This window comes from Plectropomus leopardus, chromosome 14 (genome assembly GCF_008729295.1).
Source record: "Plectropomus leopardus isolate mb chromosome 14, YSFRI_Pleo_2.0, whole genome shotgun sequence".
Classification (NCBI taxonomy): domain Eukaryota; kingdom Metazoa; phylum Chordata; class Actinopteri; order Perciformes; family Serranidae; genus Plectropomus; species Plectropomus leopardus.
In genome coordinates, this window is record NC_056476.1 from 4,064,448 (window position 1) to 4,190,537 (window position 126,090).

Sequence of the window (126,090 nt, forward strand, 5' to 3'; positions counted from 1 at the left end):
TGTCACAATGGTTATCTCTCGTCTGAGACGGCCAAACATCACATAGTACTTAGTACAAATCAACATATTTCAGGAAGATTTTTGATACTTTGCATTAAAATATCTACATTTTCAATAACTGAACTGGCAGGTTTTGTGACGTGTTTAAATAAATGGAGATAATATGAGTTTCCGCAATAAAAGGCAGTAAGGAGGCAAAAGAGCACCATAGCTGTCTCTCTTTCTACTCCCCCTCTTTCCTCGTTCACCTCTACCTCTCACCTGAAGTGCTGCTTTAATATCTCTATTCACCAGCCGATCTCTCTCTCTCTCTTTACACCCGCTGTACTCCATCATAAATCCTAGAAGATTAATATTTCACCTGCCACCTCACAGTGGCAGCTTTGGGGAGGAGGAGGAAGTGGGGGCACCTCGTTGGTCACGTGGTCTCGTGCAGCTTCAGTCATCTCAACGAGTCATTCTGCTCTCTCGTTATGCTCATGGCAATTTAAGCGAGTACATGTACGAAATCTTTTCTGTTTATTTAAACTGTTGATGACCTGATTATGTTCTGCTGTTTTTCAGTTGTTGAGCAAATTATTTCTTGGCCTTTGTCAACCAAACTCCTTTGATGTCAGTTTGGTGTGTCAGGGCTTTTAGAGCGTTTATGTTGTTCTTAGTGTATTTATTTATTTATGGGTTTTTTGCGTTTATGTATAGGATAGCTTCAGAGTGAAAGGGGAAGAGAGAGGGGATACATGAGCGTTTGTTACCTCCATGTTTGACATTTCGAAAAGGAAAAAGGAAACGTCACGTACGGAAAAAAGTCTCATCACGATCGTTTTTTTCATATCAGACGATATCGATATATATCACGATATAAACCAAATCACTACTTCTGTCAAGCTTAAAGGTTTCCTTTTACTCCTAAGTGAGATATGAAGATCTCATGAGGTTAATTTTGGTTTAAATATTTATTTTCTGTCAGACATTGAACATAACAAACTGTAGAACAGGCAACACCAACGGGAGAACCTATTTTACTAAAATTCATAGAGGTATAGTCACTTAAATTTTCTCCCAACAAAGGTCTGAACCTCAAACCCAAAATCAGTATTATATATTAATCAAGATTACTTGAATATTTTACTTCAATTACGATTAATGAACGATAACTTTTCTTTTTAATGTGTTTTTGTGGTTTGTGTTTTGCCCTCATAGTTCACTGACAGTTTTATGTGACCATGGTGTATTGGAGTGTAATAAACATATTAAATATTAAACTTTCCAGCATTATATAAAAATTAAAAGCTCCATCTTAAACAAATTTCAGGAAAATGTTATTGATAGTAGTAGTTATAGAGATAATTGTAATAATAATAATTTAAATTGATAATAGGCCAACCTCTCCTGACTGCAGGACTCTGACTTCAACTTCTGTAAACTTAGGGAATGTTGGCAGCCTGCCAACATTCACAGTTAGAGAAAGGCTGAAAATAAGGTCATGAGCTTGCGGCCCCGGGCCCCCAAAACATTACATCTGCCCCTGGTAACAGTAATGAGAGCTCAGCGCGAGCAGCTGGATGAGACACGGAGCGATGCGTCCTGGTGTTTCTAAATAATTCATCCAAAGTCTGAAAAAACCTGAAACTAACAGAAAGTAGTCTGTAGAAGTCTGAAGAAGTCATTTTCCACCTCTGCAAATGTGTCAGTTTCAGACACTTTGGTGCTGTGAGGAGAAGCTGCGCTCTGTTTGTCTATCTCACTGTGTTAGTCGGAGCTGTTTGATCCTGATAATGAAACGCTGTGGAAGCACATACGACTCGGTTGTCAAACACTCAGCTGTTTTCTAGAGTCAGTGTTGTTCGCTGCGTTTGGTTCGCTGCAGCGCTATTGTTATTATCATTGGCTGTTCGTGTTGTCTGTGAAAACTTGGCTGTATGCGTTCTATCGACTTTATCTCATATTTCAATCGAGGAAAAGTTATATCACGATTGATATTGTTATCGTTTTATCACCCAAACCTAGTCACATGTGATAAATGTTCATGGGAGCATCTTCTAGTGTCCGTACTCTTACTTTTAGTAATTTTCTGTCTACTTCTGCTCTGTACAGCACCGAGTATTTAACACCACGTCTCTTTACTTGTGGTGCCCGATCTACCAGATGAGCTGCTGTGCGCCCCGAGCTGTGGTCGCTTGATTCAAAGTAACGATTAGTGGAGCTCTGAGGACTACTTCAACCGTCAGCTCATGTAAAAACATAAGTGGTTACAGAGTGGACCTCCAGTGTCAGCTTTAGTTTTTTTTTAATGGCAGTGGTTTGAGAAATGGCCTCGGCAGCAGCACGTGAGGAGCCAGGGAGGAGCGGATAATTCTGTGTAATTGAGTTAACCTGGAACATGAGAGTGAGGTGTTGTGTTGAAGATGGCGAGATGAGGAGGAGGAGTAGGAGGAGAAGGAGGAGGAGGGAGAGTGAAAGGCTACATTAAGGTTTTTGTATCTCAGAGAATGAATCAGAGAATCAATCTCTCCTCTTTGAGACGACAACAAAGGAGAAAAGAGTCACTTATTTCATCGTTATGAAGCCGCCGTGTTTCTGACTGAGTGCCCTCCGACGGGCCAAGAGTCAACCCCACACTGGTATTATCTCATAATAATGTCAACCTGTAATTAAATTTCCAGCCCTGTGCACATATTTACGCACATTATGTTTTGTTACCATGGAAACGTAGATTCCAGGAGGCACATTAATAGTTATATCACAGTGTTAATATTTTTATTTTTTAATGATAGCACGTGATAAGGAAGCAGTGATAAACAGCTCACTTCACAGAGCTATTTTTTTTTATTATTTAAGAGGCAGGAAAAAAATTATGGAAAAATGTAGTGTTTTATGCCACATGCAGGGGAAATTAGATAATATCATTTGGAAAGTTAGTTAATCGTTGTAATGTTGGGTGACGCATTTTAAAATTAAATAAAATAAAAAAAGTACAAGAAAATTACTTAAAAATTAGCAGAAAAAAACAAATAAAAAAAATAAAACAAACAAGGAAATTACTTTTAAAAAAAAAACTTAAAATAAGTAAATGTGTGAAAAATATATATGATCATTTTTGTATAAATATAGTTTTGGGGATGTTTTTCCCTTGTTAAAAAATAATAATCCAAATCTAGTATTTTCTTGCAATTTGCAGAACAGTTCTCGCCAAGTTGCCCATGACCTTTTTTTTTTTGCTTTCAAACAAATATTTGAAGGTTTAAATACTTGTAAAGGCATCTGAAAGCAGCACAAGAAAAGTGATGCTGATCCAGGTTTCATAGAGTTAAATTAATGTTTTACCAGTATTTGTTATTTCAGTCAAAAAAAACTGAATTACCTATTAAAGTTTGCACATTTAGGGAGGCAGGTTGGGGTTGGCAGATCTCGCTAAAGACCCTAAAGAGGCTTGGCTGGGCCCCGCAGTAAAAACAGAGGCAGCAGCAGCAGTAATTGTAATGGTGGTTGTGTATTTTTGGCAGCACTACCTGTAGCAGATGTAACAGTATAAAAGCAGAGGTTTGTCCTGGGTCTTCTCCGTCCATGATGCCCTATTACATTTTCATGAGCCTTTTTTAGAATCCAGTTCATCAGACCGAACCCTGAAGACCTGTAGTTTCATATCATTTCCCATGAAAACTTTGAATTTAAGAAAAACTCAGCAGCATCACAGGATATTATTTATGTACAGCTACAGTCAAAAGGTACCTTATTAAGGAGGCAAGGGAGGAGGCACTCAACTCAGCTAGAAATATGATATAAATTTATATTTATGCTTCTTTGTTAACTTATTAATTTATTTATCTTATAGTGCACATGTAAGAAACTTTGTATATGTGTAATGGAAGTTGGAGAAAGACCCATGGGGAAGTAGTGGGTTAGGGTCGGGGACCTTTGAAAAGATACAGGTGTTTATTTATTTATTTTGCTTCTTTGTATCTGATGTTGTCTCTGTCATAGTAATAGGCCTGCATAATATTTATTTTGTTACTCTATTTGTTAAGGAAATGTAAAATATGTATTTCATTAGTTATTATTGATATTTATATCAGTCATATTGACAGCATTTATTGCTCGATTTATACCTGCAAGTTGTGTTAAAAATAAACAATTGGTCACAAAAAAAGTTAACTTATTGATATTCCCAATTAAAACATGCCACTTGTCATAGCTGAGCCACATGCAGCACAGCTTTTTTAAACACTGTGTCCTTAAATAACTGATAAACTGACAAACTTCACTGCATGCCATCAGCGAAGGTGAAATATGATAAATTATTTATGAACGATTGGTCCGATGTGCTTCTTTATGAGGGAATGAAAATGAGGAGAAGCCGGGGAGGCAGCTGACCTGAACGACCCCGCGGTAACAGAACAGGGATGGTCAGTCGGCGCCATCCAGTGGCGGAAATACGATACTGCATCCTCTGAATTTGTATCATCTTTTTCTTTTCTCCTCTTTTACTTTTTGACCAATTATTCAACTTAAAATATGTTTTATTTTACATGAAGGTGTTACTACTGTTGTTACAAAGGAAAAGATATGATAGAAAGTGTGAAAAAGAGATTAATGGTGGATTTTTATCAGTCTTCTGTCTGCCACTCTCCTTCCCCCTTTTCTAACTATTCCCTTTGTCTTTCAGTTTGTCTCTCTCTGTTCGTGTTATTGTTGGCCTTTTCTCCTCCTCTTTCCCCCTTGTCTTTCTTTCTTTCTTACTTTCTCTCTCCTGTCCTTATAACAAGAAAAGCTGAACCTGATAAGTTTGTATGATGTAATTACAGGAAAATATCTTGTTAAAACATGAAAATCATCTAGTTATAATTACAAACTTCACGTTATCACTTGGTACTGATCTTTTTTTTTCTGGTGTGGCAGCAGGACGCTTACATTGATTAATAAAATTTATTTTAGAAGTTAAAAAAGTCTTTCTTTCTTCTCTTCTCTTCTCTTCTTTTCTCCCAGGTCCCTCCTCCTCCTCCTCCTCCTCTTCTCCCCTCTCAGTGTATATATAAATCACAGGAGCACAGGAGCACCTCCTCAGGCTGCAGAAAGAACAATTAATTAAAAACACTAATAACCCTTTCTCAGAGCATTTTCCTCCTCATACATTATTAATGTGGCCCTGTATGATCATTTGCAGGTGTGTGTGTGTGTGTGTGTGTGTGTGTGTGTGTGTGTGTGGGTGTGAGAGAGAGAGAGAGAGAGATTCCTAGCTTACCCAGTGCTACTTTGAACAGACGTGTGTGTGACTCAGGCGGTGCTCATTAAAAGCTGACCAGCTGAGAGTGAGTGAGTGAGACGATCTGGGTGTATATGGTAGGGCATGTCATTTGCATGCTAAGCGCTAGTCAGTGTGCGTTTTTGTGTGTGTGTGTGTGTGTGTGTGTGTTATCTCATTTGCAGCCCTTGTTACAGTAAGTGGTGGCTGAGAGGACCCTGGGGCCACTCAGATGCAACGAGGGAGGGAATATCAAGTTAAGAGGTTAATGAAAAGGTTTTGCGATCCTGATCTGTTGACTGCAGTGTTTCGCTATTGATTTGATGCACGGTTTGAGAAAAAAAAACCTGTTCTTTGTTCCTCATTTAAATATTTTGTCAGAGGTACAGTGAGTCATTCTAATGAAGCTGAGGACTGTGAGAAAAAAAACTAATTGGCAAATTCAAACCAAGAGGCGGAGCAAAGGCAGGACAGGTGAGCTTCAATTCAGACTCCTGAAATGAAACCAACAGTTTGTGAAAGCAGCAGACGTACTGTAGTTTATACACCTGTTTTTGGTCTCTTTAAAGACAGAATACAGTACACTCAGTTTAAAGTGTCTTTGTGAGCTAGACGACAGCATCTCTGCACAACGGTGAGTACAGCTAATTTTATCTAGTGTTTTTAAACAACCAGCATTGCCACATACCTGCAATGTGCTAAAACAGGGCATGTTATTTTTGTCATTTAAAACAACACTTATGTGCAGTGTAGATATATGTAACAAAATTGTCTCCTTACATTGTACTAATCGCACTATGATCATTTTAAACAAATAATCAATACTTTTGTAATTCTAGTTCTGCTTTTTCACATTCAACTGTGTCTAAACAACCAGCATTACCACATACCTGCGCTGTGCTCAAACAGGGTGTGCCTTTTTGTTATTCAAATGTGCCGAAGCAAATTTTCACTTAGGTGCTGCTACATTACAAAACTGTCTGTTAACACTGTAATAATCATACTTTGATACTTTTGAACAAATAATTAAGAATTCTTTTGTTGTAGTTTTGCTTTTTCACAGTTTCGCTTCTGTTCTCATGGCACAGATATGGCTGCTGCCGGCACGTCGCTCTGTGAAGATCAGTTTCTGTGCTCCATCTGTTTGCATGTGTTAACTGATCCAGTCAGCACACCATGTGGACACAACTTCTGCAAGAAGTGCATCACTGAACACTGGGATAGTAATGTCCTTTATGACTGTCCCAACTGCAACAGAAATTTTGACACGAGACCTGAGCTGCAGGTTAATACTTTTGTCTCTGAGATGGTTGCTGACTTCAGACAGTCAACCCAACAAAAATGCAGCAGCTCAAAGCAACGAGCTGCTGAACCAGGACACGTTCTCTGTGACATCTGCATGGGAACCAAACTCAAGGCTCTGAAGACCTGCCTGGTGTGTTCGGTCTCCTTCTGTGAGACTCACCTGGAGCCTCATCTGATAGAGTCACACCTGAAAAATCATCAGCTGATCAACCCTTGGGAGAAACCTAAGAGAAAGAAACGTAAGAAGCGCTCTAAACCTCTGGAACTGTTCTGTAGGACCCACCAGACATATGTCTGCACGATCTGTCATGTCTCAAACCACGAGTCACATGAAGTTGTTCCTCTTGAATATGAAAGAAAAAAAGCCAAACTGCAGAAGACAAAGGCGAAAATTAATTATGTGATTAAGGGGAGGCAAGAAAAGATCCAAGAGTTCAAACATTCGATCAACACCAGCAAAGAAAGTATGGACAGAGAGCTAGCAGACATCAGTCGTGTCTTCACCAAGCTCAGGAAGACTCTAGAGAGAAAAGAGGCCAAAGTCATTAAGAAGACTGAAGAAAAGCACCGAATGACAGAAAAACAGGCTGAGGGCTTCATAGCAGAGCTGGAACAGGAAACCTCTGAGCTGAAGAAGAGAAGTGCTGAGCTGGAAGCGGCTCTTGGACTCAAAAGACCACGTTTACTTCCTCCAGAACTTTCCATCCACGAAAAGCCGCTTCAAGAAGTGGACAGATGTCAAAGTCTGTCCTCCTTTATATAAGGGGGATGTTCAGACAGCTGTTGCGAAGATGCTGAAAAAAGGAAACGAAAAGGTTTCTCAAAGAGACCAAGCTGAAGACAGTCCAGCAGTATGCGGTGGATGTCGCTCTGGATCCTGATACAGCAAATACTCAACTCATCCTGTCTGAAGATGGGAAACAAGTACATCACAGTCCTTTGTGGAATAATCTCCCAGATAACCCAAAGAGATTTCGTACTGGTCTCTGCGTCTTAGGGAGGCAGTTTGTGTCTTCAGGAAGATTTTACTTCGAGGTTCTGGTTAAAGGGAAGCCTAACTGGGGTTTAGGAGTTGCCAGTGAGTCAGTCGACAGAAAGGGGCGACCCACCTTTAGCCCTAAGGGTGGCTACTGGACAATCCGTTTGAGAAGACAAAATGTCTACAGTGTTTTTTACAGAGACCCTTGTCGATCTGTCTCTGAAGTCGAAGCCTGAGAAGGTCGGGGTGTTTGTAGATTATGACGATGGGTCTGGTCTCCTTTTATGATGTTGATGCTGCAGCTCTTATTTTCACCTATACTGGCTGCTCCTTCGTGGAAAAACTCTTCCCAGTCTTCCTTCCTGGTGCAAATCAGGGTGGTAAAAAATGCTGTCCCTCTGATCATCTGTCCTGTCAACCCTACTTAAATACAAAAACAGTTTTCTGGGAGAAGACTCACGTTGAATTAAGGTAGAACTTTATCAATCCTGAAGGAAAATCTCGCAATTTCCACTTATTAATGTAACAAATTCCACAATTTAGTGGTAATGAACAGTGTTGATTTCTTTCTTTGATTATAATTATGTGGATTTTGCTATCTGTATTGAGGTTGTACAATATGAAAAGCTACAATAACCGCCTTGCGTTTGTATGTGTCTACACACCAGTCAAGTGGCACTTACAGTTTAAATCCACGTCTGTGAAAACATGAAGGCTTCACATACATCTTCCCTCGGCAGCGCAGAAGATTATACAATCAGGACAGTTTCATGATTACTGTCACCAATTCAGTATCTGACCAAATGTCTCTCTTTTTGTTCTGTCAATAGTCAGAAAAGTGTTTTTGCACAACATTATAATGTCACTTTTGACCTTTGTACTCTTGGATATAAAAATGTCAGAACTTCATCATTATATGAGACGTTTGTGTGAAATGTGAGAAGGTGTGGTACTTTGCACTCTAATAAATGCATGGTATGAGAGGCGGAGCAAAAGTCAGCAGGAGCTGTTTTAAACCAACATGACACTCCGGAAATGAAAGTGAAAGTTTGTAAACTAGACCGGAGCGCTGCAGTGAAGACACGTCTGTCTGTTTCTCTCTGAAGTACAAAAAGTGAACTATTTCACGTCTCTGCACACTGGTGAGCACTAATAGCTAATTAATAAAATAGCTAATTTTATCTTCTGTATTTAAACAACCAGTGTTACCACATACCTGTGCTATGCTCAAACAGGGTGTGTTACTTTTGTCATTTAAAAAACAAAACTTGTCAAATTACTTGTCAAAACTTTGACCTATGTGCTGTGTAGCTATATGTTACAAAATGTCCTACTACATCAGAATGATCATACTTTTGTAGTTTTTAATAGTTAATAAATCATTCTGTAGTTGTAGTTTTGCTTTTTCACAGTTTCGCTTCTGTTCTCATGGCACAGATATGGCTGCTGCCGGCACGTCGCTCTGTGAAGATCAGTTTCTGTGCTCCATCTGTTTGCATGTGTTAACTGATCCAGTCAGCACACCATGTGGACACAACTTCTGCAAGAAGTGCATCACTGAACACTGGGATAGTAATGTCCTTTATGACTGTCCCAACTGCAACAGAAATTTTGACACGAGACCTGAGCTGCAGGTTAATACTTTTGTCTCTGAGATGGTTGCTGACTTCAGACAGTCAACCCAACAAAAATGCAGCAGCTCAAAGCAACGAGCTGCTGAACCAGGACACGTTCTCTGTGACATCTGCATGGGAACCAAACTCAAGGCTCTGAAGACCTGCCTGGTGTGTTCGGTCTCCTTCTGTGAGACTCACCTGGAGCCTCATCTGATAGAGTCACACCTGAAAAATCATCAGCTGATCAACCCTTGGGAGAAACCTAAGAGAAAGAAACGTAAGAAGCGCTCTAAACCTCTGGAACTGTTCTGTAGGACCCACCAGACATATGTCTGCACGATCTGTCATGTCTCAAACCACGAGTCACATGAAGTTGTTCCTCTTGAATATGAAAGAAAAAAAGCCAAACTGCAGAAGACAAAGGCGAAAATTAATTATGTGATTAAGGGGAGGCAAGAAAAGATCCAAGAGTTCAAACATTCGATCAACACCAGCAAAGAAAGTATGGACAGAGAGCTAGCAGACATCAGTCGTGTCTTCACCAAGCTCAGGAAGACTCTAGAGAGAAAAGAGGCCAAAGTCATTAAGAAGACTGAAGAAAAGCACCGAATGACAGAAAAACAGGCTGAGGGCTTCATAGCAGAGCTGGAACAGGAAACCTCTGAGCTGAAGAAGAGAAGTGCTGAGCTGGAGCGGCTCTTGGACTCAAAAGACCACGTTTACTTCCTCCAGAACTTTCCATCCACGAAAAGCCGCTTCAAGAAGTGGACAGATGTCAAAGTCTGTCCTCCTTTATATAAGGGGGATGTTCAGACAGCTGTTGCTAAGATGCTGAAAAAGGAAACGAAAAGGTTTCTCAAAGAGACCAAGCTGAAGACAGTCCAGCAGTATGCGGTGGATGTCGCTCTGGATCCTGATACAGCAAATACTCAACTCATCCTGTCTGAAGATGGGAAACAAGTACATCACAGTCCTTTGTGGAATAATCTCCCAGATAACCCAAAGAGATTTCGTACTGGTCTCTGCGTCTTAGGGAGGCAGTTTGTGTCTTCAGGAAGATTTTACTTCGAGGTTCTGGTTAAAGGGAAGCCTAACTGGGGTTTAGGAGTTGCCAGTGAGTCAGTCGACAGAAAGGGGCGACCCACCTTTAGCCCTAAGGGTGGCTACTGGACAATCCGTTTGAGAAGACAAAATGTCTACAGTGTTTTTACAGAGACCCTTGTCGATCTGTCTCTGAAGTCGAAGCCTGAGAAGGTCGGGGTGTTTGTAGATTATGACGAGGGTCTGGTCTCCTTTTATGATGTTGATGCTGCAGCTCTTATTTTCACCTATACTGGCTGCTCCTTCGTGGAAAAACTCTTCCCAGTCTTCCTTCCTGGTGCAAATCAGGGTGGTAAAAATGCTGTCCCTCTGATCATCTGTCCTGTCAACCCTACTTAAATACAAAAACAGTTTTCTGGGAGAAGACTCACGTTGAATTAAGGTAGAACTTTATCAATCCTGAAGGAAAATCTCGCAATTTCCACTTATTAATGTAACAAATTCCACAATTTAGTGGTAATGAACAGTGTTGATTTCTTATCTTCTGATTATAATTATGTGGATTTTGCTATCTGTATTGAGGTTGTACAATATGAAAAGCTACAATAACCGCCTTGCGTTTGTATGTGTCTACACACCAGTCAAGTGGCACTTACAGTTTAAATCCACGTCTGTGAAAACATGAAGGCTTCACATACATCTTCCCTCGGCAGCGCAGAAGATTATACAATCAGGACAGTTTCATGATTACTGTCACCAATTCAGTATCTGACCAAATGTCTCTCTTTTTGTTCTGTCAATAGTCAGAAAAGTGTTTTTTGCACAACATTATAATGTCACTTTTGACCTTTGTACTCTTGGATATAAAATGTCAGAACTTCATCATTATATGAGACGTTTGTGTGAAATGTGAGAAGGTGTGGTACTTTGCACTCTAATAAATGCATGGTATGAGAGGCGGAGCAAAAGTCAGCAGGAGCTGTTTTAAACCAACATGACACTCCGGAAATGAAAGTGAAAGTTTGTAAACTAGACCGGAGCGCTGCAGTGAAGACACGTCTGTCTGTTTCTCTCTGAAGTACAAAAAGTGAACTATTTCACGTCTCTGCACACTGGTGAGCACTAATAGCTAATTAATAAAATAGCTAATTTTATCTTCTGTATTTAAACAACCAGTGTTACCACATATACCTGTGCTATGCTCAAACAGGGTGTGTTACTTTTGTCATTTAAAAACAAAACTTGTCAAATTACTTGTCAAAACTTTGACCTATGTGCTGTGTAGCTATATGTTACAAAATGTCCTCCTACATCAGAATGATCATACTTTTGTAGTTTTTAATAGTTAATAAATCATTCTGTAGTTGTAGTTTTGCTTTTTCACAGTTTCGCTTCTGTTCTCATGGCACAGATATGGCTGCTGCCAGCACGTCGCTCTGTGAAGATCAGTTTCTGTGCTCCATCTGTTTGGATGTGTTAACTGATCCAGTCAGCACATCGTGCGGACACAACTTCTGCAAGAAGTGCATCACTGAACACTGGGATAATTGTGTTTTTTTTGACTGTCCCAACTGTAAAAAAAAATTCTACACAAGACCTGAGCTGCAGGTCAACACTTTTGTCTCTGAGATGGTTGCTCACTTCAGACAGTCAACCCAACAAAAAGTCATCAGCTTAAGAAGACGAGCTCCTGAACCAGGAGATGTTCTCTGTGACATCTGCACGGGAACCAAACTGAAGGCCCTGAAGTCCTGCCTGGTGTGTCTTGTCTCCTACTGTGAGACTCACCTGGAGCCTCATCTGACAGTGTCACGCCTAAAAAGACATCAGCTGATCAACCCTTTGGAGAACCTGGAAGGAAGGATATGCACAGAGCACGATAAACAGCTGGAGCTGTTCTGTAAAACTGACCAGACGTGTGTCTGCAGTCTCTGCATTGTTTCAGAGCACAAGTCACATGATGTTGTTCCTCTTAAAGAGGAATATGAACGAAAGTTGGCAGATCTGTGTGAGACAGAGGCTGACATTCAGCAGTTGATCAGCAAGAAACAACTTAAGATTCAAGAGTTCAAACACTCAGTCAATGTCAGCACGAAAGCTGCAGACAGAGAGATAGCAGAGAGTATTCAGGTCTTCACCAAGCTGAGGGAAGCTCTAGAGAGAAACCAGGCCAAAGTCATTGAGACGGTGGAAGAAAAGCACAGAAGGACAGAAAAACAGGCTGAAGGTTTCATCAAAGAGCTGGAAGAGGAAATCTCTGAGCTGAAGAAGAGGAGTGCTGAGATGAGGCAGCTCTCACACTCAGAAGACCACCTTAACTTCCTTCAGAGCTTTAAATCTGTGAATGCTGTTCAGCCAACCAGAGACTGGAAAGATGTCAAAGTCTGTCCACCTTTGTATGAGGGGACTGTGAGGACAGCTGTTTCTCAGTTGGTAAAGATGCTCAAAAATGAGATAAAGAGGCTGCTCACAGAGATTGATCTGAAGACAGTCCAGCAGTATGCGGTGGACGTCACTCTGGATCCTGATACAGCAAATCAGCAACTCATCCTGTCTGAAGATGGGAAACAAGTACATTGTGGTCTTGTACGGAAGAATGTCCCAGATAACCCAAACAGATTTTATGCATTTCTCTGTGTCTTAGGGAAGCAATTTGTTTCTTCAGGAAGATTTTACTTTGAAGTTCAGGTTAAAGGGAAGACTAAATGGGGTTTAGGAGTTGCCAGAGAGTCAGTTGACAGAAAGGCGCTGTACAGTGTTTGCACTAATAATGGTTACTGGACAGTGTGGTTTATTAATGAAAATGTCCACCATTCTCTGACTGAGAACTGTATCGTTCTCTCTCTGAAGTCAAAGCCTGAGAAGGTCGGGGTGTTTGTAGATTATGACGAGGGTCTGGTCTCCTTTTATGATGTTGATGCTGCAGCTCTTATTTACGCCTACACTGGCTGCTCCTTCATGGAAAAACTCTTCCCAGTCTTCCTTCCCAGTGCAAATCTGGATGGTAAAAACTCTGCCTCTCTGGTTATCTGTCCTGTCAACGCTACTTAGTAGAATAACCGGTGGTGTTGTAGTCGTCGATGATGTGAGTGCACTACTTGGTAGAGGGTAGTTTATGAAGGGGAGCGTGGTATACGTTTCTGTATATTCCAATGGCTTTTTGGCTGATAGGTTATCTTGTAAAAAGCCAGAAAAAGAGGTGCATATACCCTCCATAACCACATAATTTTAAAGAAAGATACTCATCATAACATAAGGTAAAATAAATGAGATGGAACATCATTAAACCCAATGGAAATTGTTGCATTTTCCACTTTTTGGTGGTAACAAATCCCATAATTATGGGTGAAGGAACATTGTTGATTAATTTTCCTAAACTTATTATTCATCTTGATATTGTCTTCTTTATTAGGGCTGCACAACATGCAAGAAAAAACATAACAGAAAAATGTTGCAATTATTTTTGACAGATTGCAGTACTTTTTTTTTTTTTTTTTTAGTTTTTAATGGTGATATTTGAATTTAATTTTCACTGAATTAAAAATATAAAAATGATGACATATCTTTGTACCAAATGGGCATGTGCCCCTGTCTGGAATATTATTGTAGGCTGGCATCACATTGTTTTATTTATAATGGTATATTATGACACATTTTTTCTTTTGTCAAAAATGTACACCTTCTGAAATTTAGGTATTGGACTTGGTGATAATGCAATTTTGAATTAATCTTGACTAATTGCACTGATCTATTCTTTTTTTATATACATCCTGTTGCTACTTTCTACTGAAACAGTGATTTCTTAACGACCAGTTCAGGTGACAGTAATGTTTCTTAATGTAAGTGTGATACCTGTCCTTGAAAAAATATCACCACAGGCCTAGCTTGGTTATTTTTTGGGTTATTTTATTATGTTGTTTTGGGTACTTTTTATGTAAGTTGACTTCTATTTTTGTGTAAATTGCCTGCTCGCCCAAACAAGTGCTTTGTGTGGTTTTATGAAAATAATTAAAACTGAAATTAAACAGCAGGGGAATTTCATGCCTCTAGCCTGTGTTTCTTATCAGTTGTCCAGTTAACATCAGTTTTCACTGAAATAAAACAGATACTAAAATGCTGACGTCTTGTTGTAGGTGAAATTATGAGCTGATTGGTGTCCAAGAATAGGAACTTCTCATTTCAACATTTAAAGAGTTTATAACATTTCAAACAACAGTCGTGCTTGTGTCAGAGCAGAAAGTATCCACATCTGTCCTGTGCTCATTATTGGTAAGTTTGAATTATAGAAAATGTCAAGAGTGAGATAAATGGGATTATTGCGCCTCTGTGTGGTGGATTAAAGAAATGAGGAAAACTAGTGACGAAGCTGTGAGAAACAGGTATGAGTAAAGAGATTTGAGGTTATAAAACGTATTGCTCTTACCTGTGTATTTACACTACTGTATCTTGTTTATTTTTGCATTTTAATGGTGTGTTGTGTTTTGTGTATTTAAGTGCCTCTGCTGTGTTCAAAGGTAGTCAAAGAAAAATTTCTGCTGAGATGGACAATAAAGTTTGACTATCTATGTCTGTCTTTTTTTAAAATAAAAACCAAAACCATATCCAACCTTACAGCCATGGTTAAAACAGACAGAGACAAAACAAGTTGGATGAGTTCATAAATATATATATATATATATATATGTATTTATTATAATATAGTATATATAGATATAATATATATATATATATATATATATATATATATATAGTGAGTAGGTCAGTAATAAATAGGTACATAGATTATTGTCAAGTGAGATTTATTTTATAGAGCACATTTACAAAATGATGACCAAAGTGAGTAAGAAAAAAGAAGACATTAGAGAATTAAAGTAAATTGATATAGGCATGCAATATCTTCATAAAATCATAAACAAAAATGGCATTGCACAAAACAGCAAAATAAATAATAACAAGGGATATTTACTAAAAGAATAGATAAATAAAAAATGATTTAAGAACGAAAATTTTCTTTCTATATTTTTAAATTGCGTCTATATTATATATTTTAATAGACTTCTTCTGATATACAATCAGAAGAAGTCTCAAGATCGGAAGAGCGTCGTGTAGCTGGTTCTGATTCTGATTTTGGGGTAGATCACAACAAAAAAGGATGTCAAGAATTTTTTGTTCTGTTTTTGTCAGGCAGTAATGCAAGCAAAACTCAATTTCTGTAGAAATTGATCTCATTGTCATTTTTATAATAAGATTTGGTATTTTATTTGTCATATTTACAGATATTTTGTATTTTTGTTGTCTTTTCTTTATGTAAACAGCCTCTTCTTCCCTTCTCGCCTGTCTTTCCTCAGATCAGTGAAACAGCGCCCCCCTGGTAATGACCTGTAATTTCCATAAAGCCCGTGTGGTCAAACATGGTACTGCACCCTTACCGAGTCAACTGAAGACAGGTGAGTTAACGTCGTTTGATTAATAAATATTGTACATAAATCCGGTCAAACTGCTGTCAAACGGAGAGTGGACACATTTCTGGGAAAGAAACATTGAATTTAGTCGCACAAACGATTCATATGCTTGTTTCACAACCAACAAGAAAGAGTTAGAAACAGTTTTTAATTAAATTAACAGGAGAGTTAGCTTGTTTCCAGTGTTGCTAACAGTGCTAGCTAACGTTTTATGGTTAACAACAGACCGAAGACATCAAAAAACATCACGGACACAAAGGACAGAGGGACACTTTATGATGTGGACATTTCATCTCCACAACAGAGAGGACAATGGACTTTCACACCAAATAACGTGAGTTAAATCTTTATTGTTGACTGTTTCTGTGTGTTTGTCTTACGCTGCTAAAATGTCTCGCACAGTTGTATAACAGTTTCTCGGTATTTTACTGTTGTTTTGGCAACAAAAACAGCAGAGTTTAAATTTGGGGAGAAATTAACAACAAAAGTTTTCATTATATTTGTTTGAACTTTCACAGAAAACATGAAAACTTACTTGGAAGTCATTTAAAAACAACAACAAATAGTAATATATTGCCCAAATTTTCTTTTTGCCAAACATTTTTAATGAAATCACATTTTTTCTTCAAAAATTGCCCACAAAATTGGCATGCTTTTTTTTTTTAATTGGCCAAAATATTTAAAAACAAAAAAAATTGCCTCTTTTTTCCTTTAAAAAAACTGCAATAAAAAACAACCAATATGGAGTAATGATCGTTGTTTCAGACAATGTACGGTTTTATAAATTTGCCTTCAAGTCATAAAAATGTCATGCAAATTTATTTCAATTTTTTAAAAAATTGTATGAAGCCTGACCATGAATGTTTCCATGGCAGTCCATGCAATAGTGATATCTCAGTCTGAAGCAAAAGCAGACTGTAAGGCATTAACATGCTTAAAGCTACACTGCTGACATGGCTTTAAGTTTCTTACCATTTCAGTTTTTTATTGTGCATGCATTTTACCAAATGTGGAATTAATCAATTTGCCACAGAGTAATTGCAACACAGATAATTTCAGGTCTTTTCTGCACCGAAGTTGCCTGATATGCTCTGTCCAGCACTGGCCACAGCAAATGTATATGTTTTTTCTACATTTTCGTGTTCACACACAAACTCATGTATCTTCCTGATAATGCACAAACTCCATCACAGATTTAAAGGAATAAATATATCCTGAATGGAGTGATTCAATGCTAGGCTGCAATCTCAGACCTTTTTCTTTTCTCTCTTTTCAATTGTCTTATTGCTTTTCATAGAGAGAAAAAGTGGTTGTTTAATCCTGAATGTCCCTCGAAGGCTACAAACTGTGATTCAAGAGGATGTTGAGGGGCCCCGAAGGGGGCTTGTCTGGTCTCTTCGCCCCTTGTGAGTCAGACTAATCCAATATGACGGCTAATTAGATCATTCAAGTGTCTGCCACCCTGTCTGCGGTCCGTTAATGCATTACCAATACCTGCCTTTACTGTTAGGATGAAGGAGCGCTTCTGTGACAAGACAGGAAATGAGAGAGATGACGGGTTTCTTTGAAGGAGCTGCAGAAAAGAGGAAGGGGGAGGAGGAAGAATTTTTCTTGAATTAGTTGTTGTGAGGATGAAGATTACAGTCACATGATGGCTGAGCGTTTTGAAGCAAAGCCACGGCTCTGTAGCAGAGTCACAGCTATCAGGACGTGAAGTTTTCGTGATACGGAGGCCTCGTGTGAGAAGATTTCATGTCAGGATGAGATTCAGTGATCTTGTGGTCCTTCATTTTATATTATAATATATATTTTTTTAGTAATCTGGGGAGTGTTTTTGCTGAGTTGTTACTCTTTCTCCAGCACTGATCTGTTAACCCTTAGAGACTGTTTGACACATTTTACACGCTTTTCATTCTTCATGTTTTCTTAATTTTGGCTGTGTTCATGCGTATGGCATACATTTTGGCAAGATTGTGTAATTTTGTGTAATCTTTTAAATCTTTTTTAAATTTCCAGCCCAGTTCCTACAATAGGTCTAAGATAGTGTGTGAACAAGACTTACATTCATACTGTGAAGTGCAAAAAATGCTCCATTGAAACCCATTCAAATTGCAACTTTGATCCCACAGCCATCAAAGTATAAAAACACGCATTGTATTATTCCTGGGTGTCATTCAGGGCTTTTGCCTTGGAATTTGTCATTTTTACTTTTTTTTCACCGGATTTTTACCATATTTGGCATATAGAGAAAATACACTGTCACAGTCAGTGTTGCAGCAAATCATTGACATTTCCCAGGCTACAATAATAAAAAAGTAAGCTACTTAGCATGTAGTATATTGATAAAAAATAATTTTTGTGCTTTTATTTGTAATCTAAAAACAAATATGCAACCACCATTCCATCAAGTGAAAATATTTTAGATTTCTCGTGCATAATTTCATTCACATTCTCCTAAATTCAGGCAGATTTGGTTTCTTCTTCAGGTAGTTTTGGATCTCCATTAGAATTTAATAAAGGTCTGTGGGTTATAACAAAGTTTGGTTGCAGAGCAGTGAAAGTGGTTACTTTGTTGTTGTTTTTACTGACATAATTTAGAAAGATATCTTTTATTGGTAATAGTGATGCAGCTTATTGGTCGGTACTTGGTTAATTTGCATAAATAGAAAAAAATCAATAAATTAAAAGTAAAATCTACATACCTTTGTTTTTCTCTACAACCGCGTGGAGTAGAATTATAAAGTGGTACAAAGTGGAAATACTCATTACGCAATTACTTAACAGAAGTAGTAATTTGTCTTTGTGCTGCTGCTGCCAGCAGGTGGCACTGTCGCCTCAGCAAAGGCTGTCAGGTCACATGGCGCTGATTAGTGTTTCACTTTATTCAGCCTCTGTGAATTCATCCATGGTGCACACACACACACACACACACACACACCGCTTGCTTGTTGTCAGGTATCAGGTGTCAAACTACCAGCCACACACACTTGAGGGAGTGTCGCCACAACACCTGAGAAGCTGAGAAACCCCCTCAGAGCTCAGAGCGCAGAGCAGGACAGACGCTGCTGCACTGAAAAATAATAATGTTTATTTGTATCTTGACCCTTTTAAAAAGATAATGGCGATGATAATTTAAAGAAAATGAGATTTGTTTACTCCAACCAGAATTAGTGATTATATTAAAGTAAAATAAATGAAACATTTTTTAAGGAGATTATTTCTCACATTTTGAGGAAACCTTCACTGATATTAGATTTATCTTACACTGTAAATTCAGTTTGACATGAATTTATATCACCTGTAAGTTGTGCTCTGCATCTTTCTTCTCTGTTCAGTTTACTTCCTGATTCTTTTTGTGTTTGTTGTTTATAAGCAGCTGTTTCTGCCTCCGGGTGATGAAGAAAATATTCATTGTAGTTTTCACAAAACATTTACCAGAGAAAAATACTTATTTAAGCAGCTTATATGAACTATCAGCTACTGAAGGTTGAATCATAAACGTTCAGGAATTTAGTTAATCTTTAACAGCCCTGTTTTCTCTTAAATTTCCCCTAAAATAAATTTAGAAGAATATTATAGCTCAGTCAGTAGGGCAAAAGTAACCTTGATGTTATAAAAAAAAATAGAGATATCATCATTTCCAAAATTGACATCATGATGTGATTTAAAGGGACGTTGCTGTAGTCCATATATGATGCCATTTAGACTTTCAAAAACAACATTTTCACTGCAGCCCTAATGACTGAGCATATTTCCCATCATGCCTAGTGCAGGACTGAGTAGTTTTTAGTTTGCAGTTAAGTTTACTGTTTTATTCGTTTGTTATTTGTTCCATAACACAAATGTCCGTTTTTTTTCAGTGTTTATAATATCAGCGTTTATGTGTCTGTGAAGAACATGATGGTTTATGCTGTTTTTTGTGTTAGTTTGTAGTTTACACCTGCACTGAGTGGGCTGTTACATTCATAATTTGATCTTTAATTCACTAATGCTGTGGAAGTTTTTTTGACACCAGAGCATTTTAATACTTCCCTGAAACGCTCCTCATCACCCAACTGATGAATATTTCTCAGTTCTGAAAATTTTGTAAGTGCCTTGCTTAACAAGTGGCGGAGTAATGTTTTCAGTGATGCTGTCATGCTGATTTGAGCACATTTGAAATGTCTGGTGGACCAATCAGAGTGCTTCAAACTTGTTGTATAATGATCTCTAAATGTGTGTGTGTCTGTGTGTACAGTGCTCGCACAGTTCCAGTGGAGTATGATTTCTTGTTGGCGTTAGTTATAGTGAGTTTATACTGTATATTGTTATTCACCTTACTACAGTTGACCGCCACGTGAAAAGCTGAATTTCCGTTACTCTGTGAAAAAAGACAACAGACTTAATCTCACACACTCAGGCCTACCTGCTGTCGCCGGGCGAACGCCACAGCGAACGTACTGATTGGCTATCGGCCTCCGGCTCCATTGTCGTGGCCGCGCTTCTGTTGTCTCATACCTCAACAGCTGTAATGAGAGAGGGGAGGCAGGGAGGTGGGGGAGGCCTTTTTCCCCTCCTGTAGGGAAGCTGTTGAGCTTAATGTTTAATAAGCCACTGGACACAGAAGGAAACCTGATCCTCTCCGGAGAGGATGGCGAGTGTGTGTGTGTGTGTGTGTGTGTGTGTGTGTGTGTGTGTGTGTGCGTGTGCGTGTGCGTGTGCCCTCTCCGTGCATTTGTTGTGTGAGTATCCAAGCGTGCGGCATTATTCTCTGGTCAATGTGTGAATCAGATGCACTGTGTTGATTGGGCTCTGTTGTAATCGACTCTTTATTCAACTCAAGGCTGGATAGTATTTCTCCTCAGAGCCCAGCTCCTGACAACACACAAGACTCCTTTTTCTGTTTGTATTTTCAAGCTCAGTTGACCAAGAGTTGTTAACGTAAATGATCACTAACTGTTTTTTTTTTTTTTTTTACTGCATGTGTAGATTCCATTTACTCCTGTTATTAGTCTATCTGGATAAGAGAAAACAGGAATGCAAATAGACACGTGTTTTTTGAGAGATGTAAATGCAGGATGTAAAATCTGATTGGTATGGGATTTGGCTGCCCACTTCTGGAGGTGGTCTGGCTGCCGTTGATTGGATCCTTGCCAGGTGTTTATGAGGGCTGTACAGTTTGACTATATTCTCGTGAAAAAAAAAATTGTCCAACAGCTTGACAGTAGGGATATGTGCAATAAGTCAACCAGTCGATAAAATGCTGCTGCACTTGCGAGTAGGCCCCAGAAATGCTTAATAGTTAAAATATTATGTAAAAATGTTATTATTGCAAATACAGTACCAGTAACCAGGAATGTTGGCAGAGGTTTTATTTCCTGAAAGAACATTATTTTAAATGAATAATATCAGTTTTTATTTCGGGAGTTTTTGTCATCTCTTGTAGGATAGTGGGTGATGTTCATGATGCACGGTGCAACCTTATCGATTAAATTGTGCTTAATTGACCCTTCGCTAAGTCCAGCTGCTCAATGCAGACTGGCCAATCAAAGCGTAGCAGAACATAAGCAGGTTTATTTTTGTTGCAGCCATCACACTAGCCGTCATTATTTCCAATTGAAGGCGACGTAGACGTGTTATAGAGCGATAATGTAAAGGCGAGCCCCTTATATATGGGGACGGCCACATATGAGGGATTTCTGGGAGGTGACAGTCCACGAATTTTACAGAGGAATTGTAGATTCAAAACTTTCAGATGACCCGTTCAACTTTTGAAGAGTTGTGATGCAATAACATCTCTTGTAGCGCCTGCCGCATCAGGAGGGAGCCAGTTCCTGCCGATAAGGACGTAGCCATAGCTTTTTATAAACTAGCTACCTGTGCTGAGTGCGGGGTAGTGCCTGAGATGTTTGAGATTCTTTGTTGTACATCACATGACCTATACAATTGAAAAAGAGTTTCCATTGTAGTTTTGCCAAATATGGCTTTTTGAAATCACCTGAAATTCCACCTCATGTGAGCATAAAAAGTTCTTTCTAAATTGACGTACCTCCATTAGGCAGATTTTATATTCACAACTTCAATTCGCGTAATGTGAAGGTTAAAGGAATCCCGCCGAGTGTCACAGACACAAATGTGTTGAAACATTTGACAACAGAAACCTCACAAACAGTCTGAACTCACGGCTCCAAACTCTGAAGAGCCAGCAGGTCACACACATCGCTCTCCCTCCACAGCTGTGTGCAGCGGAGCAGCTGGACGCACACTGAGGCTGCAGTTGTACGCACCAGCCAGCTAAGCGTTCATATCAACCACATGGTGTTTGACTGGCGGTAATAATACAGCTTCTACTCATCAACGGTCACACTGAATGGCTATTCTGCTGCGGTCACGTGTCCCCTGTTGGCTGAAGCCGCTGGCCTGCCTCCTGTCCTGGGACTCGGGTAGAGTTACAGGGCAGCTAAAGCCTCTGATCTATTATTCATCTACTCATGTCAGATATTACAGGGGAACAGGGTGACGTGGGGAGGGGGTGGCATGCACTGCTGCTCCACAGGGTCAGGAAGTGGACACAAACAGAGTGGCAAGTGAGCAGGCTGGCAACCAGATAGATGAACAGGCAGCCAGGCAGGGACTGTAGGGCTCTGTCACTTACAGTGCATCTGTCACAGTGTCCTCCAAAACACTGTTGTCCCTCTTCCACAAATGTCCCATCTGTTTCCCTGTTGTTGCTCTCAGTCCAAACTTAAAGGGTAACTGTAACCTGCACTAGGCGGGTTTCCATTGCAAATTTCTGCAAAACTGAAGCCATATTTTTGAAATGTAGATGAAACACAATTGCCAAATGACTGTGTTTCCATTGAGTGATGTTGTGCGACTTCTCCTCTGCCAAAAACATTCAAAGGAGCATGGCGATGGATGTTCAAAACATTAGCAGCTTTATTTCTAATGCAGCCGCCACACTGGCCGTCATTATTTCTTATCAAAGACAACGTAGGCGTGTTACGCGAGTGATAATGGAGGGACAAGCTCCTTTTTCTATCTGATGATTTGTTCATCTTTTGAGGAGTTATATGATGCAATAACACCTCGTAGCGCCAGCTTTACACAATTTGAGGGTTAATGGAAACCCACCTACTCTTAAGTTCATTAAAAATCTACTGACTGATCACTAGCTAGTGTACAGCAAACACAGTTTCTGGGACTCTGATTAACACTCTACCTGATTAATCTGATCATGGTTACACGAGTGTTTTTAAAAAAACACACGCAGTGGCATGTCACTGCAAAGTCAGAAATGCATTTGCTAAGCGTAATTTGTAGTAATTTGTAAACTTTCTTTTTCCATCAAGTATGTGAAGTAGGTTCTTTATTAAAATAATTCGCTACAAGTCCCCCTATATAAATTATTAGATTAACCCTTTAAAACTACAGATGCATTAAACCAAGATGGATGAAAAAAAGTTCAGAATTTTACTTTGAACAGCCGACCTCCAATAATAGCTTTCATACTTGATCCCAAGTTCATCCCCAAACTTTGATCCAGGTTTTGTGTCCATTCAGTTATTGCTTAAACTAACATGATACAGTACAGTACACTTCAGTACAGTACATGCATTATACTGCAATACAGATCATTTTTAAGTAAAGATATTCTTGCTGTCTGGTTTGGTGATTAGGGGACAACAGATCTTAGAAGATAAGGATTTCATTACTATCATTGTGTTGCATCAGAGCATTTAGCAGTGGAATTGAGTCCTCTGGATTTTGGTCCAACAACTAGACAGGCTGCACACCAACCAGACGTCCTCCGGTGTTCCCACTGAGACCTGAAATTAGCAGAGCGCCCGTTGCGGGTGTGATCCATTTCTCAGTACGCACAACATGAGGAGGAGGAGGGGGAGCAAAGACGGTTCTGAACAGGGTGAAAAAAAAAAAAGAAGAAGTTAAAACCTGACCCTGTCCCTGCACACAAAGCCTAGGGGTATGTGAGGGGTATGGGAGCAATAATAGCCCTGCCTAAAAATAAAAGGGGCAAAATGACAGTGGAGGATACCGTTACAAAGAGCTCCAGTGGACAAATAGGAGGGCCAGTGCTTTGAAGAGTTTCTCACAAAAGACGGACCACACACTCCCCCCCACCACCTCCGCAGCCCGCGCCGCTCTCCCTCCGATCAGGTTCCCATTATCGGCGAGGCCACACGGTGGAGAGGGCAGGAGGGGTTTGAAATGCCTGTCAGAAGCCGCTCGCCTGTGTCCAGCCTGCACGGCTCATGTGAGGCACGCACGCACTTGCACGTCCTTACACACACAAAGGCAGACAAACAAACACGCATGCCAGCCTGCTAATACTTTAGAGTAGTAGGACTTATGGAGGACAATATGTTTTCCCAAATCTATTTCAAACGTAAGCCAGATTTTACCTATAACACCCTTTTCTTATTTTTTTATTTTTATTATACATTATGTTTACTTATTTCCTGGATTCATTTGCACGTCAACAGATTTTTTTCAAAGTGAACTTAATAATACTTCACACAGAAGGCTAATATTACACGGCGTAAAAGTGACCTAATATTTTGTTTTAGATAAAGGTCAAGCCCACAGGACCAGCGTTAGGCTTTGAAGCTATTTTGGCAAAGTCCTGTGGCCAAACCATGGAATTATAACTCGTGTGTCCGTCACGTGATGCCTTTGACAGTAAAAATACTGTTTTCCATAGAATTATATTGTTAAAGAGACTTCTGTAAAACTGTGCGTACATTTTTGAGCCTCACAACCCCTGCGAAATAACTTGATTTAACACTTTGAGCCCTGAGAAAAATGACCTCAAATTCTAGAGCAAGTTCAGAAGAAATGACCCAAAACTTATTTTTGAACATTCGGAGAAACCGGTGGAGACACCTGTAGAGACACCGACGGAGACACCGGCGGAGACAGCGGCGGAGCCAAATCTCGTCAATGGCGGGAAAAGAGTTTTAAAAAATTAAAGAAACAATGGGGGAAACCCTGCTGCTGACTGATGACATGTTGTGGACTGATCTAGCAGCAGTTTGACACGCAGCATAATGCAGTGTGTGTAGTACTGGCAGAGCGAAACCATGGCAACACAGGCGAAATCAAAGCAATTTATGCTTATTATTACTGGTTCTAATTATCGGCCAAGCATTTTATATATGTATATAATGTCATAAGTCCCATTATGGGGCCGATAATTATCGCGCATCCCTTTGCATCAGCTTTTTGACGAGTGAACCAGGGCGAGGTTAGCTCTCAGGTTGGCCTCCCTGGGGCGCTGCATTTTGCCGATAATCTGCATCAGTGTTATTTTAATGATCACCAGTATAAATGAAAAAGTGTGTGTATACACTCAACCAACAGCAGGGAAGGCTATCCTCCTTTCATGCAAAGAAAGCCTCAGCATGGGAGGAACTTTTACTTTGTAAAACCTCAGGGAGCAATTTTTATTCATTCATTTCATTTTATCACATTTCAAATTCTAAATTTTGAAATAAATATATTTAATTTTTTATTGTAAATGCATCTCAGTTCCAAATACAGGTTGTTGGTCTCATTAAGTACTTATTATTGGCATCAATAACGGCCCTGAAAAAACAATATCAGTCGAACACTCGCTCTAAGCCCACATGCTGTTTATATTTGTGGAATAAAATTGAATATGTGGTAATTTATCTTATTTGTGGACCTTGAACTAATATCTAAGGAGTAATCTGGACGGGAAACACTGGAATAAAGCGTAGACATCCTCGTGGACACATTTTGGTCCCTGTAAGCAGCCTACAGTCTGTCACCTCACGGGTTCTGAATAAAACCGTCTTGTGCTGCATTAAGAGTCCCGTCAGGCCAAATTAAGTGCAAGTGACCCGACTCTCGGAGCAGCTGCAGATTTACAGTTATATTCATTATGTAGCTCAGAATCAGATGGGTGGGAGTTTTTCGGTGTTTAAAGCCAGTTGTCACTCACAGGAAGGTAAACTGAACAAAGTGAAACAATATTTTCCTGTGATTGAACACTTCACTGCTCATTGTATTCTCTAATGTGGTGAACCACTCCCATTTAGCATTTCAGAAGGCTTAAATAAACCAAAAAATGTTTTTCATACTCAAAGACGTAGTGACTGATGGACTAACTGTACTGAGGCCCACCTACAGGTGTGTGTGTGTGTGTGTGTGTGTGTGTGTGTGTGTGTGTGTGTGTGTAAGTAAGTAAGGGGGGCCTGAGTGTTGGACCACGTTCACATGTCCAGGCATGTCTCTCCCTCGGTGTGTCCCACAGTTGGCCTCTGTAATTAAGATCTAAGAGGGTAATGGCCCGGTGCTCGACCGCCCAACACTCGCACCACCAACTTTTTCTTGTTCTGTCGTTTCAGTTCAAAAACAGCAATAAATCGTTTTTTAAAAAGGCAATAAGTTAACATCTATTTTCACTGTCTTGACATTTGAGTTAAACCACTCTAAATTCCATGTATATTTAATTTTCTGTGTCAGATTTCATCCTCATGAGTCCTACTTAAACTGTGACAAATGTAATTTGTACACATAACTAATGTAAATGTCCAGCTTTGGCCGTGGCTGTTTGGTCACGTTGGGTATAAAATTGTGAGAATGTTTAAGAAAAAATTAAATTAACTCTTTTAAAAGCTCGACCCTGGCTGACACGAGATCTCCCTCTTTGGTTGTTTTGTAGCCACATCTGTATTATAGAAACTAGGGCTGTACCCAAATTATGTCACTTGAATCAGATTAATTAAATACGAATATTAGACGACTTTTTTCCATACAAAGTTTAACAGTTTGAACGGGGCTCAGCGGGACATTCAGTGTGACTGTGACATTCATGTGATACAGTAAGCAGTGCTAACAGCACATCCCAAAATGTGCAACAGCATTTTTTTCGCTGACACTAGATATCAGACAAGCCCAGAGACTGTGTCTTATTGAGTTGCTGTCAGATTGGATTTATGAACGCAGTCAGAGTCAGAGGGCTGGAACAGATCGGGATGTACCACACCGCCTCTGCTTTGCTCCATGTAGGGGTGGCCGATGATTATACTCGATGTATCACGGCTTGTTCCGTGTGTCATGTAAAAAAATGACTTTATTGCGACCATCAAGTATAAATTATTATGCTGTTTTTGTAAGCCACCTGCATTTTGGTTCTCTCGCTCTCTTCTACAGCTCTCTGCCTCTCACACACACACACACACACACACACACACACACACACACACACACACAGAGAGCAGGGCTTCTGCAGGGCTCCGCTCACATTTGGAGCATCTCTGCGATTTGCAAATACTGTTAATATATTATCTGGAGAGCTGCATGTTTACAGCTTACAGTGAATTTAATGAGTGTTAATGGCAGCAGTGAGGTGTGTGTATTTGCAGCGCAGCGCTACTATTTAGTCCCATTTATTTTTTGACAGTAGCTACTTTAACTTTATTGTCATTTGTTTAACTCTGTTGTATCTGCAGTTTATTCAAGATTGTTTTATTTTAGTAGTTAACATTACTTTAAAAGACATTTAAAAATACCGCGATATATATTGTGTATCGCAATATTATTTTTAAGCCATATCGCTCGGCCTTAGCTCCATGGCTGTCATGGAGACGAGAGACAGTTGACAACGGTGGGATCCATGGAGGTGTCAATCAAAACGTAATCTGCTGCGCTCACACAGTCTTGAGAAATGTTATCATCGTCAAAATGAGCTGTTTTCGAATAGTTTGGAAAAATTTCTTTTCAACTTTGATATAATATGCGCATGCTTAATATTTTCAGCCACGTTTCCAGAGGCTGTAGATATTTGCGTTTTGTTGTGTGTTCATCCGCTGAAAGGATGCAGTACTTCTGATCTGTTTTGTCTACCTGGAAGCGTTACTGATCTTAAGGTGAACCATTTTTGTAGTAGTTGCTCACAAGTTTTCTTTATTTTCCCTTTAAGTCACTTAATCTCAGGAGGATTTGTTGGTGGGTGACGTCATGCATGTGTCAGACACGGTAGAACAGTTTGTACCGCGGCGCTCCGCTTCTCCTCCTCACAGCCTCATGGCAGGTGCTTATCGGGCCAACCAGTCGGACCACTCCTGCGGTTCAGAACCGGGCCAGCCAGGGGAGGATAACGTGGCCCACTCCCATTTTCAACACGGCATTGTTGTGCCTGGCAGCACGCTCGGCCAGATTGAGATCTTGCGGGAGAAAGTGTCATTTCCTTGAGCTAAACCCACCCGAGTGCGGCCCGCTGCCACCTTCCTAAGAAAGCCGGGAACTCACATTTCCAACCCGTCTGTCACTCAGTGAAACACAAAATGACCGTGTATTAACAATGCTGCTGCACCCTCTTGAGATCCTGACCAGCGATAAACACACATCCACACACCCACGAACACATGTAGTCACAAAGCTTTGGCTTTTTGACCTTCAGCTCCCACGATTTCTCAAATCCTAACTGCTGAATCTGTCGTGTTTTATAGTTTAAAGAAGAGATCCTTTTATATTTTATCTTTTTGGGAGTTTTTTTTTGGAGGAGGAGTGAGTGTAAGACAAAAGCCGGAGGGAAATGGGGAAGTAAGACAACCTGAATGCAGGTGGAACTAAACATAAAGAACAAATTCCAGTAAATACAATGTACATTTACAGAGTACAAGAGCACTCAGCTGTATTTTATACTGATGTGGACCCATTGTGGACCTAATGTGAGCTGGCTCGTTGGGCCCGAGTATGAATTTGTCGAGGTTTTGAGGATGTGGTATCAGCTAAAGTTAGTAGCACTCAGGCCAGCTTTGGGCAACCAGAGTCAGACCACTGCACTTGATGACTGATGTCACTTATATTTTATCTGGAAACTTGTGCAGGGTTGAAGATGCTGTTGGGCCAAAAATACCCCAAAACAATTATTTTATCAAATTATTATTTTTTTTATTTTTTTTTTTTCCTTATTTGCCAATATTTGAAGCTTTGTGTGCCACTTATTGACTTATTTTTTGCCTCTACTTTGAATTGTAGTAATTGTGCCTTTATTTGTACAGTTAATAACAGTAAACAAATTTTTTGTGTCATTTTCAAGATTTTTTCTCTTTTTGGTGTCTGTTTTTTTATTTTGACTTTTCTGTCCTCTTCCCTCTTTTACTTCTGCACAGACTCTTCATTATCTGTTACATCCCTTTTTTAAAAATAAAAAAGTAAAGGTGTTCAACCACCAGTGAAACTAATCTGACTTTTTCCCTACATTTTGTAGGCCTAATCCAGGACCCTGAATGCTTTGCAAAATCAGAGATGGAAGTGGATTTCTTGCCCCGCCTCGGACTGGAGAGCGTCTCAGCAGCAACGTGATACCATCTGAACTCCACCGATGCTGTGATCCATCCGGTACCTACACCACACAAACTACACATCCTTCAAAAGTTGAAAAAAACATTATATTGACATCAAGAACCAGAAAAACACACACGAGAACAAATGAAGTAAAATGCTACACTCAATCTAATTTAAGGTCATCTTAGTTTTTTAGAATTCCTGGGCATGTCTGCTCTCTATATCACATCCTAATGGGGATTGAGAGTCACATAGGTTGGTATAGACCTTTATGTGGGGGTCCCCTCCCTCTGAAGAGACATATTAACAGGCCTCTGTGACTAATGGATGTAGTGGGATCTAATTTAAAGCCAGGAGGGTATCAAATCCACGCGTGCACAAAGACATTAAAGGAAGTCCTCCGGGAGGCCGCAGAGTTTTGATCCCGGCCGTCTCTCGTGGGACGCCTAGCCGTTCATTATGTCGGATAAAAACCAGGACACAGCAAAAGAAAATACAGTACTCTGTGCCTCTGATGTCCCTGTAATTTATCGAACGATTCACAGTGTTTGTAGTCTAGAATCGTCATCAAGTATCATGTCTCAGACAGGAAGTGCAGTGGGTGTGCGTCTGTGTGTCGCACTTTGTTTTTGATGTCTGGTTGGGCAGATTACAGCTTTCAAAGAGTGGAGAGCTCAAAAGAAATCAGTCAAAAATGATGGTGCCGTTTTAAGATTGTTTTTTTAACATTCAGCAAACAGTTTAGCAATCTCCACCTGGCTCTTCTTACTAATTGTCGCTTGTAACCTGAGTAATCTGAGATTTCCTGATGGTTCAGGAGAGGTTTTTAATTAGCAGAATGTTTTGGAAGAGTTGTGATATGTTCTTGTTTCGGCTGTTGTTTTAAGATATGTTCATCCTATATCGGTGTGGGGATTGTCTAACTTGTGAATATTGTCAGAAATACTAGCAGTTTGCTTTGAAAATGTACGGCCTTAAAACGACAAATATAATACGTGGCTCAAGAGAGAGGCAGACCGTAGCTGCACATGTCGGAGGCTGTGCACCAGAATTTTTGATGTTTTGTGACCGAGTGAAATAGCGGCACAGTTTGGATGTGGGGGGACAAGTGCACGTCCCTCTCCACATTTTGAAATGCGCTCTAATTCAAGATGCTTGTTGTTGTCCAGGTGGGCAATTTTTAACTCATTACAGTCATGAAAATGGAGTAAAATAGTACAGAACTAAAAACTTTTTTAATAGAGTTTACCATTCCTTAAAATATATTGGAGTACAGGGCGGAGAGTGGGTGGCCCATGTACAAGGGCTATGTGCTTGCCGTAGTGGCTGCGGGTTTGATTCCAACCCGGGCCTTTTGCTGCATGTCATCCCCGCTCTCTCCCCCTTTTATGCTATGACTGTCCTGTTGAAATATAGGCTAAAAAAGCCCTGAAAAAAAGGTTAAAAATAAATAAATGAATAAAAATAATGGAGTATGCCAAGATCTGTGAGAATAAGAGACCAAAAATAAAGACTGCGCTATTGTACCTAAATTCCCCGCAAATTTTAACGTCACCTTAAACTCACAACTTTTGCCCACAAGAAATATTAGATTTTGACTTTTTATCTTCCAAAAGGATATATTACTTTAAAAGGCTGCACAGACATTACTGCCTTCACCCAAATTACCACTGGTCAAGCCAAGATAAGACTGGTCTCCTCCCCCGAATGACCAGTTTCAGCTCCTGAGTTGGCATATTTTACAAATTACCAATTAATTTTTCTTAAATTTGGTGGCGCTGAATGTTGTAGAGCAAACATTATAACCGTTATGAGTCTCTGCCTTCGCTGCTGGTTGATGTGAAAGTGTGGATATTTCAATGAGGATAGTTTTTTCCTTTTAATGTCAAAGATGAATATCTCAAATGAAACCAAAACCGCCTTTGTGGACAAATATTATAGGGAGTGAGAGGGAAATTTTGCATTTTTGGGATTTTTGTAAACTGACCTTTTGATGACTTAAAATGACTCATCTCTAACCAATTCAAGTGCTGCTGTAAATTACAGGAGCACATCCATCAATATTGTCTGCAGGCTGTCATTCACCATCAAACGGTCCTAGTTACAATCTTATCATAATTCCACACACCTGCTTCCAGCTGATTTGAGCAGACTGTAAATCAGAGAGGACTGCAGGCCTCCACACGCTGCTCACTGCACCAAGTTGTAACTGAAGTGTCTTTGCTTCATTCTGTTATTTTAAAATGGTTTTGATTGGCAGAATATTTGTTTACATATTGGGATGTAAAAGCAGTGATGTATACCAGCAATAAAATGACACAGAATGGCCCCGGGGGGCAACTAAAAGATTAAATTCTGTATGAGGTTTATAACACAGGGACTTAATTACTTGCAACACATCCAAAATATGTAATTGAATTTGCACTTTTAAAATAAAATTAAAAAATAAATAATTATATATATATATATATATATATATATATATAATAAAAAAATATAAAAAGGATATGAAAGAATATATATAAGTGCAGATATTTAAGTGCAGAATAAAAGCCATGTGTTTGTGATAAAAATAAAAAAAAAATGATAATACATATACTACTGTTTAAACTGCACAGTGCAACCTGACTTAACAGATTGAAGTGCAAACAGAGCCCCTCGGCTAGTTAAATAAATAAATAGTCTGTCTGTGCATCATGTGCTTTACATCATGTAAAGTCAAAAGTGGTTTCCTGCTTCTCTGCAGCAATGTGCGTTGTGCTGGGTCAAAAAAATGGAATTATTACGTCAATTAGATGTAATATATGGAGTAATGTTTCTGGATCAGTACCCTGTACCTTGCACAGATACTTTGGATGCATCGTACTGCTAGTAGTTGTCGCATTAACTTGATAGAAAATCTGCATGCCGGAGTATTTTCCACTGTGGTAACTTTTATATAAGATTTTATTTACTTTTCCCACCACTGATGACAGCTGGCATCTGCTGCAGGTGTCTGTGTTTGCACAGTGCATGATAGCAACTACTCCAGAGTTTAATCATTTGCATGTAGTGATGAACTGTAACCGTATTCTCTGCATGTGAGAGCCTGTGGTGTTTAGCACAGTGAATTGTGGTCTAGAGCAGTTATGACTTTATGGTTTAATTGCTCCTCTGCCCGGCTGCTGCTGCTGCTGCTGCTGTCGACAGCGACACGCCCAGCCCTTCCCTCTGCAGTAGGATATTTTCACAGGAGGTGGGCACCTGCCTCAGCTTCCTCACTGATTGTTTCCAGGACCGGGGGCCTCTATAGTCCTGACATTTTTTGCACTGAGGTAACGTTTCCTTGCATTATGGTCGCAGAATAGCTCCCCTTGTCTATTGTGCTGCACGTTAAAACTCCTTATGGATTCGTGAACAGTGATGGTGGAAAGTGGAGGGAGGGAAGGGGGGAGATTCCGGGGAATTCCAGCGGCATTCCTATCAGATTGCCTTCCTCACTCTTTTCTTTTTTCTTTTGGTATAATCAGTGCAGCTCTGCAGTGTCAAGGCCATGTCAGAGCTCAGAGCTTGACACACAATATTAGCAAAAACCTGCATGCCTTTGCAGCTCGATGAGCATCTAAATAAATGTTAATTGGAAATTTAAGAATTGAGAAAATCAAAGAGAGAAATTAAATAAGGATTCACTTGTTTTCTGAATGTTTTATCAAACTAAAGGGGCAGATGTGAAGATGATGTTTGATTCAAGAGCATTTTTTAAGCAGTTTAATTTCTTTCCAGTGGAAAATTTTCTTTAATTGGTTGAAAATTAAATCAAATTATTCAATTATTCAAGTGCTACCACAGGCAGACTCCTCTGACAAACAAGTGCATCTGTTGTTTTTTTTACATCCTAATCACACGCTTTAAGTGCAAACACTAAACACTTTGCCACTCAAAGTATTTTGAGAGAATCACGCAGCGATGAGAGTACATGCTGCATCGAGTTTCAGAGCGATTAGACCAACAATCCTCCAACAAAGTGCAGCTTCTCGGCTGGAGATCCTTTTATCCAAAGGAGAAAAGAGACAAAAGAAAAACAAATAAACAGAATCAAAGTGTGAAAAGGCTTTTTATCAGTGTTGACGGTAAACAGAGAACAGAGAGCGTGAAGTCAGAGAGCAACAGAGATGGGAGGTCAGTCTGAGTGCTGTTGGGCTGATGACGGTCGGTTAGTTTACCCCGTGCTGCTTGGTTTGACTCGAAAGCTTCAAAGCTAAATCCCCCCGTCTTTGCTGCTTTCTAATCATCCAACCATCCGCTCATCGACCAATTCATCCGTCATTAACAGGACAAAGTTCTCTAAACTTACTTATGCAGTAGTACCACAATTTCAAAATATTCCAATTCTAGTAGTACGTTTTTTATGTGATGTTAAACTTTAGGTTACAACAGTCACAAATATTTATTTCCCAGTACTCTTTTTACAAAAATACAACCACAACATACAGGAAACCTGCATTCAGCATTAAAAACACAAATATTTCAGAATAAAACGACTTCAATCTGTTGAAGCTGCAAGTTTTAGTGTGGCCTCCTTTTCCACTTAGCTTTTAGCTGCCACTTATGTTTTTTTTTCACATCAGGTTGCATTCAAGACATGTCCAAAGCCTAATATTGATTGTTTTGGCTACCTTTTGCTACGGGTGTACGATTCCATGATTCATATTAAATATTGACCTCAGTCCAAAGTCTCCAATTTGTTAGTAATTGTTAGTAATGTATAGATACATACATACATACATACGTACATACATACATACATACATACATATCCACATTACAGCTTTGCTAAAACAACAATCTGTGTGGCCTAAGACTTTTGCACAGTACTTTATATATATCAAAAGCAAAAGTAGTTATTATGTAGCAGCTACAGAAAGTTCCTCATACTCTGCTGTTGTGGCACATTTGATGCCAAAAGGTGAGACTCCTCCGGTGTTCTTCTTCTTCTTTTTCTTCTTCTTCCTTTTGCATTTAACGGCAGATGAGAACATTGATAGTTGTACATGCTGCCTCATCAGGTCCAGATGAATTGCAGAAAAACGAATGTCATCATGTTGTCAGATGTTTAGTATTAACTTGGCACAGAAATTCTGAGTTGTTGTGACATCCCTACTAGCTGGCAATCTAGAAGACGACATGATGAAAGCACTTTCTAAATATACTTTTCTTTTTTATATTGATTACAATCTTACTAATACAATCTTGATATGGCTGAAACAGTTTCAAACCAGCATTTCATCAGGAATCCTATTTTTGGGATTAAGTTTTCTCTTTTTCAAACCAGAAAGTATATAAAGAAAAAAAAGAAACATTATAAAGAAATATAAAATAAATGTCACTATATATTTATATACACATGGTACAAATACACATACACACCTACACTCCTATTTTCTAGATATATTTTCATCATCATAATCAGTAGAGGAAGCACAAAACTTCTCTTTAGCAGGTTGGATTTATGGAGTTTTAAGCTGCTGTAAGTTCAGATATTTCTTGATTAAAATCATCATTTGATCATTTTCGCTCTGTTTTTGATATCTGACCAAATCAGATAAGTTCTGTAGTTGCCACTGAAACTTACGTAACCGACGCAAGGTTCAACACTTACTTCAGGCAATTTATCTTCCACCTTAATATCAACCCTACCTTTCCTGCACGCACAAGTAAACTTCACGAAATTGCATCAGATAACTTTGAGTAAGCGGTGCAGCTCCTCGACTGCGACCGGATTGTTCCGTGTCCTTTGTAAATAATAGAGAAAAGCTAAATAAAGAAATAAAAAGCTGGCAGGGAAAGCGTTTCTCTTTCATAAGACGAGCAGGATCAGATCCAAGATCAGGAGGGAGGTTGGACAGAGGGAAGTTTTTGGAGGAGAAGGCCCCTGCTTGGATCAGCTCCAAAGCTTCATGTCTTTAGTTTTCCAGCAGTGCTCGTGACGTTCATCACTGCAGCCTTAATTCATCTTGGCATTGACTCCTTGTTATATCACTTCTCTGATTAGCCCAAACACCACCGGCATGAAAATCCATGCCTCAGGAGCGAAAGTTGACGCATTCATGAGTTTTTGTCTGAAAGTCTCCAAGTTTGATGTTTTTTTTTTTGTTTTGTTTTCAGTATCTGTGAGTTCGCTTGGCTCTTCCACATCTGTATCGAACGTGTTTGTGTGCTTGTGTGTGTTCTGGTGCTCCAGAGAGCACACAGGAACATTTTCCCACTGCTCCGTGGAGCCGCCGTACTGTTGTCTCCAACCCGCAGGCGCGCTGGTCATTGTATTTGTGTCCTGTGTATCACTTCCTGCGTCAGATTGTGGATTGTTAGCGAAACAATGGTGTGTTTCGCCTTGAAAGGACACCTCAATCATTTACCACTAGGCTGTAAACGCAGACGTATACGGCGCTGTTGCTCTGAGACAATATGTATTTTTTTCCCCTGTGCTGTCACTTGAATGCAGCCTAAGCCCACAGTCGACGTAATGAATCATAATTTAGATATGAGCATAGCAGTGATTTTTTTTTTCCTGCAACATCTACATACAATACAACAAACTGCAACTGGCGCTTACTGTGTTCCCCATCAAGCAGCAGGGCGCCAAGCTGCTAAAGCCCTCCCATTTCTGTTGATAAATAAAGCAAAAACAGAGATCTTCTCAAAGATAATAACGGCGACAATCTGTATTTCCAGTGAAAAGGGGAGATTTATGAAACGGGCTTATTTCCTGTAAATTCAGCCAGAGTGGGCTATCACTACTGTACTGAACCAGAAATATTCGTGTGAGCCAAGGCAAACATGCCCACCTCCACAAATATGCAGTCAAGCACACACTTGTTGCTCCTGGTTGTGGTTGTGGTGATGGTGGTGAGAGTGAAGCCTCTCCCGCATCCCAGCTCACCACCCACCGAGGATGTTGTGCATAGTAAAAGAAAAAAAAAATCAAAGCAAAATAAAGGCCAGTGCAAGACTCTGTCAGAAAAACCCAACGTGTTTAGACCAAATGGCATTCTTCAGGTCAGGAAGTCTGACTTTATTAGGCTCCAACATGTTGCTGCTTCTGCTGTTGCACGACAGCAGTCATTTTAGGCAAGGGAAGTACTGTAACTTACTTTCTCAAGTACTCTGGGTATGTACAGTATGAAAGTAAAGGTATTTTAATGACATTTTACTTTTGATACATATGTTTTTAAACTCATGTCTTGGCTGTACCTGTTAGTCACTTTGTTTATTCAGCTTTAACATTCAACATGAGATAAGCCCAAAATCACTTTCTGGAGAAAAGGTCTAATTTTAGCTTTATTACAAAATGATTTTTGACATTTCGTTCAAGGAAATGGTCTGAGAGTGGAGAAAACTCTTACTTTGTTACTAATTATTTCTGATTCTTAGGGTCATGCTTACTATAAGCATTTTACAGTTCCTCCGATTTCAGATTTTACTAATCAATATTACAAAATTTTACATGAAACTTCTACGATGTAGCATTAGGGCTTATAGAGAGAAAAAAACGGAGAGTCGAGTGGTAATTTTACAAGAAAAGCCATAACATATGAATAAACATGGAAAATTCCAACTTTATTAATGTAATATTATGGGGTTTTTTTTCAAATTACACCTTTATTAGCGTAAGTTCTGACTTTTTTTCTCAGAAAATAACTAGGTCATTGGCTTGATATTATGATTTTTTTCTTGAAATAGTATGAATTTACATAGAATTACATCTGTATTCTCCTATTATTATTATAGGATATATTATATTATATTATTATTATTACAGTGTTTTCCCTTGAAATAACAGCTTTTTTCTTGTAACATAATTATTCATTCTCAAAACTTCTTTCTTTCTTTCGATGACACTACTACCTTGTTGTAGACTTTAAAAATGCCAGTAGTGCTGTAATTGAAACTATACAGCATTAATTTAGACTTGCAATGAAGAGCCTAATTTTTATTTTATTGTAAACTGCAGTGACCAAAGTCCTTCATTTTGCCTCGCTATATGTGCTGGTTTTTTTGGGGGGGTTTGTGGAGCTGTGTTAATGATTTTTGTTGCTCTCTCTTGGATGCGCGTTGCTTATAGTCAGGCACCTGCTTACTACCTTTTTAAGAAGTCCTGACCTCATCTGCACACTGTCATTGACTGAAGGCTACATGCTCTGACACATCCTTAACACTAAAATAAGAAGAAAATAAGAAAATACAGGCAGAGGGCAGCGTTTCTGCAGATAAATACACCGCAAATACTTATTTTGGGTCACAAGTGATGATTGAGAGGGATTACATTTGTGTGATTCAGTACATTGTTTTTTAAAGAAAATCCTGCAGTTAACCCTTAAACTTATCTTAATTCTTTGGGCCCTTAAGTTTAAACTGGCCACAGATGACAGTAAAAACAAAACAACGATCACATTTGTTTGAATTCAATTCGCACAAAGAATTTCTTATTCACCTGTGAGGCTACCCACAGCCGCGCTGAGATCTTCATCTTTGCATCAAAGCATATATTGTGTTCATTCACACTCACAGTCTGTGGCAGCGAGTGGATAACAGTCGGAGAAAGTGGTGGTTTCTTCCCCCTGCTATCTGCTGGCACAGCAGAGGGCCATCAGATGAACGACACAAAGGCCGCGCGCAGATAAAACTCAAGAGACTCAGATCGGAGTGAGATACGGATGATGCCTGCCATCCATTCAAGTGGTAAATGTGAGGATTTGACACCTTCAGACCCCAGACCACCTCGCTCAGACCTCCAGGTCTTTGTGTTTAGAGCGACATCAACGGGTCACAGAGAAAGACCAAAGTGCTGCTCTGTCCGCCCCCTCTGTTGACCCCGTGACCCTTCACGGCCTGCTTAAAACCTCTTTGAGACATTTATTTCCTCCATATTTGGATGTTCAGGACATAAATATTTGATCCACGTGCTCACTGATGTGACACCTCAGGATGCAGGTAGCCTGGTCCGTACCTTTTTAAAAGCGTTCACAGAGTTCAGAGAGCCCCTTGAGCTTGCACAGGTATTAATTTGCAGTGATTACCTGTAGCTTCACAGGACCTGCAGCACCTTTAGCCAGCAATCTCAGACAGGAGTCTAATTGACACTGTCTGTGGGGGGGGCTGTTGTTTTGTCCCTTCCTTTCAAAGCTGAGGGCTCCCCACCCTGCAGAGCTTAATGAGATGTTTACATGGAGCTGGGTGTGGGAACCGGGGCCCATATGCTGCTGTGTAAGATGACAGGGACCTGCTTTGTGTTTTTGGCCTTGTTAAGAGGTTTTAGTGTTGAAATCAGAGCCTTCGGCCTCCATCGACCTGCAGCGAGGTGAGAGACACTCGGCAAACCAGCTGCTGTCAGTCACAGTGCTGAAGCAGAATGGAGGAGAAGGGCTTCCTTTATGAAAACCAGATAAAGCCCACTTTGGTTTGAGCTTTTCGCATGTAGAAAAACTCAGGAAGCGTGTTTAGTTTAACAGATACACAACTTTTTATTTTGTTGCCTTTTTAGTGGATTTAAGAGCTGCAGGTTTCCCTGTAATTTTTTTGATTTCAGTGCCAACACAGAACCTGAGTTTTGTTCAGCAACTTACTTTGAGGAATATGAACATGCCTTTTCTACATAACCCTTTTTTATTTGAAGGCAGTGTGTCAAAATGTTTGGAAAGTTACAGAAATTGGTGGTTTCACACTCCCAATTACAACATATACAATTAGGGTATAGTCAGTCTTTTCAGTGTGCTCGTTTGCATATGCACAGAAACCCTTTACAGAGAGCTGTCCGTGAGGTGTAGGGATGAGAATGTCCATGCACCTCATAATCCGATTTATTCAAATTCAGTCACATTGTGATTATTAAATGATTATCCATGCATCTTAATGCATAAAGATTTTTGATTTCAACACACAATATATTTCCACTCATTGTGATAACTGAAAAACAAAGCATATTTAATGATCTATAATTAAAATAAACAGATGATTTTATTTGCATTATCTCTAATTAATACAAAAGTAGAAGAATGTAAACGTGACACAGATGTTTACGTCCATTAACTTTCATTATCCAGTTGATACAGCAGAGAGAAACACATAGCCTGGTCTAACAGAACGGTAAATTTATTAATTTTTATTTTATTTTATTATTAATTCAGCCATTTGGTTTTAAATTTCCAATTTGTGTTGCTGTCGCCATGATACCTGCAGTATTGCAATATAGGGAAATGGACAAGTCAGTCACAGGGGACAGCAAGCAACCGCCACAACAGCTGTGTTCATGTTTTTTTTCTGTGTATTTACAGTCTGCTACAAGCGCTGGCAGCATGATGAGGCACTGAGCGTCTATTCTACGCTAAGTGCTGCGTGTTGCCTGTTTTTTCCTGGTTCCCGAGAGTTTAAAAATATACAACTTTGGATAAAACACTGCAGCAGCTCACTTTGACTCTAGGATATTTTCTATCATAGCAACCAGACACAGTGAAAGCGTATGTAATGTGCTTTAAATTAGAGTCTTTATCATTTAAAAAGCAACAATATTACCAATAACAGCCAGACAGTAAAGTCAGGATAATTAAGTCATGCAAAAGGGACAAAAATTGGCACTAAAACCACAAACCGCACTGCTGAGCCGCCCTAAATTACTGCAAGGTAAATACCTTCACTGCGACAGCCCAGCTGATTTTCAACACGGAGACATAATCTTTCAGGAGACGGCTGTGATGCATCAATGAATCTTCTTTCCCCTCACCTCTAGAGGCACGCTAAGCACGTGCTCGAAACACCTCGACTGACTCGTGTCAGTACGAAAGAGCAGCTGTTTGTCTCTGAGCTCCGTTCAGAGGTCAGAGGTCCCCATCCTGTCTCTGTGGATGAACCCAACTCCGTCCTCCTGCTCGCTGCTGGTGATAAAAGCAGTAAACCATCATGGCTCCAGTGTTATCAGACACACACCTTTAGTTTAGAGCTGCTGCACCTGCTGCTGCTCAGACACACTGACCTCAGCTCAGAGGACCTGAACACACACCTGCTCACCTGCCACCTGCCCTGTGTGTGTGTGTGTGTGTGTGTGTGTGTGTGTGTGTGTGTGTGTGTTTTTGTTCATGGGTGTGGGCTGCTTATAGGGATGGTGTCGAGATTTTTGTGAGACAGTGTGTTGGAGTGTGTGCTGTTTTATTGTGTGTGTTAAGAGGAGGTGTGTGTTGTGTGGAGTTGCCTTTGAGGTTAAATATTTGTGGTTTTCAGGAAAGCTGTCAGAATTCTGCATAGGAATGTTGTTCGCTGGAAAATCACAAAAACGCACTCCCATTTCACATTTTAGGCTCTGATTCAAACTTTTAACCTTTCAGACTAAACCAGCAACAAGTGTCGGTTCATAAATCCTTCAGTCTGCTGAACCATCGCTGTGAAAAAAGATGTCTGTAAATATATCAGAAACTTATACCACGGACACTGGTCAGAATGCTTCACGCTTAGTTAAAGTGGTACATTGCTAATTTTTAACCAGCTTTGTATCATAACACCTGAATGAGGTCTTCAGGAAGCAGGTCCTTGTTGATGGAAATCTCCATGTTGCACTGCAGTGTTTCTCCTGAAGCCCAGAACAGATAAACCAAACTCTGGCTCCAGGATAATAGGGACAATTCTCGTTTTTGCATTTTGACATTTTTACATCAGCCACTGTAGTAAGAAGCCCATCTGCAATGAGCAGTGCTGAAGTAAAATTAATATTAATAATAAGCTTCATTTATAAAGCACTTTTCAAGCTTAGGCAAAAAGGTGATTCCCAAATGAGTTTACAGAATAAAATAAATGTCAGACACCCATGCATCGAAAACCTCCTGCCGCAGTCCTGCATTCATTGAGCTTTAAAGGGCAGACGGGTTTTACGTTTTTTTCTTTTCGTTTTGCTTGCATTGAACCATCGTTACAACTTCAGATTTAATCCACTTTAACCTGAAGTCTAAATGTAACCTGATATAAAATTAAACAGCTCACAGTCGTTGAAAAAAGACACGTAATCCCAGTTTACTGCATTGTAAGGAATGTCTCCACAGTCTGCATCAGAATGACGTAAACAGGGAAAATATGTGTGAGTGGGGGTGTGAGTCAAACACACACACGGCAGGACGAAGGTTAAAGAGGTGAATAATGCTTCATTTTGGAACGCCTGTTCCAACAGTTCGCTCGTGTGTGTCTGGCCGGTATGTGCAGAGGTGGAGAGTGCTGTCAGGTGATCAAACAGTGTTTCCACTGAAGGTGTGAGCGTTAAAGCAGAAGTGAGAGGAAACAGAAAGACAAAGACTGAGGTCAGAACGGGTTTCTACTTTCTTGAGCCTGTCTACCGTCAGACCGTCACGTCTTCATCAAATTATGACAGTCCAGTTAACATAAATTATTACCTGTAGGCCACGATCTAGAGAATACAGCCTGCTTGAGTCAGTATTCATATAGAAAGTGATGAATTTAAGGCCACATTTAGATGAGATTGGCACATTAAAAATGGAAAAGTATTTACTTTGCTTTTAAAAAAAGAAAAATCAGCGTTCATTTGATAACATTGTAAGAACAATCATCGTGTACACAGATCTGCAAAAACAATTGAAAAGCTGTAGTGTGCATGCCAGGACAGCAGTTGGCAGTGTAATTTTGTTATGACATAGTAGAGAAAATCACCACACGCACCGGACGGTGAGGCGGTGATATCACCGTTTTACAGGATCCGCACTTTGCCAGTTTACTCGACCACAGAAGGGGCTGCATTTTTAAAACATTACTCTCTGGGATCCAGTTTCAAAAGTATCTTAACTTCACTATGACATCATAATTTTCTTCAAAAACGCTTTTCTGGCAGTTACTAAATGTCATAACTCCGGAGCAGAAGGAGAGACTTTTGGTCAGATACCGAATTTGTGACCATAATTTTGAAACTGTGCTGATTGTATAGATCTTCTGTGCTTTGTTTTCCCAGTTTGTTTTCTGACTATGTTGCCTGTTGGTATAATGCTTTTCAGTAGCCGACGCTGAAGTTTTCAGAGGTTTGCTGCACCACAGACAGACACGTGGACGCAGAGCAGACGGCGCTCGCTTGTCCGACAACATTCGCGATTACTGGAGCTTTGCTCCCAGACGCTGATCCACATCTGGGTATGACGCGCTCGTGCCAGACTGCCTGATAAGTTCCCTGACATAACCTGAGAGCTCCTGCTCGTCCAGACAGCTCACAGCTACTTTTTGACCCAGACCTTCACCCCACCCTGTGATGAGCAACAGTGATCAGTCAGAGGGATAGTCGCTGCTTTGGGAATCGAGCATCACACATTTGAAATCCTGCTGGGAACAGGAGTGTGAATCAGTTACCGTATCCACTCCCTAAACAACATCATTACGTATGTTCACATGCCCCTGAGCAAGGCACTGAGTGTGTGAATGTGAGTACTCCTCTCAGGAAAGTACCACCTCCCAGGCTGCTCCTGTAAATAAGGGCGCATTTTTATTCAGGTTGTTGGGTTATGCAAAAAGTGAAAAACTAAGACAATCAGCCATTCTGAGAAAACGATCCTCCACTGTGCCGTATTGTCATTGAAAGACCACACAGGCAAGCCGCAACAGGACTGTCTAAAGTTTACTCTTTTGTCAGATAAGAGCTCGACTCAGTTCTGTTTGCATTCTTCAGGACGGGACTTGTAAACGTTTCTATGGCAGCTCTCTCAGCCCTCAGCCTGTTTGTGTGCTGTTGTACTCAACATTGTGTGCAGAAGCTGAGGGTGAAGGTGAAAGCGATTGTGTTTTTGGAGCGTATCCCTTCCTGAAAAGCCTTTGATTTTCAACAAGATCCTTGAAAAACAGTAGCTGCTGAGTCATAAAGAAAGAGGAGGAAAGAGATGAATGTTGGAAAGGGAAGTCAAAAAGTTCATTGAGACAGAAAAGCAAAGACTTTAAGACTCTAAAGACAGATTAGGAAACTGATACTCTGTCCTAGAAAGTGATGTTGTTTACATATCAGCAGAGTTCTGCTTTCAGCATTTAAACTCTACATTTATGAGGCTCATACGAGCAGAGATTCTGCAATATTGGCAGGTAAGTTTGAGGAAGTGAAACAGTTTTATAGTATAACAGAGGGAAGTCAGTGACACTCATGAGTTCAAAAAAGGGCTTTATTTTTCTACAGCTGGTCCTACATACATTTACGGTCAGCTATGATTTATACCCCTTTCCACCAAAATTTGCGTGTGCAATGTTATCCATCGTAGTTTGGGAGAAAGAAAATAGTTCTTACATGAAACGGCTCACAACACAGACTTTGTATTATCTTGAGTAACCAGGTCTTGATTTCTGGAAAGATACATTGCTGTTAGATTTTTAAATTTTTTGGCCCTTTGAGCACAACAAGCTGAATGCCATCTACTTCCATTACATTGAAGAGAAGGCAGCCGTCTCTGTGGCTGATATCTCCAACACTCTGCAACTCACACAGAAACAGTAATAAATGGCACTACAGATAAGAGAAAAAATACGTATTTTTGATTTTTTTTAAACCTAGTTGTTATTCGGGTTGTTGTGTTAAAAGACCTAACAACAGTTTTCAATTGCGCATTTGAATTTTTGTGTTGTGATGACCCCTTTGTCTGCACATGGAACTGGGATTATAACTTTGAGACAGGATTGCATAAGTCAAAAACTCTTTCAGTTTGGACCTCTCAACCTGAGTTATGAAATCAATCCTGTCACATATAGATGGTTTAAATTTGGAAAAGATAGATGCAGTTGTGAATCAGTCTCATATAAAGCCATCAGATTGACTTAATGAAGCAGCGAAAAGTGAAAGGGAGTCAGAAATCACTGACTTTTCCTGAGCAGGCCGGCACACGTCGGGCTGTGCTCACCTGCAGAGCTGACTCAGGATTTCTAACAATGACAGAGTGAGTCTGAATATTTCATGTCCACTCAGATTGTAAAATACAGTCATCAGAGGCACGATTACTTTAATCACCAGGTGTGTGATTAATGCGCAGGAATTTGTGTCAGTGGGATCGGTGCAGAGACAGACCTGAACTTGTAAAGTGGTGCAGGATACGTAATGGAAGATATGTTGTAACTCAATCGACACTAAACAGTGAATCTAACTATATAAAGACAACAAACTATGAGTGCATCGCAAGTTCAAAATAGAAACCAAAAGAGAAACCAACATGTTTTAGATCTAAATGACTCCTCTATTTGAACATTTCCAGTCAGGATCCTCCTTTTTCTTCATTATGAATAAACCCAAAATATTTCAAAAACAATAACTTTTCATGCCCGTAGAGAAAACACTTGTGGATGGAGTATTTGAAGTCGTGCGGTGCTCGTAAACAACAGCATCATATCTACACTGCAGCACATATCAGATCAGGTTGTGTAGACTTCGGCAGGGCTCTTGTTTAGTCTTTGCTCAGCATTAGAGGCCCCAGCAATGTGAGATGGGACTTTATCTCCGGCTGAGTTTCTTAATCCTTCAAACATTCAACTGCAGAATATGAAAACAGGTTTTTTTCTGTTTCTACTCATCCATCTCCAAACCTAAAGTCAACAAGTACGGTAGATCTATACATACTGTACTTTACAGTGTTCTTTTTAGTACCAAATGTGCACATGCATGTTCATGTTCTCAATTTGGTCCAGACTGAAATGTCTCAATGACTATGGATGGATTGCAGTCGAATGTCGTACAGACGTTCATGGTCCCCTGAGGGTCAATTTTAATGGCTTCAGTGATCCTCTGACTTTTCTTCAGTGCCACCACGAGGTTGGCATTTGTGTTTTTTTTTGTGAAATATCCAAACATTTACTGGTTACACTGGGATAATTTTTGGAGCAGCCATTCATGAAAAGTCCCTTCTGGACTGCTCGGGGATTGTTTTGAATGATGAAGCCGTTTTAACTTAATAAGAAGTTAAAATCGGATGCTGCAATATTTTCATGCATCAGACAGAAAGTGTTACTGCAAAGTGTTTTTTGTTAGCAGTAACTGTATATATGTATAGATTATTTTATTTATTACAATTGTTGTGACCAAAAATGTTAGATTGCAAGGCAGCTTGTCTATACAAAATTGTAATGCATGTTGCAAAAATAGGTGATTTGTTTAGATTCCTTTATGTATAATTTATTCAAAACTGAAGGCAACTTCTCCCAGTAACATTAAAATAGCAATGTCATGGTTTTAATTGTTTTTCTACATTAACGTTACCACTATCCATGCATATTTATTCTTATTCCCCTAAGTTCCTTCAGCAGGTGCGATAGATGTGAATGCATCATGCACATGTTAGCATGCTAAGTAGCTACTTGTATAATATATTGTTTAAAAATACTCTACGTTCTTTTTGAGAAAACACTCCATATTGCAATAGTACCTCCAAATCCTTCGTAGGAGTGTCACACCAATACCAAAAGACAAAAGAGAATTTCAGAAATTGTATCGCTGCCGTAGTATTTAGGCAAACTATGTCAATATGAGAATTAAGGAATACCTTACCTACATGCTTTTGTTTGTTATTTTATTGTTATTGTTTCTTATTATCTGATGCACATAGCAGATACCAGTATAGTCACATTTTGATTTCCACAACAATCCTTTTTTCATTAGTTATGTATCTTTACATGTTTTGCAATTCATTTTTCATCAAATAGGCTAGTTGTCCTCAAAAAGACAAATATGCAGCTTTAATTTGAAGGAGTACATTGATTGGAAAGAACAAAACATGTACTGGGAACAAGACTTATTAACAACTAATTTTTTAACAAGGGTGGTCCCGTCAGGATGGCCGTGGTCCCTCCCTGGCCATCCCTTAGCTACACTGTTGCTATAGAGCAGAGTTGCCAGCCCCAGCTTTTAGTAAAACATTATTCAACTGTTGTAGTTTTGTGTAGCACAAAGAAGCCAACTTTCTGTCATCAACCACGTTCTCTTTAAACACGTTTGGCTCTCAGTGAGGCTGATTACACAATACAGGTGTTGTCAGTCCCATCCTCTTATAAGGAAAGCAGGAAGGAGCAAAAATGCACATGTTCTCTGAGCTCAGCTCATGTTGAGTTTAAAATAATAGTCTGCAAAACTGATATTTGCTCTGCAAAGTAAATGGCACAGGACTTTAATCCGAAATGTGGAGGAAAAATCTCCTAAACGGAATATATGTAAAATACAAGTATCTCACATAAGTACTGTAGTGTAAGTACTGTAGCTTACTCCCACAGTCAGACCTGTCTTTATACGAGGCATTTCCATGTTGGGCTAACTGAACTGTTACATTTTGAAGCGATCAATGATCTTGTGCTTTTGGTTGAAGTAGAGGAGTCAGTTTTGAGCAGCTATTTTAACCTCATTACTTCCCCAGTTTATCTGTCTGAGCTGTGTTTCCCATACTTCCTTATCGCAGCTGATAAAAGCCGTCGTAAAGGGATGAACACAAGACGTTTGTGTCTGCGTGCAGGCATGTGAATGACTCATATATACACAAGTATGTACAAATGACAAAATGTGTGTATGTATGTGTGTGTGTTTGTGCGTGCATGTGTCTGCACCTGCTTCACTGAGAGGAAACATCTGCTACAGGGTGTCAGAGGCCACCTGTCGGACTCTGTCCTGACTGACCAGCCTGCAGAACTGATCCACTGTCTGCACCAGCCAGAGCTGCAGCAGGATGATGTGTAAGGGGAGAAACAGCTGTCTTATGAGACCGGCCAATGGCCCGACATCTGAGACAGCGTGTTTGGCCCTTTTGCCTAAATGAAAGAGTGGTGTGTCGGATCTGGAAGCAACAGGAAATCTTCTCTGCATGCTGGATGTAACAGATTGACAGGGTTTTCATGCATGCTGTGAGGCTTGAAATTGCAGCTTTCCAATCTGGAATAGTATGAAAGATTGCAACATTGCCAAAAATGTCCTGCAAAAGACAACTGTCTCGACAAGAACAAGATTGATACAACACTACGATGCAAATTCTGATCATTAACAACTTATTTCTGCTTTACTTTGCCTGGCTAGGAGTGCCAAAATCAGTCTGTCCGTCCACCACTTTTGTCCAGACTGAGAATATCTCACCATCATCTATTGCACCATCATCAGGCCAAACTTGAACACTGGACATCACTTGACTCTGATGAAGATGCAGTGTGTTGAAATATTAGTCATTTGCACCTTTTGATATATTTGAGTGAATCATGTGTTTTTTTTTGGGGGGGGGGGGGTTCAAACCTTGTGAAGTGGCCCATTGAATTGTTTGCTGTAATTCAACCATTCTGTGAGCACCGACCACTGACTGTGTATAAAGATAGACGATGTGCCCCTACTTACCACCACTGTGCTTAAGTGAAGCTAAAATATCTAAAATATCTGACGACTGTCTTGTGCTGGTGATGTCATTTGGAGCCGGAGTGTGCGTAGTAACAATATCCGGAGTGGGGGAGTTCCCACCAAAACACCAGTACGACCAATCACGAGCAGCTCCACTGAATGGATTGGCTGTTAAGGTTGTCAATCATGACGGAAAAGCCCCTTTTTGTATAATTGGATAACTCATTAAAATGGAACTTGTCATAAAACTGATACCTTGAAAAAACATCAAGATGATGAGAACTACCTTCAGTGACAGAAATCATCTTTGGGGAAATTTTTTTTACTTTGAGTTTTTAGTTTGGCCTGTGTCCCATTTACTAACATGTAGGGGCAGGCTTTATGACCTATACTGCAGCCTGACACCAGGGGGCGGAAGGGTCGAAATTAAAAAGCTACGCTTTGTGGGAGCTCTTATGTCTATGGTGCTGACCTGCACCTGTGGAGGGGCTAAAGTGAGAGAGCTCCCCTCAAGTCCAAAATTTCAACATTGTCTTTGGTTTCTACTAAATATCTGCAGAACCAATGATGTTCTCATCAGCTGCAGCTGTACTCTGGAAAAAATCAAATGCTTGTAGAAACACCGCGAATCGCTCCTGCAGGTAAAATCACTTTGATGATGTCTTGCATGCTAAGTGTATTTCAAATCCTCTTGGGATATCATGAGAACTGATACTTAGTAACCAAGTCAATGCCTAACTTCTGAAAACGTGACAGTACTCGTTTATCTCCAGTACAGTCGGTCACAGGTATGCTGTTCTTTCAGACCTGAAGGTGCAGCATATACGCCTACAAGTGTTCTAATTTGCCATTAAATGCCAAAGGAAGAAGAAAGCTTGCCAGCACTAAAGAACATAAAAAAACAGATGGAAGACAGTTACAAGTGCAGCTGCAGCACATCTTAGCCTCAACTCTTCTAAAAGAAAAGCATTTCCTCATGAGGCAGATTGTGTTAATTCTTTGCAGTGGCATCGCTGCATATTTACACTTTGATACAGATGCTAGCAGCATATCGGGGCACTGAGAGTCTATGTGCCGTTGTAAGCGGCTCTGGCTTAGGTGGTAAAGCGGGTGAACCTCTAGTCGGAGGGTTGGTGGTTTGATTCATGACTCCTTCAGTCAACATGTTGAAGTGTCCTCGGGCAAAACATTGAGCCCAAAATTGCTCCCAATGGCTGTTCCCATTGGTGTGTGAATGTGTGTGAATGGTTAAAACTTGAGTGGGGCGCCCATTAGCTCACCTGGTAGAGTGGGTTGATACCATTTAGTATTGATACCAAACTCTGGCCTTGTATGTAGATAATGTTTGCAAAAACATAACTCTGTGGAAGATAAGAAGACTGACCTTTTTTTTAGTATTGTGGCTTTTTTTAAATAAAATTCAGGTGTATTATAACCATACAGCAAACTGTGTGTGCATAAAGAGCACCATTGTTGTGAGCAGCTTACAGGTGTCCAACAACATTATTTCCAAATTTCTGGCAATTGCTGGGAGGCTGACATCATTTAGATTTCCCAATGTGGTACTAGTTCCAAAAATACAGCTACATAAACAAGAGCACAGGCTCGTCACCTTGATGTCAGAGATTAAGATTTTTAGGTTATTAAAAGCTTAGTTCTTAGCTCACCTGTCAGGCAGATGAAGGTGATGAGCACGATGCCAAATCTTGTATTCTCAAAACCAAATATACAGGCTTGTGTTTGCAGACAGTTTCTCTCTTTTTAATATCTCATGAATCAATATTATTCTTGCCTTTCAGATTCTGACTGACAGAGAGCAGAGAATTATCGCTAGTTGACACTTTTCTGGATTCATCTCCATCATGTTACGTTCTTCACTTTTCATTCTGCACAGACACTAAAGACGACAGGTACCTTTATCAGTTTTGTAATGTTTTGTTGTGCTAAGTCCATGTTTGTTAACCCTCTGACACAGCCTTCGGCAAATTGGTTTAAATTGGTTTCTGTCAAAAACATGAGGAGAAGGCAACGAGCAGCATAACAAGACATGGCCCCAAGATTTGCAAAAAATTAGCAAAAAAAAAGTCACAAAAAAACCCACCTTGAAAATAAACAATATAACAAACAGGAAAATTAATTAAAAGTGTTGAAAATGAAAAAAAACCCCCACATATTTATGTGTTTTTTGTGTTTTATTTTTTTGTCTTCTTTCACAGCTCATAAGCAAGCTTATATTGAGAAAACTGATGAATACTTGGCGTCTACATGAGAACATAGTAAACTGCCGCTGCCTCAATCAGTTTGTTATTGTGTTAACTCCAAACTTAAACCTTTTGAAGTAACTATATAAATGAGAAAAATGAAGTTATACTTCATGATTTCAGCGTACCACTGGGTTAGCTATTGATTCACAAATAGTCTTTTAGGAAGGTGAAATATTCCTTTAATGCTTTCTAACTTTGTTAAATGCTTCATAGCCTTTGTTGAGATGTCCATGTGTTAACCTCTTACATAGAGTCCTGAAAGTGCATATACAGCCCAATATGTCCTCAAATTGCTATATGCAACCTTTCTTTTCTGTATGCAAGTGTTAAAAGGTTTCTGTATTCTGGTACATGGTGCTTTAAATCAAACATATCCAATAAAAAACAGATCACAAAAAATCAAACATAACCTCAAACAGCATAATATTCAGTTGTACTGCACCTAAACCATTAGTTAAAAATGGAAGAAAAGCAGAGAAGTATACCATAACAAATTTAATTTGTGCAGATTTCCATTTCAGTGTAGACAGACACGTTATAACAAAAATCTTTTTTTTAGATCAGTTGAAAAAGGAGGGAAAAAATGACTAATTTAGTGGATAGAAAGCACAGAAAAACCCCACAATGTCACCTTTGAAGCGGAGAGGAGGAAAAAAGACTCTATTTTCAAAATGGAAATGCAAAAATATTCCTTAAAACCTACAGTATTTGATTAGATGAAGTGCAGCATGTTCCTCTGACCTCCTCGCTGTATGTGGGTGTTGCTGAGCGGTCAGTAGAGGGCGCTGACAGCCATGTTTCCTCTGCCTGCAGGTCAGGGAGGAGCAGCTCAGGTGTCCTGCACTAAACAAATCATGTTCCACACTCTGCATGCTTTCATTGATTATTTGTCGGTCAAATTTAAACTTAAACTGTGTTTGTGTTTTATAAGAATCTTCTGAATCAGGATTCTGCTTAAAACCTGCGACAGAAACATTTTCACATTGATGAGTCTGTAAAAAAACAAACAATTTATTCGAATGTGGACAGAAATATATCTAAATAAAACATCATTTTACGGTGTGAGTGTAATAAAAATAAAAATGCAAGCTCCTGTGTGAGAAAACTTCCATAATAAATCCATCAGCGGTCCTCCCCTTACTCCTTATCCCGCCTCTTTCTCTGATTGACTCACAGCTGACAAACGTCCCACCCAGGCGGCCTGCGATTGGTCCACGCTGCTGTCCATCATCGGGGGAGCGCCCGACTCTGGCTTTTGCCAACAGAGACGCGCCGCTGCTCCCCTTCTCTGCTGTTTAGTGCGTCGAGCGGCGGAGGGAAGTGGAGTTCGCGCGTCTTGTTGTGCGTCCGTGGACCAAACAGCAGCAGCAGCGGTGCGCTTTTCCTCCTCCAGAGCCGCAGGCATCCCGGGGAGCAGCCACGCCGTGCATGCCTCGGACACCAGGAGGAGGAGGATACTGCTTTTTTCTTTCATTATAATTTTGACTGATTGAGACAGACCTATTTTTCAATTTTCCCTCATGGTAACCAACACCGAGCAGCCGGAGACATGTGGAATAATCTGGGGAAACTGCACCGCTTCTCACTAGTGTGTCTTCTCCTGACGCTGTGGGCTGAGGTGAGAACTTTATCATCTCAAAGGGAGGTGATATTTTTATTGGTGCTTTAACTTATCAATCGACTTGGAAGTTTGCTTTTTGGAGGGGGTTAAATTCCAGCCTTAATAGGATTGTCCGCCCGGCAGCTGAATCATATGACCTCGGAATTTCTAAATTTGCGCTTCCTGCGAGGAGATAAATTAAGTTTACGGACAATTTTTAAAAAACATCTTCTCTCGTACTGTACAAAAATACAGTTATCATGTGCATCTTCAGCAATATAAATCTCAAAGTAATGACACGATTTCATGAAAGTTATCTTTAAAGTTTTGTCTCCAAAAGATCGGTGCCATTAAGTGCGTTAATTCGTGTTTTACGCATATTCTAAAAATCTTTATGACGCAAATATTTGGGAGAAAAAGCTTCAGGTTTGCAGTCCAGCTTCACCTGTATGCATCATTTCTAGTCTATATAATTTGCAGAACTCAGATTGCGACCAAATGTTCAGAATTTCAGCTCCTCGGCAGATTTGTTTGTCTTATTTTCCGTGAGATGTTTCCGCTTGTTTTGAGAAGAATCCGGTTCTGAGGTTTTGCTCAGTCGGATCTTTTGTCAGCTGCAGCCTGATACGCAGACTGAGCTGAAGTGGAGTCTTGTTAAGCAGCCCTGAAGTTCAACTGTGCCAAAATGTACAGTAGTGAGGGCTGCGGAGCGACTGCTCACTGCAAAAAAGTCCTACTTTCCCCTTAAATCAGCTCATGATGAGATGATTTCACTTGTTTCCAATAGAAATGCATATATATTTTTTTAGATTTTTGGTTCATCAAGTGGCATTTTCTTGATAATTTTTAATTTCTATTTCACACAAACCCCTTAAAATACTATAGTAGAAATAATTAACCTTTTTCACCAAATCAAAGTTGACCTTTTAAGGATTGAAAAATGGACATTATTGTACTACAAGACTTTTCAACTTCTCTCACCTTCCTCCTCAGGTGTCTCATTCCACGGGTTACTTCGAGCTGCAGTTGATTTCGGTGGAAAACCCCGAAGGTCAGCTCCTTAACGGCGACTGCTGCGACGCGGAGAAGAGCGCGGCGGAGGGCCACTGCGGCGCGGACGAGTGCGACACCTACTTCAAAGTGTGTTTAAAGGAATACCAAACAGAGGTCACGACCAACGGACCGTGCACCTACGGCTCGGAAACTACTAAGGTTATCGGTGGGAATACTTTTCAGTTCAAGGGCGGCCAGAAAACCGGACAGAACCGGAACAATGACGCCGGGAAGATCATCATTCCCTTCCAGTTCGCGTGGCCGGTAAGTGGATCACGGTATTGTGCTGTCCTGATGGAGATGTTAAAAAATGTATGCGTTGATGAAAGCTGGATTTTATTGGGGGGGATTCGTAAAAGTTGCAAAATATTCACCTGGATGCACCAACAGAAGTCAAAGCTTTTCTAAAAATGTCATTATAAAACAGGATTTAATCTCAATAATCTTTCATGTTGTGTGCAAAAATGTCGACTTATCAAAGGGAGTTTGGATGATTGGGTGGTGAATCATGATGCAGCCTGAAATGGCACATCCCAGCTTGCACAAAGTGTAATTTGGCACATTTTGGCACAGTTTTCTGTTACAAGTCTATCATTGCTGTCTGGGTCTCTGCATGCCGCTCATTCTTCCCTCCGCGTGGCAACTATTGGCGTCTCTACATGATCAAACAACTCGTGAGGAGCAGCGCATTCCTCTCTTGGAGGTTTTGAGTGGACGTCTGTGTGTTTCTGATCAGGCCAAAACCTTGGGCGCGCATGACGCATGACTTTTACGCACAGCGGCGGTGCAGTTGTGTCTTGGTTTGATGAGTTACCCAACAGGCTGCTGTTTGCGTGACTTCAGTTACAGTGTGTGGAGGGCAGAGGGAGGGCTGCGTTGCCAGTGTTTGAGGGGGGGGGGCGAGGATTTCCAAGCGAGTGTTGATTAAGAAGTGGCAGGTAACTTATTATCTTATCTAAACAAAGCAGCGGAGCCAATCAAAACCTGCTCCCGCGCTTTATTTAGAGAGCAAGCGTGGGAAACAGGAACAGTCCTGACGGCCAGAGCTGCTGTATCAGAGAGGTTTAATGGTGAGAGTGACGTCGTGTTGAGGAAACGTCACAGGTTTGATTCCCATAACAGCTTAGTGAGCTGTCAAAATAAGAGTCATTGGTCATTGTCAGTCAAACTGAAAGAGAGTAACAGAGATGAAAGTTCAGATTGATCATGTCTTCACAAATATTTTCAATAATCAGGATTTTATTTTAGTTTGCTGGCTTTTAATGGACTAGTAGAGAAAAGTCCTTTATGACTCCTCAGATAACGATTTGTAAGAATTTAAACCTACAGTCATTTTGAGCTTTCATTGAGCTCGTAAAGACATCTTCTTAATTCAAGTGAGATTTCGACCTTTTTCAGAAGGTTGTTTTAAGTATTAACTTCAATTTCGCATCATTTTTCTTGATTGCACTGTGTTTAAATGTGTTGGAATTTCCAGATAGTGACATGCATTTTCAGAAAAAAAGCTTTAATTTAGTTTATTTTCATTGAAAACAGGTTGAAATATGCAGAAAATAAGACTTTAAGGAATCGGTAACAGTGGGTTGGAGACATAGACTGAGTGAGAAATCCTGGTTACGACTTCTCTAGTTTAAGGATTTCTCTTTTTCTCTGCCTTATAGACATGAAAATGTATATTTTGGGTTATTAATGGTTGCTTACATCAAATAACACATTTGAAGACTTGGCTTGAGCGCTGGGAATGAGTGATGGACATTTGTCTTGGAGACAAAAAATAAATATCAATTAAATAATCATCAGCTGCAACCCTGATTTTTGCATACTTGCAACAGCAACACATTTAATAGCTTGTAGAAAAGTCAGTGTTTGAAATCAATGATGGATACGAAATTCCTGGAGCTTGCAGTCATGCAACTCAGAGGCTCATTTCAGACATTCTTGTTGTGAAAAAGCAGAGAGCCCGTCTGTGTGTTCATGTCAGAATGTACATATCGTACATATCGGGTGCTTTGTGTGCCCGGCCGGCTACGTGACCTCTCCATTCATCACTCCTCATGGTCAGCTGTCAGCGGAGGGGAAGATGGAAGTAGTAAGTTGGGGCCCTGCGGGCGGATACGGTTACCACTAAGTTGTGTGTGACACAGGCGGTGGATATCAGTGTCACCAACTACTCAAACAAGTGAAGATCCTCGGTCAATCTGGGCCGGGGGATGCCTTTACCTCGCCGCCTCTCAGGTTCACGCTCTATCCGTTATTGGGTCATTGTCTCACTCGGCGTGTGTGGGGTCAGTATTTTCCACTATCCGCCCGGGAGGGGGTGGAGGAGTGTGTGTGTGTGTGTGTGTGTTAGAGGGGCACAAAGGAAGGAGGGTATCAGTGTTCAGCAGTGTCTTCTGATGAGGCTGTCAAGGTCGAAGCAGTTGGAGGCTTTTTAAAAATGTCATCACACTTGACGTTTTTTTTTTATCAGCTTATAAAAGTTTTCACTGGCTGGTTGTTAAATACCTGTGGTACGAACCTCTCTGTGCATCAAACACGGCTGCACTCAGGAATTCATACACACTATGTCTTTAGCCTTTACCAAATATTTAATAAAAACTGAAACCTTCAACATCATACACAGCAAGTTCCCTGCAACTTGTGAAGTGAAAAATTCAATAAAAAATAAATAAATATAAATAGCTTCCTGAGGCTTTACAAAGTCAAAGTTCCTCCCATGCTGACACTTTTTTGCACTTCTTAATCAATAACAAATATCGGCCCCAATAATTGGCCAGGCTGATAATCTGTCAACCCTTAGTGTGTTTATCATGCAAGTGGACATCAAAATAAAGATTTTTTTTTTTTTTAAATATTTATATATATAATGTGCAGCCCTAATTTAATGCATGCCAGTCAATCATGGAACAGCTATCCCTCCTCTCTTGCTCACTGTGAGGTTTTCCTTCTTTCATTGAAGAATCTTCTCAGACAGACCTCTAAATTAAATGATGTGTCCCTCCCACATTGATCAGAGGTTTATCAAAGAAGTGAAATGTCTCCGTCTCTTCTTACTGTACAAGACCAAACCTTGCCCTCGTCCCTCCACAGACTGCAGTCTCAGTGTGGCGTGCTGCCGGCCGACAGACGCGCTGACAGTCACTAACAGAGTGTGTTTGTGTGAGGCCGTGGCCTGTAGCCTCTGGTGCTGCTATAGTGGACTCCTTCGGTCGGCCCCAGTATCTGGGCCACTGGTCCTGACATGAATTAGCTGCTGGAAAAAATAAAAAAAAGAAGGACATTGTTCTGCCCTCTCCTCTGCCGATCATGTCCCCTTCATGTTAACCCCTCCGGCTGTTTGGGTCTTTAGTGACATCTTTTTTCATGAAAGGGACCAGAGGAGGAGGAGGAGGAGGAGGAGGAGGAGGAGGAGGGATTGACTGATAGAGCGAGGGAAGGAGGGATGATGGGGAGGAGAGAGGAAGCTGCCCCCCCTTCAAAATAAAATAAAAATCCACCAGGCTTCCTTGTGAGGATTCTGTCACGAGGGAGGTGTATTTTTAGGACGCAGAAACTTTAGATGCTTTTTTTTTTTTTACAGTAGTGACTGAAGCAAAAACAAGCATTTACTTCTTCTCCTCTTCCTCCTCTATTGCCCCCCCTCTCACCCAAACCTTCCCCAGCCTCTCCCTCTCTCCTTATGGGGTATTTTTAGAGCGTCTGTCCTCCCCTCACCCCTCTGTGAGTAAATCAAGGATCAAGGGTGCGTACTCCTTCAGTTTCATGGCCCGTTTTTTTTTTTTTTTCTTCCCTTCTGCCCTCACTCTTGCCAGAATTTCCTCCTCAGCCTGGCAGATCTGAGAGGACAGAGGTGGAACAGCTGTTGTTTAGAGACCTCCTCCTCCTCCTCGAATAAATGTTTTAGTGAAATAGCATTAGGAAAACAGGCTATGATTACAGCGGCACCGAGCAAAGATCACCTCACTCGGAGGAGTATCACTGAACAATCACAAAGTGCAATGTTGGATGACTACGAGTCGTCGTCTCCTTCGGTTGTTTCCTCACTGCTGTCACTGCCGGCGGTTGGCTCGTTTGGCTCGTTTGGCTCATTTGCCGATTGCGTCCTTGGCGCGCTCGCCTGCCCTTCCATCAGGAGCTCTTCTTGGTTTGGTAACGCTTTTACGGTTGATTAGTTTTTGGGAACGGGTGGAGGTGTAGGGTTGGTGTGTTTTAGGTGAGTAAGCGAGATGATGTGGTGTGTTTGGATTCCAGTGATGATCCTGCAAAATGTGGAAAGACTAAAATGTCATATTTTTAGGCCTACACATGCAACACAGCTGTGGATCAACAGAACCACATGCTGCAGCTAAGTAAAACCATCATATCCAGTTAAATGAAGTCGGTAATTTATCTGCTCCTGCTGTTGGTGCGTCTGCTGATGTCATCAGCAAACATTGTGCAATGTCTTTTTTTAGGTGATTGTTCGTTAAAATATGAGTAGTTTTGCAACATGGTTGTTGCCAGTACTTGTACTGAAACTAATCATGTCTCAGTTTATGTGACTGTCCTGACTGTCCTCACTCTTAGACCGTCAGGAGAACCCTTTTACTTCCTGGTAGTGGCCTTTTCTAAAGGCCCCCCAAAAAACTGCTGTTTCTGTTCCTTCAAGGGCCATTGTAAATGAAAATTATAATAATTATATAATATTGTATACTGCCAAACTGTGAAACCTTGAAATTTTATTAGACCGTTATCGTACCATGAAAATGTCACACAGTTCAACTCTTCCCAGAACCCAACATAAAGTGTTATATCTAGAGCCTTCTGTGAAAGGTACCACCTAGAACCCAATATGAGAGGTTCTACAGATAATTAAGAACCTCTTTCATCCAAAGAGCCCTTTCTTCAAACAGGGTTCTTGGTAGACTGTCAGCCCTTTAAGAGGAACCTTTATTTGTAAGAGTGATGTGATGTAGTCAGCTATCACCAGCTGCCATTTACTTTTTGACTGAAAATATCATCATGTTTGCTTCACATTGTTTGAACAGACTTTATTGGCACTGAAAGATGCAGAGCTGCTTCACAGAGCGATGAGACTGAAGAGCAGGATTTAGCTCTCCTTTTCTTTGTGCATTCATGACTTTGCAACATCAAAACTCCAATGTTTTTATCCTATGAAGTAAATACTGTAGGTCAACCATGTTTCTCTTTCTAAAACAACAAATTCAGACCGCAAAATGCACCCCGCTCCCCCTGCACCCCCCTCTGCTCCGTGTGTCTTTAATAAGCCTGAGAGCCTGCAGCAGGCCGCAGCGGGGCTCTGTTGCGTGGTGTGTGCCGGCCAGGCGAGGCGGTTGAAAGCTCTCTGCTCGGTTAACTGCGGTCAGGACGGCCTGCTCATCTTTCCCACGCTGTCGCTGGTTGCGTGTCAGCTGACCTGTTTCTGAGGCGTATAAATGTGTGATTACCTGCTCAGTTTGTGCAGCTGATTGATTGTTGACGCTGATGGTGGGGTTGGTTCAGTTGTGACTGATGTGTGTCTATACGGGCAGCTTTGTGTACTTGTGTGTAAATCTGTTCTCACAGTTACATTACAGGCAGGTCCCCACAAGAACTTAAAACTTTAGGTTTGGTTTAAATCTCCAGAGAATAAATGTAAGCTCTTTTTAGCATCCTAAACTGGACTAAATAAATCTGTTTGTGTATGTGAGTGTGAGAGAAAAAGAAAAAGAGAGGACGTGTGTATGGAAACTGCAGTCAAAATCTATAACGAAAATTTCAATTTATCATCCCAACAAGTCAATTTGAAAGGTGTTCTTTTGCAGTCAGGAACTCATATTGTTGCTAATTGACTTGGAAATAGTAGTTTTACAAAAGGATCAAGGTCCATTTACTAGCTTTTTCCCGATCTTAACTTGTAAGCCGGCGTGAATGTGAAGTGCGTAAGTGATATAGAGCAAAATCGTCACGGCTGCTGAACAAGCATGTCTTCATCACTTGATGATGACCATGCACAATGGTTAAAAACCGTGGAAAAGTGAGAGTGAGTTGACCTTGAATTGGGTTTATTTTGGGAACTTTGAAAATGTATTCATTTATACATTAACTATAATGGGCAAATTCAGTATTTTATATTCTGGACCACATTTTCTTGTGTTTTTGTGACTCATGGGAACACCAGTTTTTGAAATCGGTCCAGTAATGAGCGAGAACGCTGCAGCTGACAGCCACAAAATATCCTTCAATATAAGCAATTGAGGCAATTATGCATCATCAGTGTACGATGTACTGAAAGTGCTTCTTGCCATCGAAAGGCTCAGATTGTTATTCTAAGTGTCTGACTACATTATGGAAAGCATCCCCACAGGGATCGACTTTTTTTTTTTGCTAAAGAATCAAATCCTTTTTGTCAAACCAGAAACAGCCTCGAAATCATCATCACCAAATCCCACCAGACTGCTTTTAAGTAAACAGTGATTTTAGTGAGTGTAGAGCAAGCATCATTTCACCCCTAACTGGGTGAATTAAGAGTTTATTTTGACTAAGCCAGAGTTGTTTTGATTGTTGTAACAGTGGAAAGATGATGCAAGATGGCTTTTGTGAGTTTAATTTTGCTTCTGTGCACTTTGAAAAGTGGGTTTTACAATTATGAATGACTGAACTGTATTTTAATGGAGTCTGGTGGGTTTGGTGATAGCGACTTCGATGCTATTTCTGGTTAAACAAAAAGTAATCTTACTGTGTAACAGGAAGGTCTATCTGCAGGGATCCCTTCCATTAATTGTCTGGCACTTACAGTAACCTGGGCCTGTCAGTGGCAGGAAAAAGCACTTTTAGTGGCCATAAAGTGACTGTAAATACATGCTCCAAATTGTTTAATTGCAGCGTGTTTCTCTCAATACTGGACCAGTTTCAAAACTTATTGTCCCATTAGTCACTTAAACACAAAAACATGGGATTATAGGGTCCAGGTTGCAAAAAAATTACCCTTTACCCCATAATAATCTCAACATGAGACAGATTCATTAGAAGTGACAGTGTCCTTACATTAAAGGGGCAAACAACACCTTTTTCATCAAGTCCATTACTTTTATTTCAACAGACTCAATTATCATGACCTTGTAAGTGCTGATGTTGCATGGAGCATTAGTGTGGTTGCTATGGTTACCTGTTGTTTATCCTACACTGAGTGCCGATATAGAACCAGTAATCTTGCACTATGTTTAAGATGTCCTCATATACCGTTGTAATGGAGACCTGCCAGCCAATCGGGGACGAGTTCTTGTTTTTTATGTAGCTATGGTAAACCATTGAATCATTGCCAAGGCCAATGTGTTCAGTATGTACAGATCAGTTTCATGCATGTGTGTTTTTATCACAGGTGAAAAGTGTGCAAGCTCATCTTTATGGCCCATTCACACCTGTTATTACACCTGATATTAATAAGCGATGAGCGTCCTGTCATTTCAGTTGTGTACAGTTGTGTTTGTGCATTTGTTCCTCAAGAATATAGACATCTTCTACACCTGATAAGATCTGATTACAGTGTGACTCAGTTCATCTCCATATATGATCTCGCTGATCACATAGCGTTCCAATCGCAGTCCGTTCTGTATTTGCACCTCGTATTAACATGCTTTTTCCCCCCTCGTCAGATGACATATCCACTTATAGATTACATGCTAATACCAGGTGTAAATGGAGCCTGTGTGTATAGTCTTAATGCATGTGTGTGTGTGTGTGTGTGTGTGTGTGTGTGTGTGTGTGTGTGTGTGTGTGTGTGTGTTTAGGAGAGGCAGAGGTAATGAAATGCATGCATTGTGAGCACTGAGGTGAGCAGTGGTGATTAAAGCATCACACACACACACACACACACACACACACACACACACACAGCTTAATTTCCCACTTGACTCCCAGTAAATGTTCACAGGGCTAATGGAGCTCAGCTGGACCTCACTGAGAGACGAGAGATTAAACAGAAAAAGGGCAGGATGGGAAATAAAAAGCAAGCTGGAGGTTGTCTATAACCAAACCCTTCATTGTTGCTCTATTTGTTTATCTCCCTATATCTTGTGTTTATCTTGTCCATCTTCCCCCTTCTCTCTCTCTCGGAGCACCTACCAGGAGAAAACCCTGTAGCTACATATTTTGTGCGTTAGGAATCATTTGGCTGCTGTGTTCCAGTTCTGTTAGCTTGTTTTGCTAGCTTTGAGGGTGTGATCGCACTTCCAGTTTGCTTTCTTTGGTTCGGAACAGAGTGGGAAAAGATCTTCGTGTTGTATTTTTGTATCTGGCTCATTCAGGCTCACATTGTGAAGCCGCTCATGAACCAAAGTTGCACAAAGTCAGAAGCTGAGTTTTGGATTCATGCACAAGGTTTTGTAAGGATTTGTAAGCCATGGCCTGATTTTTATGGTAGTTTCACAAAGTCAGAAGATCTTTGTGTTTAAGGGGGATTTTTGCAGAGTGTTTTGAGCTAACATGAGAGCATTCCTCTCTGGTGTTCATCCCAGTAAAGAGCACATGATGTTTGAAATCAGTGATACTCAGTCTACGGCCAACAATCCAAATCTGGACCCTGATTGGGTGCCAGGTGGCCCCCTTACCATTTTCTAATTTTCAGTGAAAATAAAGTGATTCACATTGGAAATTGTTTTGCCAGAACGCTAGAATTGTTCTGAAATCCTAGAAACGTCCTAAAATCCTGAAAATGTCCCAAAATGCTAGAAACATCCTAAAATCCTACAAACGCCCTAAAATACTGAAAATTCCCATGTTTTGAGAAAGATCCTAAAATCCTACAAACGTCTTAAAATCCCAGAAATGTACTGAAAGTATCAACATAATTCAAGGAACGTCCTAAAATCCTTGAAATGTCCAAAAAACGTAGAAACATGCAAAATCCTTGGATAGGTCCATAAATCTTAGAAATGTGCTAAAAACCTTAAAGTTTCCTAAAATCCTCGAAATGTGCTGAAATCATGGAAACTTGTACGGGGCTGCTGTGACTGTCATCAAAAGTGGCCTGCAGGCACAGCAAGTTGAGACTCATCGTTTGGCTTTCCAAATAATGCTGAAGAAATCAAACCGAGCAAATCTGAAGTATTACTACAGCGTTCCTCTCCTAGTGGTGCAGCCTGTGCTAACCGTCCTCTCCAGAGGGATTGGGTGAAGGTTCAGCAGCATTTCTCAACACATCTGGGGCCAAAACCTCCATCAGTAACCTCACTTACCCAACTCCCACCCCATGGAGAAACCCCCGTAACACTCTCACACACTTATTAATCTGCAGCGTGTCTAAAGTCTCTGCTGGAATATAGAGAAAGTTCTGGGTTGAGATTTGGCACATAGATTCATCTTAAAGGATCATTCTGGTCATCATTTCTATCAGCGATGATAATGTTTAAAAGCTCCTTGAGTTGGAATTTTACAATCGTGTAGTCCAGGCCAGGAAAAGTCATGGAATTCAGGAGTAATCTTCTGTACATATCTTTCCATTCAATATAGCTTAAATATATATATATATATATATATATATATATATATATATATATATATATATATATATAATATACTTTCTCCCCACGCTCTCCCTTCATGTACGCCAGCTATCTGAAATGATCGATTATAAAATCTGGTATGTTTGAAACACATTTTTCATATCCAGAAAAATGTGTATGAACCCGGATTTTTGCTCAATGGCACCACAAAAATAAAAAATGCCCTGAACTACATGATAATACTTTCCCCTGTAGTTCTTTGCGGTCCTCTTCCTTTGACTTGATGTATGTAGGCGGGTTTCTATGAAACCTAAAATTGCGGAAATTGAAATTGCGGATATAAAATACACCTAATAGAAACAATTCAATTAAAAAAAAAACTCAAATTTATTGCAAAAAAAGTTTTTTATGCTCACATGAGGTGGTCCAAAAAGTCATATTTCTCAAAACTGCACTGGAAACAGTTTGTAGCTTTTCTAGGTCACATGATCTTATGGCTGTGTGTTTGTCAGTAGGAACTGGCTCCCTCGTGATGCAGCAGGAGCTACAAGAGCTGTTATTGCATCACATAATTCCTCAAAAGTTGAGCAGATCATCCTGAAGTTTTGAATCCACAATTCCTCTGTGAAATCGTGGACTATCACCTCCCAGAAATCCGTCATATGTGGCTACTCCCACGTATAAGGGGCTTTGCTTTCCATTAACGCTCGCATAACACGCCTACATCGCCTTTGATCGGAAATAATGACGGCTAGTGTGGTGGCTGCAGTAGAAAAAAACCTGCTAATGTTCTGAACATCCATCGCCATGCTTCGTGGAGTGTTAGGAGTCGTCTTGCAATTTTGTTTTATCAACATTTCGAAAAATTTCACTTAAGTTGTGTGCAGATCTGTAATGTAAACCTGCCTTGTGTCTCTCTTTCGTGTTCACACTTAACTGAAGCGTGCATGTGCTCGACCACATGACAGCTGTAAGACTGTGCACCCAAACCGCTGTCACGCCACTTGAACTTTCTCCTCCCACTTAAGAATTTATGTTAAATCAACAGTCGGAGTTTATGTTGCACGCAGCAGACTTTCCTCTCTCCTTCCACTTCATCACAACATGAAAGAGTTTTACTTGTGTTTGCTGTTTGGTGCAGGAGGGCTGTTGATTCGTCACATCTGCGCTCAGGTGGATCAGTGATGAAGGAGCCGGTCGGGGTTTTCCCACGGCGTGAATATCACTTTCCCGGCGGCGCTGTGGAAAACGAGGGCTGCCTTAACCTCTTTGTCACCGCGCCTTTCAGCGGGAACAATGACTTTATACCTCGGCCTTTGTGCCCAGATATTGAGTTATCACGACGAGCGCAGGGAGGGGGAAATGGAGAGCTTGAAGAGAGAGATGGAAACAGAGAGAAACGGAGATAGAGGAGGGCAGCTGCGCCGGGCAAAATGTCAGGAGTGGATTTGAGAGCGTTTACATAAGGCCTCTCTTGTGCTGCTCTCTGGAGTGCAACATGCTGAATCTGGTATTCACGCCTGCTTCAGGTGTTGGTTTCTCGCTTGACACGGAGCTCTGAATTTATAGCTGCATCCAGTTGTTAGCAGACGGGGATGAAAAGCCTTATTTAGGATCCATCTCAGCAGCTGATGGTATTCTTGTGTCGTCTGCTGGGCCTCCCAGAGCGTCCCATCCACCTGATTCGTAGATCTTTCACTACTTTTCAGAAACTAGAGCAGTCCAAGAGATTACAGGGGAGCATGTAATACAATGTCAGGCATCAAATGTGAGTCCCTCTTGCTTTGCGGTGACATTTGAGTTCTCTTGCCTGAGCCCAATATGTCATCCTCTAATCACTCTGTGTGACTTCAAGTTAAAAGTCCTGAAGGGAATTAATTAATTTTGATAATATATGAGATAGAGAAAAGCTCCATATCCTCACTGTGAAGAGGCTGAAATTTACAAATGTTTAGCATTGAAACATGATTATTTACTCAAAATAATCAGTTCTGTCTTCTGTCGATCAATTTATTAATCAGCTAATTCAGCAGTAGTTCAGACATCTTTCTTTTGCATATTTGCTTTTGGGAATGTCGTTCCCTGTTAGCTGATGCTTCCTGTTGTTGAGGGACATTTGCAAAACTTAAGAAAATGTGTCATTTGCAGTGCGGAATATACATTCAAAAACAACTTCACACACAAGACATCTAGCCTAATCTGTCGGGTTAGGACATGTTGATACCTTTACGAAATAAACGAGAAAGTGTTTCTCTGATGGGGGTGCTTTGGGGTACTGTTGGATAAGGGTGGGGAAAAATGGACACAGCACAGTATCGTGATATTTTGTGTAAACATTTAGAATCAGAAACTGTTGGCACAGGGCTCTATTGTACTATTTTTTTGGATCATCATTTTTTTCCCCAAACTGTTTGGTGGCCACACCTTTTGCAATGGGGGGCTGAAATTTGGCAAATGAATGCTTGTTTTTCTACCAAAAAGATTTTGTGCTGGTCAGCAGGTACTACTTGAGTTAGATAGTCTGGATAGATTTCTAAACGCTCCCATACAATTGAAATTTGCGTTGTAGATTGACAGGTTGAATCTTACATTTTTTCCTAATTTAAAGATCAGCTCAACCCTTGAATAAAAAGTGATACCCATTCACGCCCCCCATTCACAAAAGTACGGTGTTAGTCAGTCTACATTTAAAGCTCATGTATGTAGGATTTAAGGGCATCTAGCTTTGCTGCCTTCTCCCGAGAAAAAGAGGAGGACTCGCTCTTTAGCAGATGTAAACGGCTCATTTTAAGGGAACAAAAACACAAAGACTCTTCGTTTCAAGTGATTATAATCTAAAAAAATATTATATACAATTTCTGCCAATAGATGGCCTTATGTCCTGCACACTGGACCTTTAACGTTGATGCTCCGCTTTGTGCCTGTTTTTATCTTGACACCTGTGCTGCTGTTGCCTCCTTTTGCTGCAAGTTTCTGTTCAAAAGGTCTTCAGTCCTCTGCAGAATTACATATACTCAAGAGCCACTGTGCTGCACACACATTTACACACATCCATGTCGTTTCAATCATAAAATGTCAACGGCTCAGCCAGGTTTTTGAAAACCCACTAAATCAGTGAGTCACTGTGGACTTGTACGGTCATGCTTGGTTTGAATTTGTCTCTCCATCTCTCTCTCTCACTCTCTCTTTCTCTGGTCTTTTCTTCCACTTCACTCTGTTTACAGCCCGTTATCGAATCAGTAGCTGCAGCCAAGCATCTGAACTGGTCACAGACTCGTTCCCAGTATTACACGAGTTAGTAGGAAATCTGTCAGACGGTCCACATTTTCACAACTGTTGTATAAAAAAAGGGCCTCATATATCTAGAAGACAGTTTTCACAGTCATTATGGGGACTACTTTGCAACAGTGAAGGCGGTGAGCTTTTTCTTAGAATTAATGCTGTAATGTGAAGCCTTTTTTATTGAATTTTGGCTTTTTCATGTAATTTTCTTGCTGCTCCAATTATTCTCCTTTCTGATAAGCGTGTGCTGACTGCCTGAGCCCTGCTGTCACTTTGCTATAAAGCACAGATGCTAGAATCAAAAGCATGTCACCTTTTGTGTTTTATGTGCCTCCAAGGAGACAATACATCCATAAATGCCTCCGAGTCTGAGATTACATGTTGGGAGATGAGTGATAAGTAGTTCTGGTTGTATTAGGAGGTAAAGTAGGAAAGGACAAGATGACATCTCTCCTCCTGCTTTGTGGCTGCAGTATACTGTGGTGTATACGCACAGTGGCTGGGGGAGTGTAACAGTGGGAGTGTGTGCAGCCAGAATCCCGGCGGCAGCATCTGATTACAGACAATTTGACAAGGAGGTAATAAAAATCTGAGCACAGTGTTGTACTCAGATTTTATCTCTGTATGTGCTGTGACTTACTGAGATCAGCGGGCTTTGTTTGAAGTCTTTGGCACCTAAATTTGATAAAGAACAGACTGAAATTGTGGAAACAAGCCCCATGTAGAGTGGAAATACTCCCATCATGAGTTAGAGAAACATCACCTTTATCTTACTGCGTTTAGCCTTGAAGGAGTCATTTTTCTTTTCAAGTGTACGACTGAGCCAGAGGGCTAACTAATGGATTTAAGGCGGTGTTTTCACACAGTACCTCCTTTACCAAACATACATCGATTTACTATAAAAGATTCTCAGAATTCCTCTCCGTCGTTGGAGGAGCCGGCGTAACCTGGAGCGACAGAAATAGCTTTTCATGCGTTTGGTGTGGGAAAAGTGAATTGGGTCATTTTCCCATTCTGCAGCTGAGTATAAAGACCTGATTAGATTAGCTTTGATTAGATTTGCTGTCTGAACGAGGCCTCCTGGGGGAGGGTTGGTGCGGTGGGGCCTCCTTAGAGAGACGAGGTGGTGCTGGTGGTGGTGGCGGCGGCGGGTGGAGGAGGCGGAGGGGCAGTGGGCTTGTTCTGTTAATAATGTGCTAAATTAACCATCCCAGCTCCTCTCTGCCGGGAGCGACATGTTTTATTCATGTCAATAGACTAACAGGTGTGACGTGACAGGTGTTGCTGCTGCTTTTTTTTTTTTCATCTCTGATCACAACTCGAGAAAAGTTGTTAATTGGGTCTCAGGATTTTTTTTTTCTTTTTTACCATTAACGATTCCCTGCTGCTGTGAATTTCAACTAAAGGAATATTCTCCTTTAGTCCACCACAAAGTGTAAGACCTGAGTGTTTTTGACTCTGTGCATCGTATCGATTGGTTTTTGACACCTCGACTTCTTGCAGTTGAAGTTTGAGTGTCTGCAGGTAATGCTGTTGTTGTTGTTAGTTGTTACGCCCACAAAAGAGCCACCAAACACATGATTATGAGCTTTAAAATTTTGATTTTAGCAGAATCATTTCATACATGAGTGCATCTTAAAACTAGGTACAGGACAATGTAAAATTGTATCGTGGATTGTAATTAGGATTCCTGTGAATCCTTAAAAGGTTTTAATTGCTATTAAAATGTCTTTCAAAAGTCTTAAAAAGTCTTTCCTTCAATATTGGCTCTTGTAAAATTGGTCTGAATGTTAATTCCCAGTGGCATGTAAAAAGTCTTAGATCCTACTTGCCTTAAGTTGCAAGAATCCTACTTGCAATACAAAACACTAACAGGTAGTTTATAGTAGTTCATGTCCATTACCGGGATAATCATAAAGAAATGTCAAGCAGCATAAAAAGAGACTGCTGGGAAAACCAGTAATAAAAGAGACGAGCCAGAGGTGACCATATTCGGGTGGAGCTGTGGAGGAGTCCGAGGTGGATCTGACTCTTAGACTTTTACAAACACTCACAGTGACATCACTCAGAGCGACCATGCTTTAATTATGTGTAACTTTTAATCTTAATAATATGTAAACGGGTGAGTTACATAAAAAATTTAGCCCCCTATACAGTTGTCATGAATTAGCTCTAGAGACCAGGCTGTAAACATGTTTCTTTCTGCTGTAAAGTTTGGCGTTTTATCATAGAAGTTTATGTGAGGGGACTGTTTTGGAGCCAGCCTCAAGTGGCCAGTCAGTGAACTGTTTCCTGGTTTTTGGAGTTTGGAGTTTTGCCACTTGGCAAAAACAAGCTGCATACATACCAACTTAAAAAATGCAAAAGATCTTAATCAAGGATTGGCATATTTTATATTCAAAGGTATGATGCCATTTCAAATAGTTACAAACCCAGCCTTTTTTAACCCTGTAAGACCTGACTGATTGATCTGACCTCTTTCAAAAACATGGATGCAAAACTATGAGCAACTTAATAAGATGGCTCTGAGATGGCTCAAAATAAGCAGGATATTCGTTTAACAATGAAGAAACAAGAACATTACCTGAAAATAATCAAAAAAAGGAAGGTAAAAAACAAGAGAATGACCCACAAAATCCTGCAACTTTGAAAACAGATGTGTAGAGTTTTTTTTTTAACATAATTTTAAATATATGTTTATATGTAATAATTATAAATGTCGTTTTTTTGGACTTTTTTTCAGGTAATTTTTACTGATTTCTTGCAATTTGCAGAACATTTCTTGCTAAGCGTTTTTCCTCATTTTTTTTGAAAGAAATCACACCAATTTGTCCAGATTTCAAGGGTTAAATAGCCTGTGAAAGGCATCTGTACAGAAGAAAACTGATGTCGATCCAGGCTTTAAGGGGTTAAGACTGTTTTTAACGATGTTCAGTGAAACCAGATGTCTTATCTGTAATGAAAAAAAAACCCAACTATTTGTCAGTTAAAACAAATATTTTTTAGTTGATGTGATTGTTTTTTTGTTTTTTTTTTAGCATATTTTGATGATATTTTGGATCGTATAGGACAGGATAGTGTATCACAACCATTTTGGCCAGAAAAAACGTGACATTAAATTTTCATATTCACCCACGCCTACCCAAAACTACCAAATACGGTACACATACACACAGATGATGCACTGATCAGTTGAATAATCATTAGGTCTCTGTCACCTCCAAACTAAGACGTGTGTGTGTGTGTGTGTGTGTGTGTGTGTGTGTGTTTTCCATACGGAGAGTTATCAGCTGAATCTGCAGCTCGCCTCAGCTGCTCGAGGATCCTCATGACAGAAACTTTGAAATCTGTCCATGTCAGCGCTGGTCCTCAAGGACGTCTCTGTAGACATCCAAAATTTATGACTGCACATGTGGGCCGTATGCACCGACTACACGTGTGAACATTTCCGCTTATGTGTACAGCCATTGTAGTACAAACACTGAGTGTACTGATGTGAATGCCAGTGCTGCAGTTAACTATTATTCTCATTATAATACAGTAGCTAAATTAATTTTTTTAACCTAATCACATGGTAATTTGATTATTTCTCACAATAATATTCATGAAATGACTGAAATTATTTAATTTGGTTTAACCATCAAGTATATCTTTATTAATGTGATATGGTCTGTTCCCAGCGGTAAGTTGTTTTTTTAATTTTTTAAATGTGATTTATTATCTGAGGGAGTGTTTGATTTGTATTTAAGTGGTTTTTATTGTGGTTAAATTTGCCTCATCAGTCATTGCTTCATGTCTAGTAGTTCCCCAAATCATGAAGAAGTGATTTGTTTGCCTCTTCATGACTGCCACACCCAATTTAGCGGCCACCATCTGACAAAAAAAAAGAAAACACTGCACGTTTTAGGCCAGTCACGACGCTCCAGAGTCAAATATAGAGTTTTTTACTGACAGTAAATCAAGGAATGAAGTGAAAGTGACTCAGAAGTGTCGTAGCAGCAGCAGTTCTGGAGAATAAATCTGATTAGCATGTTTAGAAATCACATTTCACAGAGCAGCTCTAGACTGTACAGTATATCCTCAGTAGAGCTGTGTGTAGCTGGCGGCTGTTCCTGCCGCGCCGGAGCCGTAATTTATTCATTGAACAGGTGAAGGCGGCGAGGAGTGGGCTGGTTTCTCCTCGCCTAATGAAAACTCAAATCCCTCTGACTCCTGTAAATTGGTTAGGAGGTGTCAAGTGTCTTCCAACACGTCCCCACCCTCCCCACCCCTCCCACATATCATACACACACACTTAAAGTGCACACACACACACACACACACGCACATGCACACAGTGACAGAGTCGACTCATAAGGTCGTCTCGCTGCAGACAGCAGGGACGTGACACTTTGATCCTCCAGCTCCTGTCCTTCAAGGACACACATACTTCACGCACACTTTAGTCACACACGCTCAAAAATGTATACACACACACACGATACACACACTGGTGTCAGGCTGCTCTGAGGCCGTGGGACAGCCCCATCTGTCTGAGAGCCAGCGGCGGTGACATTTAAAATTGATTACAAAGGGAAAGATTGATTATGATAATGTCCACTTATTTTCACTCATTATGGAGTTAGTGCTGCTCACTGGGCTCATTAATCACTGCGCTGTCAGAGCAGCCTCAGTCTGAGGTCATGGTTTTTGGGTTAGTAGTGATTGGAACTACTCTGAGCTAAATTTTCAGAGTCTTTTCTAACTGGTAATAAGCATACAAACCTGTAACATCGCCCTCAACCTTCTTAACTGACCAATCATGAGTCTCACGTCCTCTGTCATCGCTCCAGTTGATACGTGTCATGTGATCGGGAACAGACACCCCGCTTACACTCAGTTTGAGAACCACCTGATGAGATTCACTTGATGTTGTGATCAATTATCAGCTCCACAGGGCACATCATCACATCTGTTATTGCAAAAGAGCTTCCCTTGACATATCGTTACACCCTACTGCTGCATTTTTTAGTTTTATAAAATCGTTTTAAGTTAAAGTCTGCAGGCATATTGCACAAGTCAGTTTTTCAGACTAAACATTGTCATGGTAACATCTAGTAGACTGACAGGAATAATTCAAAGCATCAAAGCTTTAATTGCTGACATGATAATCGACGTCCAAATCAGTATTTGAATACTTACATTTCTGTTTTGTTTTCTTCATCACTAAAATGGTGGAGGAATTTGAAAGAAGGTGGCAAATGTCAGACACGAATGAGGCTAGTTGTCTCAGCGTGGCCATTGTCTTTGTGTGTGTGTGCGTCCCTTTTTTATCATTCTGTGTCCCCTCTCTGAATTCAGACTTTTTTGGGGGGTCTGTGAAAGCAGCACGACACTCTTCACAAGTTCATTTTTTTGTTCCTTAGCAAAGGGGTAGGTGATATATTGAATATACTTGACGTGCCGCTGCTTGTTCCACGAGACATATATAAAATGACAATATAAAATGACTATATTGCAAACATAGAGTATGAAATGTCACATTTTTTTAAAAGCCACCAGGGTTTTCGGCTCCAAAAAAAGAAAATCTCTGTGGCAGCAGATGTTTTAGTTGTAGCTGGTAGATAAGCAGGGAGATCTGGGCACTTTAACCACAGTTTATCTACACAAACTACCCACATTGTTTTGATACAATCTGGCTGAAAATCTGGAAAATCTTAAATATTTCAAGCAGTTGCTTTTATAGTGCATAGAGGAAAAGTTTCACAGCCACCACAGCGCCCCTATCATGTCGTATTGTAGTGATGTAACTGCTCACTCTGGCTGCCTCTGTCTCTTGGTGATGGTGTAATACGCTCTTACACTCTCAGGGGGGAAAGATGGTAAAACACGAGATTATAAAATGCTCCCGTCTCTCTCTGGAGGTTGCATGAAATTACGCGACGCCACCAGGCTCACGAAACTTCTCAGAAATATTCACTGGAAACATTTTTCCTACATTTGATTTTGTTGTGAATTCACCAGCTGTGCCTCAGATTGGTCCAGCTTTGTATCAGCAACATTTCAAACTATCTGAATCAGTGGGGTCGATGAGGAAACGAGGGGAAGAGGATACAGGACAGGGGGTCTTGATTTGCTCCATGTTCAGGTCTTTGTTAAGATGCTGAAGAGTTGGGTTAGTGTCTGTCAGGTCAGCGGGTGGAAAGGAGAGCTCTGCCTGCTTTATATTTCTACAACTATTATGTTTTTATTACAGCTGCATAAATGTATTTTCCCATTTGTATTCATGAATTTCTTAGTTCCTCTCTGCTTCTTTGGTTTGTTTTTTAGCTTTGACATTTAGCGTCACATACAGCAGAACTGTCAGCACACCTTGTTCACTTTCCAGTGAGATCTTTGACAATATCTGTGTGCTATTATTGGTGAAATGCAAACAACAGTATGGGTATCATCATTACAATTACGGATGGAATCACCATTGCTTATACTTTTTCTGACATTTTATAGATTAAGCAATTAGCCTAAATTTAAAATAATCATTAGCTGCAGCTCTAATGACCACAAAGCTTTACACTTTGGGTTTCTTGTGGACAAGTCCTGCTGTTTCAGGCATCTGTCTCTGCAGTTTTTTTAACAAGTGAATGCTAATACTAATTTGAATATAAAGCTCCAGACTAACTTTTTCCACTAGTAGCACTGGTGCTTTTTATTAAATCGACATGCAAGGCATTTATATTTTTTTCATCTTAACAGTTTTACTGATAAATGAGTTGGTAAGAAATAGACACTTTTCAGATTTACCAGAAAAATACATTTGGCTGTTTTATTTTAAAGGGAAAAGTCACAAAGTCTTAGCTGCTTAGCTCTGGTGTTTGCTGGGAATTAACACTGTTTACACCTCAAGTATTTGGTAATGTAGCTATTTCTACTTTAATAGCTTTATTACTTACTTAAATTACTTTAATTTAACAATTTAATTTCAATTTTCCAAATTGATGATGTTTGATTTTCCATCTCTATGCAGTGAATTTCATTTGTCATCATTTTTACAGCAACGCAAATTGTAAATGTTTAAGTGATTCCCCTCATAATTAAGTGGAATTTCTTAATTTAAAAGGGGCAAAGGTAACATGTTTTATACTTCATGTGAATACATTCCAATCAATGTGACATCTATATATGTATTTTCTATATATACGCTGTGTTAAGACCTCATTTTGAGAGGTGGATGTAGTCACATGTATCTGTATTCCAATGCATTTACCATAGAAGTCAGAATATGGAGACACTCAAACTTTAGTGATGATGGCTAGTTTGCCGCAGAAACATCAGATGCTGCCTGTAGATTACTGAGAAACACGCAGGAACAAGATCTGTTCCAGTTCTGCTGACCGAGAATAAGACCGCAGTCTTCTCACTGTCACTCACATCTCCGTGGTCAAACCAGTGCAGTTTAAGTTAGAGACAGACAGGCAGAAAAGGGCCAATTCCTGGAGAGTGAAGCAGATGTAATGTTAGTAATGTGGCTTGTAAGGCAACACACACAAACACTCATATTCTCACTCCCTCCTGCTGTTTTATTTGATATGCGATGTTGATTTAAAAAACAAACAAACCAAAAATGAGGGCATACTTTGTAAATTGCTCTGGTGTTCCTAGTTAGAAAATTTAGTTGCACTGTCTCCAAAAATGGTCGCAAAATGGGACGACTAAATGGCTGGAGTCTGGAGCCCTGCAGCTCCAAACCGACTTGATGTGAACCCAAAAGCAACTACTAAATACTTGTAACAACATGGTTTCATATCTGACTCATGACTTTGTCCCTCCTGCTTCTTTTCTGTCTCTTCTTTTTGTGAACGACCCAAATCAGAGCACCATAAAACGACCTTTAAAGTGCCGTAAAACACTTCAGCTCTCTACCTTTTCGTTTCATGTTCCTGTCTTCTCTCTGTCTCTAATCTCTCCCAGCACCACTTTGTAACCTCCCCTGTAATCTTCCCTGCAGCCCTCACTCACTCTGAGTCAGACTTGGGTCATGGGAACTCACAGCTGCTCGTCCGGCCCCATGCAGTTGACAGACGGCGAGCTCCATTTCGGTTTGTTTGCTGATGCCCGTGAAAAAAAAGGAAAAAAATAGCCCCTGCACCTGAAACAATCCAGAGTTTGAGTTTGTTGCTGTGGGATGGCGGAGTCCTTCTCCTCTGGGAAGTAGGGCATAGTGTGCAGGCATGCTGCGCTTTTACACACAATATCCTCACAATACTCTGTCACTAAAGAGTATATGATGATGAATGTGATTGTAAGTATTGATATGCACAAAACAGAATTGGCTGCAGAAAACTTATTAGAACGGCAGCAGTGTGTCCTTTGGGGAGTTCATTCATGAATATGTTAACGTCTGTCACTGAAACAGACCTGCTGACAATAATCTGCTGAACTGCAAACTCACTCTAGCTCTATGATTTATGTACTAAAGTGTCTAACTGGTGGCCTTGAAGCTTTAAAGGTACAGGTTACCCAAAATCAAAAACACATGTTGTTCCTCATACCTGTGGTGCTATTTACTAGGGCTGGACCAAAATTTGGTTTCCCACGCATTAATTTATTTGTGGCGGCCTGCGACTAATCATCATTTGCCGCCACAACTAGATTTTTTGGAGCTGGTCTGTTCATTAGAAGCAGTAATGTAATATCTATTCAGTTTATTTATTGTACACTTGGGGCAGAGACACTGCAGCAGGCGCATTGAAAGTGAAACCTAACTGTCCATTCTGCAGGTGATGTGATCAGCAGATCAGTTATCCACCCAGCGAGTGTTAAGTGCTGCGGAGGAGGAAAAAAGTCACGAAACTCCACCTGCTGTATGCATTCAGGGACCACAAAACGACAGATTGTAGAGCAAGTCCACAGAATGATGTGATTCTACGATTATGATTAAAAAAACAAAGAAAAAATAATTACAAAATAATCGCCCCCTCATTGTCAGCTACCGTCACTGATGCGCTATCACTCCATGGGAAACATGGGCGGAGAGAAGGCAGACATTCATTTTTCATCACCATTCATCGTCATCATACCTGTAGGCAGTCTACAGGTAAGATGAATAATATTTTGACTTTTGGGTGAACTGTCCCTTTAAGAAAACCTCAGGCCAAAAGGGGTCCTTTGTGTTGAATACAAATACTCTATATTCCCCAGACAAATACGCAGTAGTTGTCATTTGCTTGCAGACATAGTTAAAAGTATAATATTAGTATAACTATACTATATATTATAGTATAAAAGTTTTCTTAGATTTTGATTTTAGATTTCCGAAAATTATAATACTTTCTTCTGACATTAGCTGAGACGATTTGTCACAAGAACCGCTGAACTCTTGATATCGATTCCATCCTCCCAAATGTCTCCCCTGCCACTTGAATTAAAAGGCACTCTGAGTCCTAACCAGATCCCCGTGGAGAAGGCAGGAAAACTGGATTTCCCCATCGGAAATCAATACATTACCACTCAAAGTGCCCTTGAGCAAGTCATCAAATCCCTGCTAGTTCCAGGGGCGCTGACCTCCCCGTGGAGCCGAGGAAAAGACGAACGTACGCCCTCTGGGATCAATACGCTACGATCGAGAGAATCAATCTCTGCCTGATCCAGAGGTGAAAAACCGGATTCAGGTTTGGGCTGTGAAACCACATTATCATAACAAAGCCGAGCTGTGTGGTGAAATATGAAAAACGTGTTCCAGGTGAATGTTTTGTTCCTCCGCAGACCTTTGGCGGCACTCGTTAACCAGCCCGGGGCACATGGAAGCTAATCAGTGACAGCAGTGTGGGAACAAGACGTTTCCCATCGTTATTCAGCTTTTATGCAGAATATGTGTGTGTGTTTGAGAGTGCTCATGTGTGTCTGTTTATGAGTGACGGCAGCTCGCATCTCAGTTTCTGTGTAAATGCCACATCAAGTGCACTCTGCGTCCTGAAGCAGACATATCTGACTTTCTGTGTGTGTGTGTGTGTGTGTGTGTGTGTGTTTCTGTATTAGCGTGCACTTTGATAACCTCTGCCCCCCCTCCCTCTCTGTGTTTCAGCGAGCGTACACTGTGATAGTGGAGGCATGGGACAGGGACAACGGCACACACAGCAATGGTAAGGATCAGCCCTTTGTACTGGTTTTAACTCCTCTGAATCCTGAATCACTCTGTCCTTTTCTCCTGCCTTAAATTTGCTCAGATTTTTTTCTTTTTAACATATCATAGCTCTATTAACTCTAACTTTATTTCTCAGAAAAACATGAAAAAAAGACAATAAGTTGCCTAACAAGAAATCCCCCCCCAAAATAACAAGAAATTAGTAAAAATTGAAGAGTAAATTACCTGAAATTAGTACAAAAAGAAAAGCTAAAAAAAAGACAGGAAATGATCTAAAAAAAAAAAAACAGCAACAAGATGAAAAATAATAATTATTAAATATACAGTTATGATAATTATGAATATAGTTTTCTTGATTATTTGATTATTTTTTTTCTTTCTTTTTTTTAAGCTGATTTTTGGGCCATTTTCTTGTCACATTTTACATTTTTTTTTAGCAATTTCTGGGAAAGTTTGATGCCAAGTTGCTGAGAAATCTAACCAATTTGTTCTGGTTTCAAAGGTTTAAATACTTGTGAAAAGCATCTGAACGCAGCATGCCAATCCAGGTTTCAAAGGGTTAAATGTCTTATTGCTGAGGTCACAGTATTTGTTTCATATTTTGGCTCGCTCAGCAGGTTTCTATGGCGTCCAGATAGGCTGCTTGTAATCTCAGGAGCACTCATATCTGATTATTAACTCAGCAAGAGACGATATGCTTTACCCACTCTGTTCTGACTGTTGTGATCGGCCTGATTTTATATTCTGAAACCTTTACAGCCGCAGCGGATTTGGTGAGCAGCCATTCGCTTAAAGAAGAATGAGAAACAGAAAGAAAAGTGAAAAGATCGCCAGCCTATTTCATATTTGAAACGCTTGCAGCAGGTTAACCGAAAAACACGTCATGTTTTTGGGTTGTTGCTCTGTGTGAGCATATCACTTTAATGTTGACATCTTATGGCCCGTCCACAAGTATATAGCTTTATTTGAAACCAGATATATTTCGCTGCCATAAAAAAAAAAGAAAAAGAAAAAAAGGTCCACACAACTACTACTTTCCAGAATATCTCTGTCCACATAAGGGCACAAAAACAACTCCAAACGTTCATTAACATAACCTTTCTTCCACAGCCGGACCTTTTGCACGAAACTGAAGTGATATTTTCAAAATGTTGATAAAACGAAAATGCTAGATGACCTCATTTTAATTAAGTGATGTTGTGCAACTTCCCTCATGATAACGCTCCAAGAAGCATGGCGATGTTCAAAACATTAGCAGGTTTATTTCTATTGCAGCCACCACACTAGCCGTCATTATTTCCAATATAAGGTGATATAGGTGTGTTATCGAACCGCAAGCCCCTTATACGTGGAAGCAGCCACGTATGAGGGTTTTCTGGGAGGTGATGGTCCACGATTTCACAGAGGAAATGTGGATTCAAAGTTTCTGGATGATCTGCACAACTTTCTCAGAGTTATGTGATGCAATAACAGCTCTTGTAGCTCCTGCTGCATCATGAGGGAACCAGTTTGTACTGACAAGCACATAGCCATAAGATCATGTGACCTATAAAGTGAAAAAGTGTTTCACTTGCAGTTTTGCAAAATACGGCTTTTTCGAATCCCCTGAAATACCACCTCATGTGAGCGTTAAATTCTTTTTGTGATAAATGGGAGTTTTTTCACTACTGACATTTTCCCATTAGGCGTGTTTTATATTTACAGTTTCAATTTGTGCAATCTGAGTGTCAGTTGAAACCCGCCATGAAACCTGCAGCCATCCAGAAAGTCACCTGTGCGCTGATCTAACTTGTGACTGACAGGTATTTGTGCTCCTCCACCACCTTCTCCCCTTTTCTCACCCTCTTCAGGGTCACTCAGACTGTTTTTGGCACTCCTATATTAAGCCCGTGAGAGCATTGCATCGTTAAGCCATTAATTACAGACCATGGCGATCTTTTTTTGTCCCCCCCCTGCTCTTTCCTCTGATGTCTGTCTCCTAATTAGCAACCTGACAGCTGTCCGGCTACCGCACGCCACTTTATTATCCTGAAACACTTTGACAGGCCGGCATCCAGACTGCCATGCCTCGGACGGGACGGCAGCTCTGCTAAAGTCTTTGCTTGCTCAGCCACCTGTAGATGTGTCCGCGTGGCGGCTGGAGGGATGCTTTATAAATCCTCATCGGGGCGCGGCTGGGAGGCAGTGACAGGCAGGCGTGAGGTGCTGACGTCTCGACCGCTGTGTCCCGTCTTGTAGACTGGGGCTGGGCATTTTCTCATTGCGTGATCACGAGTTTGATTCCTGAATCTGTCAGCGAGTCTGTCAGCAGCCAAGCGTCAAAGTGAAACATTACTTGATGCTTTAGAGCAAGTCATACTGGATCAGCTAAAAATACAAACATAATAGGCTAAATTCCTCTGTGAAAGTTTGTCTGTGCCGGTCAGGAGATTTAGGAGGTAGTCAGGAATTCAGTGTTATTATTTACTTCTCTATCTACTTTTATGTTTTTGGGATTTCCTACATTTTCGGGAATTACTTAAAAACGTCAGAGAGCAGGCATGAACCTGTTGCATTAGTGATACTGCAGCATAATTAGAGAGTGAGAGTTGTCATCTGTTATGATCCAGGTGTGCACAGGAATAAGAATCTCAGGATGCCCCGAAGTTTTCTTTTGCCCGAGAGCCCATTCCCCGTCCTCTGATAGTCTGCCAACACGATTCCCCTAAACGCTGCTGCATTTTCGTACTGTAACAGCTCATGGCACTGCAATTAATCTAGATTAAAGTTAGTAAAACCGGGTTTGACAGCGAGACCGCTCTGCACCTCAAGAACACTTTGGAAACTATTTTTGTTTTTTGAAACTGTTTTTTGTTTCCTTAAGTGATTTGTACAATACACAACTACAGAGAGAGGATTGTCATTAGAGGTTCGGACAGGACTTGCACTGACACATTTAGTCCATTATTTTGGTTAATGGCAGAATATTCGCTTGATAACTAAATTGACAATTAATCATTTAGGTCATTCATTAAGAATAACCACCAGTCATTTGTGTAGTTTCAACCTTCTTGCAATGATTTGCAGCTTTTCTCAGTTATACCTTTCTAACTATTGATAAATCTGACTATTTTCTTGATGAATGGATTATTTATCAGGAAAATATCAGAAAAAACATGACATTTTTTAAATCCCATTAGTCAAATGAGTTTTAATTTATTACATTTACAATCAAAGACAGAAATTACAAATATTTACACTTGAGAAACCAGGATTTTTTTTGTTTGCTTTAAAAATTAATTAAACAATTCATCAAAATTGTTCCTACCGATCGGTAATCAACCTTTTTTTTTTTTTTTGCATTTTAGCCTTTATTCGATAGGACAGATCAGGGTGAAAGGGGACAGAGGGAGTGGGGATGACATGCAGCAAAGGGCCTCGAGCGGGGGTCAAACCGTCGTGACAATGAGAATTAGTTTTAAATTTCTGATTATTGACTTCCCTGCACATAACGAGATTTAATCTTTCAACGGAGAAACGGTGCATTTAAGAATTGATATTCCCATTTGAAAATGCCTTTTTGGCCCCAGTACTGTCTGTGAGATCAGGACATCCTGTGAAGGAATAGTCTCCAAAACAAAAACAAAACAAAAAAAGGATGAGGTCATCACAATAATTACATAGATAATGAGATTACAGAGAGGTGGCTCCAGGTGAGAATCTGCAGGTGGTTTCAGTGTGTGTTTCTGGAGTGAACAGGTCTGGGCAGCAGCAGGTTGGAGAGGCCTCAGGAAAAAAATGGCTCTGTGAAGGCTGTTTACGCTTCAGGAAGCCCCCGCCTGCTCAAAACAAAACACAGAGGGCAGGAGAAAAGAGGACGGAGCTGTTGTTGACTCTGTGCATCGGTGGATTGTCGGCTGGTGTGCAGCTTTACCGGAGGGCAGAGATAGACCGATACTGGCGTGTCAGATACTGGAGATTCCCCCTCATCAGAAACCAGGAGTTTAAGTCTGGGGATATTCTTTATCTTTGTTTGTAATCAAATCAAATCACATAAAAAGACAAAAACAACTATATCTGCTGTTTCAGCTAACATTTCCAGGCCACTTAGTCTGCAAGGTGTCTCGGTTTTGTCTGGTGTTCCAGCTCCACTGTGAAATCCAAGTACTGGTGTGATGCAGGAAAGATCTTTAACAAGGTTTATTATGGAATACAAAAAAAAACATACAGCAGGAAAAGTCCTTCCATTATCACATCTCGTCTGGTCTTCTACCAGCTTGAAGTCCTACTTCCTCACATAAAATGGTCAAACAGGATCCTATGAAATAAAGCCCCTAAAAAACGTATATCGTTCCACATTTACGCAGATTTCTTGTCGTCCTTTAGCACAGCCTCATCCTAATTTCTTTTGTCATTCGTACTAAACTGCCCGACAGTACCATAGCTGTAGTACGTAACTGGCATTCTAACAGAAATAATATAAGCATTAATGAAAATATAAACACAAATTTAGTCCAGTCTAACTGTTGGAAAAACTTGAATGCCATCCAGATGCCTAAAATACTCACTAGAGCACCACACATAGGTTAATCCTCCGCGGAAAATAGTCCCACAGAAATGCCCCGTTTCTTCTGTTTCAGTAACATTAGATAAAAAACGACAGCAGCCACCAGTTTAGGAAATCAATAAGCCTCTGATTAAATGAAAACATCAAGGGTATCGGATAAGGTGTTGCTACCGAAACTCTGGCATTGTATTGGCAAGAAAAGTGCACATAAACTGCCCACTCTTGTGTCAGATACTGATTTATGTCACCGCAAACTGGCAACTTATAACTGTACATTATCGGAAAATTAAAGTGGCGCCCTGCTTATATAATGATCAACATTGACGCGAGCAAAATGAGGTAATTTGCATCTTTACTAAAGTGGAATGTGCACCGAGCTGCATGCAGCAATAAAAAGATTCATTATAATGTTTTGGCAATCCCAGGACAGCATTTCAAAGCCGATTAAGTGCAATTTCTTGTGCTGTATAATTTAAACTCCACCCAGCTGAAGCACCAAGCAGGTTAGAACAAATCCACAGACAGAAGAGAGGAACCGGTGGTCATTTCAGCCTCTTTTATCTGCTCTTATAAACATTTAATGGTAAAATGATAGAAGATTGGTTTGTTACAGTTGCTGTAGAAGTTTGTTTGAACCACCTGGAGGAGGATGCCTCCCAAAACAAAATAACCTCTTGACAACCATCGCTGAATCACTGCAGGTGTGAGAGTGATGCTGTGACACTCTGCTGTAACATTGAGCAATGAAATGTGCACATGTGCACATGTATGAATTGAAAATCTGCTTAAAAGGACAAAATAAGTAAAACAAAAAAGGAAAAAGAGAGTGAAAAAAGTAACTAAAAAATTATTTGTTTTTTTTATCCTGGCTTTTTGGAAAAAAAATCTTCAGTGTTTGCAATATTTCTTACCAAGTTTTTTATTGCCGGTTCCCCCATGTTTATGAAAGAAATGACATCAATTTGCTCAGGGCTCAGGGGATAAATTAATTGTAAAAGGTGACTGAAAAACATTGCTGTGGCCACCTCTTAGTTCTCTATGCAAAGAAATCCTCGTAGTTTTGTGTTTTGGTTTGTGTGATGAACATTTAACATTTTTGTCATTTTAAAGATGAAATTATTATTTTATTTACTAAAAATACAAAAAAGTACTGTGAGGTAGATCAATGAAAAATAGCTTCTAGCTAAGAATTAAGACTATTGCAATAAAAAAATTATATAATTGTTTGTACAGAATGAAATTAAAACTGTGTATTGAAAATTGGCAAATACCAAAAACTGATTACTTTTTTTTTTTAATCAGTCAGTTTTACTTACTTACTTTACTTTTTTTTCAGTGTTCTTGTACACCTGCTTGTATTCGGACAACATTTAATACTTTAATGACATGGGTTTAAAAAAAAGAAAAAGGTTGGAAGTAAGTGCATGTATTTGTGCAAATAAGAAACTAAAACACTATTTCAAATTTTAAGACTTTTTGTGGATCATTTAGAAACAAATGTGACATTAATTCTCTCTAAAAACCTTGAGGTGAAGTAGAACAAAATCAACGGATACACTTTTACTGGCGGTGTGAAGACAGCCTTAAGTTCAGTTCAAAGATCACCGCTGTTACAAGCGACAAGCTGTAAAGAGGTCAAAGGTCAAAGCAAAAGTGCTACAACCCCCAAACTAAACACTCCAGTTACAAGCGGCTGAAAAAGTGTCTGTAAAAACCAGTACGCGCTTTGTTTCTAAACTGCATCTTCTCTTCACACAGACAATCATGCCACTCTCGACATGATCAGCTGCTCAGATCTGAAGCCCCTCGTTGTTTATATAAGCCGGTTTTTATATGGCCCACTCTCTGCTGCTCTCCCTAGTAACAACGGCCCCTCTTAGCGCGTCTCCTCCAGTACAGAGAGCTCATGATTGGTCTATATTTTTATATCTAATTGCTGGAGATGAACAGCAGTGAGTGAGTGCCTGGGTGTTTCAGGTGGTGGGTGTGGGACTGAAATCTGTGGCAGTGTGTTAGATCGCAGAGAGACTCAGTAAATCAGGACAGCGTGGAAACTGAGTCTTTTTCCACAGTGTCAAACTTCAGCAGTCATGATGATGATATTAGTATATACAGAGGGATGAGTTTTACATTTCTCATAGATGATACACTGAAGGTTTTTGTCATGATGCCATTATGTTTTTAGGTGAAGAAAAACACAAAAACTTATTATTATTTTCAGTATTCTAAAAAGTATATACAATAACTCTGCCTGCTTTATATATACATTTTATTATTATTATTATGATTATTATTATCAGAGCTGTGGATGTGTCTGCAGTAACACTGATTGTAACAGTGCACCTAAAGTGGAAATAGCAAGTTTTTTCTCCATATGCCAGATGTGGTAAAAATGACATCATCAGGTGGAAAATAAAAATGACAAATTCCGAGGCAAAAATAATACAATGCATGTTTTTAAGCTTTAATGGCTATGGGCTATTTGAATGGGTTTTAATTTAGCATGTTTTGCACTTAACACTATAAATGTAACAATTTTCTCTCCACTGTGTATTTTAGACTTATTGTAGGAGCTGAGCTGGAAATTCCAACATCAAACAAAAATACACAATCTTGTTAAAATGTATGCCGTATGCACGAACACATCCAAGATTCCCCAAAAAACTGAAGAATGAATAGAGTGTAAAATGCGCCAAACAGTCCCTAAGGGTTAAACCATAAACTCTGGCTGTGTTTGGCGCTCTGCTTAACCCGCTGAGGAGAGCAACACTGTGAGCAGTGAGGATGAGCTCTTCCCTCCAGCTCTGTCTCATCCAGGTCACACGCTGCTCCGCAAACCACAGCGGCAAAGCCTGCGGGGTCACGCTTCTTCTGTTCCTTGAGAACAAGCTAAAGGGTCTTTCCTATGTCGCCCTTCCTCGTCAGTTCCACGTCTCTTATTATTTCCGGCCTGGCTCCGATGGAGTCGGGGCTGGATATCCTGAGAGGGAGAAGCGCTGGGAGGAGGAGGAGGAGGCGGGAGGGCAGAAAAGCATTTCACCAAGCAGGAAAAGTGAAAAAGCATTTAGGTTATCAAGCCCTCGCAGACCTCGCTTCTACACCCTCTGTTTGTGCTCGCTTCATTTTCCTATTCTTTCCCCCTTTTTCCTCTTCTCTTTTTTCTTCTTCCACATTCTTGGTGGCACAGAGAGCTTTGCGCGGAGGTTACACCTTCCCTCTGATGTGTGCTAACAACAGGCATTCTTCGAAGTCTCATGCTCTCTCTTATCTCGCTAAACACCGGGTTGTTGGGTCAAATCCCATCCCTGGAGCCAGCCCTGCTCCTTGGAATGTCATTCAGAATTTTTGTTGTTTAGACTTTCCTATCTAACTGACCCAAATTCTTGACCTATTGTTTTGAGTTTTTTTCCATACTGCTAAAAAAGTAGTCGATTACTCAGTCGTAAAGAATTCATCAGCGTCGCTGTTTTAACACTGATCTGTTTGTCTTTTTTGTCCAGATGATGAGCTGCTGATCGAACGCAGCATCCACAAAGGGATGATCAACCCCGGAGAGGAGAAGCAGACGGTGGAGTATAAGAGCTCGATCGCCAGGCTCGAGTACACCATCCGCGTACGCTGTGATGAAAACTACTACGGCAGCAAGTGCAACAAAGTGTGCCGTCCACGTGATGACTACTTCGGCCATTATGTGTGCGACCAGTTGGGAAACAGAGGCTGCATGGAGGGCTGGACAGGGCCGGACTGCAAAATAGGTACAGCAAAGACATCATTCACACTGTGAACCAGGGCTGAAACTCACGATTTGTTTCCTTATTGACAAATATCCTGACTATTTTTATGATTAATTAATCATCAGTCTATAAAACGCCAAAAAATTATGAGAATGCTTATTGCAGTTTCCCAGAAACCAAAGTGATAATTTCAAATATGCTTCTTTTGTCTAAAACACAAAGACTCTTCACTTACTATCATAAATGACAAAGAAAAGCAGCAAATCTTGTATTTTAAAAGCTGGAACCAACAAGTGTTTGACATTTTTCCTTGAAAAATAATTTAAAATATTGATTTTCTTTCGATTGACAAATTAATTAATCAGCTAATCTTTGCAGCTGTACTGTTAAAACATGCAGCAATATACAGGCTGATGTGTGTTCATGAGACTCCCCACCCTCACTTTTTACTGATTTATACTGAAAAATAACGGACATGTTTTAATTTACTAAATATGCTTACATACCAGTTCTTGTAAACTGACATAAAACAGTGTTAGGTTATCAGATAAGTCAAAAATATGACCGATAAGATCAATGAAAATGACTGATAGCTAAATGATTCAGTGATAAAATAGTATCTCCTTTCCATCCAATAAGTTTTTTGACATTTATTTTACTCCTCTGCTCCTAAAAACAAAATTTAAAAAAGCAAAAAATGAGAGAAACAGATTTTTTTTCAGTTGAAGCTGTAGTTGGTAATCTTAAAAAAACAAAAACTGTCATAATTGCTAAATTCCACACAGTACATGAGGCAGGTAATCTGTGAAAAACTCCTCTGTCTCCTCATAGTACTTTTAATGGCATTTGCATGAATTTACTGCACCTGAAGTTCTCGGCTCTGATTGGTTGTTGCTGACTGCACGGCGGTCGGATTTAGCGAATGCCATTCGAGGAAGCAGGAGGGGAGGAGTGACGCGATTCTATTCACAGATTATCTGTCATATGTACTTCTGTCAGGATGTAGTGACAGTTTCATCAAATGTGACAAAGTTGTTTTTATACAAGTTACCATCTGTAGCTTTTAGTGGAAAAGCAATAAATGGTTAAATGTGCTGCAAATAATATTTTTAAGATCTGAATCTCACTCAGATATTTGTATTTTTCACTCGCTGCATCTCATTTTCTCACGTCCAAACGTTTGCGATCACATGGAAGAAGCTCCCTCTGGTTTTACCTCCTTCCAGCCGTTTACGGAAAACATTTGGAAGTTCATTGAAGTTCATGTCAAGTGTCAATTTGCAAGAATTCAAAGAATGTTTGGAAACTCTCGTCTCTGCTGGAGACACCTTCAATTTTCCAAACAACAACTCGCCATCCATTGTTACGGCAGCAGAGATTCTTTTTTCTTTTTCACAAACAAGAAAACAGGGGAAATGAGATTTTAATGATTTGACCATCTGCAAAAAAAAAAACCCAAAGAAACAAGGTGCCAGACAAGAACGTAGAACTGATTGAAAGTTGATAGTTTCAGAGATGCTGATGAAATGGTGACAGATTGAGGAACTAACACAAACTTGTCACTCTCTGTTTCCTCTCCCAAAAGCCATCTGCAAACAAGGATGCAGCCTCCAGCATGGGGCGTGCAGCGTGCCGGGCGAGTGCAAGTGAGTCACCTCCCCTCCTTTTTTATATTTGTTTGTTTGTTCCACCTTGTTCCACCTCACAGTGCGGCTGTCAAGTGATGTAAAATATGCTCTTGTTTGGATGGAAAGAGTTTAATGAGGTTAACAGTGGTGACACAACAGAGCAATGAGGCGCTGAGGGAGTGAGGAGGGGGTTGTTGATAACATACCAAGCAGCCTAACCCCATCCTAGTTCTGTGAAGTGCCCCCCCATCCCTCCACCTCCATCCCTCAGCTCCACTCTGATCCAGAAGCCATTGTTCTGCTTCCTGTTCTAAAGCTGGCCTGCTCCTGCCCGCACACACAAACACACACATAGGCCTGTTTTTTTGCTTTATGTTTCCTCCCTCGTCCTCCTCCAGCAGCAGAGAGGCACTGTGGCCCCCCTCCCCTCCTCCCCCTTCTTTAATGTCTGCAGCCCACATCACCTCTTCCTATCCTCGGTCTTGTTATGGCTGGCATTTCACCCAGTGAGCTGCAGACAACAGGCATGCAGGGATACAGAGAGAGAGGGTGCTAAAGTTAAACTGACACCTTTTAATAGGCAAGACTCATAATCCAAACTCTGACCCTGATCCCACAGTGGACACATCGAGTGTAAATTAATAATATTTATCACTATAATCATATCCAAGTTTAGCTTGGCGGGCCGCGAGTTGCTGTGAACTAAATAGATCGAGGGCTATTACAGCTCGTGATTAGGACACAAGACCGTAGTTGCCAAAACCTCACTTCAACATCATCGAAATTTCAACAGTTTATTTTGGATTTAACAGAAAACTTAACATGCAGCATCAATTTACTCTCCCTTCATCTGTCCTCCTGAGTTCTCCGTTTGTTTACATGATACTGGGCGCGCCCGCTGCGTCACATGAATGTCTGCTGCATCTATTGATGCAATGACGTTCAGAAAAATCATGTGTAGTGTCCCAAATGTCTTTGGTTACTCTCTATATAGCTCAGTATTTAAGATACACTACACAGAGAATAGTGAGGGAGTGAATGAGTGAGTGGTTTTGACCACAGCTGAAGGCTAAGCTTACATGACCAAAATCTAATCCAAAAACAGATGGATTTCTTCACGGTAGTGTGGTCACAGATAACCTATTTTTATCCATGAGATCTGGGCCTCTTTCATATTTTATTTTATTTTATTTTACTTTTATTAAAACAGGGAAGGCCATTGAGTGCAAGCTCTCTTTTACAAAGGACATCCTGATTACATTACATATAAAAACAACAAAAGCACACTACAGTATACATCTACAAAACATGAGAAATGTGGCCGATACTAAAGTGCACATTAATAGCGAAGACACACAATAGCCACTGCGTGCATCAACAAATAGTCCAAACATCAACACATGCAGTCACTGTGCTCTGTCAGTCAGAGATTTATGTCGATTAAAAGAGATTAGTGCGTCTAATTTTAAGAGTTTCTGCAGGTTGTTCCACTTGTGTGGAGCATAATATTTAAAAGCCAATTTCCTCATCTCAGTACTAACATAATGATTTTTGAAGGCCAAACAGTCTTGGGACCCAGAGCAGCGTGACATTGTTCTATACTCTGATTCATATCTGGCCATGTGACCACTGTGAGAACAGTCATATCGAAATTAAAGTGTTTTTCCCATAAATGCACATGCCAAAAGCTTGCCTACATAATAGGTTCTTGCATGAAACGTAAAACTGTTGTTGCGGTTTGTTTGACGTCACGGCCGCACTTTGCACATGCGTGTTGTGTTCTTCTGTGTGTCATCACAAAGTTTCACCATCAGTCAGGAGATGAAGTTTGCACTGCTATGTCATTTTTTTTTTTTATTTTTTTTTTTTGCGTGTGTGTGACATCATTGGCAGAGAGCCGTTCACACCAAAGTCAGATATGGATGACTTCAAACATAATTGTGACCAGTTTAGACAGAAAGATCTGATCTGGGGGAAAAAAAGCTGAATTGAGCACTGAACCCTGTGATGTCACCAGAGAACTCAGAAGGAAATAACTGATTATGAGCGTTACCTGTCAGTTTTATTATAAAATAATGAGATGAGTTAAGCTGATTGCCAAATTGTGTACGCACTGCACTCACAAGGAGGACGGTCCAGTTAGACGCAGAATTGTAATGTGCTGCACTGTGGACCGTGAGCGTTTAACAAAAAAGGCTGACCAGGCGTTTGTTGTAGCAGCTCTGTGAACAGGAGAAGAGGCTGCGGAGGGAAATTTAGATTTGATTACATGTGGAACTGAAGTGTACATTTAGACAGACTGAGGAGCTTTAAAAAGCCAAACTTCACTCTCACTCTCACACACAAATGCACACACACACACACACACACACACACACTGATGAGAAAAAGGAAGACGAACATCCATCCAAAAAGAAGATTCAGAGTGAATAAAAGCCTTTTTCAGTCAGTCACAACTTGACACAATGACATCATCATTGTGAATGTTCAGATGTTCGTGCGGGCTCGTTACCACCCAGACGTAAAATAATATCATGAAAACACATCACACAATCACATTTTCTCGATGGCTTTCAGGTCAGGCAAAATTTAAGCAGATCTGAAGCAACATTGTGGATCACAGATTTTATAACTGAAGTCATAAAAGTCAAATTTCACTCTTAATCTTTGAATTTGTTTTTTGATGAAATAATTTTTAATCAAGGTAAATTTACAAGGTTTTTTTTTTAATCCTTCAACTTGTCATGATCAGCAGGTGGAGTTTGCCCAGTTTTCATTCAAGTGGCTTCAGTCAGATCAGATCTTTAAGACAGACTGTCTGCACTGTTATTTGCAAGTTATCAGATTGTATTTGTGCAAGATTTGTGTCCAGACATAACCAACCTCTCTGCGTGGGTTGCTGTGGTAACGACAAAGGCGCTGGTAACTTTGTAGCTACACTGGGGACGCGGCTTTCCAAAGCAGAAGCATGAGAAATAGAGGTCCATCAAGACGTAGAGTGGGTCGTTCACTAATCGTGAGATTGGTGGTTTGTTCCCCGCCTACTCCACTCCAGGTGTCGAAGTATCCTTGAGCAAGATACTCAACCCCAAATTTCTCCTGATAACTGTTTCTATTGGTTTGTGAGTGCATGACAGTGATTACTGAGTAGCAGGTGGCACCTTTTACCATTTACCGAACACATCACTCAGTTTGCAGTTATTTATTTCAATTTTTCAGCGTTGTCATCCAAAGCGCTTTGCCGGCAGTAGCATGGATTCTTCTCAGCACCTCAGTCACGCTTGATTTTTTGTTATTGTCATGTGTTGCACTGCAAAAGACACTTTGAATCTGATTTGAGCAGCCTGAGCATCTGTACAGATCCGAATGGAATCACATTGCAAAACAGCTCCACATGTGGTTTTAAATAAGTTTGCAAAAATTGCCTTTTGTGTTCTTTGTTGTTGTTGTTCTTGTTGTTGTTTTTTTTTTTTTTTTTCGAAAAATAAATCTGGATATGTCAAAAAGTATTTTTGGGCTGACAGTTAGGCCTGAAATGTCATCATGTGACTTATGGATTTAACTTCAGTCATGTGACAGCAGTTGGTCACATTCATATATTGAAAAGCTCCAGAAAACGATAATAAGTCGATCTGAAATTAAGATTATTCTGTCAAACAGCTTGGCTTGTTTCACTCCAATTATTTTAAAAAAATGTTAGAGCTGAACTACACAAATAAGAGTTTTCCTTTAGGTTAACAATAAAATAAAACCTCAATAACAGATTCCAAGCAAATTATGTTGATGGAAGAGAAAGTGAAAGAGAGGCAGAGAAGCTGAGAGTGAAGGGTTAAAGAAAGAGAGAAAAGCAGTGAGAAAAAAGAAAGAGAGAAACAGCCTGGCAGAGGAAAACTAAAAATGTGTGTTTGGTATCTCGTTTCCTACACACAGCGCATTCACAACCTACGCTCCCTCATGTGACACTACTAAACATGTAGCTAGGCAACAGTGGGCTAAGTCCGTCCTCTGGATTTGGGCGCGAGGCCTGCCTGTAAATAATTCAGCGGTCCCACACACACACACACACACACACACACACACACACACACACACACACACACACACACAGGCCCCTCTACCTCTACCCCTGCCCACCGTCCCGTCCTCTGGGTGTGGTTTGTCTGAGGGGCAGCAGCAGAGCGGGGGTTTGTGGGCAGACGGGATATTTTCGGCTCCGGCTGGCCCCCGCGGCCCCTTCCATTGATGGGACGGCAGCAGCCCGGCGACGGGGCTTGTGGGTAATGCCACCCTTGGCCTGTGGCTGCCCGAAACCATTTCCCTGCTCTCCCACACTGCAGCCAGACAGACTGTCCACGCTGCCACCGCTGCTGCACGGCTGACAGTGTGCAGGGCATCGCCGCCGACCGCAGTGCCGGACAACACCACATACTGTAGTAAACAATAACAGCGCTGTCACACACACGCACAGGCGCACAACTGGGCTTGCCTCACCGAGCAGCATCAGATTTAAGTTGTTGCGGTTGTGCATGCAGTTAAAGGCGTTTCTGCTTACAAATTGTGCATGAAGCAAAATGTGTTGTGCATGTTTTAACACAAGCAGAGCACAGTCAGGGCTGCATTTTTACGATGCAAGTCTTTGATAAGTGTCTTATAACTACCCATATTACAAATTCCATTTTCCAAAACTGAAAAACAATCTGTTTTACATACTGGAGACGGTTCATGCTACAACAATAAAAACACTACACACACATCAACAATAAGTAACAATAAATCATTCTGCATATATTTCAACAACAAAGACACTGTAAACCAGAGGTGTGGACCCCAGCCACCTGACTCACCTCCCATCAGAGTCACATGTTTGATGATATAAACTCAAAAAAAGAAGAAAAGATTAGTCTAAAAATTGTCAGAAAATAGTTTTTAAAAAAAAGTCCATCTTAATATCTCAAAGTCCAAGGTGATTCTTTTATATATTTTGTTTTGTCAGGCTAAAACCCAAAGTTATTCAGTTTAATATGATTTATAACACACAAAAAAAGGAAATCTCTTTGCAAGGCTGAAAAACTGCATTTTCTGCAATTTTTGCATGTGAAATTTCTTCAAATATGAATCGATTTTTAAGATATTTCACTATTATTTTCTGTTGAATGACTAATAAATGCTAATTGAATGTTGTAGCTTCGATGCAAAGATTTGAGACTTCAGTGTGACTTGCAAAACAATACCTTGGTCCCTCCACTGCTGTAGACAACAGCTAATAGAATCAAGTGCAACAATAAAAGTTTTACTATAGTTCAGGGTTAATGGCAGCAGTTGATTCCAAAAAAGGAGTGAGGTTCAGACCCCGGCCCCCCCAGCGTGGGGCTTCCAGTCTGTCACTGTCTTCAGTTACTACTGCAGCTCACTACAGCGCAGCACACCACTGCTGGGAAGAGAAGTGTTTGGTCGGCATCCATTTTGAAGTGTTTGTGAGCTGGAGTGGAGGGACGGTGGTGGTGGAGGGGGGGGGGTTTGGGGTGGGTCGCTCCCTAAAATAGCCCCGACAGAGAAATGACAGGACAGGTGGGGCAAGGTTACCACTGGCCTTGGAATAACAGAGTGCTGCCATAAACCAACAGATTAGCTAACCCTTCGCTGGCCTCTCCTCCGAGACGACTAACCCTCGTTCCACAAACCCGCCGCTCATTCCAAGTCTGACCTCGACGGAGCTCACGACACAGGAAGAGGGCTGAGAGACGACACGCAACACATGACACAAAAAACAGCCTCTTAGCAAGTCATTTTTGTCTGTAGTAGAGTACTTATTACCTTATTGTTTCAGCATTTTTTAAACAACAGAATTAGAACAAATTGTTTATACTCAAGTAATTGGTTTGGTTATTTTTCAAGAAAAAAAAGCTAAAACTTCTCTGGCTTCTCCAATAATAGGATTTACTTTTCTTTTTTTTTTTAACTGTTATTGAACAAAGCAAGCAATTTAAAGATGGCGACTTCAGATTTTGGGACTTGTGATGGACAGATTTCAGTCACCCAGGTGGAATTTTGTCCACTGACAACAACAAAAAGAAGATTAGAAGTTAATAAAACAGACGTATTGGCATGATCATATTACACATTAAAAGTTCATGGGAAGGTCCGTCTGTGGCTTAAATCACATCTACCACTTTGCTGAAGTTTAAGAACAGATGAATGAAAATAATAGATATTTATCAGTGATAACAAAAATCATTACCTCCAGCCTTATATCAATAAAAAAAGACTGCAGCCCATTTCCACTGAAAATCAGATAGTTTTAAGTTTTCTAAAAGCTTAATTGTCCTGAATTCAAGGTTTATTCATGTTGTTTCAAGATACACACACTCATTTTTAGTGCATTTTTTATCTGTCGATTGTTCAGAGCTTATTGGAGCAAATCAGAGCAGATCAATGGATGAGAGGAGCAGCTGATGAATGCAAAATGTTAGACCCTGCAGAAGGAAGGTTAAGTTTCACTTTCACAGTGCCTGGCGTTCTGCTGCTCCCTCTGTGCCCAGAGTACCCTCTGTGCTCTGAGAGTGTAAAGCAATCAATAACCACATGGTGTGTACTAACAGTCCAGCAGCAGATGTGTTAATTGTCCAGCAGCAGATGTGTTAATTGTCCAACAGCAGATGTGTTAATTGTCGCAGGTGTTACAGTTCTTTTTTTTAATCTATTTTTTAAAGATTATTTTTTGGGCGCTTTTTATGCCTTTACTCTGATAGGGCAGCTTTAGCGACAAAGGGGGGAGAGAGGGGAAGACATGCAAGCAAAGGAACGAGGAGAGAATCAAACCCACAGCTGCTGCAGCAAGGACATAGTCTTTGTATATGGGGCCTCTGCCAGGTGAGCTCTTGGGCACCCTGAAAAGTGTAGAACCTCATTGAACCCTTTATTTCTAAGAGTGTAAAGACAAGTTGACATCAGTGCTTGCATGTGTTGTAAGCAGCATGATGGGACACACGCATGTTGTCAGGAATGTCCCCTGGTGCCGTGTGTCCTAAGATCAGGAACTGCAGCAAACGTGTCATTCACCCTGATGAAGACGTTCTGTCCAGCGAATTGCTGCAGTGACGCTCAGCCGCGACTCGATCAGCTCCGCTCTGTTTTCTGAAACTGTCCGCTCAGCATGTGTCCTGCATTAACAAGTCCCCCCCTTTGTTACACGAGTTGAAACTGTTAAAAAGCACTTTCCCTTTCCTTGGCACCTACAGGATTCTTCATGTTTACCCGGGGACGTTTCGCTGGCACGCTGCCCGACATCAAGCGCTCCTCTGTGTTTTCACACATTGTAACAGTATTAAATTACTTGTTTGTTATCACTACGTAACTATCACTGTTTTTTCATGGCCAGCTCCCTGTGTGTTATTAAGTGCATCTGTGTGTCTGATATTCCCTCGGGCTGGAGCTGTAAATAAGAACACACTCTCGCTTGTGAAAAAAGAGGCCCTTATTTTACTCAAGACTATACTCAGCCACTGTTGCACCCACTGAACCCTGTTCTCTGTCAACTGTTGTTTGATTATCAGCCATGGCGCAAGCTTTTAAATATTTCACTGAAATAAAAGCAACAAGAAAACAGTGGAAAACATATGACATAACATGCAGTTACAGTAAATGTTTTTGTAAAATATAGTTGAGAAGATGTGAAGGAAAGTGAAGTTTAAATTGGCGTCAAGAGGAAATATTGTTCCCCTTATTAGAGATTTCAGATTTCTTAAAGAAGGAAGGAAAGAAAAACTGTGGTACAGAAGAAAGGAAGGAAGAGGAGAAGGGCGAAAGTAAAGAGGGAACAAAATAATTCAGGAAAAAATTAATAAGGGAAAGGAAGAATGGGAGGAAGGAAGTAAAGAAAGAAAGGAACACAGAAGTACATTAAAGTACTATATCACCTCTTAGGTGTAGAGTATTTATCACAGCTAAAAACATTCTTTTTTTTTACACTGCCCACTCCACATGGTAATGACTGCAGTTATTTTTAAACTGGATTTTATATCATTTCAAATAATCTATTTATTGTTACACCTCTTGCCTGCACTTTTGCTATTTTATATGGTTATTTTTATTTTGAACTTTGTAATTAATTTGACCTTTTATATCTTCTTTCTTTACTCTTTTATTGTAAATCGGTTACATTTTATTGATCTGTAAAGCACTTTGAAGTGCCCTGTTGTACAATATGTGCTGTACAAATAAAGCGGCGTTGCCAGTGTTACACTGTAAACTAACTGTCCTCTCCGCTGTGTGTTGCAGGTGTAACTACGGCTGGCAGGGTCAGCTCTGCGACGAGTGCTTGCCGTATCCCGGCTGTGTTCACGGCACCTGCAACGAGCCGTGGCAGTGCACCTGTGAGAAGAACTGGGGAGGTCTACTCTGTGACAAAGGTCAGATCTCTTATTCACCCACATTATATTTACACATCCATCTTTTTGGTTATCTACGAGTACTAAAAGTTCATCTCTCATCTTTAAAGTATTTTCAGGTCATTCTCTACAGGTTTATTTTAGTATAAATATGATTTCTTCTGTAAATTTACAAGACTGGTGTAGTGGTTTGTCAATAGACCTTTATCTTTTTGACTCATCACAGTTGGAAAAGAACAGGCGTATTTATTAACATTAATGATGGCAGCATTGCACTTTGGAAAGGTCCTGGTTGTGTGCACGCCGGCTCACTGGTGTATCTTACTGGGACACTTAATGAAACTGAGCCATTAATGTTATCAGTTCCACCTCTGCTTTTCCTACTAAAACAAGACGAAATGTCTGCTGTGAAGAAGGTCTGTCTTAAAATCAGTCTGATGACAATTTAGCCTCTTAGGCCAACGGCAAATATTTCCAGGGTTCCAGTGTAGCCGGCAGATATCCGAATAACAGATATCCAAGCTGACAGTACTTCCTCACTTTGTGCACCTCTGTCATTGTTTACAGACAAATTAGAGCCTTTTTTTGGGGTGTTTTGGTTCCAGATGACATCTGAGCAAATCTCTATGAATGAAAAACTGCATATTAATTGAGATCCTGCTGTGAATAGAGATTATAGTTTCATAATCTTAGCTATAATATTTCATAATTTATATTTTGTTTAATATTACTTGTGATGGTTTTCCAGAGCATGCTGTAGAGTTTCAGATTTTTTTTTAAATGCTTTTCTTTCTTCTTGTGTTTTGTTTTTGTTTTGTTTTTTCCATGCAGCCTCAAAATCAATAAGCAGAAACTTGCTTGAGTTGTTTTAATGTGAATTAATGTGTACACGATTTTCTCCCCCAAACAACACATTTTCAGGAGTTTCCATCTGAAATTGATGCTGTGTGGAAATAAATTAATGGAAGCTGATGGTGGCCAAGAAGGAAAGGGTGAAACAATACAGTTTGATTTGCAAATCAGATAAAAACAGAGCTATTGTAAAGTATTTTTTGATTTCCAGTATGTGAGCTAAAAACCTCTGACGCCACATACAGTAAGAAGCATGAGGACAGAGTGTGATTGGTAAAGCTGCAGGGGACTAAAGTAGAAATTACATTTTCCGTAAATATGTTCTTACATTGTTTTCCTGGTAACCCACAATCAGATGCTTCTGGGAAAAAAAGAAAAAATGAAATGGAGCCTGTAACAGCAAGTTATTGTGTATGGCTGCTAAACTGAAAAAATCTGCGGAGGGATGAGAAGTAAAAGTATTGCATTAATATTTAAATTTTTTGTACATGATCATTTTATCCATCTCTGAGCACAGCTGTCAGGTGTCTTCTGCCCTGAACGTCACTCTGGCAGGTTGTGTATGATTTGTTAACCGAGTGTTTAAACAGACACACACAGAGTGCGTCACATCAGTGTTGTTTGCTGTGCAGATCTGAACTACTGTGGGACCAACCGGCCCTGTACGAACGGAGGGACGTGTATGAACACAGAGCCGGACGAGTATAACTGCGCCTGTCCAGACGGCTACTCTGGCAAGAACTGCGAGATCGGTGAGTCTCTAAATCAAATAAATTCAGGTTTCCAGATACACATTTTTGTGCCACGTCACATTCAGGACAACGATTTCTGATTTTTCCTGTTTATCTGTTCATTTTTCTCTCTAGCGGAGCACGCCTGTGTGTCCAACCCCTGTGCCAACGGAGGGACGTGCCATGAAGTCCCCTCAGGCTTTGAGTGTCACTGTCCTGCAGGCTGGTCCGGGCCAACCTGTGCTAAAGGTGAGGGGGGTCTTACAACCTATTTAAGTCTTTAACAGATCAGATGAAGCAGTGAGATCTACATGTAGTCTGTTTGGTCGCATACAGCTGAAAATGTATAATAAATGATCGTTTTTTAGTGTTACGTGCCACCTTTTGGTACGTCTTTTTCCTTTTCTTCTCATCAATACTGAAGACATATTTGCTGAAAAGCTTCCTAATTATAAAAGATGTGTTTTCAGTGACCTGAAATGCATTATGCATGCAGAGGAAGTACCAAAATGCATAGAAAAAGTTTTCAGATTCACCTGTGCATTAATGTCCCCAATGTTAGCTGAAGTTTTTAAAGTGCTGATAGCTTCAACATCAGTGTGGTTTTATTACATTTCAGACACAGATGAGTGTGCCTCCAGCCCCTGTGCTCATGGCGGAACCTGCATGGACATGGAGAACGGCTTCGAATGCATCTGTCCTCCACAGTGGACAGGCAAGACCTGCCAGTTAGGTACATCTCACTGACTGATTGATTAATATGTTGTGATCAACAATAATAACACAAGATGCTTTACAAATGTTGTGTGGGGTCACTGGTCTGTGCCAAAATTTTCGTCAGATCAGGAGGCGTATTTTGAAATTTGATTCAGAGTATTTTGGAGGGAAAACATTTTATAATGTGTATATTTTTCTAAAATCCCTGAAAAAGTTGTTGCATGTTATTTTGCTTTGGTGTGTTTTTTGTGTGTGTTGCATCAACAGCGAATGCCATGCGTCCAAACTCATTCCAGGAATCCCATTTGCTTGCAGAGTTACAGCATATCTGGGTGTCTGTTTATCCTGCTGTGTCGTTTAACCAGTAGTATTACTGCAGGAGGGCCACTAATTTCAAATGAGTGTGTGTTTGTGTATATGCACGCCCAACGGAGACACTCGCTGGGTATCATCTGTAACTCGAGCCAGGTGACTTGAGTAAAGCTAAAAATAACCTCCCGCCTGGCAACTGCTAGCCTTGGGACAAAATATACTCCAGCGGGGGGTTATCTTTGGCTCCAGACTGGGCGTAACAGGGTTGTATGTACGCTACGGTGAGGCGTCTCCCCGACATAGCGGAGCCCTCACCCCCTTCGACCTCAGCCAGGAAACGCTTTATAACCTGTAAACATGCGCCAGGAGCAGACGAATTGCTTTGGTTTGTGTTACGGATTGTGTTTTTCTCTGGACGCTGCCCCTTTCAGGGAGCGGGGTGGTACCTGGGAGACAGTGGGTGAGGAGGAGGGGTCGAAGTAGTGGGGGAGGCTGGGTTTTTGGGAATGGGTCTGGGTGTTTAGTTTCAGCAGGCCAACAGGTGCCGCTTACCTCCTGGGAGTAGTATTAATGCACTGTGTCGGTTTATAGTGAGCGAGGCGGCGTGGCGGGCGCGGCGAGAGCTGCCTCTGAAACTGACCACTTGGAATGCCGCAGGTCGGCCTTCAGGGAATGCAATAGAGAGACATTAACCCCGACGGGAGGGGGGTGAGAAAAGAGCCATGGAAGACATGAAACCCTGTCAGACATGAACTTCACCCTGTAAATGTTCTGGCAATTTTACATGTTTGAAAAAGACCTCCGAGTCGTTTACCCATAAAAGTCATGAAAGCAATCTGACGGCATAACAGAATCCAACCACATTAACAGAGAGGCTTCACCACACACGAGCTCAAATCTGCACATGAAAGACTTTAATCATTCCACATTGAAGTAAACGTCTCATATATTTTTCATTTGTAATACACAAGGAAATCAATTTAACAACCCATGAAATACTGTGAATGAGCCCATTTTCATTTGTAGTTCCTCTGATGTCAGATGAGCTATTTTTAAGAATGTGTCTCCATTGAAGGTTGTTTTTCCTCATGAGGAGGAAGAAAACAGTTATTTAGCCGCAAAGTTATTTTTAAATTCCTTTACTGATGCACCATTTGCTGCAGAGCACCAAAAGTCAAATCTTGTGCAAGCATGACAGTGCAGTTATTATGGAACATTTCTGTAACAGAGACCTTGGTTTGAAAGCTCAAAGTATGTATTGTAACTGGTAGATAAAACCAGCAATGTTAAAGATTCAGTGTTTGAAATGGCCTTTAGTTAACCAAAGCTTCACCCCACAAAAAGCATAAAACAGTTGGAAGTCAGAAGCCGCTTTTACACTGCCTGTTCAGGGCGGGAACACTGATAGCTGAATGGAAGGACAGATGGTTTGGCCTATAAGCCGCCACAGGAGGAAGTACCAGCGCTGAAACGACGTCTGTATAAACAGAACGATTACCAGGACGGGATCATGGGAAGTACGCGTGTGATGTTTTGATGACGTGTGACCCACCATGGAAGATTTTTAAACGAACTGTTAGAAAAACAGGGGCCGTAAACGTCCGCAAATTGAGAAAACAGCGAGATTCAGGAGCTCATAACGCTGCTTGCAAAGGGCGAGATCAGCTGCCAAATAACAGAGATGATAAACGATTGTTTTTGCCAGGTGATGCCACTGTTGTTGTTTATAAAGCGTTGCTGACGCGCATGTTTTGTGTCACACCAGAGGCAGGATCTGTTGTGTTTCATCCGCCTTTCTTTGGTTCTGTGCAAAAATGCAAAATAAGCACAAAAGGGACATGGCCATGCTGCCCTGCAGTGCGATCTCTGTAAAAAAAAAAAAAAAAAAAAAAAAACGCTAATGTTTAGAGAAAAAGTCATTTTAGTTTGCTGTGCGACGTGAAGCTACGCTTGGTGGCGGGGTTTCTGAGCAGGTCCTCGGCTCTCTGATTCATTCTCTCTGTGTCTCTCGTCTCCATTTTGCAGATGTTGATGAGTGTGCGGGGAAGCCTTGCAACTATGCTTACTCTTGCAAAAACTTGATTGGTGGATATCACTGTAGCTGCTTTCATGGATGGGTGGGCCGGAACTGTGAGATCAGTTAGTATCAATCCAGAAAATCATTCAGTCTTCAGCCTCTTTCTGCTCACCTGTAGTCACACCGTCAGACCCGAGGCCGGTCCTCTTCGCTGGCTACCTTCTCTTCCACCAGCTTCTTCACACGACTCATACTTCTCAAGTCTCTCTGAAGAGCTGACACATGTTTCTGGTTTTTCTGTCCGTATTTTAAGATAAATTTGAATGTATTATTATACTGGATAATATATATATATATATATATATATATATATATATATATCTATATATATATTTATTTGTATTACATCTTATTTTACCAGCAATTTTCATCTATGTCTTCATAAGGCTTTGATAACAAAGGATTGGCCATTTTTTGCTCGTAATACTAGCAAAATGATCTTTATTTAACTTAACCCTTTAAAACCTGAGCAAATTGGTTTTATTTCTTTCAAAAATACGGGTAGAAGGCAATGAGCCACTTCAGAAGGAAGGACCCAAAAATGACGAGAAAATCACCTGAATAAAACACACACAAAAAAGGTGAAAAACAAAGACAACTCAAAAATTACCTAGAAAAGTGCTGATAAAAATGTATTTATTTTATTGTTATTTCATTGTATTTTTTTCTGTAACATATTTTAAATATAGAATTATTAAAATTGTTAATATAGTGTTCGGGACATTCAATATTTTTTGGATAACTTTCTAATAATATTACCTTTTATGTATTTGTTATTTGTTTAGAATATGGACAGAAAACATCAAAATGTTGTGGCTTTTCAGAGAGGAGTGGATTTTAAAAAACACCCATATGAGAAAATCTTTTAAATTAAAGATACTAGTGGAACAGAGGCTAGCTAGTCGAGTCATCTGGACTTCAGCTGCATTTATTCCTCTTTCTCCTGCCTCTCAGATGGCTCTTTTTACCTGCCACACCCTGGCTTAACTCTTCCAAGTTATAAGACTAAACTTTATCCTTTTTCCTGACTGTTGTAAATCTTCTCGAGAAAAATCTTGAGGGCTAGTTTTGACTCCTGCAGTTTTGTAATTGCATGTTCTCACCGCACCTGTGAATCTGCGTCTGACATTTCCTCGGGCGTGGACCCCCTTTGCTTCGGTTGTGTCGACCCCCTCTCTGTAGCAGCTGCATGCTCCAGCACTGATGCATGTTCCACTTTCCCAACTTGTCAAACACAAACCTGATGTTTTCTCTGTGTATTTTCTGCTCAGATATAAAAAGCTGCCACGGTCAGTGTCAGAACGGAGGGACCTGCAAGGTGAGATTCACAAATGTCAAACGTGGACGTTTTTACGGCTTTCAAAAACACTGAGGTCTTTGTTGAGTTTAGACACATGTAAATGTGACATGATGCCGTCATGGAGTTGGAACACGATCATAGCTGTTAATCACAATACCTGTCAGAGCATTCAGTCTGCTCAAGGGTATTATGAAACACTGGTTACCAACGTGTTCTCCCTGAAAGGTTTTTTTTCATTTTCTGATATTAGTTCTCTAGAGAATAAAATAAGGATCTGTCAGGTGCAAGCGCAAGTAAATATTTTGACACAAACATGAATACAATGAATACTACCTGATTTAGTGTTAAACTATCATAAACACAAGGCTGAATTGAAATGGCATCAATAGTTGTCCATTGCTTATTGACCCATTTATCCCCAAAATAAAAAAACATGGGAACATTGTTGTAATCGACAGTGCTTGGCTAAAATGTATTTATTCTTACAATTTCAGATTGAGCACTATTACATGGACATGTTTAAGGGGTTTATCCAGGTTATGGTCATATTCAGGCATTGTGTTTACATGAGCACAAAGTAACCCGGTTATTCATATTCCCCATATACAACCTGTTTCTTTTAGAGTTTTTAAAAACTGAATATACGTGCTCAAACACATAAACAGGATACTCCAAAAACCTGATCATAAACAGGTAGGGATGCACGATAATGGATTTTTTGTTGATATTTGATATGCGGATATATAACAAGTCATTCGCCGTAACTAATACCATTATCACTATCGATATATCCACTTTTTTCCTTACTTGATATTAGTGATCATCAAGTCTCTTCTGCGGTGAAATTAACATCATATTTTGCATACTCTTATCATGATGGCCCAACAGCAAATGGAGACATGAAATGCAATGCTTTTCATTGTATGTAAATTTCATTTATTGTGGAAATGCATTTGAATACTATCAGCATGTTGGCAAGTCTGATGTCATTTTAAAAAGTTCATTTTAACTTCATTTTTAAGCCAATATCAGCTGATAGCAATGATATGCCTCACAATAAATGGATTGTTAAGGTCGATATAAATGCATGAATTGTTCAATATGCTGCCTTTGATTTTGTTAAGCTTTGTTAAGATTTGTTGTTTAGCTCAGTGTTGGGGTTCTGAATCCAACACGTCTCATAAAAGGATGTCTTAGGGATTTGCAAGTGCTATTGGGTGCTTGATCAAAACCAGAATGTTTTTATTTAAATGACATACAGATAGATAGATAGATAGATAGATAGATAGATAGATAGATAGATAGATAGATAGAAATTGTTTGAGCTGCCACTTTGATCATCTTCATCTTACTGAAATCTGACAGCAGACTTTTTTTAACTTCTTGCTCCAGGAGATGGCCAGAGCATACCAGTGTGTCTGCCAGGCAGGATTCATGGGTCGGCACTGCGAGTTTCAGAGAAACCGCTGTGCCAGCAGTCCATGTAGGAACGGTGGCCGCTGCCACACCCTGCTGGACGGGTTCATGTGTGAATGCTCGCAGGGCTTCTCTGGTACAACTTGTGAGGTGAGGACTGGATTCAGCTAGTAAAAGTAACAGTTTAGTGCTTACACTTCAGATTTATTTCTAACTCCCTGTTTTCCATCTGCAGGTGCAGAATGACCCCTGTAGCCCCAACCCATGTCACAATAAGGCTCAGTGTCACAGTCTGATAGGGGATTTCTACTGCAGCTGCCCCGACGATTACGAGGGCAAAACCTGTTCAGAGCTCAAGGACCACTGCAAGACCAACAAGTGTGAAGGTAACACAGCACCTGGAGCATCCTTTTATCTATTATTTTAAGATAAAGTTTACAGGAATCCTTCACCCCCCACCGCCAAATAGACATTTGTATATAAATTACTCAGCCTATGTTATGTTGAATTTGTGCAGAAAACTGGAAAAGTAGAATCTATATTTTGTTCTTTACATTACTAAGTTGAAAGAATGCTAATCACAATCCCTAATTATCCCCATTTCTGTCACCTCAAGTGATTGACAGTTGCACAGTAGCAGTGGCCACCAATGACACCCAAAAGCGGGTGTGGCACATCTCATCCAATGTGTGCGGTCCCCAAGGCCACTGCATCAGCCTCCCTGCCGGGAACTTCAGCTGCTCCTGTGAGCCGGGATTCACTGGCACCTACTGCCACGAGAGTGAGTCATTATTAGCTCTCCACACACACACACACACACACACACACACACACACACACACACACAAACACAACATAACACACAGACTATATTTATCTTCAGTTACCATCACTGGGAACCACATGATTCTTACGGTAATTCAAACTCCAGTTTCACTTAACATCACTCTTGGTTGAGTGTGCAGCAGACGTAAAAAAGGAAATCCAGAGGAAAACATAAACGGGAAATTGCTAATTTATTTTCCACATCTGATAACAATTTTTGCTTTTGTAGTCTCACAGCACACATTTTTGTTCTTGACCCTTTGAAATTTCAGCAAATTGGTTTAATTTCTGTCAAAAACATGGGGAGAAGGCAACGCGCAACTTAACAAGACATGGCCCAAAAGTTAGCAATAATTAATAACAACGTTACAAGAAAATTACCTGAAAATATGCACAAAAAAATAAATAAAAAACAAAAAAATGACCCTGAAATGTGCTGGAAATACAAAAAATGTCTTTGTTTTATATATTTTTTTATTTTATTTTTTCCTGTAACATGATTTGAAATATAAAATTATTATTTTTTTAAATATATAGTTTTCAGGATATTTCTCCCTTTTTTCAACTACTTTTTGGGTAATTTTCTTGTGACAGTTTACTTATTTCTTGCAATTTGAGGAACATATCTTACCACGTAGTTCATTGCCTTTTTTCCCTTTTATCGAAATAAATCACAGCAATTTGCTCAGGTTTCAAAGGGTCAAATGGCTTATGAAAGTTACCTGAATGCTGTACAAGTAAACTGATGTCAATCCGGATTTGAAAGGGTTAAAACTTGAGCAAACAAAAAGTTCATGTAGGAACAAAATAAAACAAAAATTGTGAATATTTGGAATTCTTTTACATTTTTTATCCTTCTTGAAAAATTGAATCACTAAGTGCAAACATTAAATTAAATAACCTGAAATCTGTGAATATCTCCTCTTTGCCTGCAGACATTAATGACTGTGCGTCATCTCCCTGTAAGAACGGAGGCACCTGCATCGATGGCATTAACTCCTTCGAGTGTGTGTGCCCAGGTGGCTGGGAGGGCAGTCTATGTGATGTTGGTGAGTCAGTGTGTGTGTGGGTGTGTATGTCTGAGAGAGCAGGGTTTTTTAGGGTCAATGTGAGCAACAGCACAGACATGCAAATTTCAGGGAAGAGTCTTTCTAAGTTGTGCTGCCTGTGAGTCAGAGATCCTGGGAGAATCCATCACTGGCCTCCAGCAGCAGAGGAAAGATCAGCAGTCTGACAATCTTATGGAAGACAAAACAATGGAGAATTTGTTTTGGGGATAAAAGCAAACGGAAATGTGGCAACTTAACCAGCTGCCTGATTCTAAATCTTTTTGTAACTAGTATTTACATTGTTCAGTGAGCACATTTGCAGATGACGCAGTTACTTATATTACCATTTAGAAAAGGAAAACTGATCAAAAAGCAGAAATAATTCAGTAGGACTTATGATTTATATAAAATATTTTATGTTTATATTATAACAAGCAAATACTAACATAGCACTCTTAGTAATATTCTGCATATGTACTTTTATTTAGACAGGGACACAATAAAACATTAGCCTTATATAAAACAAGGTGAGATGCATTGTACCAGGTTCTAGCAGAGCTGCTAGTAGTATGTTATTAAAAGCTCAAATGAACCAGGAATCAATAGCTAAAGGGATTACACTGATCCACTGTTTGACTTTGTTCCAGATGTGAATGAGTGCAACAAGAACCCCTGTCAGAACGGAGGCCAGTGTGTCGATCTGCTAAATGACTTTTACTGCCACTGTGTAGACAACTGGAAAGGAAAGACCTGCCACTCACGTGAGTTAGTGTGCATGTGGGTGAGAGATAAAGACATCTGTGGTAATATTCTGTGAATTTGTTGATGCATTTGTTAATAATATTATAGAAAAATAATATGAAGTGTGCATATGTGTTACATTTAAATGGACATTTTATCCCCATGCTTTGTTATAAGATGGATTTTAAGAATTTGCATAGTTTGAATGATTTAATCCCAGCCATTTTGTTTATCTTTTAACAATATATGCTAAAAAAACACATTTCTTAATATTCATTAATCTGGGGTTGGATACTGAAACTGGTTCCTTTTCCTAAATGACGGGGACTTATTGGACAAAATCGATACACAGATTTTGGTGGCTAATGACAGTGCCAGGTTGTGTGTGTAACATTAACAAGTGTGCGATCAAAAGAAAGTGGGGGAGTGTAACGTGTATACAGCGTAGTCTGTATACACGTTACCAATATAAGACCAATATATTAAGTAAAAGAGGATTAGATATTGCTAGAACTAAAGATGGTAGAAAATGAATGTTGAGCTTATTTTGAACGTGAATAAATGCTACAACTCCCTCAAGACCCGAGCCATACTCTGTACTGTTTAAAAAGTATCGTTTTAGCATTGCTATTGGAAAAAACCCAAATGTTACCCAAACATATTCCCTCAAAATCAAAATTCAATCATGTTTTCAGTCTGTATAAGAAAATATCACGTGCTTACATAAGTTAGTACCAATATATTTCAATCAACCATTTTCAACGAAAATAATCAATTCAAATTTGTCTCAACATTTTATCCAACCGACCTGTCCTGTTTCACTCAGATATTCAAAACAATACAGAAGCTAGATACTCTCAAAACGTCTTTCACCGAGACTTTTATAGTTACTGTGCGGTAAGTGAACAAAAATCCAAGTAAAGCCCATGAGAAGTGTCTTTGTCCTCAGTTTCAGTGTTCTCCAACATGTCAGGTCTTATATTTTTTAACAACCTCAGCCTCTTAATCTTCTTTCTGAGGCACGATGTCCTCACTGCTGGCTGCTGTGCAGGCTTGTTCTCCCTCTCTGACGGCGTCTCTGAACTGTTCTCCAAAGTACAGCTGAAGTAATCGCTACTCCACACTGGCAAGGAGTCAAATGTTTGAAATCTTTTTCCCATGCGGCCTCGTTTCAGGGGAGAGCCAGTGCGACTCCACTACCTGCAGTAATGGAGGGACTTGTTACGACCACGGAGACTCCTTCCTGTGTAGCTGCCCCTCAGGCTGGGGTGGCAGCACCTGCAACACAGGTCAGGCTCTGACTGCACTCTAATTACTCTGTTATGACTCTGGTAATAATAGTGTAATAATACGATGATATAGTGTGTCTTTATGATCTGTCAGAGAGTGATCGCAGGTCACAGAGCAGCACTCCCACTGTGGGCTGCTCAGAATTAAAACATTAAATAAAAGGCAATCTTTTTTTGTGTTACAGCCAAAAACAGCACGTGTGACTCGGGTCCGTGCGAGAATGGAGGGACGTGCGTCGGAGGGGGAGACGCCTTCACTTGCATCTGCAAGGACGGCTGGAAGGGACTCACCTGCGCACAGAGTATGTCACTGTTGGATGCCATCTTCATGTTACGATGGGTAGATCGCAGAGATGGGATCAATTTAAAAGCCATCATGTCATCGGACAAGTCGAGACAGTTGCATGATAAATGAAATTATAAATACTATTATAATAAAACGTTATTCATTAGACTCAAGTTTCATCACCTTAACTTTGGCAGAGTGAAGCTCCGAAATGATTTAGTGCCAAGTTAGATAAATCAGGGATATCCGACACATCTTATTTTCCCTTTCGTAATGACGACACCGATGTTGACGTGAACTTGCTTGTAGAGCTCCTAAAAGTCGCGGAAATATCTGAGAATTTTATTTAATAATGAGCCACTTTTTTTGGTCAATTTTATCTATTTTGAGCCTGAAATAGTTCATTTAAAGTAATTTATTCTCAGATCTGAGGAATTTTGGAACTCATTAATTTGTTTATCTATGTCTCTCTTGCAGATGCTGACGACTGCAATCCACATCCCTGGTGAGTCAGAATTTTTGTCATTATCAAACTGAATTATTATTATTTAAAAAATAAATAAATAATTTTTGGTTATTGTCGTGGTTGGGGAGAGGGTCCATTGATGCTGTTAGCTGCAGTTTTCTGACATGGTTTCCACAATCTCTCTCTGATATAGTTGAATTCTTCTAAACTGGTGCCACAAACAGCAGAATTTCACCTGTAGAAACCTGTTTATGTTTCAAACATCTTTTTTATTGATCATTTGGACCATAAGGCATTCAGTACAGAAGCTGTGCGGACAAATCTGCACCACTTTATCCATTTTTGGTATTGAGCATGACTCACTTTTCTATGTTATTTAATAGAAAGTTCAACTTGACCTCACTTGATCTTGAGAATTGATTCAACCAAGGTGGTCTGAACTGCAGCCCTAAATTCTACTGACTATTAATCTCTGCTGGGTGCGGCATCTTTGATTCTCGCTTCGCTGCCATTAATCTTAAAACAGCAGCCCAGTTGACATTTGCATCTTTGGTGAGTCACTCTGGATAAATTCCAACAACCAGAGATGCATTGTTTCGACTTGAAAATATAAAACAGAGCTACAAGGTCTCCGAGTGACTCTCACGCTTAAACATCTAATTTTATGTCTTTAAGATTGTAAATGAAAATGTAGAGCATTCGCTGGTTTTTGCTTCTCAGATTTTAGGATTTGCTGCTTTTTTCAGATTATTATAATTGTAAATTCAACGTCTTTGTGTATGGACTCTTGGTTGGATAGAACAAGCCATTTAAAGAAATACTTCTACCCCCAAAAGACCAATTTCATATCGGTTACTCACCCTGTTATGTTGAATTTTTGGAGAAAACATGATTTTCTAACATGACTACATTGTAAGTAAAATATAAAAAAATGGAGAACATGCTTGGAAATATATCTGAGTCATTTGCTCAGTATTTCCCTCAACAGACTGCTCCTTCCAACTGAGAACTGAAGAAAAAGTCTCTATGCTCTCTTCAAACTCCACTGACAAAAACAGTAATTTAATCATGCTGAACACAGGAGCTGCTGGTTACCACTGCCTCGATCCGTAGTTTGTTAATGTTATTGTCTGACTTTGGTAAATCAGAACTAAATTTTTTAAATGCCGAAGTCACACAAAAACAAAGAACTGATTGAGGCAGCTGCAGATCAGCAGCTCCTGTGTTTAGTAAGCTGAAATTAGTAATTTTGTCAATGAAGTCTGGTTTCAAAGAGCACATGATAGTTTTATTTTCAGTTCAGTGATATATTGTAACGTTTGAGCGAGAATGCATTTGTTTATGAAGTACTGAGCATACGACAGGATAAATGAGACTTGGATTCTATTGCACGAGTTCTTTGGAAATTTGTTAACAGACGTTTTTATGTATTTTCAAGAATTTTCTCCATATTTTGATTCTTCATTCACCATAGAGGATGTGAAAAAAGTTTTCTTCACACATTGAACATAACACAGGTTGAATTATTGATAAATAAATGTCATTTTGTGCGTGGAGTATGCCTTTAAAGACATAAACTTGAGTTTTAGGAGATTCTGATTAGTGTTTTTATCTTTCATTCATTCAGTAACTGTAACTAATTATCCAGTCAAGGGTCACTGGGTGGGCTGGAGCCTTACCTAGCCAGTTTTTATTTCTATTTTTTTTTATAGTTTTTTTTTTACAAAATTGCTACGACACACAACCAGAGAACAACCAGGGACTTTTGACAGCTTCTCTGGATCAAATGTGCTATCCAGGACAAAAGCCTCCCCCTCTTCTCCTCCTCACCCTCCTCTACAGTGACTGACAGGTGGATTAGTGGTGGTTTAGAGAGGGAGAGGGGGGGCAGGAAAGTGTGAAGAGTCACCCCTCTCACCATTCACCGGCCTCGACCTGGGGGTAGCTGTGAGGAGTGGAGGTGTCGGGCGCTCAGTATGTGGTCAGCGGGGATTTACATATGAAGTCTGGACATTGATCAGGGATCAGCTTCAGCCTGCTGACACTCAGAGTCTCTGCAGACTCTGCGGGAAAAGAGAGTCTGATAGTTTGTTGCTCAGAGGGCAAAACATGAGACAAACTATCAGAGTTACTGACCTCAAGGGGTTAATGTGGCCTTACAGCCACCTGTATAGTGTAGATGTTTCAGTAGTTGTACTTTGGTGTAAAGATGGTTGTTAAAGCAAATAAATATAAAGTTTTTGTCAGAACTAAACCAACAGAAACCCTGGGTAATAACTTCACCTCTCTGCTTTCATGATAATTTCATGATAATTACAATTTTAAGTGTCATTTCCAAAGAAGTTTTCTTGAAAAGATGTAATGTTGTGGTAATTGTAGTGAAATGATGTAAGAGCGCAGTTGACACAGACGATAAGTTTCTTAAATTAGATCTTAGACAGAAAAGGGAAGTTATGTCGATGAAGTTGAGTCATTGAAACTTTATGAAACTTCTTGGAGAATTACTATTTCCACATGAACTCCTTTTAAGGAACTATTAGAATATGAGGGAACCCGAATTATGACAGTTGGCTGAGTTTACATCATGCAGCACAGTGAGCAGGATGAGACACAGTTAAAGGTCTAATTTCCACTGAAATTCTGCAGGACTTTTTTGGTTAATCCAAAAATAGAAATACATATTTTGTCTTTAACCTGTTGCACTATTTATCAGTCTAGATTGTTTTGGTGTGAGTTGCAGAGTGTTGGAGATATTGACTGTAGAGATGTCTGCCTTCACTTCAGTAGAATGAAACTAGATGGCATTCAGATTACGGTGCTCAAAGCACCAAAAAATCTTTTTAAAAACTCAGCAGTAGAGCTGCAACCATTAGTCCAGTAATCGATAAGTCAGTTTTTTAAGAAACTAAATCGTCAACTATTTTATTATAATTTCAGTCACTTTTCAAGCAAAAAAGTAAAACATTTGCCTGTCCAGCTTCATAAATATAAGAATTCCCTGCTTTACTTTGTTGTTAATGATAGTTAAGGGATAGTTTCTGGGCTTTGGGCCGTTGGTTGGACACCGAGATGTCACCTCGGGCTCTGGAAAACTGCGACAAATTTTTGATAATGAAAATAATCATTAGTTGCAGTCTGACTCAACAGTTATATTTCTTTCCAAAAATTATGACCCGATTATTCAAGATAATCTACAGACCTTGTCATGAGCAGTTTCATGGATGAACTATTTTTTGTTTTTCCCAAACTACACCCACTAACAGTATCACCAACGATCTAGAATAATAAATAAAAATAAGACCGCAGTTAAGAGGAACAACACACATTTTTGCATTTGGGGTTGAACTGTATCGTTAAAGAATCTCTTAGATGGCAGGTTATCAGTCCACACTGATAACTTTTGAGCGGTTCATTGGAGGCGTGACAGACATGAACCGACATTACTCATCCTTTAGAAGTTTTTCCAGCTAGAACGTCAACACCAGGGTTCTCAGTATCAAAGTTATCTGCAAATGAAGTTCCCATGAAATGATTAAGTGTTGATTTATGTTTTTCTAAAAGCCCATCTGAAAGGGGGGGGCTGAACATATTTGCCCTCAAGGAGGAAACTTAGAAGGAATTCACTATTTCAGTCTCTTTAAACCTGCTGCAGCAATGATTCACATTTTTCCGTCTCTCTGATTTCCACAGCTACAACGGCGGCATCTGTGTCGACGGAGTGAACTGGTTTCGCTGCGAATGCGCCCCCGGATTCGCCGGACCCGACTGCCGCATCAGTGAGTCCCTGGGAACCGGAGGGGGGCGTGTGGAGGGGTCAGGTGGGCGGGGGGTCAGAGGTGAAAGGCCGCTGCGGGGGAGCGTGAGCCGATTGTTTCAGGGCGACAGATTAGGAAGCCTTTTAGGAAGACGGTCTTAACCTCTCGCCTCAGCGCTGAGCCGAGGTCAGAGCTGAGGCTCGGCAGACAGGTCGGTGCGCTCTCCTGCAGCCCTCTGGGAGAAATCTCTTCATAAAAGCCTTTTCAGAGCCTGAGTGTTATCCAATTGAAGCGTTTCAAACCAAACTGCTATAAACCTCTTTGTGCAAAGAGCGATCCCCTGAATTCTATCACTCATTGAAGATATTTGAATACAACATTCAAACCTCTCAAAGCTCAGTTTTTTTTTCTCAGCTAAAGTTAAGCTCGGAGAGACTTGAAGGAGAAATCAACAATGCAAATAAGACCTGGGTGAAATGTATGAATTAAGATGGGAGAAATGTTGTTGTGCTACTGAAAAGGCACTCTTTCACTCAGCAGGGTCGTCTTTTCTCCATACGATGAGCAGGTACTTCATCACTAAAATCAATGACAAGATCACAGCTGTTACCTGTATGCTGTGTTTCCAGCTGCTGTACAGTAGATAGCCGTCAGCATGCCCTCAGTTTGGAGAAGCAGGCAGAAGTAACGACACTGAAGCTCAGCACTTTACTGCTGTGGACAGGGGGGCAGTAGCACATTTTAGTTAAACTGTACACTATATTTAGAATAGTTTCACCTCTCCTCCTTTCTGTCATACAGCAATTTCTGATTGGAATTTGAAGCTGCTATATTGCTCTCTGGAAAGCCAGACTCCATTGAGAAAAACAGTGATTTAACATAATTCAACACGTGACTTTCTAGTCTACTTCTGGCTCGATTAGCTCGTGTTATAATGTGACCTTTACATTCAAAAGGTTTAGTTTGGATTCACTAAAGTCTCACAACACAAACAAACACTAATCGATGCAGCGGTAGACTAGCAGCTCTTGTGTTTGATGAGCTAAAATGACTATTTTTCTCAATGGAGTCTGGCCGGCCGATGCTCCTGCCTGCTTCTCCAAACTTGGGGGCAAACAGACCAATATTTACTGCAATAAATATGCTGACTATGGATCAAGTTTCTCATACAATCCTACTTCAAAAGATCTCAGCTATCCCTTAAAGGTCCTGCATGTTAATAAGATAAGATTCGATCATCCTTTATCAGTCCCACAGTGGGGGAAATTGTTACAGTAGTAAAAATACAAGTTGCAATCTCAACATTTAACAAAATTTTACATCAGTTGCACATGGAAGATAATTGCACTTTATGCTCTACATACTAATTCAGTTTAACGGGTTTGTGTTTTTTTTTTACAGATATAGACGAGTGTCAGTCTTCTCCGTGTGCTGAGGGTTCAACGTGCATGGATGAAATCAATGGCTACCGCTGCGTTTGTCCTCCAGGACACGCCGGACCTCGCTGTCAGGAGTGTGAGTACCAGAAGGCTCAGTCACAATATTGGTGTTACAGTGACTTTATTATTTGGTTGATTTCCTGCTGCACATATATGGTTAAGATAATGTGAAGACAACGGGTCCACTTCCTTTTGTTCTCATCCTCTCTTTCACTCTCTCCAGTCATCGGACTCGGGAAGTCGTGTCGTCATGCCGGCCTGCAGTTTCCTCACGGCAGCAGGTGGGAGGAGGAGTGTAACGCCTGCCAGTGTGTCAACGGATACGTTCGCTGCTCCAAGGTCAGGCTCAGGGAGGACTGTTATTTCACCAAAATAATCAATAATAATGTTGAATTCTGATCATTGTAACACTGTTAGGCAGCAAGTTTTGTGAGTGACACACAAGTTAAAACCAGTGAATGACTTGAATCCACGATCTTCCAGGTGAGGTGCGGTCGCCGGCCCTGCCTCCTCCCGAAGGCTCTGCCTCCTCCACCGGACACAAACGCTCCATCCTGCCCCGGAGGTCACGAGTGTGTGGAGCATCAGTTTCTCACCTGCTTCTCGCCGCCCTGCCACCAGTGGGGCGTGTGTTCGACACCCGACCCCCCGACACCCCTGCACACCCAGTGTGAGCCCAACAGTGGTTACCTTGACAACAGCTGTGCTCGCATCACGCTCATCTTCAAAAAGGACAAAGTGCCGCAGGTGAGGGGCTCTCCGTGTAAGACGTGCAGTTTTGATATGGTTATTCGTTATTGTATCTTTTACACGTCTTCAAATATCTTAAATTCAATTTTATAAATATAAGCCTTTAAAAGTCATTGAATTAATGACTTTTAAATTTGAATTTGTGAAGATTTAATCACCACAGAATTTTCTCTAATGTAATTTCTTCATCTTTTGACTCCTTTTTGTAAAAATGAGTCAAGCTCCTCTGCGTCAAAGTCCACATTTCTGATACTAAATACTTTCTACTTTATACGTGCACTCACTTTTTGACAAAATGTACATAAAACTAACTCACCCTAATGACCAAAGAAGGAAAAACCTCTGCACTGGACCATATATATATTTACATTTATATTTTCCTGCAATGCTTGAATAAGAAAAGATGATTTTTATTAAAATCAGTCTGAAATTTGATTACAAATTATCTATAAAATGTCTTTTATGCTGTTGGTCAAACTACAGTAATTCGAAAATGTTACTTTGGACATTTTAATGTGTGTTTTTCACAATTTTGTGACATTTTGTACACAATACAATTAAGTGGCTCTACCATCAACAACAGGGTCAGTTAGGCTTCCTTTGAGCAAGGCACTTTAACCTGAACATGTTAATAAGAATATTTGTTGATGTTTGAGACATGACACTTTTATGGCTTTGATATTATATATTATATTATCAAAGCAGGACTTTAAATCCAGAGGGTGTAACTCTGTTGTAAATTAAGAGACAGACATTTAATCAGCCCTGTGAGTGCAGCTGTGACCAGAGCGTGTAAGTCTGATATAAGGAGACAGTCGAAAACCACCAGCAAGCCTCCGATCCAATCATCAAGTCATTTTTCATCCTTGTTGATGTGTCACGTCATAACAACACATTTGAAATCATTTTCCTCCCACCCTGGATTGTTAACATTTGATAATTGCTGGATTGTTAACAATCTGGGGTCGATAGAAAATAACTTGCAACCACAAACACACACACACACACACACACACACACGTACACACACACGTGTCATTCTTCACTGTATACAGATGTGAGTCAGTTTTTGACTCTTTGCAGTTGACACATCGTCCAGCCTTCTGCTATGCATCTCGTAACTTCCCAATCAAGACGCTGATGTTTGGAGGCTGAGAAAACAAAATCATGGAGGGAGCAGAAGTCAGTGAAGCTGCAGTTTTTCAGATCAGATTTGGACGTCTTCTTTGTTGATGAAAAAAAAAAACTTTGAAAGTAGTGGAAAAAAAGCTGAGAGCGGCCGTAAATTGACAGCTCACCCCACATAAAAGATCGCATTTTTCCTCTTACTGTTTGTACTGATTGTTTTGCTGTGAGTTGCCGAGTGTTGGAGAGATCAGCAGTAGTCTGTATTAGTATAATGGAAGTAAATGGCACTCAGCTTGTGGTGCTTGAAGTGCCAAAAATACGTTTGAAATACCCCAAGGTGAGCTAGCAGTAGATGGAGGCCTCCTTCTGCTCAGAATTTGGAGCTCTGGATTTCCGTGCCTCAGAAACAACATTGTATCTACCAAACTACATCTTGATGCACAGAAGTAAGCGTGCATGTACTTCTAGCTTTACAGTCTACATTACAGCTCAGCAGAGGGGTACGCCATACCAATGTTTGGTGAGCCTCTTGTCCCTGAGTAGATGCACTCTTCCTTCTGTGCAGTGATACGGTTCTGTTGAAAGAAAATAGTTCCTACATGAAACTGCTCACAATAAGGTCTGTGGATTTTCTTTAGTAACTGGCTCATGATTTCTGGAAAGAGACATTGCTGTTGAGTTTTTGAAATTATTTTGGCGCTTTGGGCACCAAAAGCCGAGTGCCATCCATTTCCGTTATATTGGAGAGAAGGCAAACACCTCTCCAGCCGAATCTCCAACACTCTACAACTCACACCAAAACAGACTGATGGCTGACTGATCAATAGCGCCACAAGTGAGATGGAAAATGTGTATTTTTGATTTTTGGGGTCACCGGTGCCTTTAAAATGGCGAAATATCAGTCAGGACTAGTTTTACTTAAAGATGCCTCTCCTGGCCATTTTATGGAAGTACATTATTGGAACTGTAGGGAGACATAACCTCCACAAACGTCGTGTTGAAGAGTCAGACGTCTTCTGTCTCTAATGAAGCTTGAGTCTTCTCCCTCTTGTTAGTCCAGATGGTGTTTTTGTTGTTTACTGCTGTATCATGAAACCTTTACCGGCCCCCTGCGGCTCGTCTGAATAAAGTTTTATGAATGGAAATGAATCTGTTGCTCTGACGAGATACTGATCTGAGATCTGAGCCACAGTCTCCCCCGCTGGGATCTCTGATTGGCTGCATCGGAAACAGACTTAGGAGGAATTAGAAGCTGATTGTTCCTCGCCAGCAGTGCAGATACTAATCTGTCTTATCTGTGTGTGTGTGTCTGTGTGTGTGTGTGTGTGTGTCGCAGGGCACCACTGTGGAGAACATCTGCTCCGAGCTGAGGTACCTTCCTGTAACTCAGACGCTGGCCGAGGAACGAGCGCTGCTCATCCTCTGTGACCTGTCGTACTCCAACAGTGACGCTGTGGAGGTCGCCATGGTGATTATTACACGCAAACACACACACACACACACACACACACATGCCTGCTCACACACACACACACATAGATGTAGTATAGTATATAAAAATGTGACTGTCCTTGTGGTGGTCTTACATTATCTAGATACACAATCCACCATCTGACGCAGCAAAAAGAAACATTTAGAATCGTAACAAAACTCATTTATTTTAATTTGGGAAACATGAGGAATTTGGTCCAGGTTGAAAAATAACTTAACTTTAAGCAAACCCGAAATTATTATCCATTGATAATGTACATCAATGCATTTGATATATAAACACTCACAGAAAGCAAATGAATGTGTGCATGTATATTGGGCACAAAGTAACACACACACACAAACACACACCTCCAGATTTGGAAGCTGCTCCCTCCTCTCCACCTCACTTTCTCTCCTCTCTTCTCCCGTTTTGTCAAATCACACTTAATTTGTCACTGCAAATCGTTTCCAGAGGAGACCAGTAAATGCGAACGTTTTCTGTTTCCAGTCCCTTCCCTCGGTGTTTTAATAAAAGAAACGAGAGAGAGCAAAGAAAAGAAGAAAGACAGAGGAGGGAGAGGCGTTTGAAGCTTTTAACAACATCTGGAGGAGATTTAGCTTTTCTGTTGGGACACCTTGCTGATCTTTGTCTCTGCTCTCCCTCTTCTTCCTCTTCTTCTCTTTTTTTTTACCTCTTGCCTTCATTTGCTTCCTTTTTTTTCTTGTTCTCCGTTACACTTTTCTTTGTTGCTGTCTTTTTTTTAATCTCTCTTCATGCTCTTTTTATTTTCTGTCTTCCTCTCTCTCCTCTTTTCTCCCTCTTCCCTCCTTCTCCGTCTCTCGGCCACCCAGACTCGGGGGAAATCAGTCACTTCGGGGCTCTAAGCTTTTAATGGAGGGGATTAGTCCTCGCTCCTCTGATGTTTGCAGGCCTGTTCTGAGCGACAGATACAGGAAAAGGAGTGGCGAACCTGACATCCACCCAAACCCCACAACAAGGTTTTCATAAAAAACCTCACTCCCACTCGCTGCCGACTCGTGTTGCAGCAAAATGTCAGCGCTCATTTCCAAGTGTGGGTGAAATCTCTATAATCCCAGCGAGCCTCTCGGAGTGCGGCCGCTTGTGTCGATTTATTCTCTTCCAAAAGGCTCTCGGTGTGTTTGTAAACGCCTGAAACGCTCTGCTGCGAGGCCTCCAACCTGGGCAAGAAACAAGTGGTTCAATATGTTTCACTGTGTGTGTGTGGGAAAGAATGAGGAGCGCTCGGTTTGTCTTCGCTCGGAGAGTGAGGCGTCCCTGTTTTATCTGACATGTTGAGGCTGCGTCAAGCGTGCTGGAAGGAAAATCAACAGAACTTCAAATAGTTTTTAAAGTAGCTCTAGCAAAAATATTTGGAAGAGACGGTGAGACATGAAACCTCAAGGATCAAGTTAGATTTTTTTCATCAGGCAGGACAGTCAAAACGTCCTCTAAACAGGACAAAGTTTAAGTGTACTTCGGGCTGCAGCAATGTGCCATGAGACTGTGTACTGTGGTGTGAGGTCATCATACCGTGTATTTACTCATCTACAGTACTGGAAAAAACAAAAACAAAAAAATAGATGCATCTCTTCTCCTTTTAACTGCCTGACAGACTTTATACACATTTAAAAATACACAATTTAAAAAATGGTTTCAAACTTCAGTCATTATTAAACATTTGTTCGACCCAAATTAACCTTCTCTTTTCATTCCATTAACCTTATAAAACCTGGAGCTTGATTTTTTTCAAAATCACAGGAGGAAGACAACGCAACTTAAGAAGCAATGACACAAAAAGTATCAAGATATTAAAAAAAAAAATTAGCAAAAAGAATATAATATAATAAAAGAATATAGTTTTCTGGACATTTTTCTCTAAATTCAAAGGTTTAAATACTTGTGAAAGGCGAAACTGATGCAGGTTTCAAAGGGTTAAAGGTCATATAAGTAGTAATAATAATAGTGTAGTACCACATATCACATTGTAGTTTATTTTGACTCAGTCCCACATTCATTGTTCTTCTGCTCCAAATACTCACTAGAGCACCAAATGTGGATTAATCCGCAGCTGAAAATAATCCCAAACAAATGCTCTTTTTTGTTCTGTTTGTTGTGGTTTGGCAACAGTGAAATTTCTTTTTTTTTTTTTTTTTGTTAACTGCCTGTTTGTCCCTTTGTATCGTTCTGTGTTTCCTCTCTAAATTTGAGTTATTTTCGGGTCCCTGACACAGTTTGTGAAGTTTGAATCACAGGGATGATAATTGATCGATCTGTTCTGAGATAATCAGATCAGATCAGATCAGATTGATGGATGCAGCTGCTGCTGAGTGAATGCAAACTTTCGAACAGCAGAATGAACGTAAAGTTTCACGTTCTCTGTGCGCTCTGCACTTAGAGAGTGTGGTGTAAACTGGAAATACCTTAATGGTTTAAATATCCCAATAGTGCTTCTAACAAACAGTCCAGCTCCAAAATGAGAAAATCTGTTTGTGGCGGCAGATGTTTTAACCGTGACGGGCCGCAACACGTATAACAATGTGTGGGCGAAACACTGGCATCTTCAAAAATTTTACTCTAATATCAATTTATGATATGAGTTTATTATGATAAAAATAAAATAACATTAATGCTAATACATTACCTGTGTATTAAAAACAATATTTTCTTCACTAGAAATAAAAAGTAAACTCTACAAAACACTGCAAAGCTTTCAAAGCCAACTATCATGAGATGATGATTTTGGTTACTCAAACACGAACTCACTGCTATCGTCTGACGACAATAAAGCTTCTAAATTTCCAGATCCAGTATAACCAGCAAATATCCCAGCCAAGACCTCCTCTTCATTGTTTACAGCTTGATGAGCAACATGAGACAGATCCAGAGACAATTCGGATGATTTCTGTAGCAGATATCTGCATATGGATGCAGATAAATTTTAAAATCGCTAAAAAAAGTGAGAAAGTCATCAAAAATAGCATTTCGGCCAATGCATTTTGCCTCTTTTGCTCTTCACGTGGACTGATTACCTGCAGGCAGCCACCGCCCGCTCAAACTTGATTGGTCAATAATACCCGGCTACAAAGGAAAACCAGAACGCTTCCGAAACCAAAATCCTGTGCCGTTACCGTCAGAATCTGCATACATGTGCAGATATGTGTTTATAGAGATCACTCAGACACGCTCTGAGACATACTCTGAGGTCGGACGCTCGGCCTGGTGTCGCTGTGATGTGGTCTGTCAGTCAGTTTGGGGGCGGGATTAGAGGTGTGTGAATGAGCTGCTGATTTTCTCAGGAGAAGAAAAGAGGAGTGTTTGTCCCCGGCCGAGCGGGGAGCACAGCTGGCCTGTTCTCTATTGTTTGTCCTAATTGAACTGCACAGCACAGAGCTAATCCCCCTCTGTCCCCCCGCCACCTCCCTGCTCTCACCCTCAGCACCTTATTAGGCAATTAACTCCACCCTCTGTGGTCTCAGCGGGGGGGTCCGCAGCCTGCCAGATGTTAGGATGAGAATCTCTTTATTCTGACGGATGAATGTGTTTTTTTCTTTCTCTTTTTTTGTTGTCCTGCGTAGCCTCGAGCCAGACTCTGACCGTTTGCCAAATGGGCTTTATTTTCTTTCTCTACTGTCCTGACTGATCTGTGCTGTCAGCTTCTTCACTAAACTTCATGCTTCTGCACTCATAATCTTAAAATTGACTTTTCGTTACGTTATTCAAGCATTTGGTTCCCTTGTCTTGAAAATTGACTTTCAAATGATCTAAACTTCCTTAAAAAAGCAAATCAGCAAAGAGCAGGGATTCTTTTCCAACAGGCTGATCTCGAAAAGCAGTTAAAGTACCGAATGAATAAAGTTTTAGAAAATATGAGTTTTAGAAAATATAAAAAAAATCCCATAAAAGACGAAAAAATATGAGATAATATAAGAAGACGATGTCACATCAGTGGGATTAAAACAAGAAAATGAGATAAACAGATAAATAAGAGATAGATGAACAAGTAAATCAAATAAAACATGAAAAGATGTCGAGAAAAGGACGTAGAAAGATAAAGGAACTGAAATAAAGTAAGAGCAGAAAAATGAGTAGAGGAAGAGAGATAAAACATAAATAAATAATGTAATAAGGAATTTTTATTGTAAAATATAAAACAAATTGATTCCTGCCGTTCATCTCTGTCTCTCTGTCTCTCTGCGCAGTCCTTTGAGCAGGACGGACGGTCGAAGGACAGCGATCGTGGACAGATCCAGAGAGCGGCCAGCGCCATCATCAATGCCCTGTCCAAACGCCACAACAGCACCGTCAAGCTGACTGTGGTGGAGGTCAAAGTGGAGACACAGGTGCAGCCGCCACCTGTTGGTAAGTCATTCGTTCCTAATTTTGATCAAATAGTTAAGTGATGAAACCATAATTAAATAATTCGGTCCTGTAGGCCTAAAAAAGACATATTTGCAGAAAGACATTTTGTTGAGTATGTGCATGAAGCACAAACACTTGTCTCACGTCTCCTGCGACTTCCTCCCTCAGGTTACCTGGTCCCGGTGCTGTGCGTCGTCTTCAGCGTCCTCTGGATCTTCTGCATCGTTGTTTGCGTGTGGTGGACGCGCAAGAGGAAGAAAGAGCGCGAGAGAACGGCCCGATCCGAGGACACGACCGTCAACAACCGGCTGGAGCCGCTGCGGAGCAACGCCCTCAAAGACAACCGCGACAAAGACATTCAGTACGAATGCAAGAAACTGATGGGCCCCTCGGACAGGACGTGCGACGGGGCCGAGGGCGAGGAGGAGGGGGAGCAGGAGGGGGAGCAGGAGGAAGACGAGGAGAGGGCGCTGGGCATGGGGGAGAAGTGTCCGCCACAGAAGTGCTCCATAGCGGGGGCGCAGGACAGGGGGGTGATGGGAAAGGGAGGGGTCATCTGCACGTCACGCAGCGGTCCGGTCAAGGCGCCGCACCGGACAGCGTACAGCCCCAAAGACAACCGGTGTAAAAACCTGAACGCCGCCAAGCTCAGCGAGGACATTAAAGACCACTATGTATGAGCGGAGGAGGAGGGACCTTCCTGAATCAAAGAAAAAAACAAAAACTGCGATGTCTTCAACGTCACTGACTTTTCAACTCTTAAAAGCACCAAAAGTGAAGATTACAGATGCTTTAATTTTCTATTTTTGTTCGTCACACCTTATTTAACGTCTTTGTCTGCAGCACGGAGGCTTAATTTACCAAAAACTGACAAAAAAAATGCAGAAAAACGACAAAAAAAGACAAGGAAAATAAACATCACTGCTTCTGGATTTCTGGATTTCTCGTCACACTGCTGAAATCAAGAAGAATTTTCTTTTCTCCTGATTTTATTTTTCTGTTTACAAACTGTTTTCATCCGAACTAACGCTTCCCTTTTTTCGGAGATCTAACTGAACGTCATCGGCTGGCAGCTGTTAACTTGTTTCTACAGTTTGGTGCGTCCGGCTCCTGTCTGCCTTAGCCCAAACCTGCGGGCCTTTTCTACTCTGTCTTGATTATCATGTCTTTTTATAAAACAAAACTTAAAAAAAAGAAGATTTTATACACTTTTAAGTCCTTGAAAGTTGGCACAGAGAATCCACTGTATGATACCCGGCATGGCATTTTTTTGTTTACATTCATTTCCATTTTGCGTTGAGGCTTAAAGGTTCTTAAGTTTATCCATTTTAAATAATTATGTTACGGCTTCCTGCGAGTCCACACGATGATTTTTCAGTATTTGCGTTGGTAGAAAAGTGCCTTCAGCCCTTCTTTTTTTTTCTCCTCCTATAGAGTTTATGCAGAATTTAAAAACATATAAAGGGAAAGATGTCCTAGTAACAACTCTTCACACCACAGTAAAGGTTATTTTCTTTGTACATATGTAAATATGGAAAAAAATGGCTGTGTATATTTGAATTTAGTAACTTAAGTGATGCTTTGTATCATAGTTATTCTAAAGACTGTTTTTGTGGTTGTTTTTTTTTTAATGATGTCATTCCGTTTATTAGTGTCTGTTGACACTAGGACAGGTTTTATACAGATTTTCGGACTGTGTCCAGGGTCCCACTGAATCATGAGCATTGGTTTAAAAACAAAAGTGTTTGTCTTTATGTTTTCTAAGTTTGGAGAGCTGTTTGTTCGGCCGGTCAGTCGCTGTGAGAGGACGTTTGTATCTGAGAGGTGTTGAGCACGAGCTCAGTCGTGCTTTGACTAGAGGAACCTCCTCTCCAACAGTCCTGTTCATTTCAATGTCGTTTTGATCCCTAAAAAAACAGATTCTCCCTCACCTACAATATTTCCATAACAGCTGTTTAAGTTTTAGGTTTCTGAGAGGTCAAACTAATTTTAAAAAGCCTTTCTGCACCTACAAATCCCTTTGTCTTCTTGCATAGATCACCTTTCTAAAACTGTCATAATCCATAACCTACTCTTTGAAACCTGAGCAAATTAGCTTGATGTCTTTTAAAACATGCAGGAAGAAATGATCCAAAAATGAGCAAGACTTGTTTTTTTTTAAGTATTGTACACGGAAATTTGTTAAAATAAGAACCAGGAACGATAACCCGTGAAAAGTGCTTCAAAAATAATAACTATGATGACTTTAGGACACAGAAAAAGGTCCAGTGTGCTACCGAAAAACAGCCAAAAGTCTATATACTAAAATACTAAAGATACACTAAATACAAAACAAAACAGGAAATACACAATAGTATGTTTTACAAGTTTATATAAAAAGACGGCTGATAATATAATAATTTTGTAACAAAATGTTAGAGAATCCAGTTATGATCATTTAATTTAATTGGATAATAAGTATATTTTTAAAAATAATTTCTGATAATTTTATAAAAGTACTAAATTCTTGCAATTACTGGATCATTTCTCACCGAGTAAGAAATGACACCAGTTTGCTCAGGGTCCAAAGGTTAAATACTGAAAAGGCATCTGTTACAAAGGGTTAAATGGTTCGCGTATTTCATTGTGCAAATTATGTTTAGGAGTCCGTTTACCCCTACAGATTTAAATCGCGGGTCAACCCTCCAAAATGCAGTCTGAGAGCCTGTTTAAACCTGCTGTTAACACACATCTGGGTGATCCGATCACAAGTGGAAGGCCTTTTCTTTTTCTTTTTTTATCACATTTCATGCTGTTTTTTTTATGTTCTACTGGCTGTGTGTACGTATGTAGATATCAAAAACACCCTGTTAGCATCCTGTTCAAAAGCAACAAAGTATCAGTGCACAAAGAGTTAAAACTGGAGTTAATACTTTGCAGACTGTTTTTTGTTTCCTTCAGTGTAAGATATTTGTGTCTTTCTCCGAAAAGTGACTTTTTTTAGCTTTTATTTTGAAATTATGCCACAAGTTGAAAATTTCTGCACTTTTATGTCCAATTTAACACAGAAAAAGAAAACAAGAAGAAGTCAGCGGCTCTATAGTGAGTGATATTGAGATTTATGGACTCTGTGGGTTGAACTGATGCAGATTTCAAACACAACTTTGTGATTTCACTGCATCTTTTTTGTCTCATTTTCGATCCGTCTTTTTTGTCGAATCATTTTTTATCCCTTCTAAATTTTCACAGAGCACCGGATCAAAAGCTCTCCAGGGCTCTGTTGCATAAGCCATCACTTGCTCTAGATTAGGGACTCCAAATGGCTCAAATAAAAGTTGCTGCATCAAAGAGTCGGGTCTTAAACCAGCGCTGATGCATCTGATTTCTGTTTTCAATACACACTTTGACGGGTCACAGGGTCCAAACAGCTTTAAAGCACCGCTGCCTCTCGGTCTCTCTCTTCAGCCCGCTTGGACTTCGGTTATAAATCTACTATTTTACAGTGTGTCGACAGTGGAGATGCCGCGCAGGGCAGCAGGGTGTTTAGTGAGCATGAAAACCCTTCTTACGCTGCGCTCATCCTCCTCAAGTGCCCCGATGCAAGACACTGAATCCCCGTCGTAGACAAGTCTAAAGGTGTGTGGCGTGAGTGGGAATCGACTCGCAGCGGATGAGTGTGAATCCTAAATGTTTTCTCCCCGTTTCGCCCCCGCCTCTCCTCGTGTATCTATTCTGGTCTAATGAAGGGAACAAGTTGTATTGTTGTTGATGTTGTTGTGCTTGTTGTCCAGTGTTTGTAAAGAGTCTGTTTCTGCACTAAAAACACACACAGGAGAAGAGAAACGTTTAGCATTACCTCCACAGCGGTAGTGAAAACAACAAAAAAAAGAGAAAAAAGTCAAATATTGTCACTATTTGTGGATGAACATTATGTTTTCAATAGTTTATGTTTTTGTTAATAATGCAAATCCTGTAAAACCCAAATTCATACTCTGTCAGTAAATCTTACATTGTGTGAGTCCCACAGGAGGGGCTGAATGTGCAGAACATTGTAATTATTTTGTACAAAATTTGGTAAAAGTCTTGGTTTGTTAGTGGAATTTTTTTTTGTTTGTTCTTAGAACAATCCTATTATTTATTAAAGTATTTTATACCAAAGTTTATTTTGTTTAGCGTTTTTTTTTGTCTAAGTTACTGTTGCTATGCCAATCAAGCTCTCCATAGGTACGACGTTTATGTGCACCAAATATGTTTGTTTTTTGCTCTGTATATAAGAATGTTTCTAAAACCTTAATATTGTGGGCATATTCCACGTCTGAATCAGAAAATGGAATAATGAATTGAAATGAAATTTGAAATATTGTCAAAGTCAGGAATCATTGATTTAAACGTGTGATAATTTTTGAAAGTCTTCTTTTATTTCAGACAGGTAAACAAAAGCAGCTTCTCACTTTTATCTGGTGACGGGCGCTTGCAGATTTTAGCAAGCTGGCTGATACCGTTGTCCTGACCCAACAGCGTTACCGTGGAAACCCTGGGCCCCCCTCTGGTCTCCCACCAACTCACCACAGTGAGTTAACAGCTTAAGCCGTAAAATCTGTTTAGCATTGTTGATTTTGTTATCACTGTTAGCTCTGTTAGCACCATCAGCAGTGTCACCAGGCTAGAGGTGCTAACATACTTGACAATGCTAAAGGGTTTTTTTTGGCTCACTGCATCACCGCACAGAGGGAAGCATGCATCTACTCAAGGCCGTCCTCCTCGGCTGAGCTGTAACATCAGCTAGTTCACTGGTGCTAGGTGAGCTAGCAGTAGATGCACACTTCCTTCTGCAAAGTTATTTGATTGGCAGGTGAAAATAGTTCCTGCATTAAACTGCTCGCACCAAAGTCTGTGGATTGAGCACCACAGGCCAAGTGCCACCTACCAACTGCATCAGAAGGAAGTGTGCATCTACACTTCTGTCAGAGGAGCGAGTGACTTCCGCTGTAGTGCTTCACTAGCTTGAATGGCGGTCTAAAAAATGTAACCTTGCTGCTCTTTTAGACTTTCCAAATGTTATCAAACTGGAAGGCTTAAAGCTCAATAGTGAAATGAGTCGTTTCGCAGGGGTTTTGATGCTCACAAAAAATCATCCACCGATTTACAGATGTCTCTTTCCTGATGTAAGTCAAAGCAAAAAAGTCTCTCTCGGCCTGTGGGCATCACGTGACGGATTTACACGGTATAATTCCACTTTTGGCCACTATGTAAAATTTGCACCAGAGCCTCGAGCACTTTCTGGAGGTTTGTCAGGAGCATGAGCTTCTCGCCCATGAGTAGATGCACTCTTCCTTCTTCATGAATCAAAATGACATATCCAGCTGTTGCAAAAAATCCCATGTAGTCTTAAAAAATGTTCTAAGGTTGAAATTCATCAGTTTGAAAATTAAGTCTTAATACCCTTCCCAGGTAGCCTCTCAGCCTCCTCTCCGCCACCCGCCTCATTTAGCGCCAGACCAATGAGGTGCGTCCTTGGCGCGCCTCCATTTGCCCCGTTAATGACACTGTGGGAAATGATTAACATTAACCCGCTCTGCATGAAAGCCTCCCAACAGCTGTGCGGGATATCCATAATGCTTGGTGGGACGTTATGTGCCGCGCTGTGTGTGTTCATTAACCCGGCAGTTGTTTCGGCAAGTATGGGAAACGTGTCTGGAATCCTGGATGGCGCGGCGCTCGGGTCACATGCACGTACAGGGCACGCTCGCTGACCTACTTGGAGAGGAGTACAATGAAGGAGAAGGAGAGATGATGGCGTAGCAGGAGGTGGTGGCATTAGGATCGCGTGTCATCCTACAATGCGGCGAGTAAACTGATGCCAGATTCCTACAGGAGCTGGTTAGAGTGAAGGTTCATTTCCCATGTTGGGCTTCTTAGTGTCAGAGTGTTTGGAGGTTTTAGGTCTGAGCGTTACAATGCAACACCTGGATCAATTTTACAGAGCTTTAGATGCTTAAATTTTTGTTAAAAGACAAGTGTTTTGCTTTAACCCTTTGAAACCTCGATCATCAGCTCTTTTCTTGTGTTGTGCTCGGACACCTTTCACAAGCATCTAAACCTCTAAAACCTGAGCAGGTTGATTTGATTTATTTTGAAAACATGGCAAAAAGGCAATGAGCAACTTGGCAAAAAATGTCCCACAAATTGCAAGAAATTAGTGAAAGGTGACAAGACAAAAATAACCTGGAAATGAAGCAAGAAGGAGAGAGAAAATTATTAGAAAATTAGAGAAACAAAGGACATGTTATTTATAATTTTTATTAATGAATTTATTATAAAATTGGTTGTTTTTGTTTTGTTTTTGTTTTTTTCAAATTTTCAGGTAATTTCTTGGCAATATGTTTGGTAATTTCTTGTAAAATGACTCATTGCTGTCTTCATAAGCTCTTAAATCAGCTCAGTTTTCTCCTGTTTCAAAGGGTTAACTCATCATTGTGATGTAATAGTAGTTAGACTGTCTCCCTATAAGCCTCAAATAAAGAGAATAAAGTCAGAATTTTACGAGAAAGGGGATATTATATTATGGAAATTAACATATTGCCAGCAAAATCCTCGGCAACCATTGTCCACGGTTGCCAAGGCGGCTTTAACTCTCGCCTGTTGTATAGTTTGCTGGCAATATGTCATATAGAAATGAATCCTTCATTCATTTCTATATGACTTTATATGACTTTGATTTCTGTATGATTTTATTCTCATAAAATTCAGACTTTTTTATCGTAAAATTTTACGATAGTTTATCCTTATAAATTTACTACTTTTTTCTTCAAAATATTAAGACTTTATTCTCATAATATTACGACTTAATTCTCAAAATGATGACTTAATTCTCGTAATATTTTATTCTTGAAACCTAACTTTTGTTTCTGTACCATGGCCCCATTGAAAAAAAAAATTTTACAGACAATAATATATTTTTTAAAAAAAGGTCAAACACATGAAGACTTGGTTTACATATTTGTAAAATGTATTTAATCCCACCCCTGCTCCATAAGTCATTGAATTTTTTGTCGTCGATAACTTCTGATGCCTAAACAAAAAACAAAGTTTAAATGACTTAAGACATTGAAAATTGTCAAAAATACAACTTCGTGCGTGTCATTTGAAGGCAGCTGTCCAGACGGTCACTGATTGGCTGTCTCAGCTGTCACTCACTCATATCTGGTCATTCATTGGCTCTCCTCAGGCCGCATGGCATCAGGTCAGCCAATGAGCAGCCAAACTCTTAACAAGCGGTTGACAGGCAGCAGATTTGCGGAAATGGCCTTTTTTGGGGTGATTTCGTGATATTTAAGGAAAAATAAGCGTGAGTTTAGCAGGTTTTAATGTTCCTGTGAATACCTGAGCTGTTGAGGAGGCTGCAGCAGTGATTTGGTGAGTGTCTGGTCGAGTTTTATTCTCACATTGTTGGTTGGCACATTTGGAAATTTGTATTCAATCAACAGTTTTTCCATCGTTGTATCAGCTGCGCAGGAAAAACAAGCTGTCAGGAGGTTCAGCTTTGGGCTGAAATGTTACATTTAAGCCAACAGTTGCTACAAAATGTCACATTTTAATGCTGTTGGCTCCAAACCCTNGGAAAAACAAGCTGTCAGGAGGTTCAGCTTTGGGCTGAAATGTTACATTTAAGCCAACAGTTGCTACAAAATGTCACATTTTAATGCTGTTGGCTCCAAACCCTGTT

At 40.3% G+C, this 126,090-nt stretch overlaps 3 protein-coding genes and 1 pseudogene across 3 annotated transcripts; all 4 read left to right on the top strand.

Moving 5' to 3' along the window:
* Nucleotides 1-5,792: 5,792 nt before the first annotated feature.
* LOC121953685 lies at nt 5,793-8,072 on the top strand (annotated as a pseudogene).
* Nucleotides 8,073-8,351: 279 nt separating this feature from the next.
* On the top strand, nt 8,352-11,021 carry LOC121953576 (E3 ubiquitin-protein ligase TRIM39-like). Its single transcript, XM_042500741.1, has 2 exons — nt 8,352-8,665; nt 8,961-11,021. Exon 2 carries the CDS (start codon nt 8,963-8,965, stop codon nt 10,577-10,579), a length of 1,617 nt encoding a protein of 538 aa, XP_042356675.1. The 5' UTR covers nt 8,352-8,665; nt 8,961-8,962; the 3' UTR covers nt 10,580-11,021.
* On the top strand, nt 11,022-13,268 carry LOC121953575 (E3 ubiquitin-protein ligase TRIM21-like). The gene is made up of 2 exons (XM_042500739.1): nt 11,022-11,295; nt 11,592-13,268. Exon 2 carries the CDS (start codon nt 11,594-11,596, stop codon nt 13,229-13,231), a length of 1,638 nt encoding a protein of 545 aa, XP_042356673.1. The 5' UTR covers nt 11,022-11,295; nt 11,592-11,593; the 3' UTR covers nt 13,232-13,268.
* Nucleotides 13,269-50,873: 37,605 nt separating this feature from the next.
* LOC121953244 (protein jagged-2-like) lies at nt 50,874-120,872 on the top strand. Its single transcript, XM_042500225.1, has 26 exons — nt 50,874-51,184; nt 52,160-52,483; nt 75,044-75,101; nt 83,150-83,404; nt 84,969-85,029; nt 93,289-93,419; nt 94,883-95,002; nt 95,117-95,230; nt 95,601-95,714; nt 98,036-98,149; nt 99,359-99,405; nt 100,780-100,953; nt 101,039-101,189; nt 101,420-101,584; nt 102,564-102,677; nt 103,325-103,438; nt 104,594-104,707; nt 104,893-105,009; nt 105,471-105,498; nt 109,150-109,235; nt 110,616-110,729; nt 110,877-110,992; nt 111,137-111,400; nt 113,868-113,999; nt 118,226-118,385; nt 118,554-120,872. Exons 1-26 carry the CDS (start codon nt 51,116-51,118, stop codon nt 119,063-119,065), a joined length of 3,768 nt encoding a protein of 1,255 aa, XP_042356159.1. The 5' UTR covers nt 50,874-51,115; the 3' UTR covers nt 119,066-120,872.
* The last annotated feature ends 5,218 nt before the right edge of the window (nt 120,873-126,090 follow it).

Bases quoted from the DNA above. Each gene is read 5' to 3' on its own strand.
- LOC121953576 (XM_042500741.1), top strand. From the start codon at position 8,963: ATGGCTGCTGCCGGCACGTCGCTCTGTGAAGATCAGTTTCTGTGCTCC.
- LOC121953575 (XM_042500739.1), top strand. From the start codon at position 11,594: ATGGCTGCTGCCAGCACGTCGCTCTGTGAAGATCAGTTTCTGTGCTCC.
- LOC121953244 (XM_042500225.1), top strand. From the start codon at position 51,116: ATGTGGAATAATCTGGGGAAACTGCACCGCTTCTCACTAGTGTGTCTT. The intron at 105,499-109,149 runs GTGAGTCAGAAT...TGATTTCCACAG, and splicing joins GACTGCAATCCACATCCCTG to CTACAACGGCGGCATCTGTG. The intron at 111,401-113,867 runs GTGAGGGGCTCT...TGTGTGTCGCAG, and splicing joins AAAAGGACAAAGTGCCGCAG to GGCACCACTGTGGAGAACAT.